We start from the raw sequence: 144,179 nt of genomic DNA, 5'->3' as shown, positions 1-144,179 counted from the left end.
TAGGGACAAACTTACGGTGACCGAGAGAGCTCAATGCACTGCAAATGAAAAAAAATAATAATAATATAGAAAAAAAAAAAAAAACCTGCAAATTAAGAAAATATCTTCATCAGTTTGACAACACATGCATTGCAAATAGGCTACTCATAACGAAATCAAATACAAAAACGTGCTGAAAATTCTCACAATTAAAACAAATAGGCTACAGAAATGTGCTGCAAATACAGAAACGTGCTGCTAAGACTCACAACACAACAAAATACAGAAACGCACTGCAAATTCTCACAACACAGAATACAGAAATGTGCTGCTAAGACTCACAACACAGCAAAATACAGAAACACGCTGCAAATTCTCACAACAGAAACAAACAGGCTACAGAAAGCTACTGCAAATACAGAAACATGCTGCTAAGACTCACAAAACAACAAAATACAGAAACGCACTGCAAATTCTCACAACACAAACAGACTACAGAAACATGCTGCAAATACAGAAATGTGCTGCTAAGACTCACAACACAACAAAATACAGAAACACACTGCAAATTCTCACAACACAAACAAATACAGAAACGTGCTGCTAAGACTCACAACACAACAAAATACAGAAACGCACTGCAAATTCTCACAACACAAACAGACTACAGAAACGTGCTGCTACTACTTGTTTGTGTTGTGATAATTTGCAGCGCTTTTATGTTTGTGTTGTGAGAATTTGCAGCGCGTTTCTGTATTGGTTGTGTTTTGAGTCTTTGCAGCATATTTGTAGTCAAATTGATGAAGATGTTTTCTTAATTTGCAAGGGTGTATTCCAGAAAGCGGGTTTTGTTGGAAACTCAGAGTTTTTAACCCCATAAAAGGGAAACTCAGGGTTTTCGGTTCCAGTAAGAAATATAACAAAACCTCTTGGTAAGTTACCATAACTTACTCTGTGAACCTAACCTGGTCGGTAGCAGGTTTTCCAAGGTAAACCCAGAGTTTCTTTCGGTCTCCTCTTCCTCTTTTTAAAGCTTAAGCAATGTTTAAATACCTCATTGATTCATTCATGCTGCAAAAATTGCTTTTATTGCTGAGATTTTTGCCTTATTTCAAGTACAAATATCTAAAAATTCTTACATCATGATGCATTTTCTATATAAGAAAAATATATATGATATTTAGTCTTGTTTCCTGGGGTAAACAAGTCAAATTAATTGTAAGAAAAATAATCTTAATGAAAATGGAAACAAGATTATTTTTCTCACCGGAATACTTTCATTTTCACCTTGCAGACACGGTAAATGTGACAAAAAATTGGATGTCTTTTTAAAAGGGACCCTGTAGATGAGGAGGCTGCATTAATTTGCGAGGAGTTACATTTACATCAGGAGAGGATTTAATTTAATTTGATTTAATTTATTTATTTTGCCATATCCACATGCATATCTATTCAAATGGTACCATTTTTAAATGGCGTTCACTTGATAACAACTTGTTGCGACCTCTAAGTAACCTAACAATCAGAATTTCCTGTAGGGTTTCCAGTGTGGTTGGATGCATTGATTACACACATATTCTCACCATCGCTCCTTCCGAAAATGAAGCTGATTACTGTATAGAATGGAAGGATGCGAGATGGAAGGGTAGTGCAGGATATGCTGTAACCACAAATTATTCACAATTTATTTGGTCATCTTTATGTTCTACAAATACAAAAGCAACAAATTATTATTTTCCCTGTTGGATTTTAATATTGGTATTTTTGCCAGCTCCTCTTCATCTGTCAGTGGTGCTGATGCAGGTTCTCCTCCCATTTAACGAGTCTGTCTTCTTTCTTGTTGGCTTCTGAATAGAAGTAAAATGTTTTTCATTACCTTAATTAAGAATGCATGTTGGATTAGAGACCATTTAATTATGTGAAAAAGCCTAAGACTATGTGGGAAAAGCTGCTGCACAAACAGATACAGCCTACACTGAATAATATTTATTGAATGTCAAATATTTGTAAATGTAACATTATCCTACACCCATTTCACGTTTGAAGCTTTACCTGGTTGAATTATGTTTTATGATTATTTTTTTCTGCTGCCACATTTTGTCCTTGTTTTTTTTTTTTTTTTTTTTTTTTGCCGTGGGATACCATGAAAATGAATATTATAATATTAGTTTAATAAATTACCTTTCTGCCAGTTTTCACCTCTGATAACACTGATTTAGAATTAAAGTTACATATTTCGGAGCTCCATTGATCATGGCTTTTCATAGTCGTGATGCACGCGCTAAACTCGAGTCAACTTACTCGGAAGGGATTGAATTAACTCTGTTCAGCTGTTTTGAAACCGAAAACTCAGAGTTTCCAATCTCAGGGTAAGTCAACTCAGAGGTCAAGTTTTAAGTCAGAGTCTGTTGAGCCTCCTTTCTGGAATACACCCCAGCTGAACATTAGTTCACAAATAAAAAACGTTGGTAACATTTTATAATAAGGTGTCATTTAATGAGTTAACTAACATGAACAAATAATGAACATTTATTACAGTATTTATTAATCTTTGTTTACATTAGTTAATACAAATACAGTTGTTCATTTTTAGTTCTTGTTAGTTCACAGTGCATAATAATGTTAACTAACACAACTTTTGAATTTAATAATGCATTTAACAATGCATTAACTAAGATTAATAAATGCTGTAGAAGTAGGCTATTGTTTATTCTTAGTTCATGTTAACGAAAGTAGTTAACTAATGTTAACTAATGAAACCTTATTGTAAACTGTTTCCAGAATATTGTTTAATTGTTACTGCCTTTGGTTGTTCTTTTGGAATAAATATAAAAACGCACAAAAACACTATAAAATGTATAATTAGTATTAAAAATATTAAATAAAATACAAAATAATATTAATAAAATACAAAATAGAATTATATTTGTTCTCTTCTTTATGTAATATTTATTAACCAAGGAAAATGTGACAACATTAAGTGTAACAGGGACGGACACACACACACACACACACACGTTTGTTTTTGTGAATTGTGGGGACATTCCATAGTCATAATGGTTTTTATACTTTACAAAATGTATGTGCTATTGCCCTACACCAACCCTACACCTAACCCTACCCCTTAAAGGAAACTTTGTGCATTTTTACTTTCTCAAAAAATCTCATTCTGTATGGTTTATAAGCTTTTTGAAAAATGGGGACATGTGGTTATATCCTCATAAGTCATCCTCTTCTAAGTACCAGCCCGATCTCTCGGCAATTCGTCATATTTTACGAGGTGGCTAATTCGTACGAATTCGTACGACCACACTCGTACATACCAAATCGGACGTCATTTTACGAGTTGCACATTCGTATGAATTTGTCATTACCTACACCAAACCTACCCGTTGTCTGTCCTGAGTATGTCATTCGTACGAAAGCCAAATTGGTCACGTTGGTCACGCAAGTTGTGTCCTGATACACACACACACACACACATACATACACACACACACACACACACACACACACATATATATATATATATAGAGAGAGAGAGAGAGAGAGAGAGAGAGAGAGAGAGAGTTTGTTTCAGTTAACAATGTTAAGGCTTCTAAATGGACTTCAGTGACGTTGCCAGATGCTTCCATGATTCACTTAGTATGCAGCTAGAAAGTCTAGAAGCTTTGCTTTAGAAATATCATCTCATTTTGTTTTTTTCTCCCTTGAGAACAGCAGGAACAGTAAAGTAGCCAGTGCTGTACAGTCACTGTGGTGTAACCAGAGAGCTCAGAGCCAGGCATTTCTTAACCCACATACTTCACATAAAATATAATTAAAAAAGTTTCAGTGTGTGGGAAAAAAAATATAAAAACTCTTAAAAATAACAGTTCCAAAAAAGGGATTTCACAGTGATGCCATGGAATAACCATTTTGGGTTCCTCAAATAACCTTTCAGTGCAATGAAAAGTTTCTATTGATATTAAAGGTTCATCATGGGATTATAGATGCCAGTAAAGAACTTTTATTTTTAAGAGTAAATGTGAGTCAGCTGAGTTTGTTTCAGAGCATGCTATTCTAAATCTAATGTGATCGTGAATCAGAGGTCATGCAATACAATACCAATTCCAATGGAGGAGCGTCATCCATCAACATAAGAATTAATTTCTGTTAGCAACCAAAAGAAATCAATAAATTCAATTTAAATTAAAATTAAAGAAAATGATGAAATAAAATTAAGAAATATTTCATATTCAGCACTATTAATCAACCTTTAAATCATTTTATGCTGAAGATATAATCTGTTATAAAAAGTAATTAATAAATATTTCTCTTTTTATTAAAATGAACTTAGTGGTCTCAGAAGTTTGGAACCCACTGCAAATAAAAATAGCAAAATTATGAACATACTGCAACGAAACACTATATGTCATATATGCAATATTACCTCAAAACATAAAAGCAGAAACAATTACTGCCAGAAAGAAAGCAAGAAACAGATAGAGAGGAAGAGGCAGAGAAAGAGTGAGAGGGACAAATGATTGAGCTAGAAGGTTAAAGAAAAGGATAAGTGAAAGGACAGAAGTAAACACGTGAGCCCCCCGACAATAACTGTGACACTCACTCCCAGCAGTGATTCATCTGTTAGACCCTCACCTCATCACCTTTGTTATACCTGTACAGCACCCTGACGCCTTTAGATTACAGAGTACAGCAGCCTCAATCACAATGGATTTGATAGCAAAAGAGTCTCCTACAGAAACAACACAAATATGCCCATTAAGATGATTGCTCAAATCAAACGCAGGCTGATTGGCTAATGACGAAAGGATGCTCTACTATTGAATCATATACTCAGAAAGCCTCTCAAGTTATTTGTGATTTGTCTGAGGTTGTTTGTCTTCCACCGCAGATGTCATTGAATATTTTTCTTCTTGCATGACATTTTGGTTAAAGGAAAAGTATTGCAGAGGTTATTTTGACATTTATGATGTTCTAGCAGATCACTTCGAAAAGCTGCAAAGACCATTTTTTCCACTCAAAAATGGGAAATCTGCAATCATTTACTCACCCTCATGTTGTTCCAAATCTGTATTATATTATACAGTATTTTCTGTGAAACACTAAATGAGTTAAGCAGAATAGCAAAATATATACATATAGCAAAAGTACACCATACAAAATTATTTTTTTTTTTCTTAAGTTGAATTAAAGGTTATTTGATTATGTTTTTTTTGAAGTTATATTTAAGTTTTTTATTATAGTATTTTTTAATTTATTTATTAATTTGTATTTTTTTGTGTTTATTTGTTTGATTTACTAGCAATTTCTGAGAGAAAATTGTTTCGTGACCACTTTTTTTAATGTAAATGTTGATTATTACCTCCAAACTTCAAAAATGTGCTTTATAAAAGCCTCAAACAGTAGTCCATGAATCTCACACATCATTCATTGCACCAGATTTGACAATTTTTATGTCAGACATCAATGGTTATCACAAATAGTGTGACCGATCGCAATGTGGGAAGTTTGAAACACAACAAAAAAGAGATTTTGAGTACTACAGAGAACATTTTTTTTTAAACTTGACTCAAATAACATCTGCTCTCTAACACAAAGCTACTATTGTTCGACTGCAGAAGACTTGTACTAGCCTAAAGTGCACAAGTCAGTACTTTTTTGTATAAAGTATAAATCACCTTCAGTTTTTTATGCATATGGAAAACAGAAGCTCTTCTCAGAATACAGTAGTAAAAAAAATGCATTGAAGTGATAAAAAAAAACATAAAATTTCAATTGATGGAAAACATTCCATCTTCGCTAACTCTTTTATTTATAACGAGCATTGTCAATAAAATCAATAATCATAGCACAAAATTTTAATGTAAAGTATCTTTATGAGAGCGCTCAGATGTTGCCTGATAGGTAATGCATGTACTTGAGACACAAGAGCTCACATGGTGAATGTTTTGGTACAACGTGTCTTTATACCATCGCCTCTGCTTTCACCTGTCACTTCTTCAGTACAACAGTACAAGTTAAACTAGATAAGAAAAGCAACAGCACATTTCTACTTAAAAAGCAATAAGATGGAGGTACCACCCATATTCGGAGCACAAACAGATTTAGATATTTGAAGGGATTGTTCAGCCAAAAATTTAAATGCTGTCATCGTTTATTCAACCTTGTATTGTACTAAGCCTGTATGACCTTTTTTCTTCTGTGAAACATAAAAGAATGTATTTAAGGAGTGCTTTTTCTATACAGTCAGTGGAGCTCAAAGTTGTTATATAGCCCATCAGGGTGCGCTTTGTAGAAATTGATGCGTTTCAGAAAGGTGAGGCATACAGTATGGGGAAAATAATGTGTTTTTTGGACCTTAAACCACATAAACACATTTCATTACACCAAATACACAAAATAATGTTCTTTTTAGCAACATCATATGACCCATTTAATATAACATGGGGCATTATATCTGCATCCCCCCTAGGGGCCCCCCTCTCACGTTACGCTGGATGTGCTTGCTTTTTCCTTGAGATGCTCGGCAGCTGTTTGCATTTGCTAATTTAAACATGAAGAGGACTTATCCGTCTGGCAGCCAGAAGCGGGAAAAATGCAAGAAGAGGGGGAAAAGAGCAAACATGACAGCGGTAAATGATGGAGTTAAGATTGACTAAGGATATGGCAATCAAATGTTTTTGTTGTTAATTCCAGCTTATTTTCATTTAATTTTTTGCAAGATGAATTACTGGTAAAAGTCCAATATGATTAAATATGGTTACTGAGAAACAGGTTAGCTAGTGTTGCACTTAGCAGCAGCATGTAATGTAGTGTTTAGCAGGTATTAATACCGGCTGCAATAGAATAGGTGGTGCTGGGGAAGACGCGCCGGGGGTCTTTTTACAGTTCCAGACAGCAACCTAATTATGTACCTGCTCAAAGTCACCCACTTTCAAACTCTGCTGTGTGTTTTTGTGTGTGGGCTCTGGTTTCGAATTACAAAACCAAAAGTTTTGTAGCCAATAACAGGCATCTCTTCATTCACAGGTTGAAGAAAAGTTTAAGAGGACCAAATGGTCCACGTATACAGTTTCAGGAATGACAAACGCGATTGTAAAAAATTATGCGAGTGAATCCGCGATTGACGGTGATGTAGCAATAAACTTAACAAACTACACCCCCCCTCCCCCCACAGAAGAAAGTAAGTAATACACTTTGAAATTATTGCCATTGTTTACAGAGGATATTAACCATGGATATATTGAGTGAGGATAATCTTGTGCTTTTACTCATGGGTGTCTTTATTTATGACCCGATCACAATTCTGTCCATGCTTGTTTTTTTTTGTTTTTTTTCACACACACTATTAAAGAATCAAAGTCTGTCTCAGGCAATTAGTGAGCTCTCTCACAACTTCTGTATTCCTGTTTCTACCCATCTTCACATTTTCACATCACTTCCCCCAGCTTCTGTCTCCATCTGTTTCTCCATCCATCTTCTTTCTAATTTCCACCTCTTGGTTTTGCGGTTTTATCAGTTTCTCATTTCACACTGCAAAAAAAAAAAAAAAAAAAAATTCTCAAGATGTCTCTTTTTAAATGTCCTCATCTGGTGACTGGAAAGTTGAACAGGTAACCTATAACCCATGAAAGCATTACAAACTGACAGAAAATGTGCATATATTTGTGCTTCGTGTGACCGGAATGAAAATGTCATAAAGACTCTAAATTTCAAAAGCTGTTATTTGTTGTGAAAGTGCCAATTTGGTTTAATGTCACAACAAAAAAATAAATAATGGCTACATCAATTGAACAGAATGTTGTTATTTTTATTAATTAAAAATTTCTCAAAGTGATGCACTTGGCTGTGGCCTCAAAGGCAAGATAAACAATGAATATTAGTTTTTAATTTGATAAACCTTTAGTCTTTCAGGGTGTATTGTATCTAACAGATATTGGATTCACCTTCATGAGAGAGTGTAAACTGATCCACAATCATCAACATAGGAATTGGTTTTAAGTGGTTTGTTGTATGACTATTATCTAAATGAATTAACAAAAAGCTTAACCTTTTTGATTAATTTGGTAACACTTTATTTTAAGGTGTCCTTGTTACACATCTACTTACTATTATAATAATAAATAAATATGCATAATTACATGCAAGTAACCCTATGCCAAACCCTAACCATATAGTAAGTACATGTAGTTAATTAATATTACTCAGTACGTAAATGTATAATTACATTGTAACAAGGACACCTTAAAATAAAGTGTAACCATTAAATTTAATACAGTGCTGTGAGATGTTTTCTGTTCTTGCCACTCTTTAACTTTAATTAGTAACTGCATTAGACTACATGAAGTTGCTCGCCTTAAACGGATAGTTCTATACTTCTATGAGTTTCTGTCTTCTGTTGAACACAAAATGTATTTTGAAGAATGATAGTAGTCAAACTGTGGCTGATAGCCATTAGTTTCCATAGTATGAATAAAAGACTATGGAAGTCAATGGTTACCGGCAATTCAAAACTATTCATTGCTCAAAACATCATTTTTTGTGTTGAGCAGAAGAAAGAAACTCGGACAGCTTGAGGGTGTGTAAATGAAGACAATATTTTAATTTTTAGATGAACAATCCATTTAAACTCAGAAATGAAAAATCTCAAAGCTTTCTCACATGTGTTTTGAGGCACACTTGCTTCAAAACACATGTTGGAATTGAACGTATTGGTGTACTACAGTCAGGTTAAGCCAAATGATCAATGTGTACCTTTCTTAAATTGGTAACCATGGATACAGAGTGTGCTGTTACATATACAAAGCCCTGAAGGCCCAGCCTCATCATGGATAGAGAACTCGATAAGTGCCCATGATCTAAAGATGAAAAGTGATTAAGTATTTCTTGTATTATGGAGACAAGTCACTCTTGTTTTGACCCTGACAAATCATGATGAATACAGAGAATCAAGAAATGGACAAGTGCATCATTGATGTTTAGATCTTACTCAATGCTCAGTTCCCTGAATTTCATGTGGAGATACGGTTTATACTGCATTCGACCTGTGATGAAAAATTGAACTCTGAATGTGCTGTGCACCAACCCAATCCAAGGCACACTCTATGACTACTATGAGGTGTTCACCTGCTGTTTGTGTCATCTTTCCAGTGAAAATAACCTTTTAAACCCAAGATTTAACATCAGACAAATAATCACATTAAATTTTTCATATTTTTGCACATTTTGCACAAAAATAAAAATCAGCCATTACTAATGTGATCAAATGAATGTACAGTACATACACATATAACTTAAGTTTTTTTTAATTGTCAGAAGTTTACATTTTAACTACAAACTGTTACATGTCTGTGGTTTTCTGTGTTTGTTTTCCTTTGACCTAGTCTTCCTAGCTGTCTTGAGTATGTCATTCTGTTCACCTGTGTATCATCAATTACCTTGTTAATCATCTCATTTGCGCCTTTGTTTTCCTGTGTTTATATGCCCTCAGTTTCTGTCTGGTCTTTGTCCTGGATTGATTTGAGGTAATGTGTTTGTGGTTGTACGTTCTCCTGTCCGTTGTGTTTAAGTTGGAATTAAAGACTGTTTCAGTTCACCCCATCATTGTGTGCCACATACCTTTACACCAGGGGTGCCCAATCCTGTTCCTGGGGATCTACCTACCTGCAAACTTCGGTTCCAGCCCTGCTCCAACACAGGGCTTTTTTTGTTGTTGTTGTTGTTTTTTAATAGATTACCTAACAAAATATTTTTATTGCGTAGTGGATTGTACTCCCAGTGAGAAAGCCAAAGATGACAGTTGTCAATAAAATCTCCATACATTTTAACACTTTCATATACTGCCCTACAAAGCAAAAAGGCAGTAACTGCATTTTTGGTCAAAAATGAGTTATTGTCATTTTCATGACATTCAAGGCATCCTTTGTTATGTGACAAAACATCTTATAAAAATATAAAGTAACATAACAGCAACATGTCCAATAATCTACCTACAACTACTTAGGCTGGATGACAGGATAACTTTTAAGTCATTTTTCTCAGTTCTGCACTCTGCGTAGTTACTGCCTTTTTGCTTTGTAGGGCAGTATAGCCAATCCACAAAGCTAGGAAGTTTCATTCCCCACAGCATATAGTGCAAAATGGGAACTGCCTGTTATATAATAACTTTATTTTCATATAACCTCTATTTCTACATGAACAGTGCACACTATGGTCCTTGCACCTCTGTCAACAAAAGACAGCAATGTGCAAGTCACACCAAGACAGTGTTTTTACCCATTCCTCAAATTACACAAGCAGATGAGCTTTCATCTCGTTCAGAAACGCATTCATTAGAAAATGTTAATAAGCACATTGCAGAAAGAGAGCGAGTAATTATCAAGAAGACAACTCACAGTAAGTGAAAGGAGAGCTAAGATTGTTTACATACCAAACCCAGTTATGTTGAAACAGAAGGTTACCAAAGCACATCTTTCCTAGTAATTAACCTCTCCTAATGATTAATCTACATGGCTGCATTTCTCACTCCTGGAGATGGCTCAATCAGCCTTTGAAAATGAAAGAATGAACCTCTCACTTCCACTTTAACAGATTGCTTCAACGGGTATACATTAATTAAAGTATGCTCATGGCAACCTATCACGCTTAACAAAATCACACAATATTGTATCATAAAGCATATGGAGCTTACAGATCAGGGAGCCCCGTGTCCACCAAAGCATTTTTTCCCAAGGCTAGCATCTTTTTTTTCAGTTGGAGGACCACATTTGTTTAAAACACCAGGAGCGGACCAAGCACTGAGCATCTTTTTCTCTGCGCTGAGAATTGAAAAATCTTCATTCTTCAGTGAGAGAAATATCGACCAATCATTCCTGACTGATATCTGACAAATTTATTGATTTCAAGATTTGTTCTTTGATGGCCTACACCTACATCAGGCCATCAGAAAGAATTCCGTGGTAACTAGGATTTACACAAGCTCCAGTCTGGATCCAGAACACCTGAGCTGCACCTGGAGCAGTGGGCAGCTATATATCCAGCGCCCGGGGAGGAACTGGGGGTTCAGTGCCTTGCTCAAGGGCACTTCAGCCATGGGTATTGAGGGTGGAAGAGAGCACTGTTCATTCACTCCCTCCCACCTACAACTCCTGCCAGCTCCGAGACTCGAACCTGCGACCTTCTGGTTACAAGTCCTAATCTCTAACCATTAGGCCACAGCTGCCTAATTGCTGTTAATAGTGTTAATCTTCTGTTTGTTTATGTTTTTTATTGATTTTTCTGAACATTTCTGTTACAAGTCCTAATCTAGTCACCACTGATATGCTACTCCTAAATATTGTAGAAACTTAATTTTCTGTAAAGTTGCTTTGCAATGATTTGTATCGTAAAAAGCGCTATACAAATAAACTTGAATTTAATTTAATTGAAAGAATGTGTCTTGAATTACAAACATTTCTTGTATGGATCAAAAATCAGGTAAGCAGTTCTGCCATTGCAGTCACATAATGATGCATGTAAACAAAAGTGTATCATACAATGTCATTTCATTAACATTTCAAGAGACAGTTCACCCAAAAATAAAAATGTTGTCATTATTTACTCACCATTATGTCATTTCAATTCCTATGGAGTCCTGCACATGACATGCAGGAAAAAAAAAATAGGGAGCATGATTACTAATTCATTCCTACGGTTAACTAAATCATGCACACAATTTACTAGTTCCCTCGTTTTAAGTAAATTTTAAGTAAATACTTAAAGGGGTCCTATTATGCTTTTTCACTTTTTGAATTTAAGTCAGTGTGTAGTGTATATGTTTGGGCATTAAAAGATCTACAAAGTTATACATCTCAAAGTCCACTCCAAAGGAAATCCCTTTTCAAGAACTACAACGAACTGCTTGTTTGGACTACAGCGTGGTTTTCCGGGTTTTGTAAGAACTACAACGAACAGTTTTGAATATCATTAAAATAATTCCCGCCTATGGAAATTCAAATAGTTGGAGGGTGGGGAGGTGCAAGGTCGTGGTTAGAATGCTTGGTTGAGTGCATCAGACAAGACGACGACAACGAAGAAGTGCTGCTGTAGCGTCACATTTTTGCAGCTTATTACACATGCATCTGAATAATTATGTATGTAAATATGTATGTTACAATTATGAAAACATTTTTATAATAAGTTGCTGAAAATACTGGACAATGATGTAATCTGCAGAATTTACACTTCAATTATGAGACTACAGTGTTTCCCATACATTGAGTGTGGGTGTTTTTCTGCAGAATTTTATTTTTGATTGTAAGAGTATGTTTTTTGAAATTTGTTTGTTGTTTTTGTTTCATCTTGCACGTCTGACATGTGCAATGTCTGATAAAGCAGCATTTGTGAGTGGAGTGCTGCTTTGTGTACAGCCGTTACACTTTAATGTTTCTCCTCTATGCCCCATCTTTCTGAACCGCGTCGATTTTTACAAAGCTCATCGGTATGAAAAGCGAGGTGTGCTCTGATTGGCCAGCTATCTAGTGCATTGTGATTGGCCGATTACCTCAAGCATGTGACGGAAATGTTACGCCCCTTACTATACTGTGTGTCATGGAGCACCGAGACAAAAACATTAAAACCCATTATAAATTAAGCATTTGTTGCATCCAGTGGGGACATAATTATGGATTATAACAACAATACCAGTGGTTCTCAATTCCAGCCCTCGTGCCCCCCAGCTCTACATATTTTGCATGTCTTTCTCTGTTAACACACCTGATTCAGATAATCAGCTAATTAGAAGTGAGCTCCGTGCATGAACTGTGTTCCAATTGACATGGTCCCTACACAGTGTTCATTGCTCCCTACTCTCTGAGCAGTGGAAATCTGTTCAAGTTTACTTCACTTCGGAACATTCATTCATGGATTTCCGCTGCGCAATGTCTTCACACATGAACAAATGTGACATCATATACCTCTGTAAATAAATAAATACTTTCATATACCTGTTTGGAACATATGGAGGTTTACTACTTCGAACTTGGAATCATGGAGGAATATCTGAAGTGTAAGAGCAACTACTTCGCAGGGCACTTTAGTTCGACTTGAACAAACGCTGAACTTATACTGTCTTTTAATGTCTGTTTACGTATCGCGCCGTGTAAACATAAAATCATTTCTGCATTTGTGATAAGAGAAACGACAAATAACAAGCGCTACTCTTTACTGCTCAAAACTAGCATTTGAATCATCAGTGGCAAATCCTTTAAATATGTAAACGTACTTACAGACTGTGAGTCAGAACAGCCGGCATTGTAGTCTACTCTCCCAGGATCAGGAAACAGTCCTCCATTAAGTAGTGCCAGGCTGGGGAGAAAGGTATTGTAATAATGTAAATGATGTGAAAAAGAATGCATTTTTCGAACCACCAAGCATGAGAGCATGTTCTAGTACACCCCCAAAACAAAATCAAGACTATGTAAAAGAGCATAATAGGACCCCTTTAAAATTAGGGCACAACTGAGGGAACAAATTGGCTAATCATGTGCACGATTTACTTCTTCTTGAGGGTTGGATTTTGATGTTCATGTTTTAGTTTTTCTTTTTTTTTTTTATTTAATAATTTGTTCTCCTTCCTGTCCACATTCTTATCAAACGATGTAGATGCCTCTCACTTAAAATGATTCCATACAATGCTGAAGGCTTTTGAGAATGAACTCATTCCCAACTTAAAATAAGAACAAATTAAAGTGTCTCTGTCCATAACATAACATAACATAACATAACATAACATAACATAACATAACATAACATAACATAACATAACATAACATAACATAACATATAAAATATAACATAAAATAACATAACATATAACATAACAGAGGGAACGAATTAGTAAATTGTGTGCACAATTAGAGGTAACGTATAAAATATAACATATAACATATATAAAATAATATAACATTTAACATAACAGAGGGAACGAATTAGTAAATTGTGTTCACAATTCTGTACAATTCTGCTGAAAATTTAATTATTGATTCAGTGATGTCATCGCCCAGCTCACTTCAGGTCTCTTCCATTAGTGTTTATGCAATCAAGTCGACAATATTGCCAAAAATTCAGTGTCCCCAACTAAAAAAGCCATAGGCGACAGTAGCAAGGAACCCAAACTCCATTAGTGACAGAAATGGAGGAAAAAACCTTGGAAGAAACCAGGCTCAGTCGGGGGCACAGTTCTCCTCTGACCAGATGAAATCAACGTGCTGCATCTTAATTCCAGGCTGCATAAAAAATCAGATTGTGGACTGGCATTACTCAGAACATCCATCCACTTGAAGACTGAATACATCACATGGTGAAGGAGTTTAATCTGGCCACAGGGTCTGTGCAAAGGACAAATCTGCTTCTCTTGGTCTTTGTTGTGGATTTGTGCCGATGGCTGTTTTTAGCATGAGGTCTGTCCCCAGGGCTCATCTAGTTTTCATGTTCTCTGCTGACATTCAGGACTGTTGTGGTCATCTCTAGGTGCTGAATCACCATCTGATTTGGATACAGATGGGTGGCTAATATGTACACTTTAGGAACTAATATGAACCTTATGGTACTAATATACACACTCTGGGGTAAATAAGGTACAAAAGTGTATCTTTTGAAAAGGTACCACCCCAGTGACAGCTGTTGTACCTTTTTTTTTCGAGAGAGAGAGTGTATGGACACCTGAGACCTTTTTTCATAATATGTGTTCCACAGAAAGAAAGTCAAGCAGTTTTAGAATGACATGAGGATGAGTAAATGATGACAGAATTTACATTTTTGGGAGAAATATCCCTTTAAATTTATGGGAAGGTACTATATTGTCATCTTTGAATATTTAATCTTACTAACAACTGATTTTTGTGTATTTTCTTATTTGAATATTTAATCTTACTAGCACGTAAACACTACTATAATGAAATTTAGGATGAAAAGAAGCATCTTGGGGATTATTAAATAATTAGTCTCTTTTCAGTTAGGCTTTTTGCTACCAGAATAGCACTGTAATGCCTTAAAGCTTTCAATCACAGCCTGATCAATCATAATCTTTGTTTCGAATATAAAATTATATATTTTTTAATAGCATATCATCTAGCAATAACGATAACAAATAGCATATCATCTGCAAATGAAGCTGTTTTTAGAACTAATTTCTGAGATTTTTTGCAAGTACTTTTAACCATCTATGTTCACAAGGTGATTTTAGGGGATGTACTGTACTTGTACTACTTTTTTTCTCTTTTTTCAGAAATGACAAACTAAATTGTTCAGGGACAATTTTTTTATTCCAAATTAATGCTGTTCTTTTGAACCTTCTATTAATCAAAGAATATATCACGGTTTCAACAAGAATTCTATTAAGCAGTACAACTGTTTTCAACATTTATCAGATAATAAGAAATGTTTAAATTTATAATAAGAAATGTTTCTTGACCAGCAAATCAGCATATTAGAATGATTTCTGAAGGATCATTTGACACTCAAGACTGGACATTTTTTTGAGTATTTTTTTGAGTGTAATAATGCTTTATTGTTAAAATGAAATGTTATTTTTATTTTTTACGTTTTATTATAATTAAACTGCAATAATATTTAACAATATTACGTTGTTTATAGAGTTTTTTTTAAATCAAATAATTGCAGCCTTGAAGTGCATAAGATTTGGTGTGGCTGAGGTCCTTTGAGTTGTTCATTGGTCCTCTGAAACAGAAGGTTAACAAATTTCTTTTATTTTAAAAAGGTGTGGCCCCTAAAATATGAGGATTCTCCAGTGTGATGTTTGAAGCTCCAATAGGATTTCTCACTTTTTCTACAGACAAAGAATATATATGAGGACATAAATCACCAGTCTCCTGGGTTTTGTGATAAAAAATTCTCTTTTTTTATGTTTGAAGATTATGTATGATTTCTTAAATCACCAGTCTCTTGGGTTTTAGGCATCAAAACTCTCTGACCATTTATTTCAGCTCAAATAAGATTTAGGTGATGCTTTTGTGGTGTGGCTGAGGTATTTGAAACCTCCATAACAAAACAGAAAAAAAACATCTGCTTTCTCTGCTATGACAGCTTGATATAACCTAGAGAACAAATTTATGATTACATTTTTAAAACTAGAAAAAGGGATCTCTGTCAGGACATATTGGATTGGCAATGCCTTGCTTGAAAGTTTTAAAACCATTGACGTTTAAACGTAATATAGGCCTAAATGGCAATTCTGGATGCTTCACTATGGCATTCATAATCTCTTATTGTCCTGGTGTATTCTAAAATTTCCTATAGCAATTTTTTTCATGGCAGGTGATCTCTGCCAATTTATTTCAGCTCAAATAAGATTTAATGATGCTTTTGTCAAACAAACTGAGAGCATTGTATTGTATTGCTGAAGTGTTCAATAAATAAACTAATAAATAAATTGAATAAATAAACAGCTGTAGAGGGGTTCCCAGGGAATTGGTGTGCAATGCTAAAATGTTCTAAATGGTTGCAAATCAGTTAATTAAAGGAAATGAAAACTGTTGAAATTTACTCACCCTCAGGCCATCCAAAAAGTAGATTTCTTCATCAGAACAGATTTGGAGAAATTTAGCATTACATCAATTGCTCACCAATGGCTCACCTTGCTGCCGTCAGAATGATAGTCCAAACAGCTGTTAAAACATCATAATTGTCCACAAGTAATGCACATGGCTCCAGTCCATTAATTAACATCTTGTAAATTGAAAAGAAATGTTTAATTTCTAGCTAAAATAAGAGTCCATACACTTGCACCAGTGAAAAAAGTTGGCTCATCTGATTTAGGTCCATACACTTGCACCAGTTTAAAATGTTGGCTCATCCAAATGAGATTATGGACTCTATAATATTTTGGCCAGAAGCAATGGTTTAAAGTTAAAACGCCCCAATGATGTTTTTGTTAAAACAAGAATCTTTTGGGATGCTAAAGCATCTTTAAAGATGTATCATCAAATCAAAATGAACTGTTTATCAGCAAAAAGAGAACACCAGGAATCTTGTTTTCAGACATGGTGCTCATGGACTTAATGTGATTATTGGCCACTAGGATGAGGACAAGCGTGGTGCTTAAGACTTGTTTACCCAGTGCCTCCAGCAATGTGAATCATTAGTTAGATGACACAGGAGTTGTCAGCATGCAGTACATTGGATAATGAATAGAGATTGCAGGGGTGATGACACCCGCCAGATGTCTGATTGTGAGGAAAGGTCTGTTGACCATTCTTAACTGTAATTATGCTCAAGCTACAATAAAGTATAGTTGCTTTTCACTTATCGCTATCATTGTAGAATGCAAATATACGTGCAAATTATGTATACAAATTAATGTTAAAAGATGTTCTTGTGCTTTAGCACAGCATTAAAATAAAATTTAAAAGGGATTTAATAATAGCAGACAGCACTGAGACTGATCAAATGTCCCTCCATGCATTGTTCCATATTTGTCCCTGTGCCTTTAGCTTATTTGATAAATTATCTGTCACCCAAAATAAAACACATGGGCCCATTCAGAAATGACAAACTATGTTTCACAATCATTTTAGAAAACATTTTTTTTCAGGCACCAATAAAGAACCATTATTTTTTATGTATTTAAAGAAATAGTTCATCCAAAAATGAACATTTGTTAAACATTTACTCACCCAGATGTAAAGGAGTTTCTTGGTCTGAGAAATTTTACATTCCATCACTTGTCCACGAATGGATTCTCTGCAGTGAATGGGTGCCGTCATAATGAAAGTTTTAAACAGCTGATAAAAACATCACTATAATCCACAAGTAATCCATATTTTGTTCATTGATTGTGTGCCGTCATAATAAAAGTTTAAACAGCTGACAAAAACATCACTATAATCCGAAAATGCTTTACCTCATTTATGAAACAATCAAGACTCATCTTTTTAAGCACGTTGACCAACTAATACTAGCAAACATTTTCTTTCTTGTCTATTCTTGGGAAAAGAAAAGAAAAAAAAAAAAAAAATATGAGTGTGCTAGACTAACTGAGACTTGTCATAGTACTTGAATGCTGTTTGTTTGTTCTCTTTTTGGAAAAGCTTCATCTTGTCAGAATTTAAGTTGACAATATAACCTGCATCTACTAAATGAAAAATGTAAAAAAAAATGAGCCCAAGACATTAACATCATTGATCCATTTTGACTTTGTTTTTAACTTCAAACTGTGTTCTTCTAGGTAAAACATGAGTTCTCTATCCAAGTATTCTTTGTCCAGTGAAAATTCATATGTCAGATGAAGAAAATATACAAGAATACCTGTCCAAAAAGTTCTAAAAAAAAAAAATTGACGAATCTCAGCAAATTTTACTTTTTTTTTGGCGTAAGCATCGTGTTCATTGGTGAACAAGTGCAAAATTTCTCCAATTCTATTCCGATGAAGAAAACCTCATCTAGATCTTAGGTAAATTCTCAGCAAATTTTCATTTTTGGATGAACTAGTCATTTATTTTGGATGAACTATTCTTTTAAAATCAGGCACTTGAGCAAACTTCTCAAGATATAGGTTTTATGATTTATAGTCGACAGGCAATTATGCTGGTAAAAAAAAAATAAATAAATAAAAAACACAAAAATGTAGACTTACATCAGAGGAGCAACATGAGACTTGAACAAGAAAAAAAAAACCATACAAATCAACTTCTGTTTATTGTGTTGACATAATTATATCATTTTGAACCTTGCATCAAGAATGGAGAACCAAGCATTTCCCAGCTCTAAGTGAGCTCTAAGCATAGTAGGTGACAAGACTGCAATGAACTCAGAGATATTTCTGCTCCTGACAAACTATGCAAAATAGTATGCAGACCCTCTTTTCAAAAGCTGCCATCTGCCATCTTATTTTGTGACAACTAATACAGGAAAAGCAGGAGGACTGCGGTCCCTCCATTTAAGAGATCCTCAACTGATGCTAATTACTGTATGGCACATTCTGGGAAAAGAAACTCTAAAATAAACACTTAGGACTTGTTCAATATGACTGATTGGCCTATTCTGAAGGCGAGAGGCCTGTTCGTATGCCGCTTCACATTTAAACAAAGGCGCAGCTTTGTTTTCATCACAAGCCTTGCTTGTGCATTCTCAGAGGTTTCTTCTCTTCAACCATCTGGTTTAATTAAATTCAGTCAATTTATGCCAGAGCATTTGTTGCTTTGAGATGAAACTCTACTTCTTCTCTTAATCCTACACTCCAGGCCCCAGCTTTCCAGCTTTCAGCCCTAATTCAGTATTCAGTGAAATAATCATCATATGTCAGACCTCCACTGGATCCTGCCCACGGATTGAAAAGGATAGAAACTCACTTGTTTTCCCCTGCGTCCCCTCATTACACCAAAGTTGCAGGTGTCATTATTCTACCTTACCTCCCAGAGTCTCTGTTTTTAATCTCCCAGCAGATAGCAGCCCGGCAGACTTGCACAGGTGTCCTTCCTCTTGTGTGTGACAGAGAGAAACTGCACACCTGGCATCAACAAGAGAGCTTCTCTTGCCAACACCAGGCACTGAATTTCATTGACTTAATAATAATAAATAAAAAAAAACCTTCTAAATATCTTTGAATTGGTTTTTGTAAATTTATTATAGAGTTTGAGTTTCATTGTGATGAGTATACGACAAACACCTCCGGTTACAAGGCTGACAGCTAAGACTGTCACAGTCAGACACTCACACAATGGTGATGAAATAACTGGTGCAAATTTCTAACGGATATGATTCATTAGCATGGACAACATATTGTTTCTAAATTGTGCTTGCTTGATTTAATGTGTTAAGACAAATAACTATATATAAATCACACATAATGCACAGACCGGAACCACTGATCTATCCACCTTGTTCCTACACACCATGACGCTTTGCGCAAATTATGGGTGTAACTTCCGTTAGGCTGTAAAAAAAATCAGTGAAAGGCTCACTCTACGAATGCAATAATAATTTTTTTTAACTGGGTAAAATGAGATGACATTATTCCACTCACCCTTCAACCATCAAACAGTAATATGACATTTAAAAGTGTAAAAGCAAAAACAAGGTACTTTCAACAGACCATGAATAACCCCAAAAGTAAGAATAACCCCAATACTGAGACTTGAACCTGCAACCTTTGAGATACAAGTCTGACTCTCTAACCATTAGGCCACAACTGCCCCTACTACAGTAAAGTTTCACATCTGAGGTGTAAAGGTCATCATTTTCACGTTGTGGCCACATTACCTCTTGTGCATTATTTTTCTAATAAATGGCTGTTGTCAATTTTCCTTGCATAAACAAATATCTTTTTACTCCTTATGGCGTTAAAAACTAATTTAATTATGGTTAAATGTTCCTAAATAGCCAGCCAAAGGTGCCGAGTCCCTCCTATATCTATGGGATTGAAAGTTTGATATATTTGCAAAAATAATAGCTCACATCTATATCAACAAGCCACACGATTCAACTCATTATAACAAACTCTGCAACATAATAGGCCTACTTTGCTGAAATCCATAACCCAAAGAATGAGCAATATTAATTACTGTAGCAAACACCACTAATTAACAAACACATCTGACAATGTTTTAAAGTTATATAAACTTTAATCCTGACAAAAACATTGTATCTGTAGCAACAAGACATTCCGCTCTGAAATGTCAGTATTTATGTACTCATAAATATTCGTTCACAGTCACAAATGCACATCAGAGCACAGTATCACAGTGACTGCAAGAATCAGCAGGGCATTTAAAATGCAAGTAGCTGGAGCACAACAAACATATTTTAATGGATGCATTGCTTCAAAGCAGTCAAGGAAATCCAAGGTTCTGTCTCAGAGGAGTTCATCTTCAATTCAGCATAATATCCACAATGGTTTGGCCAGATTTCTTCTCCATTGTGGCCTTTTTGAGTTTAGGGTCACCTTTTATGAGATCCCTCATCAAATACATGACACAAAGGGATTGAAGTGCACAATGAGCTCATGAATACAGAACTGAACTAGCTACAAACCCTTAAAAAACACTAACTGGACACTGATTTTCAGGAACTACTCTGTCTGGAAAAAGAAGCCTTATCACATCACTCTATTCTCTATTTATAACTATAAAACCTCTGAAAACCTTTACCAGATGGTCAGTACAAGGATAGAGACCAAACTCTCCTTTCAGTCCTTTAGTCAGGATCAACTGTGACAAAATAAATAAAAGACTCAGCATACTGTCATTGTACACATTGAATACAGGGTCGTGTTGAAAGTGTCAAAAGCTTCAGCAGATTGTGCTGTTCAATAGAGAGGAAATGTGTTTTCCTCAAGGATTCACAGTTACTGTACCTTACTCTTGGGTGTCGATAAGATTTCTTTTCTTTCTTTTTTAAAATATTTTTGAAAGAAGTCTCTTATGCTCAAAAAGGCTGCATTTATTTGATCAAAAATACAGTAAAAAACAATATTGTGAAATATTATTACAATTCAAAATAACTGTTTTTTATTTTAGTATATTTAAAATGTAAATTCTTCCTGTGCTGGCAAAGCGTATTGGTGCTCAAGAAATATTTCTTATTATAAATGTTTAAAAAAAAAATAACAGTTGTGCTACTTAATATTTTTGTGGAAGCTGTTGATTATAAGGACAGCATTTATATGAAATAGAAATTCTTTCTACCATTACAAATGTCTTTACTGTCACTGAATAAACTATTAACCCCAATCTTTTTGAACAGTAGAGTATACAGTGGGTACGAAAAGTATTCAGACCCCCTTAAATTTTTTTCCTCATTATTGTACACACAGCACCCCATATTGACAGAAAAACACAGAATTCTTGACATTTTTGCAGAATTATTAAAAAAGAAAAACTGAAATATCACATGGTCCTAAGTATTCAGACCCTTTGCTGCGACACTCATATATTTAACTCAGGTGCTGTCCATTTCTTCTGATCATCCTTGAGATGGTTCTACACCTTCATTTGAGTCCAGCTGTGTTTGATTATACTGATTGGACTTGATTAGGAAAGCAAACACACCTGTCTATATACGAGACCTTACAGCTCACAGTGTATGCCAGAGCAAATGAGAATCATGAGGTCAAAGGAAACTGCCTGAAGACTCAGAGACAGAACTGTGGCAAGGCACAGATCTGGCCATGGTTACAAAAAATTTTCTGCTGCACTTAAGGTTCCTAAGAGCACAGTGGCCTCCATAATCCTTAAATGGAAGACGTTTGGGACGACCAGAACCCTTGGCCGTCCAGCCAAACTGAGCTATCGGGGGAAAAGAGCCTTGGTGAGAGAGGTAAAGAAGAACCCAAAGATCACTGTGGCTGAGCTCCAGAGATGCAGTCGGGAGATGGGGAGAACTTTTTTTTGGAACTTTTTGGCCTGAATTCTAAGCGGTATGTGTGGGAAGGAGAAACACCAGGCAGGTTTAATGTGCTCATTACACCCGTCCAATACAGTCCCAACAGTGAAGCATGGTGGTGGCAGCATCATTCTGTGGGGGTGTTTTTCAGCTGCAGGGACAGGACGAATGGTTGCAATCGAGGGAAAGATAAATGCGGCCAAGTACAGGGATATCCATGACGAAAACCTTCTCCAGAGCGCTCAGGACCTCAGACTGGGCCGAAGGTTCACCTTCCAACAAGACAATGACCCTAAGCACACAGCTAAAATAACAAAGGAGTGGCTACACAACAACTCTGGTGACTGTTTCTTGAATGGCCAGCCAGAGCCCTGACTTAAAAGCCAATTGAGCATCTGTGGAGAGACCTGAAAATGGCTGTCCACCAACGTTTACCACTCCAACCTGACAGAACTGGAGAGGATCTGCAAGGAGGAATGGCAGAGGATCCCCAAATCCAGGTGTGAAAAACTTGTTGCATCTTTCCCAAAAAGACTCATGGCTGTATTAGGTAAAAAGGGTGCTTCTACTAAATTACTGAGCAAAGGGTCTGAATACGTTAGGACCATGTGATATTTCAGTATTTTTCTCTTTTTAATAAATCTGCAAAAAAATGTCAAACAATTCTGTGTTTTTCTGTCAATATGGAGTGCTGTGTGTGTACATTAATGAGGGAAAAAACAATTAAACTATAAATGATTTTAGCAAATGGCTGCAATATTAACAAAGAGTGAAAAAATTTAAGGGTTGTCTGAATATTTCTGTACCCACTGTATCTACTGTATATATATATATATATATATATATATATATATATATATATATGTGTGTGTGTGTGTGAATCTATTACCATCATACATTTAAATTACTGTATCGGTTTACATTTAGTAAATATATCCTAACAGCAAGACAATTACAGTAAAGAGCAGTTAAAAAAAAAATAAACTCACCATGATTTCCCATCATTTACTCAAACTTATGTCATTCCAAACCTGCTGGCTTTTCTCTCCTCTGCATGTGGAACACAAAACAAGATTACACACATTCAAACCTATTTCTCAATTATTTGTAATGCAAGTAATGACATCTAATTGGAGTGGTACAGAACATTACATCTTAGGTCTTTCCTAGTCCAAAATTATTGTAAATGCAATAGTACTACCACTGTTTGCTTATACTCTCTGTGAGTTATATGAAAGCCTATTAAATAGAGAGAGAAAAAATGCCCTCCGTCTAACCTACATTTCTCATTGACTGTGAAACGCCTTGAACAGAGGAACCTTTTATGAAACAAAGTGAAAAATGTTGAATTAAATGAAAGAGTTAAAGTTGAACAAAAAAAAAAATCAAATTGCCCTTTGATTAATAAGGCATACAGAAGTAAGTCCTTAACACATGCAGCGCTAACAGAGGGCCTCATTTGAAATAGTTTGAATATGTTTTGACATTTTAGAAAATAATTAAATAATACTTTAGTTTTACTTAGACCTGAAAGCTCTATTATTTCAGAGGCACAGGTCAAATTTGAGAGAAATCGCAGTAACCACCACAATTACAGTGCTATTAAACTTCAGCAGTTTCTGTTATGTTCCTTCTTGCATCAAATGACTGCTGGATAACTGGTAAAGGGATTCAGGGAATCACCGGTTACGTCAGAAGTCTCATTTATGGCCTGTACTTTAATGCATGCTTGACCTTCTGCTACGCAGCCAATCAAAAAATATAAGTACATTCTGATAGGTTGCAAATAATCCTCTATCCCTTCCTGTTCAACTTGAACCGCACAGAGACTGTAATACAGGGCAGTATTACAACTTTAGATGTAGCTAGATAGGACTTTTTTTTTTTAAAAAAATCACTGGCCATTTCATAAACAGGCACTTGACATTTCTTTAAAAGTCAGTAAGTTCTTTCTTTAAAACTCAATGACAGCCTGTTAAGCCTGTTATTTATTCTGGCACAGTCAAAGCAATTCTTCAAATCTAAAGGTAAACCATCACCTTCTTTTTGCATGGACAGAATTTTGCAACTTTTTTCTTTTCTTCTTCTTTCTAATGTAATAAATTCATTTCCAGCTACTCTTTCTGTAGAAAGAGCCTGATCATGTCACCTAGACCTTCATTTAAAACCCATATCAACCTTTACCAGATGGTCAGTACAAGGATGTCATTTCAGCCCTTTAGTTATGATGTTATAAAATAAATACTCAGCTAGTATCATTGTACATGTTGAATATAATCACGATGAAAGTGTCAAAAGCTTCCACAGATTGCTTGTGCTAATCAATGCAAGTGAAATGTGTTTTTCCAAGGATTTATAGTTACAATGTTGTTCGGGGTTGAAAAGATCATTTTTTTTTATGTTTTTGAACTTATATCTTATGCTCACCAAAGCTATTTGATCAAAAATACAGTAAACACAATAATACTGTGGAAATCTTAACACACTTTAAAATGACTCTCCTACCTTTTTTTTTTTTTTTTTTTTTTTTGCCTGAGATGGCAAAGCTGAATTTTCAGCAGTCTTCAGTGTCACATGATCCTTCAGAAATCATTTTAATATGTTGAAAACAGTTGTGATGTTAATTATTTTTGTGAAAATGTTGATGCTCATTTGAGGATCACTTGAGGATTCTCTGATGAACAGAAATTTAAAAACAATTTATTTTGAAATAAAGCATTACATTTATTTACTGACACATTTGATCGATCTGCCCTTGCTGATTGCAATTATTCATTTCTAAAAAATCTTTTTGACCCCAAAATTCTGAATGGTAGTTGCACACACGCAACAATTTTAACATTAATCAATACAAAACTAAGCATTTCTTCCACCATGGCTTCTTCTGGCCCTGTGACATTCCAGAAATTAAAATCTCAGTTTATTTTTAAGATTATCACAATTATAATATTTTTATGATAGATTTTATTTTAAGATTGAAATGAAATGTATAATTACAAAATAGCTGTCAGTTATAAAAGCTATACAAATCAAGTCCTCAAGAAACACCCCATTATGAAATATTAAAGACAAAAAGGTTTATTACAAAACAACAACACTCCATGAACATTTAAATGGCCTTTGGGTATCCTGCATAGATGTGGGTTGTTTCCAGGGGTCTTGCTTTAAAAAAACAAAAAAAAACGGTACTTGTATTTTGCCATGCATGTTAAAGGTCATCTCTACTATATTTTTGCCAAGGCCATCACCTTCACTTGTTTATGGCAGCCTTCAGCATGCATACACTGAATATGTGAAAATATTCTGCTGCAAAAGGGTGAATTTACTGTAGGTGCAAGTACCTCAAAGAACGATTGAAACCTGCAGCAGGGCAGATCTGATCTGACCTGAAAAATTCATGAGTTATTGTCCATGGAGCCCTACTAGAATAAGCAGACCACTCACAGGCACAGAATGGACAGGAATACTGAACAGGAAACCTGTTAGTCATTCAGAAATTCACACAACTCAATATAAATGACTGACAATCTTTCAACAAAACACAATGCAGAAACTGAAATACAGCATGTAAAATTCCTCAAAAATAAATGAGAAAAGCTTTATGAATATTTCAACGTCTGGGTATAAATGTGTTTTTGTAAGATGCTACAACCAAAGCCTTAAAGATGAAGAGATTTTGTGCAATCACTGAGCCTTAGATAGAAGCATATGGGTGGCTAGTATTATGTAAGGCTAGTTCAACACAGAATGAAATATTTTAACTAATTACTCAATGTAAGTGTTCCTCTTGTTGTTCAAGAGCAACACTTACAGTACATTTGGGTATTCTTCACACAGCTGTGTGGAATAGAGTGTATGAATCGTATGAGCCAATATTATTTGTTTTTTTTGTTTGTTTGTTTGTTTTTACATTTTTCTTCCTTGTTGTATGGAAAAGAGCTTCACAACTCTCTTTTTGTTATACTGACAGTGATTAAACAATGACCCAATTTTAATTTTCAAGCAAACTAACTATGCATTCAATTATGCATTCAATTGATTAAAACTGAAATGCATAACCAACTACAACTACTAACCGACATAAACGTATATATATATATATAAAGTTATATATATATATATATATATATTATATATATATATATATATATATATATATATATATATATATATATATATATATAGTGCACATGTACATTTCTTGATGCCAGAGCCTGCAGTGTTCATGCAGAAAAAAAATAATAATTCTTAGCCGGAGGGATATTTCTGCACTGCCTTTGTGTGCAGACTGAAATTACATACAAAAATAGATGACCTGACATTTTCTAGTAGGCTCCATCAATTTCGAATACTGGTAATGCAGTATATCGGTGATGTCAATCTTTATTGTCTGGAACCGTTCTTGCGTGAATGAAACAGGCATGCTGAAGTCAAAGGGAAATGTGAAAAGCAATCTGCAGACGTTACACTGTAAAATTAAGCCAACCTACAACAAGCAATTTAATCAAGTAGATAAATAAGCAAAATCATATACAAATAAAATGACCAAATTGATCTTATATGATTACTAGACTAAAGGGACAAGTTTGCAGAAGATACCTTACTGAAAGTCTGACAAAATGACACTCACTCAATAATTGCTCAAAGAAAATTGCACCTTACAGCTGTTGGAGAAACCCTGACATTATCCACAACATGATAAACTGCGAAGCCCAACTCTAATCAGCAATGACAACATTCATCAATAATAAAAATCTCACCAGGGCTGCAAGAAAAGACACAATTTGACACATTCATTTTCACATTGGGAGTCTCAGTCTTGACATCTAACTGTGATAATTTCACCTGCAATTTCCAACCTAAAAAGTGCCAGTGCCATTAATTTTGTGCATTTAAACATGGAGAGCAAGATTTGTCTGTGCACAAGATATTCATGTGTTTGTATTGCATTAGTAGATATTATACAGGACTTAATTCTGTAACTTACAGTCCAGCACTTAAAGCCAGTTTTCCTCAAACCATCAAGTTAGCCCTTAAAAAGCTTTCATCTGACAGCTTTCTTCAGACCATCACTGGACCTGTTCAGAAGACTAATTAAATCAGTTCCAACTCAGTCCAATAGCAGCACGACTGTACTTCAGTAACAGGAACAGCAGCACAGACAATAATTAAGATTAAGCAAGTGATCTTCCTCGTTTAAGAATCACCATTCAAGGTCTTTAAATGAAGAGTTCACCAAAAAAAAAAAAAAAAAAAAGGAAATTTGCTGAAAATGTACTCATCCTCCTGTTACGTAGACAAGTTTGTTTCTTCATCTAAAGAGATTTGGAGAAATTTAGCATTACATCACTTGCTCACCAATGGATCCTCTGCAGTGAATGGGAGTCCAAACAGCTCATTAAAACATCACAAGAATCCACATGTAATTCATTCTGACGGCACCCATTCACTGCAGAGGATCCATTGGTGAGCAAGTGATGTAATGCTAAATTTCTGCAAGTCTGTTCTGATGACCAAACAAACTGATCTGCATCTTAGATGGCCATGAGGGTGAGTTTTTTTTTTTTTAAGCAAATTTTCATTTTTGTGTGAACTAGTCCTTTAAAGAAAAGAGAGAAAAAAAAAAGAGTTCACCCCAAAATAAAAATTCTGTTTACACACCTACTTCACAGCTCAACAGGTGAATGAAAACTCTTTGTGCTTTCTTCAGACAGTGCAGTAATTCAAATCAGTAACAAATATATATAATAGTTAGTTTTTCTTCTGTTTGATTTTTTCCCCCATTTTTTATAAACAAGCCCCCACCAGCATATGCCAAGTCCTTACAATGAATGACCTAAAGCATAAAATGGAACAAAAATAAATAAGATACATTCTTTTACAGACAGGAGTGTTAAAAAAAAAAAAGCAATCTCATTGCGTAACTTCTCTCTCATTATCTTTTTCCCTTTATATTATTTAGTTCAGTCACTACTTTCCAGCATCTCTTAATCGGCAAGCCACAGCCGTGATGAGAGCGGCACCTTTTCCGCTGCCATCTTCTGATTGGACGAGAGTAACCTCACAGTTTGGCGCCAGGTCTTTTAAGGTCTCCCGCATAATGGTAGCAAAGCTGATGAGACAAAAGAGGAGAGCCAGCATGGATGAACAACAGACCTTCTGACTGAGGAAATCAGAGTATAATCAAAGTATTTTCCCCAATTTTATTACATTTCAGCTTTATTTCAATTAAAAAAGAGAGAGAGAGAGAGAGAGAAGAAGATTTTTGAAAGCTTTAGTTTCAGGTAATAATAACAACACAGAACGCCATCTAATAGCCTGACAAGCAGTTTTCTTTTTCATGCTGACTTGCTTCCTATAGAAAAAGTTGTTGAGGCAAAATATACCAAATAGCTTGTCCCTTTTTAATAGCCAATAGTCTTTAATTTATTTTTTCCACAGACTAAAAGTGTGAATAAAACTGAAACAGCCAAATCAGGGAATATGCTTGGCTTCCTTTTGCATAGTGAAAATCGAAACTCATCTCAAACTCACTTTATTTCAAAGCCTAAATGAAAATAGAAGTGTTTTTTTTTTTTTTTAATAAGCTCACCCAGAAAGTGAACGCATATGATTTAGTCTATTAAAATGCATTTAAATTGCCCATAGTCCAGATAAGAGGCAAAATGCCCCTTTATGTCTATTTATTTATATAATTTAATATAGTTAATCTATATCACACTAAGAGTGATTTTTTTTTCCAGATATCAGCATGAGAACAAATGGAACATTGATTTTATACAAGTTGAATAAAGTTAGCATTAAGTGACTTACATTTTAGATGCCAGTTTTTGCTGTATTTCACCAATGAAAATAGTTCCAATCAGGGGCGGTTTCTTCATTACGGTGACGCACCACCAAAGTGCGAAAGGGAGGGATTTTTTTTTTATATCACATTCGACCAGAGCTGTCACTTTTCTAGACTGTTTGTTCTATGTGGTGTACTGCCCCTTTTTGGGTGATTTCACTATGGCAGAGAACCGATAAAAAAAATAAAAAAAATTAAAAACTGTAACACTGTGAAAACTTATTACAAATTAAAACAGCTGATTTCTATTTGAATATTTGAAAAAGTTATTTATTTCTGTGATGGTAAAGCTGAATTTTCAGCAGCCATTACTCAGGTCTTCAGTGTTACATGATCCTTCAAAAATCATTCTAGTATGCTGATTTGCTGCACGATAAAAGTAAAAAAAAAATCAATTAAATGACTAAATTATGTTGAAAACTGGATTCTTTTCAGGTTTTTAAAGATGTCAAAAGAACAGCCTTTATTTGAAAAGAAATCTTTTGTAACCTTATGATATGCCCGTAATGTCACTTTTAGTCAATTTAATGTGTCCTTGAAAATAAAAGCATTACATTTCTTTTAAAAAGAATGTACTGACTCCTAACTTCTGACAACTAGTCTGACTTTTTTCTATTAAAATTGGAGTTTGTAAAAAAAAAAAAACTAAACAGAACCTATAATTGTGCACTACTATTTTTCATCTTGGAAGAGAGAGTGCCTGGATGAGAGATCAAGCGTCTATGACAGCTTTGTTAGAAGCAGTACTCTGTGAGAAATATTGCTATATACAAGCAGCTGTTTTCAGCAAATGTAAAAGGATCATTGATTTTTAAGAATTAATCAGTTTTTAGGGTGACTGAGGTGAAAGATGGAAGATCAATACCTCATAAATACTATAAGCTATCTAGGAGCATATCATTTATGGCTCAGCTTTAGCACCTCTGCTACATCAACAAAGCCTCATGGGGTACAGATAATTTTACACTGTCATGTCAGGCTATTGTGGCACAATTTTTCTTCCCTGACATTAGCGCATTTTTTTCCCTCCCCTCACAAAAGCCCACATGCTACATGCAGAATGTCAACCTATAGTTTGAAAGCAGCTAATTTAACCAAATCTCAGTTATTAGTGATAAATATTATCTGCAAAAGAGATTCACGTTCTCGTTTTTGCTCTTATACCAGCATCCTGCTGAGTGGCTACTCACTGTGGGTGGAGTTTGTAGAGCGTGCCATCCACTCCTACAGTGATGCTGAGTTTTTCAAGGCCACGGTTCAGTCGTATCTTGTCCACCACAGCCGACAGACCGGCTCCGCACAACTGGGCTGCCCGTTTGGACACTACGCTGCAAACTTCCTTCACAAGGATACTGTCGTCACACGTACTGCTGGTCAAACCCAGGTGCTGCAGGATGGAACGAACTTGCCTCAGTGCCAAACGATCGCTGCAAGAAAGTGCACAATTGATTATGTTGACTATAAATCAATAGTCAGAGAACAAACTCTATTGCATATTCTCCTCCTACAAGTTTAACTAAATCAAGGTTTAAAAAAAAAAATTCCCAAAGGACATAGATGGAATATAAAGAGTATAGATATGCAAAAACATGCTAAATCAAGGCAAAGTTAATGGGTGGTCCTTGGTTGGAATATTACCTTATGACTGAACAAAAGAAAGTAACACAAATCTAATTATATGTGCCAAGATGCCTTAGGCTTATTGAATAATATTGAACATAATCAGTGTGCTTAGCATTTAAATATCATCTGAAGGAAAGCAGAAGGCGCCTGAGGCTCAGATACCAGTGTTTCTAGATGCCAATGTCTGTTGTTGGACTCTTCTCACACACACACACACACACACCTCTCGATCTGCGACAGGAACTTGGTTTCAAAGATGCCGCGAGTTTTCAGTCTCTCTGAAAGTTTGCCACGGAAAAGCAGACCTTTGGCAGTGAAGTCCAACAGGACATTTCTGACAATCTCACCAAGATACATCCCGCTGATCATCTTCTCATACCTGAACAGTGACAGAAAGAAATAAGGAAATTATTCATCGTCCCTCAGTAATGCATAAGTAAAAAGTACACACTACTGAGACCATACGGGGAGTTTTGGCATACTCTTTTCAACATACTATGCTTTGGGACACACTTATTCTAATCTCACATACTATTTAGGATGGATAGTATTAATACTGGGATGCAGGGCTTGATTAGATGGTTCAGATGTGTTTGATTAGGGTTGAAGCTGAACTCTGCAGGGGCTGGAGACCCCTGTTAAAGACATTTGTTGATGCAGCATTTTACTACAAAACTCAAAATAGCCGATGCCCAAAAAGGCATAGAAAAATTAAGCATTGTTTGATTCAGAATGCCGTTACTAATCTAATGAGACCAAACGTTTTATTTTTGGCCAAACTGGTCAGAAGTTATAGGCAGAAATGTCAATGTTTTATATTTTTTGACCAGTAGGTGGCGAAACAACTCATGTGCCCTCAGGCCATGCTTGTTATAACAAATAACAAGTTTAGACAGAATTAACTAAAGCATTGTGGAAATATAGCCTCATGTCCATTTTTTGCACAAACTTCGTCAAATTCATTAACACAGTTTACGAAAACAGTTTGGTGTATTAAAAAGCTTTTGATAACTTTTTGTCAGAATGCTCTGAAGGTGATCTGAGCCAATTTTGGTGAAAAAAGCTTTTGATAAGTTTTTTGTAGTATTTTTTTTTTTGTGTTATTAGAAATTTTTGGTAATCTCGACCCGTAGAAAATGTAATTTTAGTATGCATTCGACTAGGTATGAGCCAAGGAATCAGAAGGAAAAAAAGAATTTTGCTTCTGTACAGTTCAAATGTTATTAGCAGAAGTGCAAATCTGGCCTATTGGTGGCGCTAGAGAGTTTGAGACAAAGACAAAGCATATTTGCTATGGTTAATATTGAGACTGTCATCTATCTGTGTGGCAAATTTCATATCTTTCCTGTAAGCAGTTTTATGGGCTGCCTTAGACTACCACAGCGAAAGAAGAAGAAAACGGATACAATAGGTGCCTAAGCACCTGCAGTGAAGTCAAATTAAAAACAATATATTTAAGATCCTCGTTTAACCTGAATATGGACAAAATGCCTCTACAATGACTCGGAAAAAAAGTTAATAAGTTCCTTTAAAAAGTTAAAACAAACAATTTAATGGATTAAAATAATTAAGGAAAGGGGAAAGTAAGTACATAGTTGCAGGATAAATACATGAACGTTTGGATTTGATATATTCTTCTGCATGAACTAGTAAAATTTGATCTTCAGTGATCGATAAATAAATAAATAAATAAAAAACATTATATATATATATATATATATATATATATATATATATATATATATATATATATATATATATATATATATATATATATATATATAAATTACATTTAAGTAATCATTTAAGGATCTTGGTGAGCACAAGACACTTCTTTCAGTAAAAATCTTACAGACCATACATTTTTAAACGGTAGTGTCGTGTGTATCAAAAACTATAGTGAAGTATGCTTCAAACAAAAGGGATCTCAGAACACCTAACGAGGACGCTCCTGCTGTCCAAAAATTTGTGATGTTCACCTGGACGTTCCACAGTGCTACTAGCAACAACGCTGTGTGTGTGCAAAAAAAGGAATAGCAAACCAACATCCCTATCATAATATATTGAGGAGAGGCCATCATGGTTTGTGGCTGTTTGCTGCCTCAGGGCCTGCCAGCTTGCTATCGTCAATGGTAAAAATTCAGAGATTCTCAGGACATTTGGCAGGTGAATGTAAGGCCATCTGTCTGCCAAATGAATCTCAACAGAAGCTGAATGATGCAACAGGACAACAAACCAAAGCTCATGAGTAAATCAACAACAGAATGGCTTCAACAAAAGAAAATACATCTTCTGGCATGGTCCAGTCACTCCAGAGTCCTGACCTAAACCTGACTGAGATGCTTTGGCATGATCTCAAGACTACATTCAGACCAAACATCCCAAGATTACTGCTGAACTCAATGAGTTTTGTGAAGAGGAACAGAGCAAAATTCCTTCTGACTGCTGTGTAGATCTGATCTGCTCTTACAGGAAACATTTGGTGGAGGTTAATGTTGCCTGTTATTGAATTATGGATGATGTTTACTTGTGGATGTTGTTTTTGTCATGAATAAGTGTTGAAAGGTTTTTTTGTTTTTTTTCACATTGTACTGTGAATCACTACATGGTCCAATAAATAAAATTTAAGCAGGTTGTGTTGTAATGACTGATGAAAATCAGATCAATTTATGGTCAATCCGTGGTTTTCAATCTATACTTTTTCTGCAACTTTAAATAAAAGGACAATAAGGAAACAAAATAATGCACTCATTGGACATGTCACCTAAATTAATACATGATCATTAAGTGGCATGATTTTCTTTCTTGATTGGAATGCAAACAGAAACATTTGCTGGTAATTTTCCTCTCCACTGTTATTTATAAAGCTCCAAAAAAGGAAAAAAGGTATTGTAAAAATAGTAAAATAATATTTTTAATGGTATTTTTTTTTTAAATACATTTTTATGGTATTTTAAATGTAATTTTAAATTGAAACTTTTATTAAATTAAATTAATTTAAATAATATAAATTTGATTTAAATATTTTTACTACAGAGTTAATTGAAAAAAAAAATTACAGTCTTAAAGTCATATGTAAGAAAACACACTGGATGATACACCAGGAATTAGCTGAAAATATTGCCATTCTCATTCCCATTCTCATATCTGATTCACCTTTGGGTTTAATCCCATTCTCATAGCTCATTCACCTTTGGGTTTATTGTGTTTGATTGTGATTTTGTTGTTTTTTTTGGGTTTTTTCCTTTTTGTTTTGCCCATTTTTATTGCATGGAAAAAAAGCATCTTGAATCTTTTAATAAATTTGTTTTTAAATTATTTGTGTGGTGGAGAATGAAAATGTAAAAATGGGTTTTCAGTTTGGACTTGAATCTGACTGCTTTTGGGACACATCTGAGATCTTCTTGAAGTAGGTTACAGCTGTGGGCAGTTTAGTAGCGAAACGCTGTTTCATCATGTTTGAAAAGTACCATAGGCATTGCACTAAGCTGACCTAAATCGAATGATCTAAGAGGTGCATTAGGTTTAAATTTTGCAAGCATATCCATAATGTATTTTTATTGAGTCATCTATAAATAAGTAATAGCACTTTTAAAACATCTATTTCATGTGTGACTGCAAGCGTGAGCAAAAACCTGACATCTGGGTTGATTCTGGCCAGCATTCACGTTTGACCTGCACCATCCTGGGCCTCAAATCTGAATCCCCATTAGACATGCCAACATTTCTCTAACAGGAATTTGACATGGCATGAAGTACCAAGATTTGAACTCTCACCGCTGTTTCCCAGGATAAGTGGACTGGTCATCCACAGCTCGATCAAACTCTGTGCACAAGTCATCCAGCTCCCCGCGGTCCCCAAACGCTCCCCACTCCATGTTAACACACATACGACCCTCGTCTCCATCCACCAGCTCGACGTTTGACATCTCCTCCATGTAGCATGCGTTAGTGCCTGTGCCTACAGAATGAAGACAGAAACGCACTGAGGCATGCAGTTCACAAATACAAATGCACTCTCTCACACATAAATATCCGGAATGATATGAGATGCTGTACAAAAACACATTTACAATGTCCCCAAAAAGGATCTAAGATATCAACACTAAACTTAAATATATAAAATACCAAGATATAAAATATCAACAAAAGAGGCATTTAATTTGACAAAATAGCAGAAGCACATGTCTGAATGAAAATACTTCACAAAAATATTTGTGTTATGCTTTAAATGATAAAACAATAAAAAAAAATTGAAAATGAAGATGGAATATATATATATATAAAATATATATATATATATATATATATATATATATATATATATATACACTATTATATATATATATAGATAGATAGATAGATAGATAGATAGATAGATAGATAGATAGATAGATAGATAGATAGATAGATAGATAGAATTATGATTCTGAATTAATTATATATATTATATATATATATAATTATTGTTTTAACTAATTGTAAAAATGAAGATATAAATGTATTACTTTTGTATATCAAATAATAAATTTGATCATTCTGTGCCTAATAATTATTTTGTTTTACACTGCAAGTTACATTTTTTATATTTATGTCCTAAATTATACACTTTAAATTGTTAAATCCTCAAGCTTTTATTTTATAGGAATACTGGTGAAATACTGTAAACTTTTATCCACAGAAATGTTGGAAACCTTGCAAAATAATGAAGCCAATACAGTAAATAAAGTGAATGCAACACATATTGCATTCCCAAAATGCATGTGAAACTGCAGTTTAATGGTGTTCATGAAAATCAGCATTTACTGTGAACCAACACCGACTCTGTAACAGTGCCGCTCTAAAACATGCTGCAAAATAAACTAGAATAGAATATTTTTTTAATTTTTAAATTTTATTAAATGTTTGATTTGATTATCACACCAAGCTAAACTGCAATTTCAGTTCTATTTCAATAAATTGTGCAGCCACATTTATTTATTTTCATTTTAAATTTTATTTAATTATTAGCTTTTCATCAATTCACAAAACCCCTGCAGTTCCATCAGGAACCCCCATTTGGGAATCTGTGCTCTAATGCAATGACATGCATATTTAAATTAAGACATAGAAATTCAAATACATATTGAGGCAACTAGACAATCACTAAATCTGATGAACCATGTCATCTACATAAAACTAATCCAAACAAACCAATCAAATGCATGGAGGCCAAGAAATCGCACTCACCGACAATGAGCCCAACTTCACATTGTGGGTCTTCGTACCCACATGTCATCATTGTGCCCACGGTGTCATTCACCACAGCTACCACATCCAAATCAAAGTCCTTTGAGGAAACAAAATCAGACAGACAGAGAGAGGTATTACCAGCAAGGCAAAGCAAATGAACCATGACTGCCTTTCAGGACACAATTCGTCTGACTGAACATCTACTAATTACATCTTGCTATAAAAGACAGAGTAATTATGGCTAATAAGTGCAGAAATTGCTTTTGCAGCACTTTAGTGGGCGGTAGTGCTGACCTCACTGCGATGGATGGCGTCTTTCAGCAGCGTGGCCACATCCTCTCCCTCACACCCTGAGGCCTTGAAGCCCTTCGTCCACTTTATCAAGATACCCTGTGAGGAAGAGAGATGGGAATATAGTGGACAACACAGGACAACACTTTAGATAAATGATTCATTGCTTCTGTGTTTGAGAAAGGCTTTTTTCAGAAATTTCAGAAAACCTCCCCCAGACATTAGCTAAACCTGACATGGCAGTTTTGGGGACATCATCTTAGAGAAAAATGATTTATAAAGAGTGAATGATATCTGTGCCACTTTCTATTAATAGGTACAAATTGATGTCCCATTTAATTTTTTTTTTTCAAGCAAAAAAAGTACGAAACCCCATGATCTTTAGAGAGAAAACTATTAGATGAACTACTATATTACATAAAATTGCTATAGCATGAAAATTGGTTTGTTTGAAACTATCATTAAAATAATGATTTTGGCTTCTCACATCAGAGATCTTGATTACTTTCTGCAATCCAATATTTCTGACTACAATTGCACAAATGTCAAAATTTGACAATCTGTTAATAATCTCCATATTAAATTCAAAGTAAAAAATAAACAATAAATCATCATTTAATCCCGTTATTTTATTGTAAACATACAAATACAGTTCACATAAAAAGTGTATACATACAGTATGTATATATATATATATGTATATATGTATATATATATATATATATATATATATATATATATATATATATATATATATATATATATATTATATATATATTATAATATATATATATATATATATATATATATATATATATAATTAATATATATATATATATATATATACATATATACATACATACACATACATACACACAATAACACACACACACACACACACACACACACACACACACACACACATACATCATCATTATTGTTAATTATAGATAACTACACTGAACAAAATTATAAAACGCAACACTTTTGTTTTTTACCCCATTTTTCATGAGCTGAACTCAAAGATCTAAGACTTTTTCTATGTACACAAAAGGCCTATTTCTCTCGAATATTGTTCACAAATCTGTCTAAATCTGTGTTAGTGAGCACTTCTTTGCCGAGATAATCCATCCACCTCACGGGTGTGGCATATCAAGATGCAGATTAGACAGCATGATTATTGCACAGGTGTGCCTTAGGCTGGCCACAATAAAAGGCCACTCTAAAATGTGCAGTTTTACTGTATTGGGGTGTCTGAAAACCAGTCAGTATCTGGTGTGACCACCATTTGCCTCACGCAGTGCAACACACATTTGATCAGTGCAAACACATCTGAATCACATAGAGTTGATCAGGTTGTTGATAGTAACCTGTGGAATGTTGGTCCACTCCTCTTCAATGGCTGTGCGAAGTTGCTGGATATTGGCAGGAACTGGAACACCCTGTCGTATACGCCAATCCAGAGCATCCCAAACATGCTCAATGGGTGACATGTCCGGTGAGTATGCTGGCCATGCAAGAACTGGGGTGTTTTCAGCTTCCAGGAATTGTGTACAGATCATTGCAACATGGGGCCGTGCATTATCATGCTGCAACATGAGGTGATGGTCATGCATGAATGGCACAACAATGGCCCTCAGGATCTCGTCACGGTATCTCTGTGCATTCATAATGCTATCAATAAAATGCACCTGTGTTCGTTGTCCGTAACATATGCCTGGCCATACCATAACCCCACCACCACCATGGGCCACTCGATCCACAATGTTGACATCAGCAAAGCGCTCACCCACACGACACCATACACTCTGTCTGCCATCTGCCCTGTACAGTAAAAACTGGGATTCATCCTTGAAGAGAACACCTCTCCAAAGTGCCAGACGCCATCGAATGTGAGCATTTGCCCACTCAAGTCGGTTACGACAACGAACTGCAGTCAGGTTGAGATTCCGATGAGGACAACGAGCATGCAAATGAGCTTCCCTGAGACGGTTTCTGACAGTTTGTGTAGAAATTCTTTGGTTATGCAAACTAATTGTTGCTGCAGCTGTCCGGGTGGCTGGTCTCAGAATATCTTGGAGGTGAAGATGCTCTATGTGGAGGTCCTGGACTGGTGTGGTTACACGTGGTCTGTGGTTGTGAGGCCGGTTGGATGTACTGTCAAATTCTCTGTAACGCCTTTGGAGATGGCTTATGGTAGACAAATGAACATTCATTTCACAGGCAACAGCGCTGGTGGATATTCCTGCAGTCAGCATGCCAGTTGCACACTCCCTCAAAACTAGCGACATCTGTGGCATAGTGCTGTGTGATAAAACTGCACGTTTTAGAGTGGCCTTTTATTGTGGCCAGCCTAAGGCACACCTGTGCAAAAATCATGCTGTCTAATCAGCATGTTGATATGCCACACCTATGAGGTGGATTGATTATCTCGGCAAAGGAGAAGTGCTCACTAACACAGATTTAGACAGATTTGTGAACAATATTTGAGAGAAATAGGCCTTTTGTGTACATTGAAAAAGTCTTAGATCTTTGAGTTCAGCTCATGAAAAATGGGGGCAAAAACAAAAGTGCTGCATTTATAATTTTGTTCAGTGTAGACAGATGATACATATGACACATAATATAACATTGAAAATAAAAAAAAGTTGCATTTCAATTAAACAATTATAATAAGGTTATTTGGTCAAAATATTTTATGAATTTAAGTCCCTTTTGTACCCTATTTGTGGAAGCACACTTTACAGTGCTAAAAAATCACCAAAAACTTTTATTTACCTACTTTTGAAAACAAAACAAGTCTACAGTTTGTGCTCATTTAGACAGCTGAATAAGCAGAGATGTCTTTGTGTGTATGTGTGAACTTACCTGGTCCAGTTGGGTCTGATGGCAAGGAAACGAGAAGGTAAAACCCAGAGGCAGCGATGCCCCCTTCATACCCATATATTCCACGAAGTCAGCAATACAGTGCACGATGTGATCAAATAACTGCAGAGGACCATTTACACACAAACACACACACACACAAAAGGGTGAAGATAAAGGTTTTTTTATGCACAAAGTGCATCATCTAGCATATGTGCTTATCAAAATGAGCTCAACAGCATTATCACTGGAAACCAAGTGAGTTCAAGAGAACAGGTTATGCTACAACAAGTGTCTGGATGTGCAATTCCATCCTACAATTCACCACTATGTACTGTATGCAGCTGGAAGCTGGATTGTACAGTTTGATTGCAGTGTGGTGACCACTTTCAAATAAATAACAGGTGAGTGCACTTCATGTTCAAAAACAGGACTGGACCTTTTTCACATTTCTGGGTTTCTCAGCAGCAGAAGTCGTCATAGTTGGGTTAACATGAAGAGCAGTGAATGGGAGAGTATCACAAATATATTTTTTGCATTCCCATTTGCTCAAATTTACCATCCCTCCCATACATGCTGCATTAGAAACACCTCTGCATTAGCGTTAACTGTTTTTTTGTAATTTGATGCAAATATAACACAAAGAATAGTGTTATAAATGTGCATACATTTAAAAAAAAAAAATACAAATATGAAAAACTTTCGAGGATTTACGATGCTAATGACCGTTAAACGCATCATCACAGTCTTGTGAAAAGGGTCCATAGCTTTACTTAGGAGGTCACATAGAGGGCGTACCTCCTCGCCGGTGCCCTGGGTAATGTCTTGGGGGATGGTGTAGATCTTATTATGCATCTCCACGCTCCGTCTTTTCCCACTTCGAACGCGCACCAAGAGCACCCTGAAGTTTGTACCACCCAGATCCAGGGCCAAGAAGTCGCCACGCTCTGTAGGACATTCACAATAGATTCAGAGACCGTAACAACTTTCTCTCATACACACACACTTCCTCGTTCAGACACACACCCACACACCAATCAACTTTCTGGACTGTTTCGGAACAGTCTAGTTACAGAGGTGGTATGGAGTAGATACAGAGGGGTAATTGATTTGTATCTCATACCATTGAGTGTATTACATACACTCCATTTGATCTTTTTTTTTTTTTGCCCTACATTGGTCAATAAAGCTTTGGCCCTACAGTAGATTTAGATCAGTCACAATTCTTCTTTTGTTCCTCCATCTCACTTGCATTTTAGCTGTATCAGCGCACTAACAAGGGGTTTCAAAAGTCTGAAACCACAATAGAAACAGAATTTGTATGTAAACGTGCAAATACAGTTTTAGAATAAAAAAAAAAGAGAAAAGAAACACTTTTAATTTAAAATAAGAATAAACATATTTAAGGTCACTAAGTAAGTACACTAACAGACTCATCAAGAAAGTTTGGGGTTGGCAAGAGGTTTTCGGAAAAAATGTTTTAAAATGTAATTTATTCCTGTGATGACAAATCTTAAATTTCAGCAGCATCTTCAATGTCACTTGATCCTTCAGAAATCTTCATTCAGATCCTACACACACACACACAAACACATACACACACACATATAGATATACACACAGATATACATATATACACATACATACACACATATATATTCTCTGTATCTACTCGCTGTTTTATACAATTTGTCTCTGCCCACAAAAAAAATACAAATAAATTATGCATGGAAAACATTCTCAGAAATTGTCGTCATTCTAAGCAAGCTTGAATCAAAATATGATGTATTATGCACTGCAATTTATATTCAAACACTTTCTCCAGATCTTCCTTGATTTTTTTGGGCAAGATGAAATGACATTTTATTTTGCATGCAATACATCCCCAGTTGTGATCTGATCTTGAAACCCGTTTCTGTTATTTATTCCACAAAGCACACAAGCATAAATTTTCACAGCTGTTTTCATACGACATTTCATAGTGGCACAACTGTCAATGGGTTTCAAAGAGAAAAAAAAAAGAAAAACTGATGCATGCATGTCCGGAATTCAAATATTTATAAAAAGAAAGAAACAAACAAACTGATTTTTTTTTTTTTTTTTTTTGTTATTTAAGAAAAAGAAAAGAAAATGAAGATATTCATTTTCTTTACATAATTAAATAAATAAATAAATGTTATGATGGTGTTTTTGGATCCTGAACGGCTTACAGTACTTTCCGGTCTGTTCTTCATACTTAGCTATATCATATTATATGATTCAGTACCTATATAATATTACATATGACTTCAGGAATGTAGTGCATGAGTCATTTGGAGCACAATTATGGTGCTTTCATGCTCATTATGAACTGTTGTTCTATGTAAAAAGTGCAACATAAGGGAAAAAGTATAACAAAAAACTACTTTCACAAAAAGTACCAAGCCCCTAAAGTGACGTGGTGGTTGGAGGAAAAAACATTTTTCAAATCTTTTGCATTCTCTTGTAAAACATTTGCATTCCCCCCGAGATTCTTTGCGTTCACACGGGGGAATGCAAAAATTTTACGAGAGAACAGAAAAGATTTTTTGTTTTAAAATTTCCTCCAACCCTGTATTTTTCCATCACCATGTCCCTTTAGTGGCTCCGTAGATTTGGAACATGAGGGTGAATAAAACATAATAGAATTTTCATTTTGGGTTACCTAAAATAAGTTAAAACTCTGTGTTTCTCACTCTGACCTGTTCCATCCGGTGTGGAGCGTACAAAGGTGGGCAGCATTTTGACAGTAGCCGTGGCATGTGTTTTTTTAGCCAAGCCTCGGTTCATCTCCTCCTCCATCCTTTTCTTCACCTCCAGGAGTTGATCCCGATTGAGACGCAGGGTGTTCAGGATACGCTGACGCTCTGCATGCTGCTTTGCCAAACGGTATGCCACAGCTGTAACCATGGCAGCCCCCTTACCACTGCCATCCTCAGAACGTAAGAAACGCACGTCACAGTCAGGCACCAATAACCGCACCATCTTATTCAGTCGGCGGGCAAACCTTCCAAAAAAAGCCACAAACAAGTGTGTGGGTGAGAGAGAAAAGGACCCAAAAGCAAAGAAAAAACAGTTAAGGGAAAAGGTGAATGATGCACAAAAGGAGAAGGAAAACATGGGGCACAGGAAAAAGTAACATTAGTTTATAATAAAATAGGAGGTTGAATGTTACATTTAAAGATCTGTGAATTACTGCTCTGGGCAGTGATGCAATGTTTACAATTGTAGTTCGGTGATTCTTCAGTTATACAAATTACATATGGAACACTTAAAAAAAAAAAAGAACATTAAACATTTATCATGTCCTGGAATGAAGTTCTGATCATGGCCTTCAAGTGGTTTTTGAAATAATGTGTGATGGTAATGACATTTTACATTTTTGAAGAAAAAGTAAGCCTTGGTCTTACATTCCATTCCATTGCATAAAATAAAATAATGAATTTTAATCAATTAAATTTACATTTTATGAAATAAAATAAAATGGTTGTGTTAAAAGTCTAATAAATTATAATACATTTTAATAAATACAATTTTAATTTAAAAGATATGTATATAGAGGGTGAAAACTTTAAAGAGTATTTCAGTCTTGTTATTGTTGACTTTCCCATTAAAGAGACTTGTCAAAGCTAACCGAGTTGTCAACTTTGCTCTAAATCTACCTTCAGCTCACGCCTCACATACAGCTTCTGAAATCTTTCATATTTTTGATGTTTCACAACGTAAAAAAAAAACTTAGAGCTTTTAAATCAGAAAAGAATCTTTGCCTCTAGATACAGGTGTCACAGAAATGTCACAGCCTAAAAGAAGCTCACTTGATGTCTGTGCACATGACTGGCATGAGGTGGCACTTGTACACAGCCAATCAACAAAGGCACATCTTGAGAGAAAAGTACACTCATCTCTGAGAGTGCCATCCACACATTTTCAGAATGTGATCCTTTTTCACGAATGCATGAGTTAGCACCCTGGGAGAGGAAAGCTGTGAATCCAAGTCATGCTGGATTAAAATAGACCAACTAATTAAAGTTGATGCTTGCAGACAGCTTTAATTTCATAAAACATAAGCCATGCAAACAAGCAGTGTGTACAGCACTGAGGAAAAGTTATTGTCGAAAGTATTATTAAATATACATCTGCGATAACTGAAATGCTGTCTCACAGCAGGGCTTAAAAAACAAAATACATGCAATATTAAATACAAAATGTTATATGTAGAGTAGAATTCTGCAATGTATCTTTTATAAGTATAATTTTTACTAAACATTTATTAAATATTATTATATAATATTTAAACTTATTATATATTATCCATCCAGTATACATACATAATTATTTTATATGTAAATGATAATTTTACCATTTATAATTTACAAATTTAGTATATATATATATATATATATATATGCATGTGTGACTGTGTATATACACATACATACATATAACTTTAAATTATAGAAATATAAATAAATATACATTTGAAAAAAAAAAAGACAACATACATGACATTAATTTTTTGTCATTTTTAACCCACTGAAAGTACCAAGACTACCTCAGCATTCATTTTTTTCCCAGTCAGCAAGTCTAAAACACTAACAATGCATAATTTGCAAAAAAAAATCACAAAGTTTGCAAGCCAAAAACACACATGTACATGATCGGAAAATCTAAGATGTAGTGCTGAACCAATATAACAAGACAAATAGAACAAAACTCTCTTCTATTGTTATTGTTGCGTATCACTGATTAGACGACCACAAGCTAATTTTTCAGTCATCAATTTCCATAGTGACTGAGGAATCAGAAGGAATCGATGTATGAAGCCGCATCTCAGCAGGTGTTTGCTAAAAGCCCTAGCAATTCAACTCCCTGCTGCGTTTATGGCCTTGCCAAATTCTCTGACAACATCCCGGAAGAATCGTTTATTAGTGAGATGGGCTTTTGCCAGAAAGTTTATGAAAAAACAGACAAGCTGTCACCCTCATTCGCTCTTATCTAAAATTATGCCACAGTTATTATTCTTGGCCAATTTGTAAACAAACATTTTTATAGCATTGTCAAACAGTTAAATTAGTAATAAGATGTAAAAGAGCAGACTGAACAATCTGTTTTTTAGTCTATATCTTGTTTCACAAATTACTTCTGAAGCTGCACAAAAATACTTCACAATCCGCAAAAATACAAATACACATTTACAGGGTGTCACTTCTCGAGCTGCGACCACTCGATCTTCTTGTCAATCCATTACAACAAAACAAAGAGAAACCTTTGGTGACGAACCCTACCAAAGGTGAGTTGTTTTGATCTTTCTCAGTTTCATTTCTCCTCACATGCTTGTCTCTACAGTTCAACTGGATTAAGTTTAACTGGTAAACAAGTGGTAAAATCTAAAGTTTAATAACAGCATTGGTGAGCAAGTTGAATTTTGTGTTTCAAGAGCATTTCTGAAATGCATTTTCAACCATACAGTAATGAGCTTGAATAATCTGAACAACTGAGAAGAAACAAAAAAAATTAAAATTGTGGGTATGTAACATTTACCATACATTGGTACCACATCATGCCATGGTATTCTTCGAAGTACATTATAGTGCTATGTAAATACCATTGTACAGTATGTGAATATGGTTATCATTTAGTGCTACAAAAAGCACACATTGGTACTGGACACTGGACTCACTGTGGGTGGTTTTTGTAGACCGATCCATCCACGCCGACAGTAGTGCGCAATCTCTCTGTGGCTTTGTTATCTCGAATCTGCCGTAGGACAGCCGCCAGCGTGGCAGCACAGAGATGGGCCGCACGTGTAGACACAATCTGACACACTTGCTGAGTGGCCACGCAGTCTTCAGGGGACGGGTCCAGTCCGAGTTCTCTCAACACCTGCTCTGCACTCGCCAGACCCTCGTTATTCCTGCAGAAGAGAAAGTCATTTCTGATGATTTTGGAGGTTTGCCAGAATATCACCTAAAGGGCAGACGCTTGAACAACATCACGTCTTTAGCTGTTGCAAAATAGATCACTTTCATATTTGGAGAGTTTCTTGGACAATTTTCTTTTTTTTTAATTGACATTATCATTCCAAAGTTTGGGTTCAATAAAATCTTTATAAAAAGAATTTAAAACTTTTATTTAATAAGGATGCATTAAAGTTATAAAATTTGACATTAGACTCCTACAATTTTCTATTTCATATAAATGTTCTTTTGAACATTTTTCATCAAAGAATCCTGAAAAAATGTATCACGGATTCCACAATATATTAAGCAACACAACCGTTTTCACCATTAATTTCCTTGTCACCAAATCAGCATTTTAGAATTATTTCTGAATGATTTCTAATGGCTGAAAATTCAGTTTTGTCATTACAGATATTCATATATTAAGTTAGAAAGGATTTATTTTAAATTGCATTAATATTTCACTATATTACTGTTCTTAATTGTATTTGCGATCAAATAAATGCATCATTGGCAAGCATGAAACTTTCAAAAACCAATCCAAAAAAATCTTACCGACCCTAAACTTTTGAACAGATCCAAAAATATGATATTCTCTGATCTAATCATACAAGAATTGATTCAGTCATCAGGTTTTATAGGAAAGTGTGTTTCTGTGTACTATTCATGTTAAATCAAAAGAGCAACTAATAAAATGCTAAGACATTAAAACAATAAAATTTCCAATTAAATTGTTATGCTGATCTTATCTGTAGTAAGTAAAAAATATTTCCACTTGTGGTCTCAGACTTTTGGATCCCAAAGTAGATATACATACAGTAGAAACATATATTATGTTCTTGGTAACAAAAATTTTAAACAGTTTTTTTATGCCAAGAATGTTAACATTATCTACAATAAACAAATATAGTTTTGTTTTCAATTAACACACAAATGTGCTGACTTCCAACTCCAAAAAGTCTGATATCTGAACAGGTTTCATAATGTTAAAGAAAAAAAAAAAATGTTGAACTCTCTTTCATAGCACAAATGTGCTCAGTCTGTGATGTAGTTCAGTATTTTTTTCAGTATTTTTGAGAAGCATGTCATTTCTGTCGAGACCACAGGTGTTCTCCCACGGATGTCTCAACTGCTCGGTTTGCTGGAGAAAGAACTAAATATGGGGGTAGTTAATTGATGATGTGAAACAGGTCTTCACTGACTTCCAGCTATCGGTCATCATGATGTGGGCTCCATTTAATGAGGCAGAAAGGGAAGTGAGCCATTTTAAGGCACTAAAAAGTTACAATACTACCTCAGTATTACTGAGTTCTGGGGCAGTGTCTAAAGAACTGTCACTAAAAAATTTTTTTCAGTTTTTAAAACTTAGTTCAACATTAATGCTAAACCCAAACCTAACGCTTCAAAGATTTTTTTTAATAAAGCATTTAGGTTATTTTTTAGTTTATGCTTTTTAAATGCTACATGGGAAATAATGGAATTTTCATACTTGTGCCATTTTAGCAGCACGGTATACCAGAAAAGTTGACTCAAAGTTGACTCTTAAAGTATGCAATTAATTAAACACATTTACTCAGTATGACTCAGTATGAAGGGCACTGATGCATAAAATCATAATTTGTGTATCAGCTAAGCAAATCGCCAATTATAATAATTACACATTTTTATTTCTTGGAACTGAAAACATTAACACATTATTTTTGGAAGAAATTATTACAATGATCATGATTACATTTTATCATTTAATATTAAATAGGCAGACTAGAATATAATAATGAATGGCATGGCAAAAAAAAAATAAAAAATTATTCTCATTCCATTTGCAAGGAATAGTTCACCCAAAAATTAAAATTTGTTGAAAATGTAGTCACCAACGGGCCATCAAAGAGTTTTTTTTTCTTTATCAGAACAGATTTAGAGAAATTTCAGCAGTACATCACTTGCTCACCAAATGGATTCTTTGCTGTGAATGGGTGCCGTCAGAATGGGAGTCCCAACAGTTGATAAAAACATCACAGTAAACTACAAGTAATATCTTGTGATGTTTTTATCAGCTGTTTGGACTCTCATTCTGACAGCACCCATTCACTGCAGAGGATCCACTGGTGAGCAAGTGATGTAATGATAAATTTCTCCAAATCAAATTAAAAGTGTGACCTTTAAAAACAGGATTTAGCTATTTTATTCATTAACTTTATCGGATTTAGCTTACTTCTGCAGCCCTTTTTGTATGGCAAGAAACACACAAGCACTAAAATGTACTGACTTTCTATTTTCTATGGCAGAGACAAAGGATGTCTGGAAATGGCCAGTGGTGAGCAGATCTGGAGTGGTGTGTCCCTGGAACAGCAGACCGTCTTTGGCCATCTTTACCAGGATAAGTCTGACCAGCTCCCCTATGTACATCCCACTAATCATCTTCTCAAACCTGCACAAAAACAAAACATGCAGCATGTAGAGTCAGACCGATGAACATGATGAACATGTATGTCATGATGCAGTGTGATGTATGGGGCAACAGTCGCCTAGAGGTTACTGATCCCAAACTGGAGAAACCAGTGAACTGGAGAGATCCCCAATCATCATTATTCACTTGAGTAAGATACTTAACCTCTGGTTGCTTCAGGGCACTATCCCTGTAATCAAGAGTGTGGGAAATATTTATGAAAAAAAGAGGAGGTGGAATGTTCACACACATGATGACTATTATCTGGAGACATATCCTTGAAAGTAATTAATATAGAGGAGACTGGGGTTACTCGCAACAAGATTTTATCTTGGCTATGAGGCTGGCAGCAAGAGTGACAAAAATATTAAATAAAAATTGGACCAAAAAAAATCTTAAAAAAAAACTGCTTGATAATGATTCTTAATCAACATACTGTAGTAAAGAAAAGGGATTTAATTCATTTCAAATAATTATATGCTGACCTACAAATGTGACAAAAATGTATCTACTCAATTAACTGTTTTATCATTTTAGACCTAACAAACATCTTTTTTTTAAAAGAGCACTGTCTTTCCTTACAATTAAATGCCACTTGTGTTTTAAGTTTCCAGAGGTTTATTAGGGGTGTTGTTTTACTTAAGACAGCTAAACAGTGGTAAACTATCTATGTAGGAGTCTTAGACCTTTCCAACGATATATAGTTTGTCATGATTAGATTAGGATTTAATTGTAAAATAGTGAAGTAATTCCCCACAGAGGGGATGGGTGACAGTTAAGAGGTTAATGCTTTGAGAGCAAGGATACATTAAATTGATCAAAAGTGACAGAAAAAAACATTTCTAATGTTTCTATATTCAAATTAATTCTGAACTTTCTAAGTTTTCTAAGTTTCTAATCTTGAAATAACTGTATCATGTTTTTCACAAAAATATTAAGCAGCACAAATGTTTTTAACATTGATAAGAAATCAGCATATTAGAATGATTTCTGAAGGACACTGAAGACTGGAGTAATGATACTGAAAATTCAGCTTTGCATCACAGGAATAAATAACATTTTAAAATTATTAAATTAATATTTCAAAATATAAATTATTGTATTTTTTAATAATACAGTAATAAATGCAACCTTGCTGAGCATAAGAGACTTCTTTCTAAAATATTAAAAAAAAAATCTTACCAACCTCAAACTTTTAAATGGTATTATAAAACAATACTTGCACAAGAAACAATAACACTGATTTGCAACTGTAAAGAATCAGCATATTCCCATTGATCTTTTGAAACCAGGATCTCTGGGGGAAAAGCAAGAGGTTTCAAAGCTACTTTATCAGTCCTGAATTATTGGTTTGTGCATGTGCAAATCCAATAATGCAATCAATTGCCATACTCCACCACTGAGGGCATTTAGAAAGCTCAGCAACAAGCACTCAAGGCATCATAGTATTTGATTACGCTTCTGCATTTTCAAAGCTTTCAAAGTGCTGCTTCTTACCCACATAATGAAAGCGCCTGTGGAGTCAATATGAGTAGGGTCAGGAACTGCAGCTTTAAAACTCTCGAGACCCATGAGTTCTGATCAGAAAAGCAGGCTAATGCACAGTTAATAATGGTGCAAGAGTATATTTCATGACTGTTTCTAGCTATCGCAGCAGGAACATATGGGGCCTTATTTTAACGATCTAAGCACATGGTCTAAAGCGCATGGCGCAGGTGCACTCAGGGCATGTCCAAATCCACTTTTGGTAGTTTAACGATGGGAAAACGGTCAGCGGGGTCAGGCGAATGGTCTAAATGGGTTGTCCCTATTCTCTTAATGGGTAATGGGTGTTTATTGGCCGTAACATGCTATAAACCAATCAGAGTCTCATCTCCCATTCTCCTTAAAAGCAAATTGCACTCATGCCATGACGGATTTGCTATTTACACAGCAGAATTTGCAAGTGCAAAGACAGAACGTGTCTCCAAGATGAAATGGAGCTGCTCGTGCATGAGCAAATACGTAGCATAATTCTGATACATGTGATGACTATCCATTATAACATGTAGTCATTTTTATATTTATGTAGCCTACACAATAATACTATTTTGCCTTATAATTCTTTAATTTTTAATATTTGGCATGTTTGTGTGCTGCTGTGCATCCCTGTGTTTAATTAGCAGCATGTATGCGTGTTGTGGACCCGCCTATACTAACACGCTCTTTAAATAACAAAGAAAAAACATTGCGCCAGACAGGTTTGAGTTGGTCTATGGTGCAGTCTATTTTTAGTTCCTCAAAATAGCAACGCACCGACAATGACCCCGAACACACCTCGTTTTCAGACCAGCACGCACAAGCATGAGCTCACAAATGGACGCTAGCAAAAACACTTGCGCTGCGCCTTTCGCCGGGTGTATGATAGGGCCCATGGTCTTCCTGAAAATGTTCACACTTGCCTTCTTGGAATGGACACTTACACAAGAATGCCTGTGTACTTGGTGTCACCATGGTGACAACCTTGTTACCTTCTTCCATAATTGCCTAGTAGTACAACCGGCTGACACAGCTGCCCTCTAGGCAAAAGGGCTTCAATGGCTTTTTGTGTCAACAAAAGAACTGTCGGGAGTGGCACTAACTGTCAGGTGAAGGACTGTCACTCACAGCTGTTTGCCAGGGTTCAGGGACCCAGCGTCAATCTCCCGGTCGAATTCAGTGCGGATGTCATCCAGGGAGCCGTCATCACCAAACGCACCCCACTCCATGTTCACACACATACGACCTTCATCACCGTCCACCAGCTCCAAGTGCCGCATCTCCTCCATGTAGCACGCATTGGTGCCCGTCCCTGTAAAACACACCACAATTTGTTTACCCATAACCCATAACTGCACCCACATTAAAAATGATTTACACATATAAATAAATTTAAAGGTCACAGCATGAAACTAAGAGTCACATCAGCAGATTAGTAAAAGCTATAAAAGCTATTTTATTTAAAAAAAATATATATATAAATAAGTCTCTTCCGCATTAATTTATTATTTTCAAGCCATGTGTTTCCTTTCCAGACTTTTAAACTAGCAGTTTTCAAGTTCTGTGCTTAATGTTATTTTAAGGGAAATGACCCACACTGTTCCCACCCTTTTTGACTAGGGCTGTGTGATATTGAAGAAAAATGCAATATACGATAACTCATTAAATGATGCGATATTCGATATGTGATACGATAATGCTTAAAGTGCCACATGATCCGATGAAACAGTTTTACTCAGCTGTTGCTGAGTCAGTATATATATATATATCTATATCTGTGTATGTGTATGTGTGTGTGTGTGTGTGTGTGTGTGTGGTTGTGTGTGTGTGTGTGTGTGTGTGTGTGTGTGTGTGTGTGTGCGTGTGTGTGTGTGAGAGAGAGTGACAATAACCATATATATATATATGGTTATTTGTATGTGTGCATGTATGTACCAAGAGTTCCTGTAAAACCAGTTTGCACACACTTAAGTAGTGAATAAAGCGACAACAACTTCTGAAAGTGAATGGTAGTGTTTTACTCTAGCATTACATAAAAATGTCATTTTAACATTAGTGTAATCATTTGTTTAGGACCATGAGTTTAGGAACTGAATAATAAAGAGGAAAAAGAAAACACTGTTTAGTATTTACTCTATGAATTCAATATGCACTGAAGTTATTTTGGTAAGAGAGGTGAGTGATTTTCTCTTTGTCTTTTGTTCATGGCCCCAAATACTGCAAGCTGTAGCGATATGCATATTGCGATATGTACATTTGCGATATTTCGATATATTGCACAGCCCTGTTTTTGACCAATGAACTTTCATGACATCTCCATTTTCCAGTAGTTCATGATTAATCTATAAGTATTTTTAAAAGGATATCATAGGGATTGCTGGAGATTATTTCCCATTCTGATGTACAGGAGATTCATGCTTATGTATAAATGTCTCCACAAAGAAAAAAAAAAACTGAGATTTGAATGTGGTTCAATGCAGATTTGAGCTTCCTGAGACTCCATGCAGAGCATAATCAGAAATTTACATAAACTATATACAGTTCCATAACTTTTCAACACAGCATTACATTTCAACTTTCAGGAGGCTTGGAAATTCAAAATGTTAACATTTTCCATGAATGTGGGAATCAATACCTCTTCCTTTCCTGAGATTTGTCCAAATTAATTTTCTGTTTCGACACAGCATTAAGAAATCTGATATATAGGCTTGTCTTACTATATAAAGTATTCATGCAGGGGCTCCGATATCTCTACAGTGCAATGTCAAATCTTTGGTGGTAAAGGAGCTTTTTTGTGACTTATTATGAAGAAAGTTTACTCAGTCTCTGCAGCAGCCAACGCACATGAGCAACAAAAGAAAGGGGAGTATTCAATTTCATTATGTATGAAGCCTGTCAACATGCTAAATCTGTCCTGCAAGGACAAAGGCACGATGCATGTTGAGGCCAGACTAGGATCACGTTAAGGAATGGCAAAGTAGATACTAAAGCCAGCAAGAAACAACATGAGGGAGATTAATTAGTGAAAATTTTCTTTTTGGAGTTAAATTTCCTTTAACTGTATTTTTAAAGAATAACTTATCTATAATCTGTGGTTTGTATATGCTATTTTCACTGAACTATACTTCAAACAAACATCATCAGATAGTATCTTATCCAATGGGAAGAAACCAGAGTAACTGAAATGTCTAACCAAGTAAAGTGGTGCAAATCCATTATCACGATAAGAATGACTGCTATCGGTTGTCTCTGCTTTGCATATTTGAACTACTAAAGCAGATAAACTGGAAAGTTCAAGAAAATGTCAAAAGGTATGATGGATGTTGGGTGGGTCTGTTCTAAACCTGCTGATGCAAATGAATTTTTTTCTATTACTCTTACAATGGCTTGAGCAATGCAGCCAATTCATGATTTGTGATTGTGAAACATTATCTCTTTTTCTGTGTAGGAGTCTAAAACATGAATGATATTTAAGAATATAATATTGGTTGACGTAATGATGTAGACGACTCATGTCTCAAAGCCGTGTAATGTCAGGGAGGTATATTTTTATTGCTTTCTATACCATGCAGTTTGAATGCAATGATTTAATGCAAATGCAAATATTTTGCAATTCAATTCCTATTTAAAACTGCAGCCTGTTTGTTTTCGAAGCAATTTGAAAAGCACATACTCAACAGATTCATGCAAATCCTAAAAATTGTGTTCAAAGGTGCAGGCAGGGGAATTTACTTAATTATATCTTCATGATGTTCAATTATATTTCAATTGTACACTCAACAGTGGTCTGTCTCAGTGGGAATGACAGGGTAAGCTTTGAGTAAGCTTGTTTTATTAATCCGGCTACTACAGCCGACTGTAGTCTCTCGAAACTTTCTTATGATTCAAAATAAACCAGGTGCCAACAGGTCTATAGGATTTTCCCCAATTGCATAATAGTAATCATGATTAAGTACAGACTTCTTGTTATGTTAAGTTCCTATTTTTTATTAAATATCAATTTAATAAACATTTCACTTACACATTATACACTTAGATTTGGCATTATTTAAAACATTTTAAAAGGTGTGTAACAGTACACAAACATGACGGTTCGGTATGTACCTCGGTTTATACATCATGGTTCGTTATGGTTTTGGTACAGCAAAGGCAAAAAAAATGTACATAAAATTGCTTTTTGTAATTAAACACTGGTTTTCTGAACAAATTGCTCTTTCTTCAAATAAATTAAATTATAATTAAAATTTTCTTAGGAATAAAAATTTAACTCTGCTGTGGCTTTAAACTATAGAGAGGCCTTTTACATTACTAAGGTTACAATTAAAGTAACAAGCACACACTTTAATATTATTTATTTTTAAATATAATAATCAACAGTCAACTTAAAAAACAATTCTATTTGTTGTTAAGTTATGACAGCCAATTGATATATTTCGTTTCATAACAGATTTATTTAAACAAACATTAAATAATTAAGTCATCACTAAATTAGTAAAATAGTCTAATATTTCACAAAATGCTCTTCTCTAGACTTCATTTAGAGTGAACTAACGAGCTGTAAAAGACATGCTACGTGACATTTTGTTTACAAGCAATTTTATTAATGTTTTCCAGGGCTGAAACACTGATTGAACAAATACACAAATGTTCATTCATGTTTATCTCGCATTAAAACTAGTAGTAAAGAGTAAGGGATGATCAGACTGCCGTTTGAACTGAGGCGTTTATACAGACATCTGTCATGCCACATCAAAGAGTACCAAATTGACATTTATTGGTTTCTTAGCAAAAATAACAATGTATAAAACTGGAAGTTTCCAACGAAGTTCCGCTAGTGCAGAGCTTAAAACAATGCTGTATTTGTTCGGTATACATGCGTACCGAACCGAAAATATGTTTATCGTTACACCCCTACATTTGAATATTTTTTTCTTATAAAAGAAAATATGCAGTATTTGAAATATTTTTACAGTTTTATATTACTTTTCTATTTTTAATACATTTTTAAATGTAATTTATTCCAGTGATTGCTAAGCTGAATTTCAGATAATTTGGCAAAACAATTCTTCTTCTTACCATTTTAACATTTATTATGTTGAAAACAGTTGCAGCATATTTTATTTATTTATTTATTGTGAAAATCATGAAAACGTTTGACCGTTTTTTTATTTATTGATTATTTGATATTAATGAATTTATTTGAATTTAATTTCAAAAAAAAAAAAAAAGAAGAAGCAGCTTCACTCCAGCTGTTTTTGCTCTAAAAGAACTTTGGCTGTACTTCTACATACAACTATAAATTTAGACTTCTGTATTTGTCATCTAATGTGAGAAAGCGTTAAAATCATGTACAAATTAGAGAGTGTAATAACTGATACTGTGCATGGCAAATCAAGTTGTGTGAAAGGCTCAGGGACATCTGCTCTAGCCTCTATAATTACACATATTTGACACACTATTAGGGGAACATGAATCAAAACAATTAGTTCATTTAGAGGAGTGTGAGAATTAGCATTAGGAAAATGCCGCCAAAATCCTTTTGTTAGGCCATAATAATAGGCCTGAAGAGGCAATAAAATGCCTAAAATGTGTTCTCTAATATGCCCACAATCTAGAACCAAAACAATTGACAGAAACAAAAAGGTCTATGTTTGAATAAAGCACCTTTCATTCACAGCAAGCATGTCTGACACATATCACTGCCACCCTGGCTGATATTTCCCACTGATCTCAGCTAGCATATGAGTGCAAATATAAGACACTGACTCACCAACAATGAGGCCAATCTCACAGTGATGGTCGTCATAACCACAGGTCATCATGGTGCCAACGGTGTCATTGATCACAGCAACGATGTCAATGTCAAAGTCCTGAAGAGATAAAAAAAGAAAATGCTGGTACTTGTTTACTATTTTGAACCAAGCTGAAACACTTATGAAAGGTCAAATAAACTAATGACGCATGTAGGGCTGTGCCCCTAATAGTCGACTAAATTTTACAACAAGAAGTTGTGCTTTTGTAAAAATAAGAAGAAAAAAAAAAGGATGCATTTTCTGTCGTCTCGGTCTCTGTGAATTAAACAAAACTCAACATATAGTCTATGCCTGACAGTAGGGGTGGGAGAAAAAAAATAGATTCTCTGATGGATCGCGATTCTCTTTTCAACGATTCTGAGCATGGTTTTTCCCCACATATGGCACGTGTGTGCGCTAGAGACAATCACGGCGGGCTTCATTGCACAGGATATGCGCTGTGAGACATGTGCGCATTGCTTGACAGTGTGTGCTTCCACCAGCCGTTGTTTCAGTATTATGCTTTCATTTATGTCATTTGGAATGCAGTACGTATAAGATGCATGAAACTCACGTACTGACATACTTTCACGTGTGCTTTTTGTTTGATGTCCTGAAGCTTGATCGCGGCTGCAGTTAAATGCACCTGCATCTCCAAATACTTATATACGAAACTGATGTAAACACAGTAAATTATGTTTTCAGAACAGGACAAAACATCTGATATATCGAAATAGAAATCTGCATTAGTGTGAATCAGTGTGAATGCAGCCTGTTAAAGCTGCCACTGTCTGTGATCTCATCAGTAATAATCAAACAATAATAATGCTGAGGGAAAAAAGAAAAACCCATAACTATGATTGTCTGTAAACTTTCGGATAGCCTACTTAAAGAACACTTATTTTTAAAATGAGTAATTATTAAAAAAAATTGCCTGCTTATATAATTTAATAAAAATAAAAAAAAAATCAGTAAAATTTGCACAAAATAAATTTGATATAAAATTTAAATTAAAATGTATCCATGTGCAGTAATATTGAAAACTGAGAATGTGACGTATCGAAATAGAGTCGTTGACACGATAATCGTAATTGAATTGAATTGAATCGTGAATCCAGTGAAGATTCACATCCCTATTTTTAAGATGACAGTAGGCTACTGACTTACAGAGATTCCAAATATAAACATAGCAAATGTATTTGCACAGCAGAAGAATTAATTAGGAAAAAATGTAGATCAAGAATAGTTTTAGAATCGGATTGTGATCATGAAGTGCCTAAAGATTCCCACCCCTACCTGACAGACAAGAGAAATACATCTAAGAAGAATACTCGAGATGTCTACTTAGAAATGATCAAATTTAAATCAAAAACATATACTCTCTCATTATGAAATCCGTATGTTAGGTTGATTTTTCTCTAAAGGCACATCCACTGTACTGCGGAGATGACGAGTCTGCATCGTCCGCTTCATCTCTGCAGCCAACACTGACACCAGAAAACACTCATTTATAAATACTTGATTAAAATATCTCCTTGCTGTATTTCCCAACACAGTCATTATTTTTGGCAGTGCTTTAGGCAAGCTTTATGTTTGTGCTTGAGTGCGGAATAGGCCTGTGGCTATAGCATAAATTAATCACATGAATTTTGGCTCAAAAAATCTTTATGCAGTCAAAGAGCAGAGTTCAAATCGTTTGCTTCCTGCATCTGCCAAGTAAGTGGCATTGAGATTAATGGAATTGCTAACGGACAACTTTTACCACTGTGACACACAACATCAAGTCCTTGTTCTCAGAAATATCTTAAGAAACGGACAAAACGACAACACCCTCCATGATTCACACGTAAGAATTCCCATGCATTTATTAACTTTATGTGAGGACCAAGTGGTGAATTCACACCAGACTTCACAGATTAATGTACATTTTCTAGCCTTTATTGCAAAAAGGAAATTCACATGCTTCAATTCTGAATAATCTAATCATTCTTTTCCCGCTGTTCTCTTCTGGAAATTTTGTACATGCTCATTGGCCATGTTTACACCTGGTATTAAAACAAACAATTCTTTGTTTCAGAAAAAAACTAAATCTCACTGACACCAAAGTTTTGAACAGTAGTGTAATTGCTAGCACTGAGTATTCACATCTATCTGTGGATTCAAGTTTATTATATACATACATATATAAAGAAGCTTGTGCCTTAAGCCTTCTACACACTGCACAATTTTAGCAATCATATAAGATCATTGCTGGTCACACTGTGCAACATGGATCTAATAAACCTGGGTACCACATGCAAGAAAACTGTACGATGATGACACCTATTGACTTGTAGGCTACGACGCACATTTCATTACACGCATTGTTAGGACTATACAAGAAAGACTAAAACAAATATCTTGTGAATGTAAAAGCATAACACCCTGACTCATTACACTCACCCCTCTCTTCTTGATGGCTTTTCTCAACAGGCCCACAACATCTCTCCCCTCCACTCCACTCGCCTTAAAACCTTTGGTCCAAGACACCAGAAAACTCTGTAGAGAAATAATGGCAACCATGGAAACATGACATTCTGACAGAAGAGCTGCTAAGTTTAGTGTTTGTTTCCCTTTAATCCTTCTCATCTCACCTCATCAAGCTTGGTCTGCAGGCAAGGAAATGAAAAGGTAAAGCCAAGAGGCAGCTTCTTGTCTTTGATGCCCAATTTTTCAAGGAAATTGGCCAAGCATTCAGCTATGTGATCGAAGAGCTGGAAAAGAAAAAAAAAAAATGACAGGATTCATTTTAAGACTGATTTAAATACATTTCTCAACCAAAAATATCATGTGCAAGTTTGCCAAAGGTGTTATTTTCCTCTCACTAGTATAAGTGAAAAGTGTTCATGTGAAAATCCAAAAGGGACTGTCAATCAACATATGGTGCTGTCTCCTCACATTAGGCATTACACGTTGAAATTATAAAGCCATAATGCCATGGGCTGTGAGAACCCAGGTGCAACTCATCATCTTCTGCCAGCTGGGTTCCAGCTGTACCTTCCACCTCCAGGTCATGCACACTTATAAAGGAGTCTTGTGGTCAAATTGCAATGATTGAAGTCCAGACAGTCTTCATTGCAAAGGCTAAAAGACATGTTCCCTGCCAGACTAGCAAAGAGACTAAGGATGAACTATGTGAGAAAACATTGGTTTGGTTTTAAACCAGGCATGTTTCAGTTCCCAGCCACCTAAGACACTTTTATGCACAACAGTCCGTTTATTTAGTTATTACTATGACACTTTATTTGATTATTATGATAAAGAGTTTATTGTAGCGTCTCAGATTGCTTTATAGGTCTGGGTATCGATTCAGATGTCCCGATACGATTCGATTCTTGATTGATTGATTGATTGATTTATTTATATATAGGAATATAGTTTTAATACAAATGCTATTGATATTTCTAAAAAATGAACAGTAAACATCAGTTTACAAATGGTGAATTTTTAAAAAGAAATTAAGAGCCACAGGCCTGTATTTTAAACCTTTTCTTTTTTTGTGTGTGTAGGGTCCTTTTTGAAACAATAATATAAAATGTTCTTCTTAATTGTTCTGGTAATCAGATAAAGGCATAAAACAATTTAATTTATCCTAATCAAATGAAAAACCCTTTTAGTTTTGCACAGCAGAGGTTTCTGTTAAAATCTAAAAGAAAACAAATGTGATTATTCCTTTAAAAATAAAGATTTATTAATATTTATTAGTAGAAGTAGTAGCATTGTTGTTACATTGAGTTTTAAGACTGCTAAATATTAATATATTTTTGACAATTTCTTCACGTTAAACTAAACTTTTATTTTGACGGGTTGCCGTGAGGAACTTGCAGCAGAATGTTGCAGGCTACAAGAAAAAGTTATTTATAATGCATAATAAAAAGACAAAAAAAAAAATGAATACTTCTCGAAATCTTCTATGTTCCATAAAACAAAGTCAGCCATACATGTTTGGAACAACACCAGGGTGAGTCTATGATGACAGAAGTTTCATTTTTGGATGAACCATCCCTTTAAATATATAACACCCAAGCATTCTGCTGGCTTTTAAACGTGTATATAGGTGTATGAGATCTACAGCAAGAAAGGCACAAACACACACACAAACAGGTTTGCATGCACACACACTCACTCACTCCTCACCTCTGTCCCACTACCCCTCATGATGTTCTCTGGAATGGCATAGATCTGGTTTTCCATCTCCACCTTTTGTTTTCCATTACCGGAAACTCTGACAAGCAGAACTCGAAAATTTGTTCCTCCCAAGTCCAGGGCAAGGAAGTCGCCCGTTTCTACAAACAAATCAAGTGTAAATTTATATTAAAAGAACAGATTTTGAAAATAAAGAAAGCATCACAAGAACAAAGTTGTAATGTTCTGACAATAACCTCAATTTAACAACATTAATATTTTCCAACAAACACACTCAAAGCACGCACCAGAGAGGCGAATCTCTGACTGATGGTCCGCGAAAACCGCAAATTCAGTTCTCTTTCGCATCTACTTGAGCTTGAATGGACAAATGCACAAAAATAATGTCAAAATACTGTCTTGGCAGGTATTTTTGTTAACACAGTCGGTTATGTCAGATGTGTATCTGTGCATTAGTTCTTAAAGTGACAGCAGCCTGCACTGTTCCTGCTGCTGTCTGTGTCAATGTCATTAATGTTATTCAAAAATCAAAAGACAGAGAAAATCTCTCACTGCTGATGTTCACTGAATCTTTTTGTAGCTTAAACAAGGATTAATCTATATTAAATATATGCAGTGTAATTTTACATTTGATTTATTTCTGTACCTGAATGCTATTGTTAGAAATACCTGAAAAACTTAAACCACTGTTTCATTTCATTTGTGTCTTTGTTGTATTTCATTTATTTGTGCTGTTGTTTGTTATTTGTTTATTTGTTCTTATTTTATAACTGACTGTTCATTTGTCTTCTCTTCAATAATGTCTGAAGTATATATTAGTTAAGGTGGTAGTTTTTGCTTAAGTATTGAAGTGGGTCAAAAAAAACTTTATTATTGCAGGGCTAGTGAAATCTTTGGCAGTGTATTTTTTTTTTTTTGTCTTTTTTACATTAATTTAATTTTCTATTCAGAGGCACTTCTCATCAAAAATCACTCCACTACCTCTAGAGTTATTCATTCTTTCCAAATAAACTATTCAAGTCATCTGGTGAAAACTCCAGTATTTTTTCATATTGCAATATATATTGCAGAGAAACAAAATATCCCAATGTCAGTTTTTTCCAATATCGTGCAGCCCTAGTCCATTGTCAAAACAAGCACACCATAATCCAAGGGAAAAGACAATGCTCCTACCTTGTGTTATGACTTGTTTCTCAACACTTTATGACTTCATTATCCTAATGTTACAACGTTTAATGTGGAACTTAAATGCAGTTACCTCCCTGTGACTGGACGGGCCACATTTCTGAACAATGTTCATATGGTCTCCATTTACTAAGAATCTGCTTTAAAATTAGTATTTGCAACTTAATTTCAATAAAAAGTATTTTCAGACAAGGGAAGAAGTCTCAGATTTCTGTAACCTCGTAGTAAATTTCCAAAGATCAATGGAAATTTTGCTTTCTCATGATGACCTCTTTAGAACTAGTCCTTGCATGCTTTCCTATGCCTGTAACACCTGACTTTCCACTTTTAAAGGTCTATTAGAAAGTGTTTGTTGAACTAACAAGGGGATTGCAGAGACCTTCTCCCTTATACTGTTATACTGTGAAATGCCAGTACAACATCAGGCTTCATGCGCACAACCCTGAGATCTCACTTTAAAATGACACAATAAAAACCAAAACACTGTAAACAAAATCTTTTGTGAGAAGGAAGTTGAAAAAATATACAGCTACAATAAAATATCTCAGCAAAAGTTAAGCAAACAGGAACATCTCAATGTTCACAACATGAGAATAAAGTCCTTGAGTAAGCGGCGATTGAAAACATCCATTTGAACACGTATCCACCTTGATCTCACAGATCAGCATCGTTCCCTTGGCAACACTTCCTACCACCGTTTTGTGGCTCACACCCACAGGACTTCATTTCTGTGAGCAGGCATTCTTTTCAGGACCCCGAGTACAGTTATTCTTTTCACACTCTGCTTGAGACATTGTCTCATCCCGCGTGCACAGTAAAACACCCTCAGATGCCAGTGAAAGAATCGGGTTGATGTCGGTCACTGTGAGTGACAAACACACACTCAAACGCATCAACAGTGACCCGTGATATAGCACACCTGGATTGGTGGATCTGTATTTTTTTTTTCTTCATATAAAAAGGAACACAACACTTCTAGGACAGAGCAATATGTGTTCCATAAGATGCTGACAACAATATCCCTCCACCCATGACTTGACCTGCATGGAACCAGACTCCCGCAGGATATGAATGCTTTGCCATTCACAATATTACACACATTCTCTGTTTGCTTATTGTTTTTTCTCAGTAATATTAGAAACTTAAAGTAAAAAAAGCCGAGAATGCTGCACTAGTCTCTTCACGTAACCACCAGTGCTCTGGATGATTAGAGGTAAATTATCAAACTGCAAGGATGAAATACTCCAAGGCTCTTGAATTAAAAAGCCTTTAATCAACCGGGTTAAATCATTAAAAATAAAAAATAAAATAAAAGTGTAGATCTAAGCGTTTTGGCTACACGAAACGCATAGATCTACACTTTTAACTTTTTTAATGATTTAGCCCGGTTGAGTAAAGGCTTTTTTCCTTTATACAAGTGCCTTGGAGTATTTCATCCTTTCAGTAAGAACTTAAAGTATTTTGAATACATTTTGTTCGCATACACACATCAAGTAATTGGATATTTAAGCAACTCTTACATTACAATAGAAATCACAATATCGGGCATAACATTTCTAAGCAAAACTTAAGAGACTTCTTTCAAAAACAACAACACTTTGTTCAACCCAAGGTCTGAATGGTAGTGTACACTAGTGCACACTAGACATGTGCCGATATTCGGTAATGCGATATATCGCGGTAATGAATATGCACGATATTGTTATCGTGGGCACTTCTAAATACCGAGAATAACACTTTGTTACAATTATTCAGAATTTGGAATGCATTTTAAGAATACTTTTCCCATCAACTGGTCAAAATGCACAACACCACTGTATGCTGCTTTAAAAACGCGTGTGAGCTATGATGTAAACGAGCACACATGAGAAACACATGGGGGAACCATAGACAGTAAAAGAAATGGACACAGCGACCCCATTGGATTCAACGGAGACAAGTGAAGTCAATTAGAAGCACACACTTCCTGGGGGTCGAGCGTACTGGGCAAACTCAAACTGAGCTTGATGACGTAAAAAATGTGACGTGCGCAACCTGTTTCTGACAATTGTAAGTCTTCTAATAGCTGTGCCAAGAGAAATCTGAATCACCCAACTGAATCGTGCAGAGAGATGGCGAGCGTTTGAACAGGAGGAGCAAATTTTGGTTAAGTATTCTGATTGATTATTTTTTTGTTTTTTTTAATAATAACAATCCGATAGATTGATTGATAGTAAGTGATTGTTTGTGAGCTTCTAGTTTTTTCTTTATGTCCATACGGTAATTTCTCTACTGTGCGAGAGAGGCAGGTTATGACGCAATGGTTAGCCTATTTTTACAAAAAAACTGCATTCGACGGGGCCAGAACATAAGATACAAGGTAATGGAGCATTTTATACTTTTTCATGTTTCTTTAGAAATAATTAATGGACAAATGGAGTCTTTAAAAGTCCTCAGATGTAAAGTTATTCACTGTCAAAGTGAGTCAATGGAATGCTAACAGTAGGTGGGGGTCCGCTAATCAATGGCGGCGCCTGGGGATGCTTCAATAAAATATGAAACCCTGCCCCCCTGGGGAGAACAGGTGAGAGATGAGCTGAATGAAAGCACATTCACTCTCTGACAGCAGATGGCAGAAAATGCAGCCCTTACCCTGGAAACCCGATGCTTCGTAATAAAAGCAGCTGCTACTTTCTAAACATTTAAATAATATAAAATAATATTTATATATTTCCATAAAGTTTTTTCCATTTTAATCTGGATACAACATGCCCTAGATATTGTTTGAAAGTGTTTTGATTCTTTATTTTCATTAACACCTTACCTTAGGGCTTCATTAGTTAACAAACTGCCAATTAAAATCGGAATTTCTGAACATTCATTAAATCTTAGGTATTCCAATATTCAATAAACACAATTGTTAAAATCGAAAGTTGCAACTTTGTTATTTAATGAGCTAACATGAGCTAAGACTTGAATTTTTTAACAAAGATTAGTAACTTCTGTAGCTAATGTAGCTATTGCTTGTGAATGTTAATGCATTAACTAAGGTTAACTAATGAGGTCTTATTGTAAAGTGATACCTATGGGTTTTTTAAAGTTCTTTTGCACTTTAATCGGTGTAAAACTTTTAACTTTAAATATATTTTTTGTATTGCTTTATTGTATTTAAATATTCGGTTATTTTTGTTATGAGAAAAAGTTATTTAACCTGTTTTACTGTATTTTGACCACTTTTTTGAAACTCAATTAATCGCAACAGGAAAATCTGATACCGGCATATCCCTAGTGCACACTTGTGAGAACTTGAGAACAGTTGGTTGGATGTCAAAGGAAAAGTGAAGTTAGTTCAGAGGAAAGCTCTAGCATTGTTTGTTTACAGGAGTGGCTTGAGATTCTTTTCATTTCAAATGCTCTGGAATTCAATGAATTCAGCTCAATAGGGCCACTTTTTGAAAACTGGGCTAAAATTGGCCTATTTTACCTGAATCCATTGTACATTTGTAAGTGTGGCTGAAGTGTCCAGATACCTTTAGGGACTGCAAAAGGAAAGCCCAAATGTCTTATACGGATGATGAAAGCATTATCAAAATAGCATGTGTCAAAATCTCATTCTCATCACCTGTGCCATCAGGTGTGGAACGGACAAAGGTGGGGAGCATCTTGACGGCTGCGGTTGGGTTAGTGTCTCTGCCTAGACCTTTATCCATCTCCCTCCTGAACCGCTTGGAGACATCCATAAGGTTCTCATCTGACAGTCGCATGTGATACAGGAACTTATCCACCTGAAAAAAACAAATGATGGGTGAACATCTGATGCACATTTTCTAGTTTTCATCTATTCTCCAGTTTACTGTTAAATTCAACTTATATTGGTCTTATCTGTTTAAATAAATTGTTTACTACTAAGGAACACAAAATGTATTATCTTGTTTAGTCAATCATAGCCATTTTTAAATGTTACTAAACTTTTTATTGGCATAAACACCACTAAAACATATTATCATACAAATATATATGGAATGGAATATGATTACACTCATATTAATTTCGCAGCGTGAAAGTAACTCTCCATAATTTTTTGCAAGCATTAAATACCCAGGTTTCTCACAAAATAGGGGGGAAAAAATGTCATTTTAAATCATATTAGAGCACACACAAAACATAGTTTCTAACTGATTAAATATTTTAGGTATGAGCATATTCACAGGACTTTTTCCATTAGCTTTTAAGATAATATTTTTCTTTTAAATTCTAGAATTTGTTGCTTTTAATTATTTATATATTTTTTTATATATTTTTTTATGAATTGTATAATGACTTATGATTTTAGATATTATAGCAATATATTGGGAATATAGTAGGGTGCATATATGTTCAGCTGTGGTGTTTGTTAAATAGTTTTTGTTAATTTTTTTTATAGTGTATTTTTTTTTTAGGTTTTTTTGTGTTGTGTGTGTGTGTGTGTGTGTGTGTGTGTGTGTGTGTGTGTGTGTGTGTGTGTGTATTAGTACAGGCATTAAGCAGTTCTATTCTAAACATAGCAGTAGTCACAGAATGTGAAAAAACAAACTCAATATTTGTAGCAGAAGGGCAAAGATAAAGCTAAAATATATCAGCATAAAATAACAACATTGGGACACAAAGTTGCTTTTTGTTCCAAACGTAATCACAATGTCTGGCTCTGCCAATCACAGAGAACTGCTTTCTTTGAAGGCCAGCAATCTGAAACCATCAGATTATTCTTACAGTCATGATACGAGCTGAAGAATCTTTCACAAGAAAGAGAATCTGGAATGTCCCATACTAGCTTTCACTCAAAGGTCAGATGGTGACTTCACTAGCGAAGCTCCCGATTGCTGTTTTATTAGATGAAGAAAGAGCCTCTTAATGGCAAGATCCTTCAAGATTGTAACAAAAATGCAGCTCTCTCTCTCTGAGATCTGCGGCAGTGTGTTTTTAATGATTGACAGCTGAACTAGTTCTGCAATTTTAGCTCAATAATGGTTTGATTCTTAGTTAAATAGCAAATATACTGAGGCACAATTCATACAGCTGCTAGGGACCTACAAATAGTATGCGGACAGCGTTTACAGCCTCAGCAGGACAAATGGTTTGGTAGTCTTGGTAAATACTAAGAACTACAGTGAGATGTGAAACTTGAAAGGCTGTTTCTAGAATATAACATTTGACACCACAGGGGGACAAAAGCACCACACAGCTGCCCAACATAAGAAACAGGGTGCCAAGATCACACGGTAAACAAATCAACCTATGCTAACATATGTATAGGATTTAACAGGGCTAAAAGCTTGATGATTCCAGAGAGTCTAAACATCAAAAATACTGAAGAAACAACACACTTACGACACGATTTATGTGAAAAGTGATATAATTAGCACAATTTATGCACTATTATGATTCAATGAAAAAATAAAAGCCTTAATATAGTAAGATACATTGATTAACACGAAGTACATGGTTACCACTTCAGTGAAAGGAAATGTACTATTAATATATATATATATATATATATATATAATATATATATATATATATATATATATTATATATATATATATATATATATATATAATATACACAGACACACACACACACACACACACACACACACACACACACAAACGCACAGAGAGTCAAACTGGTGTAAGTCTAGGCTGGTCACCTTGAATTCAAGGTCCTTTCAAATGGCCCAGTAAATATCAGACTCAGTGACCGAACAGCAAGGCCTAGACTGTATGTAACAGTATGCAGTGCTATAATAAACAAGTATATAATTACTGCGTTAAGACAGTGATATTTTAATAACAACTGGTTTAACCTTTACGAGCAAAAGCAGCATCACAGATGGTACTTGATTCATTTAATTTGATCTGCTTCGAACAAAATCCATTTAAATCTGATTCAATGATTCATCGCCATCATCACAAAATGTTTACATGTCTTTACTTCTTTGTGCTCATTTAGAGAAATCATGCCCTCATCATATTAAATCAAATAATAATATCAATAAATGAAATTAAATAATAATATAGTACTAATACTATTAATTATCTTTATTTCACTTCCCCCATTCAAATCTACTCGACTACAATGATTATTTGGTTAAAATGAGGGTTCCTCTGGGGGAAAACGCACCCTTTTAAAGCTTTTTAAGAACTTAAGGTCTACAATAATGTTGATAAAGTATTTACTTCGATCATTGTTCTGCCCTGAGGCCAGTTCTATTTAGGGTTGAGCTCCACACCTCTCCAATTGCATGCCAATTTCAAGCCCAGCATCGCGTTTCAACTCCTTTGACCCCAATGCATGCAAGGCCTTACAGCAAGTTTACAAATGCAGTGGCACAATAACAATGCAGAAGAAAAGAGGAAGGAAACTCTTTTGATTTGTACAAGACATTTCTCCACTCTTGACCTCAAGATAAGTGTTTATTACTGTCAGGACATGAAGAAGGTCAGTGTTTGCTATGAATGATCGAAAAGGAATCTGAATCCCAGTGGAATTTTTACTACCTTCACGTACACACAGACAAGATGTTGCAACATAAATCAGCAGAGTTCAAAGCGCGTCATTGTTTGTATAAACCATTAACATACAAAATCGACCAAAATGTTCAAAATTGAAAAAGGTCAGGACTCGCTTACCTTAGTCTCAGAAAACCCTTAAGTGAGTTTCATTTCATTATACATTTTCTCAGAACTAATTTTTTTTAGCTGATATTACATGACTTTTACCAAATAGTCCCATTATCATGTTTTATGAAATTATCAGTATAGGTTTTGGGAGGTAATTATACCAAATCATTTTGATGACGGACTTTGGCTCAGGCATTTCAGGATTATTAAAACAAAGTTTGAGACAGTATGCAATTAAATTGGTGCATGATTAGTCCAATTACCCAATCACATGACCTCTTGAGGCAAAGTCACGTTTTTTGTTGTGCATCAAGGAATTTATTTGGTACGTGTTATCGCAGTGTATGCACATTTTCTTATCGAAAAAAAAAATAAGCATACACCTCAACTGAGCTTATATATTTTTCATTCATATTTTAAGATTTTATGTGCGTTTTGGCATTTCCATCCAGTTTTTTTAAATGCGCTATTTTACAATTATTCATATAAATATGTGTGTGTGGAAATATTTTTTGTGGTTTTATAATTTAATTCAGTGTTTTTTTTGGACATGGTGTAATCTGGGATGCCTAAGCACTGATGTGTGTTTTTCTTGCTCGACCACAAGAAAAATGTAAAGAATGTTAGAATGACATTATTCCAGTCTTCATGGGCGATGATTAATCGTAATTAATCCAAAATAAAAGATTTGCTTACAAAATGTGTGTGTACGGTGTAAACAAAAACATGTATGAAAATTATGCCCTGTTTCGTAAAACAAAAAGTAGTAATACTATTTTTTGAAACATAATAATTTTTTTGTGATGTTTTTTTTTTATGAAAAATTTTTTGGATTATTAAAAATTATTATAATTTTTAAAAATCCAAACATTTGATATCTCTAAAAAGCCCTGAATGTGCTCTGTACAGACTTAAAACTGTGGCATGATCAGGTCTCAGAGAAATTCACTAAAATATAATGTCCTCTACAGAGGACAAAAGTCTATGCCTGGGTCCCAGGAGGATAAAATGGGGCATGTGTAGGAGTGCAGGTGCATAAATATCTTTGTAAGAAACCATCTTGATTTTTGCCAGTTCCAGAGATGTCATCTGCTGGTCTGAAGCATGGTGAGGACATCACAGCAAAAAAGCTAAAGTGTCTAAAGGGTCACAGGAGACACTGGACGGTTTTGTTATAATGGAGTAAGCTGAAGTCGCGTGATGAGGAGTGGAGCACGTGACTAGCAGGGCGCTCGTGGTTCAGGTTACCCGAGCAACACTCGCTCAGTTAAAGGTACGTCGTGGCAGGAAGCGCCACGAAAACTCGCCCAACTAGTTTATCCAACATAATTTATCACTTAATGTATAGATCATAATTTCACACTGACGACTAGACAAGTATGACATATATTATAAACATAAACGGACACGGATGCCATCCAAGGTAATCATTGGTAAGGAGCATCTCTCAACTCCCAAACTATGAAGGCTAACGTTACTCGTAAGTCTCCGTGCTTCAAAAATGCGGAAACTGACGGTTTGCGTCTGACGCACGGAGTGCATGCGGCAAGGGAAAGATGCGATATTGGGGAATTTGGAACAAGAAATCAATACAACTGATTTTTTTTATTATTATTATTAAATATCGGACCCCGGAGCCTGGTATCTGTAGGCTTAGCTGTTATTTGGTGTTAAGTGATGTAACACCGACCTCGCTGTCAAATACACGTGTAACGTTAGTTGTTAAATGATGCGAACGACTTACAGTAACAACAAACAGACAAACATACGAACATCGTAATTGCCCGATAATGATCTCCACTTATCCATCGGCTTGATTAAGTCAATATACCATGTGAGATGTCGATAAGCCGGCTGCTGTACTTACTTTCTGGACGTGGTCATGGTGAAGCTCAGTGAAGTAGTATGCCAGTAAATGAGAGGCGATCATGGTCTTCTGTCAACTTGGGTCTCTTGAACTTCTTAAGTGTGTTTAATGTGTTCTGAACTGATTGTAAGTCACTTTGGGCTCGTGCTCATGTTCTTCAAGTTTCTCAAACTATTTCTTGGAATTACGCTATCCGGTGCGATGATGACGTCACTCTTAATTCCACCCACTTCACACACTAGTAATTTGAGTAGCCTTGCGTCTTTGAGATCCTTTCCGCTGATTGGCCACGAAGAAGGTGTGTGAAACTTTACAGATTTTGGGACCCCAAATTGTGTGTGTATATATATATATATACAGTACAGACCAAAAGTTTGGAAACATTACTATTTTTAATGTTTTTGAAAGAAGTCTCTTCTTACTGTGCTCATCAAGCCTGCATTTATTTGAATACAGAAAAAACAGTAAATATTGGCGACAATCTTATATACAACTTAAAATAATAGTTTTCATCTATTTGAATACTACTTAAACAAAAAAAAAATGTTTTCCTGTGATGGAGAAAGCTGAATTTTCAGCTCATTACTCCAAGCCTTCAGTGTCACATGTAACATCCATCCCTATCACATGATCAGTTATAGATTTGGAAAATCACTTCTAATATTCTGATTTATTATGAGTGTTGGAAACAGTTCTGCTGTCTAAATATATTTGATGAATAAAAGGTTATGAAAGAACTGCTCATTTATTCCAAATAAAAAATTTCTAATAATATATATTCTAAATTAATATATTTCTCTTTACTATCCTTTTTCAATCAATTTAACACCTCCTTGCTGAATAAAAGTATTGATTTTATTAACAAAAAATAAAAAGAAAAAAATTACTGAACCCCAAATTACTGACCATTTAGTGTATATCTGTTGTTACATAAATAATTTATATTTTAAATACATAGCTTCTTTTTTTGTTGTTTTGTTGTGTTTTTTTTACTTTTTTATTCATCAAAGTATCCTAAAAAGTATCACATTTCTGAAAAAATATTTAAGCAGGGCAGAACTGTTTTCAACTTTGATAATGAATCATCATATTAGAATGATTTCTAAAGGATCATGTGATAATGATCCTAAAACTTCAGCTTTGCATCACAGAAAAAAATGAGAATTTTAAAGTATACTTAAATTTTAAAAACAATTATTTAAATTGTAATAATATATCACAATCGTGAATTTTTTCTGTATTTTTGATCAAATAAATGCAGGCTTGATGAGCAGAAGAAACTTCTTTCAAAAACATTAAAAATAGTAATGTTTCCGAACTTTTGGTCTGTACTGTATATATGCATATGCATACTTAGTTTTTAAATACTTTTAAGAATGTTTTTTTTTTTTTTTTGCCACTGGAAGCTCAAGTCGAACACAATGGGATGCAGTTTTTCACATTTTGTCAAATGTGTAGAGTTTTTTTGATGTAGCCTTAGCCTATCTAGGAATAAATAAATACAATTTTGGTCTAGGCTGAAGTAAGATTAAGGATTCATGCTGCTCTTGTTTTCTGAAAAGAAATGATCAAAATTAAGTGAGTTTTAACTTAAGAATAAAAAAAATCAGCTGATCTAGTAATGTGGGAAAGTAATTTTATTTTTATTGCCCCGCTGGCAGTTTCTCTTTTCTTCTTTTTACCCATTGTTTTAAGCATGAATTCACTTAATATTTATTTAAACATAAGAAAACTTACTTTTTGTAGTGTTTTATGTGAATAATTTATGATTAATTCAGTTCTTATAACATGGGGACTTGTCAACTAATCTATATAAATATATATATATAAATAATGTACATAGATGTGCAACTAGGCATGTCTCCTTTAGACCGTATTGCAGAATATAGCATCACCAGCAATAGTTTCATCATGACTTTTTTTTATTCACTGCAGCATTTTTCACTGTGTCTTGATTTCAAATGTTGTATTTGTCCACCCACGCATTTGGGAGGTTAGATGTTTTAGCTCATTCGTGATAGATCCAAACTAGGAATAGTTCATAAGGGCAGAAATCACTAAAAATGTGTATAAAGTTAGAGTTATTAAAAACCGTGTGACCATCTGTTACCGTCTAAAAACAGCCATGGATTTTGTTGCCAGATTTTATATATATTTCTATTATATTTACTTTACATGCATTATGTCACTGTCTTTCATAATCTGAGATTTCACCAAAGCAACAAGGGTGCTGTACAAAGGTAATTTGTGTCTGTAAAACTGACTAGTGTCAGTAAATTTCCACTTATCGAGGCACAATTTTGAAATACCTGCAACATCACTTTTTGCCTGTGAATTAGTATGATTATAAATTCACAGAATGTCTTTGGAGAGAGCTGGTCCCATCAGATTAGCATGGATTGAGTTCCTGACATCCCACTGGCGCATTAATGTATGACAGCAGCTGATCAGATTCCAAGCCTACGAATGTGACTCAATTGTTCGCGAACATCATAGGACACCTACAGCCACTTGCATGAGCAATTGTAATACATGGGCCCACTTTTTGAACTGTTTTCAGTTTTTGTGCCATAATCATATCAGTGTTGGCTTTTTGTTGATCCAGACAGTTATTTATGTATTTTTATTATATTTATCATATGTCAGTCATTTCTTCTCCATTGCAATACAGAATGATTTATCAAACTGCTAAAAAATTATGTGATTGAACAAATAGAACTGTTTGGAAATATATATTTTTTGTACTGTAGCTTAATTTTTTTTTTCTTCAAAGTCATTTTGGTTTACTTGCTGAAAAAAAATTTAATTGATTTCCTAAAAAGTAAATAAGCTGTGGTCACATTGTCATGAAAATCTTCTTTGAAGAGGGTTTTCATATTGCAAACTGGAGAGAAATTAATTAACTTCCGAGAACAAAAAAATGTTTTAACTTTGAAGTAATGGCTCCCGACTGTAAATTTTGGTGGGGTGGATTCTGTGTCATGGCGCTATTATAGGACAAATATTTTATAAGCTCTTATTCTAATCTCTGAACACATGCAGACAAATTTCTTTTTTTCTAAGAGAGCCATAAAGGCTATTCGCCGCTGCTCATTTAAACTAAAGCATTTATACTTTCATTAATTTGATACATGACTGTTCTCTCACATCAAAATTCACCGACATATTGGTTTAGAGCTGTTTTAAATGGTGCTTGACCTATGCATATTTCTCTGTTGATTCAGACAAGACAACTTTTTCAATAGAGAAAGCAATAGAGGACTCGTATTTTAGCTGCAAGCATGAAGTTAAAAAAGTTTTAATGTTTCAAACATTAGATTTTTTTTTAATTAGTGAGTGTTTTTTTGTTTTTTTTTAGTTGTTTTATTTTTTCTTTCTTTGTGATGGAAACTCTGAGGCCTGAGGGTGAGTAAATTATCAGCCAATTTTCATTTTTGGGCGAACTATTCCTTTAAGATTGATAACTGAATTGGACAATACTTTCTTTATTCACTCTCACAACACTCCTTCAGATCAGGTGCTTGATGGACAGTCTGGTGATTCCGTGATGCATCACTGTGTTATCTAAGAGTTGTGTTAGACTTTGGTGTGGTTTTATGACTTTAACCGGAAAGTAATGAAGCTGAACAGGATGTTTGGATTTACATTGGATTTATGTTTACATTTTCCAGGCTTCTGCACTAATATACACAGTTATTTTGAATGAACTTTGCTATAAATGTTTTAAGGAATATTATGTATTTATTTATCTTCACTCTGAAGTAAAGCACATATTTAAGTATAAGTATGAGTACTCAACAGAAAGATGCATTTCCAGTTAACTGACTCATAAGGGATTTTTTTAACATAAAAAAGGCATTTCCTGAAGGATAATGAGCTTATCTGTGTGTCAGTGTAATTATCATCTGTGAATATGTTCATGACCAGTGACACATGCTGCTGAATGAAGAAATGGGGATAGATTTTGAAGTAGTATCTTTTACTACCAGATCAAAGGGAAGAAATACAAAAATAAATAACAAAGTATGAATGAAGATACAAAGTTTATGCAAATGCAATGTTCTGCAAATATATGACCGGGGTGTATTCCAGAAGCACGGTTAACTTACCGTCAGCTAAAATTGCCCACAATCCATTTCGCTTTGGCGAAGGATTCGGTTCAGAACTACAAACACGAATAAAACGCGTTAGAAAAACTACAAACATGGCGGATACTCGTGTTGTACTAAAAAGTGATTTGAGTTACTAATAATCAACATTTAACCTGGTAAAAAATATATATATATATTGTTATCCGTGTTATATTTCATCTACAACAGCAATGCGAACTTTTATAAACATCCATTTGGTCGTTAACTTTTAAATGCATCATTATATAGGCTAAAGCAGAAAATATGAGCAGAGTTCTCCGCATGAAAGACCCGCGACTGACAGATCAATGAGCTAATTCTTTTCTCTCCATTACGGTAGGAAGTAAAACTTAAATGAAATGTGGAGGATGTTAACTGTGACGATGATTGACAGGCCAGGTTACAGTGACAGGGTGCGTGTTACAGGTGCGACAGAGCGGTCCTTTAAAGATGCAATTGTATGACTTGATAGTAGGCTATGTCCCAAAGCTTGCCTACTCTTCTACTACACATTTAAAAGTGTGTACTTTTTCTTCACCAAAAGAGTACATACTTTAAGGGCGTAGTATAAGTAGGTAGAACCTCGAGTAAGCAAGGTTTGGGGTTAATCAACCGAAAGTTCAGGGTTTCGCTGACGGTAAGTTCAGGGGTGTATTCCAGCAAGCACGGTTAACTTAGCATCTGGTTGGTTAGGCCTAATGACATACAGCCCTTGGGACAACTTCTCCATGTGGAAACTTGCCCCGCTGTCCCATTCAGTTAAAAAAAATCATGATATTAACATTGGGGTTCGCAGAATAAGAGCTTCACATTTAATCACACCATCACAAGTCTTTTCCAAAATCATCAAAAGAGAGCTTCAGTACGGTAAATTTATTTTCATTCAGAGATGCAAGCATAGATATGCCATCTAGCGGTGAATACTGATATTGCACCCAATCATCACAGGACAGGTGCTCTACTTAGGAGAGGGTGGGGTTTGGCGCACAGGTGGCACTAGTTTGAAATAAATTTTTTAATCAGTCGGTTGGCCAGGTTCTAGGCCAATAGATATTACAATATGATCAATTAAAATGCTTTATCTCTACATATATCTTGCTTTGACTGTGTTGTAGTAGATTATGTGCTATGCAGAACGATTGTCTCGTTGAGCATTTTGAAAAAAAAATAAATAAATAAATAAGCAAGTTACTCGAATGTCAGCTGACATGACTGGCAGAAAGTTCAGGGCCTTAGTGGGTCTCATGAAGGTCCCGGAGCGCGAGCTTATGGGCGATATTTTATTGCGCGAGAGCGCTGAACCTTCGCTTCCCGTTCACGTGAGTATCGGTAAGTTTTTTGTTTTTTTTGATGGACGGTATGTATATAGGTAGGGAGGAGATGAGAGTTGTTATGTTAAGGGAAGGTTGGATTGGAAAAGGAGAGGATTGATTGGTGAGTGTGTGCAAGGTTCTCCACATTTGTACATTGCTGCCCTCTTTTGGCGAGTAAAGCGCTGCTGGTTTGGATTTTGTTCATTTTCTCTAGATCCCCAGTCAGCTATTGCGCTGTTTTACATTGTGAAGGCGTTTTGTGATGGAAACATCATTGAAACGCTTGTTTTGCAAAAAGTAATGCTAAAAATACACATCCACTGGATAATTTTTTTCCAGTGCAGTTTGAAGATGAGATGAAGAAAATCTTGACCAAAAGTGATATTTAGCTACCCTTTTATCGTTTCTGTTTTGTTTCATATGCTTCACCTGTACTGTCTTCATGGTAAAAGCTTCAACTACATTAAGTTTTGATAAAACTTTAGGGATATAAATGACACCAAAACTAAGGACTTGGAATTTGAAGAAAAATGGTTCTAGAAATGATGCTGATTTGAACAAAAACTATAAAATCACACACAAAATAATCCCTGGCACATAAAAGTGCATATATTTTTGGGGGAAGGTTTTTTTTTTTTTTTGAGTTTTTTCTCTCTTTTGATGTGTTTTGATCCTATTTAGTTTTGTTGTTAGTTGATACAGACTCTGTCTAATCTTTGTTAACCTCAGCATTGTGTGTGTGTGAGTGGTTTTCAGAAGGTTTTAACAGAAAAATTGATTTTGTAAAAAATCTCTTTAACTTGCAGCTGAAGGATTTGCTCTTCAAAGTCTCAGGGCCAGTGACTGTGTTATCTTCCTCCATTAGCCAGAACGGTTGAGCTGCTTACTTTTTTTTTTTTTTATTGCATAAATATAATTAATTACAATGGAAACAAAATACAGAACAAAGAACATATGGGGGAATGCAGAGGAGAGGGGAAAATTATAACAAATTAATTATAATTTACTTGAAATTAAAGAAATTTTTTTTATAAGTACTAAATTTATTATTATTATTATTATTATTATTATTGAGTTTTTTTTTTTTAAAGTGATGACAATAATAAACGTAGATCAGAAGCAAATATTTTGTTGCTGGGTTTAAATTTTAAGGTATCTAGTTGTGTATATGGTATTTACCCATCATACAACTAAAGTTTAAGACGTTATCGAACTCCTTATTGTCAGAAATATCAAAATGGAAAAGAACCTTATACCAATGGAAATACTACAGAGCTGGTGGAACACAGGAAATCGGGAAGCTGATATTTGAAGCCAGAATTTAGAACAATAACAGAAATGGACTAAATGTAAAACTGATTCTTCTTCCTCTTGGCAGAAAGAGCAGAGTGGATAAATAATTGACTGACTTATTACAAGGGTAATGATGATGATGAATGATTTTAAAATTAATTCCTTTTACTTTATAATTAAACATTTATTTGGCACAGTCCGTACCTTAAAGTAATGTTTGGGTAAAATGCTGACCATTTTGCCTTGGCTTTAATAACAAAATTGTTTTTTTTGAAATGTTGGTACCTTAAAGTAATGTTTGGGTAAAATGCTGACCATTTTGCCTTGGCTTTAATACCAAGTGAGGTACCATTTTGCCTTGGCTTTAATAACAAAATTGTTGAGGTGTTTTCAAGCTGAAGTTAGTGTAATTTGTAAGATTTCACCAAAACATGATAATTATTGGGATATTAGTGAGCTTATTGTGGGTGAATGATGTTTTCTAATCAGCGGTAAATTCCATCAGGTGCGTGATTTCACTTAGAGCAGCTGTTACCGCTGATTAGAGAACAGGCCATTAATTATCGGCCAATATTTATCGTGCACCCCTAAACCTTAATGTACCAATTCACTATCTCAACAAATTAGAATATGGTGACATACCAATCAGCTAATCAAATCAAAACACCTGCAAAGGTTTCCTGAGTCTTCAGAATGGTCTCTCAGTTTGGTTCACTAGGCTACACAATCATGGGGAAGACTGCTGATCTGACAGTTGTCCAGAAGACAATCATTGACACCCTTCACATTCATTGCCAAGAAGCTGGCTGTAACAGAGTGCTGTATCAAAGCATGTTAAACAAAGTTGAGTGGAAGGAAAAAAGTGTGGAAGAAAAAGATGCACAACCAAACCGAGAGAACCGCAGCCTTATGATAATTGTCAAGCAAAAATCGATTCAAGAATTTGAGTGAACTTCACAAGGATGGACTGAGGCTGGGGTCAAGGTAGGGCTGGACAATATATCGAACGATATGATCCATGTGCATCTCGTCAGTAATAGCTGGTTCCATGATTAGCGGTAAATCCCCATCACCTGCTTTCAAATGGAGCTGCCAGTTAATACACAGAGCCGTAGTTCACTGAGAAGCTACGCTATATTCAAGTTAAATTATTGAGATGAATCGCCTTCGATAATGAACTCGATATAGCGGCTTTACTGACGAGATGCGCCATGATCATATCGTTCGATTATTGTCCATCCCTAGCAGTTCAAAGGCTAATCAGGAACCACCACAACACAGACGTGTCAAGGACTCTTGGGCTTACGGACGTTTGTCGTATTCCTCTTGTTATGGCCACTCCTGAACTACAGACAGAACTTCAGGCGTATTACCTGGGCTAAGGACGAAGAACTGGACTGTTTGCCCGAGGTGGTCAAAGTTCTCTTTTCAGATGAGAGCCTGTTTTGTATTTCCAGCTGGAACCAAGTGTTAGAGCCCTCCTAGACCACAGTGGATGAAGTCCGAGGCTGTCCAGCTGGGCTAACGTTGAGACCAATGCTGAATTGAATGTTCCATTGTTAGGTCCAAAGTCGTTCTGTGATGATTTGGGGTGCAATGTCATCTGCGAGAAGATGGTTCATATCAGATTTGCGTTTACCAATCAGAACGAGTTGGAGCAAGGGTTCATGCTTCCTAGGGTGACCACTTTTTTGAAGATGATTTCAGTAGTTTTCACAGCTGTGCATTTGGGGTGCACCTGCCCACACTGCCAGCAAAAGCACCAAAAGCTGGTTAAATGACCATGGTGTGGTGTGATTTCACTGGCCAGCAAACTCACCAGACCGACACTGCCAAAACACCAAAGTTGGTTAAACCCCACCAGAGGACCCGACAGAGAATCTATGAGGTATTGTCAAGAGGAAAATGAGAAACAAGAGACCAGATGATGTGGAATTATTTGGAAGTATTTAGCAGTTGTTGAGCATAATTTATAATAATTTCTAGAATTCACAATATTTTAATTACTCATTTTTTTCTTTTGTTATTGGTCTGATGAAGTATTTCTAATTTTGAGATGGTGATGTCGGTGTTTTTTTTTTTTTTTTTTTTTTTTTTTTTGTTAAATGTGAGTCAAAACATCACAATTAAAAGAACCAAAGACTTAAACTACTTCAGTCTGTGTGCATTGAATTTTAACACAAGTTTCACAATTTGAGTTGAATTACTGAAATTAACTTTTCCACAACATTCTAATTTATTGAAGTGTGTGTGTGAAAAATAAACCTCCATTGTTTAGTAAGTCTGAAACTAAAACAATGCTGTTATTAAACCAATCAGGGAAGAGAATTTTACGAGATGTATTGATTATTCCAAATAATGAGGAGAGAAATTGCTTAAACATGAGCTTCCACTCAAGAGCTTGCTAATGAAAGTTGGAGCATTTTGCACATGTAAAATCACATGAAAGCCCCCACCAAAATTCATGCCAACCAAACAATTCTTTTAGACTTTTTATTTTTTTTTATTTTTTTTTTAAATCCCTTTATTTTATACATTTTGGTTCCATGTTAAAAAAAGATTGAGCTAAAATATTTAAACCTGCTTCCTTCAGTAAATGCATATCTCGTTTAATTACTATAGCTTTGATAGAAATTACTCGTTGAACTACACAAAAACATTTAAGTGGTCATTGTACTAGGTATTTTTAAATTCAATCTGTACGTTTCAGAACTCAAAACTTTGTTAGTTTAAAAAGAGCTTATTAAAGTAAATCTGCCAAAACATGTTGTAGAATGTGCTACTTTATGATGTAAAAGTGTGGCTAAACCCCGCCTCTGCAGAAGAACAGGACAGAGAATAGCCTATTACTTCTGAATTTTTTTTTTTTTTTTTTTTTTTTTTTTTTTATGTCAGAAATCTTATCAAATTATGTTTTTAAATGTAAGAATCTTAATATTATAAGTGGACCACAGGGAACAATATTAAGTTGTAGTGGGTTATTGTTTCCTTTGTGTTGTTATGAGGATTCCAAATATACAATTTGTAATTATGGAAATTCTAAGCGTTTAATTTTAAAGAGATTGACTCTCTCAGAGTTTATCTGAATCTGATACTTTGTGGCACATTTAATTTGATTAGTCCATGATGGTCGTTCACTGTGATGCTGTGCTCTAGTGTATGGCATTTCAGTGTTTACAGTTCATTTATATAATTAAGACTTTTTCCAGAGAACTTTTCTGTTTCTGAGAAAGTTTCTGACCGAAATACTGGTCCTGTTCTACTTGCTCTATAATAAAATAGACTAGTTTGTTCCTCCACTCCATTTTCAGGTTATTTAGCTGAGTCAAGTGTTCTGAAATGTTGCCAGTTAATAGTGTCTTGTGCTGCTCCACTTAGGTGAGGAGCCTGAACAGCATGTTTTCATACCTTCGGCGTATTGTGCCAGTGATGCCGCGAGACCGAAAGCCGAGTAAAGTGGACATGCTGAAGGCTGCGACTGAGTACATCCGGCTCCTGTCAGCAGTGCTCAATCACACCTCTGCCACTGTGAGTCAAGGGCATAGCAGTGTCACTCATTCAGTCCTGGATTACCCTTCATTCCCGTTTATTGTATTATGTGTTATAGGAGGAATTTTAATATGTGGAGAGTGTTATTTAACAAGTTAAAAATTTTTTCCTGGAACATATTTGTTGATCCTGGAACAACATTCCATTCAACCAATCATAATTGAGATATAACTTTTCAGGAAATATCTGATTTAGGCTTACAATTAGGGTTAGGTGCTTCAATACCCTTGTTAATCAGCTATCATTTCCCACTGATTTTAGGAATAGATTATGGGTAGGGTTAGGTATAGGGGTAGGGATTTGGTTAAGTCTATATTTTTGGACCATAATGCTGATCTAGGATAATCAAAAGATGTTGATCCAGGAACATGTCTTACTTGGCAAAATCACGGCGACCATTCAGATATACTGTACAACCATTTTTTTTTTTTTTTTTTTTTTTTTTTTTTTTTTTTTTTTTTTTTTTTAAACACACAGAGTAATGGGAATGCAGATGTTTTGCTGGAGACTGGAATCAACTACTCCAGCTTGGAGACTGACTGTTCTGATCTTTGGAACATGGAGGATGTGAGTTCTCTGTAATTGTTCCTTCCAATTATAGAAGTCTGAAAAATGTGTTTTAAGATGGAGTAGTGATTGCGTTTTGCGTTTTGATGCCACAATATACAGTAGGAAGAAGACTATTGTTCTAAAGCTTGGGGCTGCTGAGATTTTTTTATTATTATTATTTATTATTATTATTATTATTATTATTATTATTATTATTTTAATAAGTCTCTAATGCCTACCAAGGCTGCATTTATTTGATCAAAATGCACAGTAAAACCGTAATGTTGTGAGAAATTATTACAATCTGTATTATTATTTTGATTTCCCTATATTATATATATATATATATATACTATATATATATACCTATATTAATATATTTATATATTTATAAAATGTGATTTGTGTGATTTGCAGAGGGGGAAAAACTGCTTAATTTCACTCCGAGGTCCAAACTGAGCAAAAATGTGCAGTTGCTGAATTTTATATTCATCAAGTTTGAGTTCTGGTAGCTTGTAATGTAAATCAGTGATTAATATTTATAATAGTATAACACTATCATAAAATGTGTATAAATCTCTCAATAGCACGTCTTGGTAAAATTATATTTAAATGCTTAGTTTTATGATCAAAGCTCTGTAGTTTTTGTGGAGGGCAAAATATATAATGCAATACAGAGTTTGAGATTCCTCAAAAGCCTGATATCATATTTCATACTCACAATTCAACATTATTTTTTTAGAAAAAAATTGTGTATGGATAAAATCCATATAATACAATTTTAGTTTAGTAGTAAAAATATAAATGTTTTTAGGTTTACTTTATAAAAATCATTAAATATTTAAGCAAAAAGACAGGCATGCTGCTTGTCAAGTCTAAACTGTCAGTCAGACGACAAAAGGCATGTAGTAGATAGTGTACAAACCTGTTTTGATCCTGCTAATAAATTAAAGGCGTCATAAAATGTGTCTATCAGATATTATACCGTAGGTATAATTTTTCAAGACAAATTCTTCCTGACCTCAAACTTTGAATGGTAGTGGTTTTGGAAGTTTTCCTCTGAAATCTCTCTGCATGCTATCATTGTTGCAGTCGTCTCCATCTCATTCTCAGGTCTTGGAGTCGACATCAAATCCCTTTCTGTCTGAGGGCGTGAGCGTGGCTGCCCCACTGGTCACCATGGCAACAGGAGCGGATGATGACATTGATCTCAACAACATGACAGTGCAGTGTGTCGTACCAATGTACATTGTTCAGGTTGGCTCAGAACAAACTGTGGTAGCAAGCACAATCTCGTCTTCGGTGTCTTAGGTTGACACCTTTTGGTGCCTCGAATCACTGACATTTTTCTGTATGCGCCTCTTCACTTTATGCTATTTGTGCCATTTGTCTCCAATATTAGTAATATTACTAATGTCAACCAAGATGAGGATTGATGGTTGATTTTGTTTTCATGAGGGTTTTTTTTGTTGTTGTTTTTGTTTTCTCCGTGCAAACTCCTATAAATATGGGAGAAAATGCATAAGTTTTTGTCTTATTTGCTTTATTTTTCACAAATGTGAATAAATTGTAAATAGTAATTTTCAAGTGTTTTGACCGTTTTTACAGAATATGAATGTTTTTAACGTCAACACAAAAAGTCTATCGACACAAAATAATTACGAAAACAAGTAACACATTGAATTTACATTACATTTTTAATATGGAAAAAAAAAAATTCCTTGTAAAACATGCTCCTATAAATTTTTTTTTTTTTTTTTTTTTTTTTTTTTGAAGGTAAAAGGCAAATAGCATAAGGATGTGTAAGGTGCTGGTCAAAAGTCTTTGTATTTGTTGATCTCAGAGGCTATCTGAAATCATGAATTCATAATATCAATTGGGCAATCTGAAAGACCTTTTAAAAACTTTTCTAAAATGTAAAACGTTAATCATTTTACTTGACAAGCATTTTAGGACTTTACAAAATCTGTTTAATTATGTGCATGATTACAGGCCGTACTTTTTAACCGGAAAATGAATCTTTTTAGAAAAAGCATGGCACCCCCAATTGCTCGTTGTAATATCAGAAAACCACCAGCATGTGGCGCCAGTGGCCGCGTCTTTAATCCGCAGCTGCATCATTCAGTTTAAAAATGCATCCAGAATAAATCTTCTGTGCTCCTACAAATCTCGCTAGTCACTGCTCAGAGGTGGAAAACCCTTCTGACTCTCTCGTTTTGCATACCTGTACCAGTATTTTTCCACTATAGTCGAACATACTCAAGGCTCTCGTGACAATACTCGCAGAATGTGGATGTAGACAGTGGGGAGGTCATGAATCTGGCAGGCGTGGTCGTGGGCTGGTCCAGCCTGCAATAAACGTCAAAAAAACAGAGGGGATGCGTAGGTCTAGGAAAACACAGACCCAAACCAATACCATTCCTACTGGAAAACAAGCCTAACTATCGATTTACAGGTGCACGCGGCTGTTTTGACACATTGCATTGCAGATTCATAGCGTCTGTGTGCGTAAAGGACAAAGAGGAGACAATGTTGTAAGGTAAGCATCTCTTGTCTCGTTTCATTTTCCATCCCTCTTTCAGTCAATAGTTTAGATTTCCAAAGATTTAATCGGTGCATGAACATGAAAGAATTTTGGACTCCACGCATCCATCACATTAATGTTGACAGTACTGTTTGTGATGCCGGATTGCAGTTATATTGAGTGAGTGCACGAATAATACAAGATTCATTACACCATGATCAGAAAGAGTAGAGAGGTTAAAAACTCAAAAATGCAACCGGATTGCGTTAGTAGATTAAATCGAGATTACATGTTCATGCACTAATTTAATGCTGCTATTATTAAAGCGTACGGTATTTTATTAATCGGAGGCCCTGGAGCCTTGTTTTACGAAGGCATGATTCTTCAACTTTCAGACGCCATGATATTGGCTCGCGTGTAGACGGGTGTTTATTTTTTTATTTTATTTTTTTATTTTTTTTTAAATCCCTCATTGGAGTACCTTGTCCACAGTTAAAATGTCCACGATTATATCGTTTGTGGTGTTTTGGGTTTATGCTTTGCATCCCGATATGGCCCCTTCAAAATCCTTGAATTCTTCCAGAGCGGGCTCTTGTACCAATGGCCGGAGGCTGAGGCCCGCGCTGCTGGTGGTGCTGATGCAGCGGGGCTCGTGTTGTTGCTAGGCAGCCGCGTGCAGGCCCTACCCCGCGAGAACCGGCGATTGCACAAAAGAACCGACACGGCATGTTTAATAATACATTATCAATTAATGGACGTATAAATGACTCTATGCTTTTTGTATCATTCTAACAGTTAAAATGCTGCCTTTGTCACCAGCTGTTACATCTTCCCCCCTCTCAGAGCAGTTCAGAGGGTGTTGTTTTTGTTGTTTTGGTGTTGGGGGTGTGGGATTGGTATTTGAGTCTTTGGAGATTGAGAATGAGCCCTAGAGAGAAAGAAAAACTGCACTCATCATTCAAGTGCATCATGACTTAATGGATATTATCATAATGTATTCATTAAATTTGCGTGTGGTTTTTTTTTTTTTTTTTTTTTTTTTTTTTTGAATGTTGTTCTGCTGGGGGTGTTGTGTGATTTTTTAAGTGTTTGGGGAAAATAGTACTGAGGGAGTTGTGGGTATGTATTAGACTTATGCCAAATTTAATTTCCACTTAAAATGTGACCAGACACCTCTGCAGTGGCTCTACACATATAATCTTATGCTGCTCATAGGTGATAAAGCAATTACAACACTATTTGGTCTGAGCAGGCCTAATTTAGTTTCTTTTGTGGCATTACATCTTTACACTGAAATTTGTGCAGTACAGAGCAGCCATAATTTGGCATTGTAAAGATGCCTTTAGATCTTAGACCCTCCATTTTTTCTATACAGATTTTAACATTGTCAAAAAATAATAAAAAGTCAGTGAACCCTTGCAATGATTCTGAAACTGATATTTAATTGTTTTGTGTGTGGATTTAGTATGGAACTGGGTACATAGAGCCAGAAAGAGTGGGATTAACACTAGAAATTGTGTTTTTATTATTTGATGAAAATGCATTGTTTCACTTCAGGATTTATTTTAAAATCACGCATACATTGTTTTTTTTTTTTGTTTGTTTGTTTGTTTTAATGGGTCACTGCATTTTCAGTGCATTATGTAGAAGTTAATGCACCTAGAACCACACATTAACTTAATTATAAGATCCGTCTAAAATCAATCCGACATCACTTTAACCATTATACATCTCCCTCATATACGTCTTGCTCTCTCCCCACTTCCTACAAGCATTAAGGTCTCTCAGTTGGGGAGAAAGCCCTCATCCGGTCAGAAAAGCTCTGTTTCAGACAGATCAATGCATAACAGGCCCATGTACATGTCTTTCATCCCTTCTCAGCATGACATTGAAATCCTGCTGTACCAGAAGCCAGATCTGTACATCTGTTTTTTTTTTTTTTTAGTACTTTTCTGATTAAAATGTAGGTTAAAGACAAGAATGCAGACTAAGGATGGATCACTGTTATAGCAGAGGAACGTGATTAACTTGGATCCACTAGAGTAGAAAGCTGTGATTGAAACTGATCCAGGGACAGCACATCGGTGCCGGTTTGGTGTCTGGATCCAAAGGGGCCCCACTCTGGAGTCTCCCCAGAGAGAGGACCTCTTAGCAGGGGTCCCAGAGCACCTGAGCCCTGTCAGACTACCAAACACAAAGATACAGTGACTTTGGATGTGTCAGTGCTGTATTTCACATGCTAATTAATCTCTTTCCAAAAAAAAAATAAAAGTAATGAAAATGACATTTATAAAGGGTGATTAAAACAGTTTTTCTATTCGAAACTTTCTATTTATAAAAGAGTCTATAAAATGTGTCATGTTTCCATAAAATATTAAGCTGCAGACCTATTTTCACTATTGGCAATAAGAAATGTTTCTTGAGCAGCATATTATAATGATTTCTGAAGGATCATGTGATCATGTACTGTATGTGAATATGAATAGGACTTTAAGAAATTAAAGATATTCAGGCTTATGGTCTTAGATTATTTTCCATCAATCATCTGTTATAAATCCTGGAACAGTAATAGCATCACTCTAGTCAATTTTAGTCACGATCCAAAAGGCTTCTCTATATGTAATTTCTTAAATGGAGCATCCTCAAGCAAACTAATCGATCACATTTACTAATGCACATAAAGCACTACTGTATGCGTATTGCTATTTGGATATATGACAGTTATTGCGGCCTCCACATGACAATGGGTGTGGTGTGAAGAAATACTTATCTTGTATTTGCAGGCCTGCCTGTGTGCATTTGCAAGTGTGTCCATTATTAATATGCAAACATGCCTATACTGTATGTCCTCATGCACATATATGTAAAATAAAACTCTTACTTGATGTGCATAAGGATCTTTCATTAACATAACTCCAGATTATAACTGAATAATTTACATATTGTATTTTTTGTTTGCTCCCTTCCAGCCATCTCGCTTGGTCCTGCTTTGCCTTTCTTTTCCTTTTTATTGGTTTTCTTTCTATCCTCCTTCTCCTCTTTCCCACACTGGGAAAAAGAAGATGAGTAGAACTCCCACCCCTAAAGGGACTCCGGTCCAGCACAGTCCTGTAGATGGGGAGTGTCTGGAGGGAGAAATGATCCAGTCTCCCCAGCAGTCAACACCGTCCAGCGGCCTCAAGAAACGAATTTCCAGTCTCCTGCAAAGCCCTGTGAGTAATAAAGTGTGCGCTAATAAGTGAAGCTCATATATTTGCATTTGAGAATTGACTCAGATTTGTGTTTATATCCTTGTGGGCTAAAAGAGTGCAACGTTACTCATCAACTTTTTCAGTGGCTTTGATTCCGTAAGATTTTTTCCCCATTGATATTTTCTATATGGGTTCAAAAAAAAAAAAAGGACTCAATAAAAAGGATGACATTATTTTGATAAGGTAATTTGCAATTAATAATAAATAATAATAATATAATAATAAACATTTTATATTTGTTAAGAACTAATATATTTTTACTAATATTTCAATGATAATATATGAAAAAAAATAGTATATTAATAAATTATTATTATTATTATTAAAATGACTATTATTATTATTATTATTATCTGAAGAATTTTGCTCTGATTTCCACCAATATGGAATATATTTTATATGCATCATTATAATATTTGATTTAGAGCAAAAAGTATATGAAAACCTAAACAAAAATCAACTGAAAAAAATGGCAGCAGAGAAAATAATAAATATTATATATTTTGAGTTAATATATTTTAATATTAGTATTCAAATGATAATATTTTAATAAAATTATGAGTTTATAACTATAATTAAAATTATGAGTTTATAATTATAAATATTATTTGACGAGAATTGGTGTTTTCCTTAAATATGCGATATGTTTTCATTCAAACATTACAACATTTGAAGCTAAAAATATTTGAAAATCAAAAAAAAAAAAAAAAAGACAAAAATAAACTACTTGAATCACAGTAACTACAATTTAATATAAAACTGTTAACTTACAGTCTTTAATTATGTCATTCCGCTCAATTGGTCCTCACACCGCTATTCTTCGAACGGTTTACATGATGTGAAACAGGGTGTTAATGGTATTAATCATAGTGTGCTAAAATATATAGCCAATGCTCCACAGGAAAAGACAGAACTTACTTCTATAAAATATCTCTTAAATGCAGGTTCCATATCAAACAAGGCTTTTATTCTAAATAACATTTTAACATTGCATATGCTAGATATTTTGTTTATTACTGAGACCTGGTTGAATCTTGGCGATCAAATGTCTCTGGGTGATTTGACACCACCAAGCTGTGACATTTTGAATTCCCCTCGGACCTCAGGACGTGGAGGTGGTGTTGCTACTCTTTTTCGAGACTGTTTTAAATGTAGACTGCTATCCACAGAAATGTATTCAAGCTTTGAGGTACAATTGTTGAAGATTGATTCTTTGGACCCTTTTTTTTGTGCCTTAAGTTTTCTGTCTGGACTGGTGTCTCGCCGTGATAAAATTTTGGTCATTGGGGATTTTAATATGCATTTATGTAGCCCATCAAAGCCACTGGTTAATGAATTTCTTTCTCTCATTGAGTCTTTTAAATGTCAAACATTAGATCTTGTGTTGTCATTTGGTTTTTCTGTATCTAATTTAGAGGTTTCAGATGTGGGCATCTCCGATCATTATTCAGTGGTATTTGATGCAGTTTGTTCTTTTTGTTCCCCTAACCTCTTCTCAGCATTCATATTATGCTAGACTAATAAGTCTTCAACTGCTAATTATTTTTCGCAATTCTATTCATCACATTTTAATGACACTGTCACAGGTGGGGATGATATTGGATTGCTGGTTGAAGCTTGTAATAAGTTGTGTACTCGTGCTTTAGATAATGTTGCCCTGCTTAAAATAAAAAAAATAAAGGAGTCTCTCAACCTTGGTTAAGCAGTGTCACCCATTCTCTCAGACAAGAGTGTAGTAGAGCAGAATGCAAATGGAAGAGAGATAAGCTTCAAATTTAATTTGAGATGTTAAAGAAATGCCTGTTTAAGTAACAGAAGGCAGTAAAGGATGCGAAAATGAAATTCCTCTTAAGGGTAATTTCAGATAATGTAAATCAACCAAAAGTAATGTTTGACACAATTGAGACAACCCTTAAAGGAATGTAATGCTAGATGCTACTCAAGAGACTTGTGAAGAAATTTTTGTGTTTTTTACTTAAAAAAAAAAAAATTGAGAAGGTCAGAAGTGCATTTGCACCTTCACATTCCCTTTCTGCACTGCTTAAAGTTACTAATGATATTCTGTTATCGTAGGATTCAGGATCACATGTTGTTTTAGTTTCGTTAGATCAAATGCTGCTTTTGATATAATTGACCATAAGATTCTTTTTAATCGCTTGGAGTGTTGGGTTGGTGTCCAGGGCACAGCCCTTTCAGTGATTTGCATCAGAGTTACAGGACAGGACAGTTGCAGTGCAGTTAGGAGACTTTTCTTCTACATCTGCTCCTTTAGTATGTGGTGTTCCACAGGGATCGATTTTGGGGCTGCTGTTGTTCTCTTTGTATATGCTTCCTTTGGGCATCATTTTTTGGAAGTACAGTCTTACTTACCATTGTTATGCCAATGATCTTCAGTTTTACTTTCCTGTGTGGCTAGATGAATCATGTTTTTTGGACAAAGTACATGAATGCTATACTGACATTAAGCTCTGGCTCTCTAACTACTTGAAATAAATGAGAGCAGGACTGATTGTAGGTTCCTCTGTTTCTTATTTTTTGTTGTCAGTTGTTTTGATTGTAGTTTATGCTTGATGATCATGTTAAGACTGTAGGGGTAATTTTGGATTCATCACTAATTTGTCATAAATTTATATATGTGCTATATAAATAAATTTGCTTTGCTTATAAGTTTGTTTGAAGTTAAAGATAATATATAAGCAGTTTAAGAGTGTAGGGAGATTTGCAGTTAATATTAATAATTATAATAAATAATAAATATTATATATTTGCTGTTATATTTTAAAATATTTATCTGAGCTCCTGCTATTTATGTTTTGAAGGTTTAATATATTATCACCATCAATACATTTTCTCTACAGAGAAAATGAATGGGTTTTTTACTTCCAGTATCCTGCTTTTGTGCTATAATAGGAATGATATGATTATAAGTAGGGCTATAGAAGTGAACCAGCATTCAAGTGGCTGCTATAAGCTTTCGAAAGCACACTGAAACTCCATATCTCCCATCCGCAGAGGACCCACATTGGTTTTCCCCCCTTTTATTTGCCTGTTCTGTCCACCCTTTAATGTCCTTCCTCCAATCCCTATGTCCTCTCTCCCCTTCCCCCTCATTAGGTTCCCAAAGATATGATTATCTCCACAGCTCAGAAATAATCTGCCCTGAATCACCACGGACAGCTGCAGCTGTAGAGAGAAAGATAGAGAGAGAGCAGGGGAGGAGAAAACATAAAGAGTGCAGGGAGTTTTAGGTGTTGGTGCAAAACAATAAAAAACACTCAGTATGGAGAGAACGTGTTGAATGAAGGACAGAACTGAAGAGGACAATTGTTTTTTTTTCTGTGTTGTGGACTGTAGTGGATTATGTAACTCAAAAATTCTTCCAGCTTTTTGGGTCCGTATGTTCACAAAAGTATTGTTTTATCTGGGTTTTATGTCTGTTATACTCTGTTTGTGTTTGCTGCATTCAGCTTTTAAATATATGGCAGATTGACATTGTTTATTGCTTTATTTAAAACTTATACAACATTTCTGATTCTTGTATAATTATTACAGTTCTTACAAGGTAAAACTGCATTGATATTCCTCAAACATTCTAGTTAGTGTTAATTACAGACTTTCTCTTAAACTCCTGTTCTTCAGTAATAAACATCTGCAATTAATTCAGTCTTAACTGCTTGACGCAAATTATTCATAAATTCCATTCAGACTTTCAGAAGTATATTTCAGTCTATTGACAGTTTTTGGAAACTTTTGACTATTTAAGAATTTTGAGATAAAACGTTAGTGATTGCTTCAGTTATACTTAGCTACATTTACTAAAGACTGTCATGGCATTTGTTGATAATCATAGAAAAGAAAGGGAAAGACTGTATTGCAATGTTTCATTTATATATATAAAAATCCTAAAAGCTAAACTTGTGAAACTTAAATACTGTTTTTTTTGTTTGTTTGTTTGTTTTTAAGGAAATGCTAATCTGGTTACAGTATACATAAAGTTTTTTTAAGAAATTAATAATTTTATTCAGCAAGTGTGTATTCAATTGATTTTTAAAAATGATCAAAAGTGACAGTAAAACTTTTTTTTTTTTTTTTTTTTTTTTTTTTTTTTTTTACAAAATCAAATAAATGCTGTTCTTCAAACTCTGTTCAGAAAAAAACATCTATCCCAGTTTCCACAAAAATATAAAGCAGCACAACTGTTTTCAACTTTTATAATGAGCACCAAATCAGTATATTAGATTGATTTGTGAAGTATCGTGACACTGAAGACTGGAGTAATGATGCTAAAATTCAGCTCTGCATCACAGGAAGAAGTTACATTTTAAAACAAACTGACATTGTTTTGAGATATTTTAAATTGTAGTAATATTTTATTTTAAATTGTAGTAATATTTTACAATTTGATCAAATAAATGCAGCCTTGGTGAGTATAAAGGCTGCTTTCAAAAACATTAAAAAAAAAAAATCTTAACCAAACTTGAAGTGAAAGAGCAAAAAAAAAAAGTTACCAGTTACATTCTGCAATAATATCTATAAATTTACACTTAAAATGCTGCTGTTTTATAATAAATTTATGGGGGTTGTTATTTAAGAACCACCCATGTGCACAATGTGTTTTTCCTTTATTTGTGTGTACTAGCATTGTGTAGCTGAGTACTGAACCTGATTTGTATGTTTTAGTCCTTTAGAGAGGAGCTGGATGTGTTGATTCAGGAGCAGATGAAGAAAGAAGGAAGTTCCTCCAATATGTGGGCTCTCAGACAGATCGCAGACTTCATGGCCACTCACGGATCTCCAGCCTCGCTGCCCATCACTCAATCCAGTACGTAACACATGCAATCATTTGCCTAGGAATGATTTACAAATGATTTATTTCTGAATGATTTGTTCTGCTTGTGTTTCATAAATAAAGCCTGATGTGTTTACACTACATTCGATATAAATACTTCACATCTTTCTCTGCTTAGTGATCTATTTCACTTGTAAAATCATGTGGTTTTTTTGTCAAAATCAATAAAATCATAAAAGTATTTGCAAAATTGTATCTCACAACTTTTTGAGTTTATATCTTGCAGTTATGACTTTACATCTAGAGATTCTGAGTTTACATCTTGAAAATTAGATTTTTTTTTCTGACACAAAAAAAAAGGGAATTACAACTTTTTAACACAATTTTTTTTTTTGGTGATTGTAAGTTTACTCCATCCCAAAATGAATCTTTTGTGAAATGAATTCACTTACCCCCATGTCCTTCCAAACCCGTAAAAGCTTTGTTCATCTTCAGAATACAATTTAAGATATTTTGGATGAAAACAGGAAGGCTTGAGACTGTCCCATAGACTGCCAAATAAATAACAGTGTCAAGGTCCAGGAAAGTATAAAAAGCATCGTCAGAATAGTCCATCTGCCATCCATGATTTAATGGTAACGTTATGAAGCGACGAGAATACTTTTTGTACACGAAGAAAACAAAAATAACGACTTTATTGTGTCTCTCCAAATCAGCGTAGCACCATTTTGACAAATCTGAGCAGTACGCAGATGGCGTACGCTCTTTTGTGTCAGCCGTGCCACAAGGATATGTTTTTTACGTGTATTTACGCTTTGGTTTGAAAGATTGGCGCAGCACGACTGACACAGAAGAGCGTACGCAGAAATGTGAGATTAAAAAGTTGCAATTACTTATTAATTTTTTTTATCCCGTGACAAAAACAAGCTTCCATGGAGTTTTAATTTCATACAACATTCATTCACATATCATATATCATTATTGTTCAATTCAGACACTTACAAGTAAGAGGGGTTTTAGTTTCAAACATAATGAATTTAATTCATAAAGTAAATTCAGTTGTGCTTTTCAAAATTTAGCTGATTTTCTGTCTTTCATGAAAAGGTTTTTGAGGTAGACAAACTATTGTAGTGCTGCTCTTTTTATGCAAAGTCCTTCATCACTAAGACTTTCACTGTCACACACTTGTGCTGTTTGTCTTGTTGCACATGCCTGTACAGCCGTTACCATGGTGACCCCCATTAACGATCTGCACGGATGGGAGCCGGGCTCCATGGTGAAGGGGGAGAGACTGATGCGCTGCAAGCTGGCTAGTGTACACCGTCTGGTGGATCTGTACGGCTGGGCCCAGCTGGCCAGCACGTGCCTCACAGTAAGGAAACACGACCCTTATAACCTTCTGTCAGTGTGCCAAGAATCCTGAAAAGTGCTCACTGTTCACTACGTACTGATCAGACAACTTTTATCTATGAGCTTGACTGATTTAACAGTGTAATGAAGGTTGAAAATACATGTTTTTGAAAGAAGTCTCTTATGCTTACCAAGGCAGTATTGTGAAATGTTATTTTCTATTTTAATATATTTTAAAAATGTAATTTATTCCTGTGATGCAAAGCTGTATATTAAACATAATGCACAATGCACTGCTCAAGAATCATCATTATTCTTATTATTCTTCTTATTATTATTATCATCAGTTAAAAACAGTTGTACTGCTTAATATTTTTAAATAAACCATGATGCTTTTAAAATAGAATTTATAGATGTTTTTAAATATCACTTTTGTTCAATTTAATGTGTCTTTGCTGAATTGATTTCAAATGAAATCTTTCTAAATCCAAACTTTTGCGCGGTAGTGTATGGTCTTCTTAAACTGTTACGTAACTCAAGCTTATGATGATAAAAAAGTTCACATATAGTGCACTTTAAATAACTTCACACAGCTGCCAGTCTATCACTTCTGAGGCACATTAAGCTGATTTAAAAAAAAATAAATAAATAACAGAATATTTTTGCTGCCTTTCCTTTAACATACTTATTCATATCTCCTATGCTAAGTCTATAAGGATGTGAGTGGTTTTAAAAAGCCTATCCTAATAGGAAGTGATTTTGTTATCAGGTCTGCTAAATGAGGTTGCTGGTTTGATTTTCACAAGAAGTATGAAAATCAGAACTCTTAAAGGGATAGTTCACTCAAAAATTAAAGGGATTATTATCTTCTGTGGAACACAAACAAAGAAATTAAGTGTTTTCTTCCTTACAAGTTTATTATTCAAATGTGACTAAAACAACATGACAGCAACATAAAAGTAAGGACTTGTACGCTATAGTCCAAATATAGGTTTGTGTGAAACACTGACAGAAATATAAGTCAATAGGATACGAGGATGAGTAAGAGATGGCAGAATTTAATGGGTGTACTAACCCTTTAACCACAGGTTGCTCTATAGGGAGATAGTTCCTGTAAGTGTACTGTGAGTTGCTTTAGATAAAAGCATCTCTTTCTTTCTGCAGATGCGTGTAAGTAAAGAACAGGAACATTTCCTCGTGCTGCCGGATGGTCTGGCCTACGGGGAGGTGACTGCCTCCAGTCTGGTGAGACTCTGTCTGCAAACACACACTAACCAAACTGGTTCCTCTCATGTCCTGCAACGTGGCTCCCTATGACAGCCTTTCACTAGCCAAAAGCATTCAAATGAAGGTCATTAGAAAAAAAGAGTGATTATGTGTAGTATTTGCTGATAAAACTGAAAGATTCAGCATGTTCTGGACATATTTTGTACATTGTTGCAAAAATAAGGCACTAGAAGTTGTTACTCATGAAAATATTTCTCGTTTTCATGCATGTGTACAATCTGCGTCAAAAATGGTCATTTTGTAATGGATAAAATAAGAAACATTGCAGTTTACAGTTAAAGAGAAAAATTTTTTATTTTAAATTATACTTTTTGTATTTAAATATAAATGTATATTGGAATTATTATGAAATAATTTTTTATAAAATGTAGTTAAAACATGCAGTTGGATCTAATTTTTCAAGTGAAAGCTTCATTAAAGCATGTTCTCTCTGTGGTGTCCAGGTGAAGGTAAACATTCTCGGGGAGGTGGTAGAGAAAGGCAGCACTACTCTGGGAGTGGATCTGTCTGCATTCAGCTTGCACTCTGCGATCTATTCAGCTCGACCGGACGTCCGCTGCCTGCTGCACCTCCACACTCCAGCCATAGCTGCGGTGCGTCACATGTTTGGAAAAAAGATCTAAACAAATGGCATTTAAATTAAATAATTTGAAGTTGAAAATTTAACTTAATATTATTATTAAACTTATTTATCCATCCATCCATTATTTATAACCCAGGTTTGAGAAACACATAAATGACTAGTATCTTATCTTACCTTACCTCACCTTACCTTACCTTACCTTACCTTCTGCCCCAGCATTGCAAAACATGTAAATGTAAATTTATTTTTTATTTTATTTTATTTTATATTGTATTTTATTTTACCCCATGTTTGTGAAACATGTAAATGACTTGCATTTATTTGTTTGTTTATTTTTATTTATTCATTTTATATTTATCCCCCATGTTTGTGAATTATAAATGATAAATAGATACACATAAATGACTAATATTTATTTTATTTTATTTTGTTACTATTATTTTTTTTACGTGTTTGTTTATTCTGAGGTCCAGTCTTCCACTGAAGGCAAACATATTTATAATTCTATTATTTAAAATAAATATATATATATTATTATTATTATTATTATTATTATTATTATTATATTATTTAGAAGCTCAAATTACTTACAAACCTGAGAGCTGTCAATTGTTAAAGTTTTAAAGGGGTCATTGGATGCTAAATTCCCTTTTACAAGTGTGTGTACACAACCACCCAATAATGATAAAAATCCCTCCAGGGTTTTTTTTTATCTACTAAAATTTTTACTCCTTTCTCAAATCGGGCCGATCTCAGATGCCTGTCTTTGTGACGTCACACAGACAGGCCCCTCCCACGACAGTTTGATTGACAGTAGCGTTTCAGCACAGACTGGACTGGTGTCTTACCTTAGACCCGCCCTGAGTGAGTGTCATCAGACTGCCATTGTTTCACCGCCAGAGCAGATGTAGACAAGAATGTCTCCTAAGCGATTGAGGTGTTCTGTTGTTGGATGTAATAATGAACATAGCAGTCGTCATTTACTCCTGACATCTGAGCCGCGAAAGACGGAGTGGATTACATTTGTTTTTGAAGTGAATGCGCCCCCGATCTACATAAATGCATCTATTTTCGCGTGAATCATTCCTGATCCAGCTTCACCAACAGAGAAATTAAGTGTAAGGTTTTTTAATGAATCTATGAAGTTTCATGATGAATGCGGCTAAAGTAAACAGTCCCTCAGAGAGCGGCTCGGAAGAGAGGGGCGGGGTCAACATAGCTCATTAACATTTAAAGGAAAATGCTGCAAAACGGCTTGCTCTGAAAAGAGCCGTTTTTGACAGGGTAAAAACGGTGTTGTTTTACACTACCATTGAAAAAATTTAACCAAACTGTGTTACAGACTTTTCATTAAGACCCTAAAGAATCATATCAACCTGTGGAAAATGGGCATCCGATGACCCCTTTCAGATGCTTTAGGTAGCACTTTTGGCTGCCATTAATACATTCTGCCATTAATCTTAATATGTGGGTTTTATTATTCTAGCACTGATCTGCTCCTGTAACTCACTACTATTAATCTTTCATGTAGGTATCAGCCATGAAATGTGGCCTTCTACCATTATCCCATGAGGCTTTGCTGGTGGGCGAGGTAGCTTATTATGACTATAATGGAGTGATGGAGGCAGAAGAGGACAGAGTGGAACTCCAGAAGAGCCTCGGCCCTACATGCAAGGTTAGATTACAGACACAGATTATAGGTAGTAAATATCCTGCTTCCTCTGAACATGATGATGTGAGACTCTCAAGGTGGAAAATGGGTTGATGAAGCATTCTTGTACAGGTGTTGGTATTGAGGAACCATGGAATCGTGGCACTGGGAGAGTCAGTGGAGGAGGCCTTTTACACAATTTACCACATCCAGACCGCCTGTCAAATACAGGTAAGAAAACAAATGACAGCCCTTCCTGTGAGGGCAAAATATGGAGTGGGACAGTTGGACAGAGTGAGTAAGAGTGAAGAGAGACAATACTCAGAGTCAGTCAACAGAAACACTGAATAGAAACATTGAAAGTCTTATTTGTTGTATAAATATTAATATAAATATAAATATGTATATTATAATATAAATGTTTATAATAAATATACACTACCTTTCAAAGTGTAGAGGTCGTTAAAATTTTTTTTATGTTTTCAATTTCAAAAATACAGTAAAATCAGTGAAATATTATTACAATTTAAAATAACTTTTTCTACATTAATATATCCTTAAAATGCATTTTTTTCCTGTGATGCAAACGTGAATTTTCAGCATCATTACTCCAGTCTTCAGTGTCACATGATCCTTCAGAAATCTTTCTAATAAGATGATTTGCTGCTCAAGAAACATTTTTTATTATTGCCAGTGCTGCTTAATATTTTTGTGGAAACCGTGATTAATTTTTTTTCAGGATTCTTTGTTTAAAAGAACAGTGTTTATTTGAAATAGAATCCTTTGTAACATTATAAAAGTCTTTACTGGCACGTTTTATCAATTTAATGTGCCCTTGCTGAATAAAAGTATTAATTTCTTTTAAAAAAATCTTACTGACCACAAACTTTTGAACAGTAGGAAAATATTTACAGGAAATATACATTTTTCTAGTTTTTGCTTCGCTATATATTTCATATATACTAATTACTACTAATACTGCCTCAGGGCTCAGTTCTTGGACCACTTCTCTTCTCTGTCTACATGGCATCATTAGGTTCTGTCATTCAGAAACATGGCAATACCATTGCTATGCTGATGACACTCAACTCTACCTCTCATTCCATCCTGATGATCCATCGGTAGGCTGCTCGCATCTCAGCTTGTTTAACAGACATTTCTTGCTGGATGAAGGACCATCACCTTCAACTCAAACTTGCCAAGACAGAACTGCTTGTGGTTCCAGCAAACCCATCGTTTCATCTCAATTTCACATCAACCATAACTCCTTCAAAAACAGCCAGAAACCTTGGAGTTATGATTGATGATCAGTTAACTTTCTCAGACTACATTGCTAAAACTGTCCGGTCCTGCAGATTTGCTTTATTCAACAACAAGAAGATCAGGCCCTTTCTTTCGGAACATGCTGCACAACTCCTTGTTCAAGCTCTTGTTCTATTGCAACGCTCTCTTGGCAGGTCCTTCAGCCAGTTCTATCAAACCTTTATAATTAATCCAGAACGCAGCAGCAAGATTAATTTTTAATGAGCCAAAAAGAATACACGTCACACCTCTATTTATCAATTTGCACTGGCTACCAATAGCTGCTCGCATAAAATTCAAGGGCATTGATGTTTGCCTACAAACCACCACTGGCTCTGCACCCCCTTTACCTAAATTCATTACTTCAGACTTATGTGCCCTCTAGAAACTTGCGTTCTGCAAGTGAACATCGCTTGATTGTGCCATGCCAAAGAAGCACAAAGTCACTTTTACAGACTTTTAAATTAAATGTTCCCTCCTGGTGGAATGACCTGCCCAACTCAGTCCGAGCAGCTGAGTCCTTAGCCATCTTCAAGAATCGGCTTAAAACACATCTCTTCCATCTTTATTTGACCCTTTAACTTTTGCACTCACTATTCTAATTCTATTTTTTAAAATAAAAACTAACTACCTTTCTAATCTTTTTGTATTCTATCTATTTTCTTTTCATTTATTATACAACTATAAAAAGACCTCTAACACTAGCTTGCTCTATTCTTTTTCTATTTATCTGTTTTCTTTTATTTATTATATTGTTTAAAAGCCCTTGCTACGTATACTGCATTTAGGCTAACTGAGACTTGTTATAGCACTTATATATCATTGCTCCTTTTGTTGTTTTTGATTGCTTCCATTGTCCTCATTTGTAAGTCGCTTTGGATAAAAGCGTCTGCTAAATGACTAAATGTAAATGTAAATGTAAATGTACTAATAACAATAATGGTTTGAATCCACTAATTCAAGCAAAATAGGGAAATCTGAAATCAGCAATCAGCAATTTGTTTCAAATTTTTTAATCATTCCATGAATGACTGGAGAGGTCATGGAAAAGTCATGAAAATCCATTGGTCAAAAGTAGTGTGAACCATAAGAGAAACACAATAAAGGATTGTGAAAAGTGAAAAAAGTGCAGAGGGTGAATAGTTGTATTGGTGGCAGAATGCAGTTTGTTCACATTGAGTCACGCTGCAGTGTTGTGCTGTCCTGGCAGGTGGCAGCGCTGTGCAGCGCTGGAGGGGAACAAAACCTAATCATGCTGGACCGCAACATTCACAGGCCAGTCCCCACAGGCACTGTGGGTTGGGCTGGATCCACCTTCGGCCCCATGCACAAGAGCAGGCTGGGAGAACATGAGTTTGAAGCATTGATGAGGACGCTGGACAATCTGGTTAGTCTAACAATTTAGCCAATCTAGACCAGAGCTGTTTACCTCATCGTGAGTTTATTACTATTAGACTTGACATTTGAACATTTGGTCATCATTCTTTAGGGTTACCGTACAGGATACGCCTACCGTTTCCCAGTGCTGCTGGAGCGCTCCAGAACCAGGAGAGAGGTGGAGGTTCCTGCCACCGTCACGTCATTTTCCTTTCATGAGGACGGGGTTCAGCCTCATCCCCGACTCCTTCCCCATGCCCAGAGACAACAGCAGAAGACTAGATGGCTGAACACCCCAAATGTCTATCAGAAAGTCAGCCAGGACCAGGCCAGTCCGGGACATCGGACTACGGTGAGAGAGAATTTATGTAAACTTTATATAACGTGAGTATGGCTGATATTGTACTACAATAGGAGTTAGGGGTAAGGTTCCGATAATTTCATAAATAGAGTGTTTTAGATTATAAAATTTTAATAATGAGATCTTATTAGCATTGACCACTAAATTGTACTCATACTTAAGGGTTAAGGATTTCAACCCACTGCTACCTAGCCTGAATATTAAAGGAATAGTTCACCCAAAAATGAAAATTTACTGAAAACATACTCACCCTCAGGCCATCCAAGATGTAGATGAGTTTGTTTCTTCATCAGAGCAGATTTGGAGAAATTTAGCATTACATCACTTGCTCACCAATGGATCCTCTGCAGTGAATGGGTGCCACCAGAATGAGAGTCCAAACAGCTGATAAAAACATCATAATATTCCACATGACTTTAGTCTATCAATGAACATTTTGTGAAGTAATAATGCTTTCTCTGGTGAAAAAGTCATGTCACCTGAATCAGGAGAGAAATATGCGCAGATCAAGCACTGTTTACAAGTGAGAACAGTCCAAAACAGTTTTAAACAAATATGACTGTGGGCGTTATTGTGGATTATGGCCAGAAGGATCGGTTTATGATGGATTTGTTTCTTAAAAACACACAGCTTTTCTTTGTCGTGTGGATATTAATGTGAATTTATCAGCTGTTTGGACTCTCATTCTGATGGCACCCATTCACTGCAAAGGATCCGTTGGTGAGCAAGTCATGCTAAATTTCTCCAAATCTGTTCCAATGAAGAATCACCTTCAGGCTGTCCAAGATGTAAATTAGTTTGATTACATTTTTGGCTAATTTTAATTTTTGGGTGAGCTATTCTTAACAACCACCTGAAAAAAAAAAACAGATAACAATTTCCCAACATTGTTGTGGTGAGTTTTGCAAAAGCATAAGTCACATTTTCTTCGGAAAATGTAAGACAGTAGTTGCCAGTATCATTTCAGTATTGTATTTTTGAATGACTAAGCCCGTGAGTGTGTTGCAGTTCAGAAAATAGACTTACTGTGAATCATAGGATATTATTGGTAGAATAATGGCGTATTCGTTACATCACTGTGAGAGCACTACTGTTTCGCTGTCTCCACCATGTTCCACCCACCTCCCTTGCTCCTTCTCTGCAATGCAGGGGAGATATTTTATTGTCTTAAAGCTCACTGCAGTCCTTGCACTGCCCTCTGCTGGTTATTTTTGGATCTGTTAGATATTTCCCTATCATATTTCCCCTAAATTGTCTGCTTTTTAACAGCAGGGTGTCTTCCTGGAATGATTAACATGCTTTCGTTCAAGCAGCTGAATTCGTTCTTTATTGATTTCTCCTCTTTTAGTGGCAGAAGGCAGAGGAAATCACACAGGGCAGTGGACGGGCCATTAAAATAGAGAATCCAAACCAGTTTGTCCCTCTGTTCACCAACCCACAGGAGGTGCTTGAGACTAGAAATAAGGTACAGTAAGCTTTTCTGTCATTGGGATTTAACATCTGTATTGAAACTGCAGATTTTATTGATGTAAAAAGTGAAATCAGAGCAAATTTAGCATTTTTCTTGCATCCCACAGTGAAACAACACATGAATTTTGAGCAAATATATTACAGATGCTGATTAAAAATACAGTGAAACATGAAATATTATTATGGTTTTAAAACTATTTCTAATTTTAATATATTTTTACATTTTCTTTTATTCCTATGATGGCAAAGCTGAATTTTCAGCATCGTTACTCCAGTGTGATATATGATCCTTAAGAAATAAAAGTCAAGAAACATTTATTACCATTATCAATGTTGAGAACAGTTATGCTGTTTAATATTTTTGTTGAAACCATGATATATTTTTTCAGGAGTCCAAACTTTTCTAGAAAAAAATACATATTTTATTATAATCATTTGCAGTCATTAGTTGTTGCTGCATGTCTGTTCAAACTACCAACAGAACTGAGAGCAGATTTAAATTATTATGGCACAGAATGATAGTCTTACCAACAGTGTTTGTAGTGGCGGAAGTGTTCCAACATATAGTTTCAGTTTCATCATCAGGACCAAGATGGCAGTGAAGGGAGGAGGGAATAGTCACACGGAAAGGAGAAAGATCAGCAGATGTAGAGACAGAGAGAAAACAAACAAACAAACAAAACAGAACAAGAACTGCATCTTTCATAAATAATATTTAAATTACATGCATGAATATGCATAAATACCGTATGCACCCTGAAATCATTGCATTTATTGCACAGGTAGATCTTTACCTGCTAAGGTATTGCTGCCTGACGCACCTCCTCTGGTGCTTACGAATTGGCAGGCTGCAGGGTCATCAGCCGGATATCATCGCTCATTGACGATTCGGCCCTTTAAACCTGGAACGCCTCCTGGTGGTGAGGCAGTGACAGGAACATCTCCCTGTCACCCCCTGCAGCATGCCTTTGTGCTAGGTAGTGCCCCAACACGTGTCCTTCCTCTTTATCAAGAACCAAATGCTACTCTTCTCAGCTTCCTCAGCCAGATCTTTGAGAGCCTTCCGAAAAGGCTTGCTGCAAACACTCCCAAATCTCTCATGAGATGCACAACTGATGTCCCTATGAAGCCACGTCATCAATTAATTATATTAATATTAATTATATGCTTAAAAGAAAGCCGAACATTGAGCCTACCTGCACTAATGCAAAAATTAGCAAATGCTTTAAAAGAGGGTGTTTTCTTTCATTTTCTTTTTTCCTGTGAAATGGTCAAGCTTGTGCGAATACACAAAGTCAAACCGTACAACACAGTTATGAATCACATTAGGTAGGATCCTCTTCTTTGAAAATTGTGTCTGTAGAGTATGAAAAAGTTCAAGCTTGGCAGAATAAAAGACAAAGAGTAAAACACCGTTATGCATGACATTAGGGTAGGGTTCTCTTCTATGAACACTGTGCTATTTGTATTTCAGATAAGAGAGCAGAATCGTCAGGACATGAAAACAGCTGGACCTCGGTCTCAGGTGTTAGCCAGCGTCATCACAGACAACAGTCCACCGGTAAGATCACAGAATGACATTTAGTTCATAAATATGCATGTCTACACTGTGAAAATATTTTTTTTTTTTAATAAAACCTTAAAATAAGATACACTTATTATGTATCAGATGTTTATTGTGTCAGGGTAGTTTTTCTTATCCCATTGGCAAATACTTTTTCTAGTTTAAGCATAAATCTAACAAATTAAGTATTTTTTTTAATTTACTTTATTTTTTGAATGTGTAGATTATTTAACTTTTTTTTTTACTACTAAAGAAAAATACATTTACATTTATGCATTTAGCAGACACTTTTATCCAAAGCTACTTGCAGTACATTTAGGCTTTTGTATATTATATATGTAGATTACTAAATTTACTTTCATTTAATTCAGGCTTTGAAAATATTGTTTTTTTTTTTTTTTATTCAACGCTCTACCACTGAGGCACAGGAACACAAAATATTTTTTACAATATGAACTTAGAAATGACAATGTTCGAGGCAGATCTAATTTATAAAATAAGCTCTTTTAATCATACCCTATACGTATTTGTAGTGAGCACTTTTCATTGATCAGAATCCATTTCTAAATGGTTTTGCTTGTGAGCATGTGCTGATTATGTGAACATGATCATATGGCTTCCAGTCTCCAGAGGCTGTGGAGACTCCAGCCACACTGGAACCAGAGACTCCAAATCCCTTCAATGAGCTGACGGATCAGGAGCTGGACGAGTACCGCAAGGAGGTGCAGCGCAAGCAACATGGCCAGCAGGACGGTACGAGATGTAGTTTAGTTCCTCATTCTCTGTTTGTAACCCATTGATTTCTAGCCTAAGTATTGATGTTTTATTGATTTCCCCACTGGACTAAAGAAGAGAATTCAATAAACACCCACTGTCTTCCAGTACACATCCTTAGACAAATAATGATTTGATCTCACTTTGCTACTGAATACCAGATTTGTATTATCTACTCTTAAAAATGAACATTTGGAAAAATATATATTTTAATTCAGGAAATACAGAATTCATGTATTTAATACTTTTACGTGTGCCTTGAAAATAAATTAATTAAAGTTTAATTGAATTTCAGTATCTTTCCAGAAATCACTAACTTGAGGTCTTGTGTCCTGACATCATTTCTTCATGGTTCAGCACCTGAGCACTGATCTTTCTCCATTGTGATGTGTCTTTTTGAGCCTGACAACCCTCCTACACACACTAAAATCCAAAAACCCCTTTACAGTTGCTACCAATGTTGGGGAAGTTACTCGCCAAGCTACACACTATAATGATTTAAAGTAGTTAAACTATAGTTAAGATGGATAGGCAGGGTACAACAGTAAGTAAAAACTACATTTCTTTTCAAATGTTTGAGGTCAGTAAGATTTTTTAAAATGTTTTTAAAAGAATTCATTTATGTTCTTATGCATTTATTTGATAATAACAAAATATAGTAAAATCAGTAATATTGTGAAATATTATTTCCAATTTAAAATAACTATTTTCTATTTTAATATATTTTAAAATATAATTTATTTCTGTGATGACAAAGATGAATTTTCAGCATCATTACTCCAGTCTTCAGTGTCACATGATCCTTCAGAAATCTTATTCTAGTTAAATCTAATTTTAATATGCTGATTTGCTGCTCAAGAAACATTTCTTATTATTAGCAATGCTGAAAACGGTTGTTCTGCTTAATGTTTTTGTGGAAACCTGGATACATTTTAACATCAGGGTTCACCGATAAAAACAGAAAAACTTTCAACAGAAAATCTTTTGTAACATTATAAATGTCATTACCTTTACTTTTGATAAATTTAATGTGGCCTTGTTGAGTAAAACTCTTAAAGCAAAAAAAAAATCTTGCTGACTCCAAACTTTTGAATGCTATTGTATGTGTTCTTTTCGGGCAGTGTACTTTTGAATGCTATTGTATGTGTTCTTTTTTTGTGTTCTTTTCTGGCAGTGTATTAAACACTGTGATGTAAAATATGTATTATTATTGTATTTAAATGACATGCAGGGACCTCTGTGAACACTAAGTGAAGACTTACATGGAAAAATTTACTGAAATCATGCTGAGCTTGTCACTCTGCTAAAAATGTTATTTAGCAGCACTGCTATTTTTAATAAATTACTCCCCAACAATGGTTATTACTCACTGTACACCTCCACCTTATTTCCCTCTATTTCTGTTTCTACTCTTCTTCTTCCCCCCACCCTGATGTTGTGTAAAAGGTGTGGAGGAGGTGGTGAATGACACGGGGACTTCCCCAACTACCTCCCCCAAAAAGACCCCACCGTCAGGTGAGACCCGGTGGTGCATGTGAACATGACACTGCAGAAACGCCTGCTATGGTCCCACCAGCTGATCTGTGCATTGCATCATCAACTTCTGGTTGACAACCCCTGTTACTAAAGGGAACATAAAAAAGTAGTGATTGATTGTTTGTTTTATCCATAATATGGGCTCAAGTATATCAATGCTAATTGCTTTTATAATCTGGTATCAGTAAATATAAAGGCATTAAAGGAAGAGGTCACCCAAAAATTACTGGTCTGTCATGTCGTTTCAAATGCATATATTAAAATGACATGATTTAGAGAAATTTAGCATTGCCTCACTTGCTCACCAATGGATCCTCTGCAGTGAATGGGTGCCGTCTAAACAGCTGATAAAAACATTACAACAATCCACAAGTAATCCACATGACTCCAGTCCATCAGCTGATGTCTTGTGTAGTGAAAAGCTGCGTGTTTGCAAGAAAAAAATCCATCAAGACATGTTTAACTTTAACTAGGCATTTTAGCCAGAAGTAACTGTTTGATTGTTAAAAATATCTTATTGATGTTGTCACTGGAGTTGTATGGATTACTTGTGGATTGTTGTGATGATTTTACTAGCTGTTTGGACTCTCATTCTGACGGCACCCATTCAATACAGAGGATCCATTGGTGAGCAAATGATGTAATGCTAAATTACACCAAATCTGTTCTGATGAAGAAATAAACTCATTTACATATTTGATGGCCTGTGGGTGTGTAAATTCTCAGCAAATTTAAATTTTTGGGTGAACTATTCCTTTAATTCAAGTCTGTGTCAGTGTTTTCATTTCAGTTTTCATGTTTATGTTTTTATGTGTGACATTTTCAGCTCTGTACTATGGCCTCCATCTGTCTTCACACCTTTGTGCTTCTCTGTCTGTCTCTGTCCCTGTATTATAATTTGTAGGACAGTCGTTTGGTACTGAGATCTTGTCTCACTAGTGAGTATATAGAAACCGAGACATTGCACACAACTTGAATGAGCATGTTGGCCAAAACTGTAATGTCATAGCAGCTGCTTCTGTTCCATCCCTAAGCAGCGTTAAGACAAATAATTAACTTCTTTTCTCTTCTTTTCTATTTCATTATTTGTACAATTTTTTTTCCTTTTTCATTTAAATTGCATTTACATACAGATGGAAAAATCACAGATGCTGTGCAGAACGATAAAGGCGATGAAAAGAAACAGCAGGAGGAGCTAGAAAAACAAATGAAAGCCCTGTCCACCACTGACACTTCGGAAACCACGCCGGTCCCACCCACTGCCCCGCCTAACAAACCTGCAGGCAACACCCCAGAGGGCTCACCTTCCAAATCGCCATCAAAGAAAAAAAAGAAGTTCAAGGCCCCCTGTTTTCTAAAGAAAAGCAAGAAACAAAAAGAGAAAGCAGAATCTTGAACTCTTACAGACACATTCTCCAAGTGTTCTTCACTAATACTTACACATACATCACCTTCACATCCAGTCAGACTCACTGTGTATCCATGTACTGACCTTTACATGATGCCATACGAGTTTTTGATTATGGTTTTGTGACTTGAAACATGTTTTCGGTACACTCTGTCCACGCCGATGCAAATTTCACAATGCTTCACTGATGCACATTAAAATGTGACCCTTCCCCTTGATTTAAAATGAATTGCACTTAGTACACGTATAGGGAAAAAAAGAGAATGTGGCATTGAGTAAGCATTGATTGTTCATGTCTATTGATTCTGATTGTTACTCATTATCGTGTTTATATAATTACATGTGGCATAACTGTTCTAAAATCTTTTTTTAACTACCATAAACATCTACATCTCATTTTGTTATGAATAGCAGGGATAAACTAATTGAAAATGCACCATTCACTGGAAATCATGTTTGCAATGGCTTGCAAATAATACACGTCAAAAGGCCAAAATAAGCAAGATCATAGCTTGTTGCTGCAAAGAAAATCCAACTTGAAATGCATGACTTTGATCCACTTTTTTTTTGTATCTTTATTTGATATGTATGCAGGAGACTTCTTTGCAGTTGTAATTATTTTTATGATCATTCACTGTTATTTAAATGCTTTTGTGTGTATATTAGCTGGTTTGTAAACTTAATTCCATGTCAATATTAGAATGTAAAATGCTAGGATCGGATGTACCATTCATTAAAGATCACATCCATGTAAGGTTGTTGTAGTCTGTTTCTTTGGGGTGGATTTCAAAACAAAAGCCTACTTGTGACTGAAAATAAAAGATGACCTTTTCACCGATTTAGCCAATTAACTTGAAAAACGTTGCTTTATTCGAGTACAAATATGTTGCAAGCAGTTCGTATTTGCTGTTAAAGTATCTCAGATGCATTTAACTGAACACCGATGTGTAATTAATAATATTGATTTTAATTTGACATTCAAGCTATATAAGCGGAGCGAAATGTTTGGTAGGGTAGGAACTATTTGTCGCGGAACACTTGAAGGGTTTGTTGTCCCGGACTGCTTTTTGAGGCGCACAGTTGATGTCGACCATCGGACGTTTGAGTCTAGAAATTTCTAGTTAACTAGGTTTGTGAACGCGCTGTTTGAAAGAAAAAGAAAGAGTGCGATTCATATTGATCCAGTCATGGGAAGAAGCAGGAGCCGAACACCACCACGACGAGGTTTGAATTCAGTTATTGTTTTAAGTGTTTGGTTTGTAACGCGTGACTGGATTCTGTTGTTAGCATCACAGCTAGCGCACATTCATCACACAAATCTGATCAGCTGAGTTGTCTTGCTTTTCAAACTCTTTCTACGATTTGAAATGTTCTACAGTCCAGTGTAATACAGATAAATACAATGTTTTCCAAATTGAAGTATTAAACTAGCATTTCATTAGCTGCCGAACTACATCTTTAATATTGTTTGTTTATTAACCTCGTCATTGCTAATTATAAAACACGACTTTTGTTATTAAATGTTTGTTTCACAAATGGTGCAAGGGTTGCAACATAAGTGACAAATTATCATAAAAGATTAATTGTAAACATTATTGATCACACTAAAATGAGCATTACAATTTTTTTTAAATGGGGGGAAAACTGAAAATCATTATCACATTATCACATTAAAATGAACAGCATAAAATGTCATTAAAATGATGTCAAACACGTTACTGATTACACTTAAGAATGAATGGATCACAACATTAAATAAATTTAAAAAAAAAACTGTAACATTACAGAAAATGAATATAATCTAAAATTTGATCACACTGCAATCAATAGATTATAACATTAAAGTTATTTTTAGTGTAAAATCAAATTATCTCGGTATTAATGATCACGCTAAAACATTATAACATGAAAATAATTTTAATAAAATAAAAATATTTCAAAGTCATTATTAAAGGCACAATAAGTAATTTTTCGCCGCTAGAGAGCGTGTATTCAAAGGCGTAGTGTGATGACGCAGTGACTGAGTGTGGAATCATGGGAGTTGTCGTCTTCATCCCCACAGCGCTGTTTTATCATACTAGACACACTTGAAAATTCTGTTTATAATGTTACTCTGTGCGGTTGTCACCGGTCTATAAAAACGCAAAACATTAATGCGTCTTTGGTGTTTTCTACAAAACAAAACCTGAAATCAAGGGATTATGACGTCATTGGCAGGCACTAGTTAAAATAGCTTATTTCTCTGGATTTAAACATTTTTCGAAACATTTGGGGAAAAGTACACAAGTCAGCAAAATATACAACACTGTTCTAGTGGTTTTTGGATATGTTCTAAAAAAAAAAATTCTAAATATTGTGCCTTAATCACACTTAAAATTATTAGCACAAAATCAGTCGATTGTAACATTCAAATATGAAGAAAAAAGAATCTGGTAAATATGGTGATGAAATTATGTACACTATTATTATTTATTATTATTATTATTATTATTATTATTATTATTATTATTATGAAAAAAATTTGTACCAGGATCTGTTAGTATCTTAAATGGTAAGATATATTAGTATAAGTTTTTAGCTTTTCAAGTTTTTCGTCTGTGTGTTTAATGATTGTTAATGTTGTAATCTGTGTATCACTGTGGCTTTAGATTCCAAGACAAATTTCCTTGTAAAAGCGCATTAAATTACAACTCTAACTCTGAAAAATAATTTATAAATGATCATTAAATTACAACTCTAAACCAAATGAAGGGAACAAGGGACTTTTCTGGCAAATTCAAAAATATTTATTTTTAGGGCTGTAACTATCCTATATTTGCTCTCAAATGACATTTTCCTGTTAGGTCTGTAAAGCTGCTTTGAAACAATCTGTAAAAAAAGAAAGATCATTTATGATAAATCACATCCAAAATAAAAGTGTTGTTTACATATATATGTATGTGTACTAGGGTTATTTATTATGTATATATAAATACACACACATAAATTATATATTTAGAAAATATTTACATGGTAGTTTATATACATTTATATATTTATATTCTTATATTTTTATTATATATAAATATATTTAATATATAAACATAACATATTCTTCTTAAATATATACATCCATGTGTGTGTATTTTGTATATACATAATAAATATACACAGTATACACACATATATTATGTAAACAAAACTTTTATTTTGGATGTGAGTTTTGTTTACATAATCATGATTAATCATTTGACTTATATTTTATATTATATATAAATATATTTGTGTATATATAAACACCATATTGCATGTGTGTGTATTTAATATAAAATAAACAGTAAACACAGATATTATGGATTTTGGATGTGATTAATCATTTGACAGCCCTATTTATTTTGTTTCAGACTTTTTGTAATGACTTTATGATCTGTCATTCCAGAGAGACGGCGCTCGCGCTCGACCTCGCGAGATCGTGAGAGGAGGCGCAGGGAGCGTGAGAGGTCCCGGTCCCGCGACAGAGACAGACGAAGGTCACGCTCACGTTCCCCCCACAGACGCAGATCCAGGTGAGCTTGTGGCTTCAGACACTCGCAGTTCACAATATGTACACACAGCTGATAAGTGAAGAACATAACAAACCTGTGAATCTGGTTAGATAAAACACAGATGTTTAGTTTTTGATAACCCTCCCTCCAGCTGTGTGCCTGTCTTGTTTATTCAGGTCTCCACGGCGACACCGCTCCTCCTCCCAATCTCCATTGCGGCAGAAGGACAGACGGGACGATGACAGGAAGGAAGTAAAGGACAAACCAGCAAAGGTCCATCAGATATCAGGTGGAGATTGTCACTTTATAAACCCTTCTTACCCTACAATAGAGTGCTGTAGCGATGATGTTTTTTATAGGCCAGACAGGAAGTTAGCATCAACAATAGAGTGCTGTAGCGATGGGCATTTTTTCTATTGGCCTTTTTTTCTGATTCTCACATATTTTGTTCATCAAATTTTGCTAAAGCTAAATATGGGTTATAAACAAACTGCACCAAAGCTTGCACGACTTTGTCAACCTTCACTAAGCTTCAAAAACTCTTTCAGTTTTATTCAAAAAAAGAAAAAAGTTTGTGTTAGAATATGATTATTAACACAACATGGGTCAGATTTACTAACAAGTCCTCTTTTGGCATTAAGAAACTATTGTCAGGATTTATAGTGAAAGGTTTGCAATGAAAAGGCGTGAAAAGTTATTTTTTACAAGTGACCTTATTGCATATTCATTTGTAGGAGTTTCCGTTTCAGACACAAAAATGATGAGAGGAGAGTTTTCATAGATCATGCACAGTGATTTACTAAGGTTTTTGTATTCAGTTTACTGGTTATTGCACCATTATTTAATGACCAAAAAAAGCATGTCTTAATCCATTTTGCAGCTGTGTTTAGTAATTTTGTGTTACCTGCACCTGATTAACATCAGCTCTGCTTGTTTATGACCTTACTCTAACTTGTGCTGCTTAGTAGATAGCGTTTGTCAATATGGAAATCTCCCATCTGTGTCTTTAACTTGCACATTGTCTGTAGATCAGCCGCAGAACTTTCCACTCCCATCTGCGCTTTTATGAGATTGCGCTCTCATGCTAATTTGCCCTGTTTAGTAAATCTGGCCCAAAGGCTGTAAAATCAGACTGGTACATAGATGAGTTTTCTTGTTCAGCATGATGATGTTTAATATAAAAGTAAATGCTTTAAAAAAAAAGAAATTAAAAAACACACTCAAACTCAGTTATTAATGTAGAGTAAACTGTGACAAATACTTGAGCTTGTGTTAACCACAGACCTTATTTCAGGCATTTAACCAAAACCTTTTCAAAATACCCCAGTGACTTCAGGACGATGGAACTGGAAGTGCAAAAATGTCAACTCATTTCTGGGTTTTGGTCTACAAAAATGTCATTCTTGCAGCACTCTATAAAGTCTCATTTCAGATGTGCATTAGCCACAGATCTGAATCTAAAGAGTTTCCCACTTAGAGTCAATCAAAACTTTTGTTAGGAAGGTGAGAAAATCATTAATAGTCAATGTTCCTGTGTTTACCAGAATTCACTGTATTTACATATTAATAAAGTCAAAGTATGTTATTAGTCACATACGCAAAAAAAAAATTTTCTCAGGTCAGCTACATGTTCCTAGTCTTATTGTGCATGATTCATCAGTTCGTGTTATTCCAAAGATAAAATAAAGGGTCATAATTGTTTATTAAAATGCATATATATGAATGGTAGACTGCATCAACATGCTCTCAGGGTTGATCTTGACCTTCAGTTTACACATCTCAGTCAAATGTCCTCCTCAAGAGTCAAACTACAGAAGTAAAATGGGATGTGAACGCTTTTCATTCTGATATCACGGTGCTGAGAACAGCCCCTGAATGTACCCGTGTCTCACACTTTTTCATCTGATTGCTCATGCAGCTGAGGACATGCAAGGAAAGACTGAGGAGGAAATCGAGATGATGAAACTGATGGGCTTTGGAGCCTTTGACAGCACAAAGGTGAGAACACTTTCTTTACTGCTAAACCATGATCCGGTTCATTCTACAAGAACAACCAAACGAGAAGTAGATGTACTTTGTAGTTTGATTACAATATGTATAGTATTTTATTTTTTATGCTTGACAAATAATAGCAGTGTATTGTCGAGCTGCTTGCAGTTTTTTCAAGTGGCAAAGCTGATCCTCTAAATAACCACAAGGTGGCACAGCTAGACAGTGTATGCTAAAGATATTCCTGTTAAAAATCAATTAAAGTTAAAGAGAAAATCTTAAATATTGTTCCATAAAATTCTTCCCTATTTATTTTCTTAATGCCCAGTACTGTTAACATAATATGAGCATAATGTATGGTGTACAATTGTTGTCATTTTTATTCATCAGGGCAAGAAGAAGGAGGGATCCGATGCTGCGTTTGCATTTAACGTGTCGCAAAAGAGAAAATACAGGTCTGTGTGTGTGTGTGTGTATGTATGTATATATATATATATATATATGTGTGTGTGTGTGTATATATATAATATATATATATATATATATATATATATATATATATATAATATTTTTTTTTTTTTTTTTTTTTTTTTTTTTTTTTTCTGAAAATGATACTGGTCATCTGCCCAACTCCAAGATCCTGGACTTGATATTAGTTTTGTGATTTGTAAGTCCTGGCTTTATTTTATAATTGAATCCTTTATTATTTTTTATATACATGTACAAATTTGCAAGTGTTATGAAAAAAGTTAATATCCCAGCAACAGTTACGTATTTGGCCAATCACCCCTGCAGGTACTGCACAGCTAAATGACGAACGTTCTCATTGGTGGGCAGTGATGTAATGTTTTGGTGCAGGAAGGAGATCAATGATGTAATCATATTTCTCTTGCAGGCAATACATGAACAGGAAAGGTGGTTTCAACAGACCTTTGGATTTTATTGCCTGATGGAGTCGTCAATAACCATATCTTAACAACTTTGATGTCTTTGTGATTAAACGTATATATTCTCTTTACTTCCCTGAGTTTATGTAAATGTGTTTCAGCAGTTTTTCCATCTGTTTTGTTTTTCGGTTAATGGCTGTAATGTAAGTGTCAGTTTAGTTTGTAGGAGCAAATATTAAAAGGATTTGATTGCACATTGATTGCCTTGTACACCTTATTTAGTGAAAACTTTGCCGTACTAAATAAATGGGAACTCGTATTGAATATTTTTGTCTTTGTCCAGTGTTATTGTGCAATTTTAATAGAATTCATGTTTTTGAAAAATGCCACCTCTATTGCATATTTTTAATGGTGCCTAATTTGTTTAAAAACATCCAGAGAAAGAAATAAAAGTAAAGAGACTTGGAAAATAATTCCACTGTTATCGGTTTAAAACGTACGAATCATGTTAAGTCATTTTAATCATCAGCATGTACAAGGGAGGTGTGTCTGTTGAGTTCCGGAACCTTTTAAAGGAGCCCAATCACAGGCGACAGTGCTGCGGCAGAACAGCCAATCATAGCATAACAACAACACATTATTTGCATAATGATCCATTTTGGCTCAGGAGCAAATGCCAAAATACAACGGCACAGGTTCTACCATTGCTCCAAAATGGCGCTACAGTGCTACTTAGTTGCACCATTATCTTGCGGAAACGCATTACAGCAGTCACATATTCACGCTTTGGAATGCATCTCAGCCATTGGTCCGTTCTAGATGCGCTCTGGTAGATTGACAGCAAACGCATCCAATGAGAAGCCCGCTTCCTGTATCGTCTGTCCAATAGAATTGCAGGTTCTCCCGAGCCTCTGAGAGGCGTTCAGCAACATGACAGCAGCTAGCAAACATCTCATCTGCCTGGCTCAACGACGTTATGGTTTCGCTAGCTGCGTGTTTTTTGTCCTATTTTTGATTAATTTTCCTCAGTTGCACACAGCCACAGCTTAGCATGTGCAGCTCGAGCTGTTTAATAAGTAGCCACATCGTTTGTCACGCTTGAAATATCGAAACCAGCGATTGTTTGGACTTTGGGAGGCCGTGTATTCTGTTTTCAACGCATTTTTTCAACGACCAGTCAAGATTTTTCCCTTTTTTATTACACAACACAATATTGCCTACCACCTCGCTGAACAGGCATATCAAAATTGACGCTTTTTTTCAATTAAACAAGAAGGAATTGGGGTTGAATGCTGTTTTGTTTTGTTTTGGGGTTTTTTTAGCCAGCACAGCAGCACTAAAGCTCGAAATAATTAGCAAAAATAATATCACCACCTGCTTAAATATAAGTTACTCATTTTTTTTTGATATGATTTACTATTATTTTTTCTGTAAATGTTTGAGATGTGGATACATTTAATTTTGCCTGTTTTTCTTCCAGACTCAACGGTGGTCTCTAGTTAACAGCGTTTGCTGTCAGTATCAGAGCCTAAAACTGACCAAGCGCAGAACTAAAGCCGTGATCTCTTATCTGTTTGACAGCTCATCTATAAAAGTCTTTAGACCTTCCTGAGTGTCACCACTTACATGCTTTCAGGAAGACTTGCCAGATTTTGCAAACCTGGAAGGGTTTTTGTTGTTCGTCTCGTGTTGTCCTCCCAGTTTTAACATTTGATTTAATATCTCGTTTAATATGAACAAGACTAGTTAATTTAGTTGTTTTTGGCAGCTGAGGGACGTTTTTATTCAGTTTTTATCATCCAGCTATTTGGAAACCAGCGTGTTTATTTGTTAGATTTTTTATTCACCATTTTTGAGAGCCCCCACTACCATTTTTTTGTACACGTTTCTGATTTTCTGAAATAGCAACAAACCCCTACTAAACATTTCCTTCGCTGTCTTATACAAAATATATATATATATATATAAATATATATTGTAAATTCGCCTGACTGGATTTTTCTTAGTCGAAACGCTGGAGGAGAAAGAAGCGTGATTAAACGAAAGGCTGCTAGGTGTTTTTTTCCTCGTTTATTTCTGACCCGGATTGTCCTTTTTTTTTTATCGGTGTTTAATGCCTAAAATGACGGCTGTTGAGAAACTGCAGATGTTGATCGAAGCAGCTGAATATCTTGATCGAAGAGAAAGAGGTAAAGTGACAGTTTACGAGATTTATATTTTTCTAGTGTCAATATAAAATTGTGTTCTGGCTTGCAAATTAATCCTGACACTGTTGCTAGGGTGCTTGTCTGCTGTAAAGCAAAAAATAGGGGCTTCGACCTATTTATTAGAGGTGAATGCATGATATGCAGATGTGTTTTTTATTCTTTTCTTTTTTCCCCGTTGTTATGACATTTGGTGAAGATCAAGACATGGAGAAGTGGCCACTTTAGATGTCTGAGACTGTGTGCTGGCCAGTCACCATACGCTTGTCTTTTACAGGGGACACTAATTTGTTGTTAACGCTCTCTAGGGATAAAACCAAAGCTTATATAGCATATATATATATTTTTAATGATTCTTGATGACATGTTTGTGTGCAAATGTGCAACTGAAATGCATTTTTCAAGCACTGCTGTTGGTATACAGTGGAGGGTTTCCTGGTGCATCCCCCCTCCCATCTATCTGTTGTGGTTCGGCTGGCTATTGGGTTTACTTCAGTTCAGATGACATCATTGACCCAAAAGCAAGACATCTGGCAAGAAATTGGTTAATTTTAACGTAGAGCATAACCGCTTTTCTCCCAGGTTCTAAAAAAATGGTCAATGTTTGTAATCAATGGCTTTGATTTTCAGGTAGCCAATTGTTCTTTGTGGTCTAATGAGCTTCTAAATGTCTCTGTTTGAATTTGCAAGCGGAGCACGGCTATGCCTCCATGTTACCCTTCACCAGCAATAAAGAGAGGGATGGCTTGAAACGAAAAATCAAAAACAAGAAAAACTGCAGCAGCAGGTACTTTCACCAGGTTTCACCAGAAATGTTTAGCCTAGTCAATCCTGAAACCATTTGAGAGTTTTTATCCAAAGCAAAATTTAAAAATAGGCTCTTTTATAGTATTTTAACTTGTTACTTGCCACAGAAATGCCAAACAATCTATGATGGCTTGAAATGAAAAACCAAAACCAAGAACAATTTCAGCAGCAGGTACTTCCACCTACTTGTACGGAAATGCATTCAAAGAAATTTTTGAAGAAATTGCTCTTTTATAGTTTTTTTACTCATTACTTGCCATGAAAACACCAACCAACCAACGAATCTACAATGTCTTTGAAACAAAAAAATAATAATCAAGAAAAAATTGAGCAATATTTACTTCCACCTACGCTTTAAAAAGAAAAAAAAAATCAATGACATGTACGGTAAAATACCAGCAGCTGTGGTTGCCAGAACTTCACCACCATAAATAGGGAATCAGCATTTTAGGTTGTACAGACTTGAATTAAATTCACAATTAAAAAAACGTATTTCATTAACTGATGTAATGTTAATATACCAACCTAGTTAAAGGGTTAGTTCACCCAAAAATTAAAATGATGTCATTAATGACTCACCCTCATGTCGTTCCAAACCCATAAGACCTCCGTTCATCTTCGGAACACAGTTTAAGATATTTTAGATTTAGTCCGAGTGCTTTCTGTCCCTCCATTGAGAATGGATGTACGGTATACTGTCCACGTCCAGAAAGGTAATAAAAACATCTTCAAAGTAGTCCATGTGACATCAGAGGGTCAGTTAGAATTTGTTGAAGCATCGAAAATACATTTTGGTCCAAAAATAGCAAAAATTACGACTTTATTCAGCATTGTCTTCTCTTCCGGGTCTGTTGTGAGCGCATTCTGCAGTTTATTTAAGTGTTTAAGGGGATTTGGCTACTTTAAGTTATGATGCTTTAATTGTTTAAGGTGATTTCTTTATTTTTTTATTGATGAAGTAATGAGTTGCAGTGATAAACAGTTTCTTTTTTTTTGTGCTTGTAATGATTTTTGCGTCTTTCTCGGACAGTTTTAAATGATTCCACACTGCCGACATGTTTGTTGCATTAGTGCGTGCCTCTATTTGATCGCATCACGTCATTTTTCGGTGCAATTTATTCGGTCTTTTTGCTTATTTGGAATTTCGGTTGCCGAACATTCGGTGCATCCCTAATTGCTCTCTTATAGGACACCAACCAATCTATCTACAATAACAGATTAGTAACTGCAGTAGCATCATGGCAGATCTATTAGTGTGCACTCTGTGTACGGTGTGAATGGTCCATGTGTTTTTCTACCCTCCGATTCCCAATACGCCCTCTAACCAGGAACATCATCCGTGATTCACACATCACTTCAAAGGGACCGTGTGTCCCGTGAGTGATTTCTGAATTAGCAGACCTGCGCATATCTGCACCATGTGTGTGCGTGACACAAACACACCCACTGATTCATCCCCATGCAGAAGCAGTCAGGACACGCCATCCCACATTCAACATGGAGAGAGACGTACACTCACACGCTGCTCGCTTCTTTCCCTGTGACTCTCACCACCCACGTTCCACAGTCACAATTTACTCACTCACTACTCAACACCTCAGCTTTCATAAGCATCATCCAATCAGTACGCCTGGAACTGTCCGTCGCCTGTCAGTGGGTTAAATCAGTTGCCTTAAATTGTTTTCCAAAGTAGAGCTGATCGTTATTATGTTTTACAATTATGTTTATTGTAAAATGTTTGTTTGCCACCTATTATTAGACAATGCTGTTTTTATGTTCTTATTAGTAGTGAAACCATTCAAACCATTCATTATTATGGAGGAGTCATCAAAAGAAGGACCAACAGACATGTTCACAATTAATGTTTTGAAGTCTTTTTTTCTAAATGCTTATTATAGATATTATTTTGAACACCTCATCCATGCATGTTTCACAAGGTTTATAGGTTATTGTTCAAAGTCAATTCCCCTGTACGATGAATAGGATTTTTTTTTACTGCTGATCCATAATAATGTTGCATTTAAGTGAATATTAAACATCAAATATGATCTGATTGCCTAATGACGTGCCTGTTCAGAAAATTATGTTACTCTGAATCTGACTGGTCTGATAAAGGTAAGGAGGGATTTTGAGACGGATAGTTTATTCTTGCACTAAGGGGAGATCTTTTAGCTGTAGCTGACATTGCTGTCATACTCTGCATATGATACTGATTCATAGCCATTTGGCCCCTCTTAAACAGGTCAGCATAGGGTCATAAAAGCTGCTGCTTCTGAATCATGGAGATTAACCATTTTGGGAATATGAACTTGAATAAAGGTCTAGTTATTGTGTGACCCAGCTTGCTGAAAAAGTCCCCAACACTAATCTGTGTCTGGGTGTCTGTGTGGCTTGTAACTGGATATTAAGGCCTAACAAGGGTAGCACTGGGTTTGTAGCTATTTATATACAGCCTTATGGTGTGTTCAGTGTAAGTTGTTGTTTACATGTTGGTTTAGTTGATAAAGAAATTGTGAGAGGTGTCTTTTTAATGTAACAGGTCTCTAGACATGCAATTACAGAGTGATTGTCCAACATGTGTTGCCATCAACTCTACTAGCAGAATCTTTATTAACTATACAAGGTCATAGAATATTGCTTAGACAAAGACAGTAAGGTTAATAGCGTGGTCCAAAATTAACAGTAGCCAGACGTCAAATGCTAGTTTAATTGTTTTTCAGTAAAACGATACAGTAAAGAACTTTCCCAGTGAAAATACAGTAAAAACTGTAATATTGTGAAATAGTATTGCAATTCAAAATTGCTAGGGGTGCAACGGATCTTAAGCCTGTTCCAGAAGAAAGATTGGCATCGTGAAACAATCGTGGCGATTTCTGTGATCGTGGTTCCTAATTGGTGGTCTTATGTCGTACAGTGAGAAAGGTTCAAAGATGGCCGTTGTCACGGTTTTGCGACCAAAGATAGCCTACGATAATTTTCTGACAGTGTAAGAAATTCAGCATGATCATTGCACAGTTCGTTTGCTGCTATGACCCACGTTTACTGACCATCCAATAAAAACGTGACGTGAAATCAACACGACACAGTGCTAAAACATAAGACTGCGTAGCTCAAGCTCTTATCGCTTCCTCTTTCGCCGCTTGCGCTTTTTTCAGTGCGCATAAAAACTACAATTGCCAAATTGTGATTCATCATGTTTTTTTTTGTTTTTCACTAGTTCATGCTGATAACGTTTTATTCTTCTGTAGTCACACGCGTCGTAGCCTACGAGTCAATAGGTGTCGTCATCGTACAGTCTGCATACATGTTGTACCCAAGTTTATCAGATCAGTGGCGCACATGTGATTTGCAATGATCTTATAGGATTGCTAAAATCATGCAGTGTGTAGAAGGCTGTAGATCCACGATCCATACATGTGAAGTTGTATTCATCTATGCTTGTAATTTGTGTAATAGTTCTGGTTTTATTGCTGACTTTAGTTAAGTGGGTAGTTTTTGCTGTTGTATAGAATTAAAGTAAGCTTTCAGTTATTTTTATTTATTTATTTTATTTATTTATTTTTTTGCTGATCCTAAAAATGATCCGATCCATTACTCAAAATCTGTAATTTGATCTGAACCGTGGGTTTTGTGATTCATTGCACCACTAAAAATTCACTAAACGTTTTCTATTTTTACATTTTTTAATTTATTCCTGTGAGGACATACAGGGCCGAATTTACACACAGGCATTCTAGGCACGTGCCTATGCTTGCTCCTCCAGGGGGGCCCAAACACAATGAAGAAATATATCATATTTTTTGTTATGCTATGAGCTATACAACAGTAAAAGACAAAAAAACAGTGAGCATTGAGCATATAAATATAACGAACAATAGAGTAAAAAATGACAAACTATTTTCAAGTTTTCTACCTTTTTTATGTACGGAAATCACGCGAATTTATCAGTAAAACAGTTTCTCAGCTGAAAAGCTATATGACATTTCTCAGTAGCGAGGTTTATAAAGCAGTTCAACGAAAGGATTCGCTATTAGTAGACGCTGCTGCTAAACACTGCTGAGAGATGCACAGACACAGGTATTCACACAGGCTTAATCTCTCTCTCTCTCTCTCTCTCTCTCTCTCTCAAACTGCATTAGCCTGCATATCAATGGTCCAAGCCTCTGTTATTAGCTCTAAAATGACGTTTTGGAATTTGCAACGGATGGTTTATCTTGAAATAATTCATCTGAACAATATCTTGAGGTGTGGTTTTGACACCCGGTCATCAAAATTATTAGAGAAATAATGCACTCCCGAAGTGGTAATGTAGCCACGAAGCTGGAGCCTATTAATGGATCGGTCTTTCTCCATTCTCACACAAATTAAGACATCCGATTTTTATTGACTGAATGCAAGCGCTTATTGCGATAGGAAACACTGTAACGGTTACCACTGATTGCGAAATATTTTTGTTTGCTGGGGTGGTAATATTATATAGGCCTATTAATAAGGAAGGGCGCCCAAAAAATATTTTTGCCTAAGTCACGATAAGAGGTATTTTTATGGAAACCATGATACATTTTTTTTGATGAATAGAAAGTTTAAAAGAAAACAGCATTTATTTGAAATAGAAAACAAACACCTTTACTGCTACTTTTAATCATTTTAATGCATCCTTGCTCAATAAAATTATTCACTAAATAAAATAAATTATATGACCAGTTAGAAATTTTCGTGGCCTGTTTTTTTTTTCTCAGTATAATTTTCATTGGCAGTGCTGGCGGAAAGGATTATTGCATACTCACCAGTGGTAGTTTTCTGAAACTATTAGTATCCAAGCTGTAGTAATGTTCCACTTTTATATTTTTGGCACAGGAGTTTAAACAAAATATGGTACCATGATGTGTTTCCCCTCCATTAACTCATTGTTCTTAGTCTGTATTAATCACCAGCTACTATAGGTAGGACAGGATGCATTATTTCCTGTAAATGTTGCAATATTTTATTTGCATATGCAATGCAAGTTACATTTTTAACACTTATTTTAAGAATAGCAGGTGGTGGGAAGTAAGTGGGTGCAAAATGGCCTCGTATTAAACAAATCTTGCTATCTTGATCATAATCATGAGCATACCTAAAAAAGATCAAACCAGTCCTGCAAGAAGTTTTGGTGCACCAAATACATGAAGAATCACACTTTAGAAAGCATCCGCACAGCCTCAGGATATTCCAGTAACCTACATTCACTACACCACCACTGGTGATAATGCATCATGCATGAAACGTTTTTGCTCAAGAATGCAGCCGGCATTTCTACGCTGAGCTCCTCACATCTCTCCAACTGACTCATTAGATGGCTTGAAGAATGGAAAGTGATTCAGTTGCTTGAGCTTTCAGTCCATTTGATAACAGAGCTTCTGAAAAGCATCTCAGGAATGCCATTTATGTATATGTTGGAGTGTGTGTTTTCTAAGACCCTTTATTATATGTAGGTCAGGTGGATCTCCTATCTAGTAGATCTCCCTCGTAAACCTGCCTTTCCCTCCAGCTTTCCGTTGTTGTGTTTCCTGGTGGATCGTGGGGGAAGGGTCGCAGCATGTCCCTGATTTGTGTACGTGTGAGAGCAGTGGGCTGGTGCCTTCCTCTCCCCCTCCCCCTCTTCTCTTCTTCATCCAGGCAAGCAGCGCAGCTCCAACACCCCCATTACATGTATGACAGCTCCTCCTACCTCTCACTTATATTCAGACCGTATGTGGGCTTATGCACATAGCAGCAGCCGTGGGTTTTCCTCTTGTTCCTGTATGAATGTTTGCACTGGTGCCATATTTTAAGCCCTTCCTGTAATGGTGTTTGGGAAACATGATGTTATGCCTTTGAGCCATCACAGGGTGGACTGGATGTATATGCAGCCAATCGGACCAGATATGTTGTAGGAAACTGCTTCGCCCTTTTATGTGTTGGAACAGGTGGTCTGGCAAGTGCAGTAGCAACGAGGGGAGTCGACTCTGAGTTACACAGTGATACGGGCTGTTATGTCACTGGTATCCATCGGTCCCCCCCGCCGACCCCCAAAATCCACCTCCTGAGCGAGATGCCAGCCAAGCAGATCAGCTGATCTCTGTGCATGGGCTTGCAAGGACGCTTGTTTATAAGTTCATCAACCAGTCTCAAAATATTTATAGCAATAATGGGCCGTAGAGAGGATAAATGCAGTATTATTTTAGTATTATGTATATACTATTGTATATTGTATATTTCACTTTAATGTTGTTCATTTCATTTTTTATTCTTTTTATTGATCAAATATTCCTAAAAATGTTTCACAGTTTCCACAAAAATATTAAGCAGCATTTTGAACATTGATAATAATAATGTTTCTTGAGCAACAAATCAGCATATTAGAATGATTTCTGAAGGATCATGTGACGCTGGAGAGAAGAAATTACATTTTAAATTATAATAATATTTAGCCTTATTGTTTTCTTTTTAAGTTTAGTAAAAAATGTAATTCATTTACAATGTGATTTTTTGTTTTATATACTATTATTAGTAGATTTAATTTTAATTTCAGTTTTAAAACCGTTTTTGTTTTATTTCCAGTTAGTAATTTTAGTGCTTCAACTCAAACTTATTTCAGTTAATTTCCAATGCATTTGTTTTCTCATTTTAGTTTAAGTTTCCTCTAGTATTTATAGTTTATTTTATTTCAGATTTATTTCAGTTAAAATGTTTTTAATAGTTTTGGTTTTAATATTAGTTAACAGCGATAACCCTGGGTAGATGTGATTATTTAATTTGACTCAAATGGCTGTGGGATAGAAGTGTGTTGTACTGTACCATTGTTTCAAATGTTCAGTCAATAAAACATTAAAATATGTCTTTCCAAAGAACATTTTAATCCTTCGATATGAAAATGATGTGACATAATGAAAGTAAAACCTCTTGAATGGACTGTACGTCTATCCTTCACAGCTCTGTCAAATTAAACTAAAGTTTTTTTTGTGTTCCTAAAAGGCAAGTTTAAAGGATTAGTTCACTTTCAGAATAAAAATTTCCTGATAATTTACTCACCCCCATGTCATACACAGGAGTACACAAACAAAGAGCTAACCACACATGACCCTTCCAGAGTGATTAAGTAATGCGTAAATTTGCAGACGCACATGTTGGAGCTACTGCAAGATGTGCATTTGTGGTAAAAAAGTATATAGAAGTTAATAAGACCCCTATTCCTCAGCTGGGTTTGTGTAGATCCCTTTAAAGCGGCACTGAAACTGCTATTTGACCTTCAGCCCGTTGGCCACCATTGAAGTCCATAATTAAGAAAAATCCTGGAATGTTTTCCTCAAATCTTTGCGAATGAAGACAGAAAGACATAAACATCTTTGATATAAATCAGGAAATTTTTATTCTGGAAGTGAACTACTCCTTTAAAGGAGTACAGGGATTTTGAGATGCTGACTTGAGAAGATATCTTCTCCTCAGACATCAGGAGGTATTTTTAGAGTGAGGGTTACTGCAGAAGGGGTCATGAGGTCAGTTTGAAGGATGGATGAATGTGATGAAGATGACACGATCCTTCCAAGCTTCAGAGCTTCCAAGTCCCAGTATTCTTTACAGTGTCTTCCGTTTGCTCTGTTCTACGTTCTGACCCATGCTCTAGTGTTCATCATGTAATCTCTTGGACAGGTTTGGGGAGTGTATGTGTACATTTATGCAAATTCTCCTTATATGCTGTTCCAGTCCACTGATTTGAATGGACAAGAGTGTTGAGTTACTGTCATGTAGAAATACTGCCTTCACGTTTCCTGGATTTTACTTTTCACTATGGAAATCATCATTTATGTGATTTGCAAGTGGTTTTTGTTGGAATAACATTGATTTCACGTATTTCATTTTTACTTTCATATTTCCGCTATTGATCAAAAGTTTAGGGTCAGTTAGTACTTTTATTCAGCAAGGACAGTAAAGACATATATAATGTTATAAAAGATTTCAATTAATGCTGCTGTTTTGAAATTCCTGTTAATCAAATAATCATTCAGTGCCACATCATCCTCCAGAAATCATTCTAATATCCTGATTTGGTGCTTTAAGAAACATTTTTTTATTCAGCTTTGCTATCACAGGAATAAAATACAATTTAAAATATATTCAAATCGAAAATATTGATTTAAAATTTTAATAATATTTCACAGTATTACTGTTTTACAGCATTTTTGATCAAATAAATGCAACCTTAGTGAACATAAGATAATTTTTTCAAAAACTAGTGTATTTTTCTATTTTTCACTTCCCAACAAAGAAAGGAAAGTTTTTTTTGTTGTTGTTGTAAGAATACAGTAAATTAAGAGCAAAAGATGTGCGTTAGTTGTGTAAGTAAAGCTTAATTGGTGTATTTGATCGTTCTCATGGTACCACAGAGAATAAAATGTGGTTTGGTTGCATAAACCTGCCGCCTTATTTTCGGGCTAGTTTGATCCTTTTTCAGCAGTGCATAAAATGTAAGCAATCAAAATTCTCCAGTCAATATTCACATTTTCAACAGAAAACATCCTCCCAATGGTTGTTATTACTTTGTGGTGGTGTTCTTGTGTGCTGAATATGATAATTGTGTCATGACTTAAATGCAGTGAAAGCAAGACATTGGACTCTTTCTATTGAGGTCTTGTTTTCCCTCGTCTTTTCTCTTGCCCTCCTCTGCTTTGCTTCTCTTTCACTCCTCTGTTGATCTAGAAATGGCCTCTCTGAAGTGAGCCTTCATTCACATGGTGTGTGAGGACTGTACCCCCCACCGCCGTCTTGTGTCTCAGGCTTGTGTTTCTAGTTACTGTTGCTAAGCAGGGCCAAGGGCCTCTATATATTTTGCGAACCTAGTGAGAGAGAGAGTCACATAGAGAGGACAGGGTACATTTGCAATCAGCAATTAGCATTTTGGGAACTCCTGCATCCACTAAGCAATCCCTCTACCATTTTGGAGTTTGTTACTGTAAGCCTTTACACCACACACACACACACACGTGCACACACACACACACACACACACACACACTGGGACACCAGTTCACCTTTGTATTGAACATTCAAATCAGCATTGAACACAGGACAGTCTCTGTGTGCCTTTCAATCCTAAGAACAAGGAGGTCATGTTGGAGCCGTAGCCTGTTGATTAGTTCAGGGGGTTTTAAATGTTTAGATGCCAAGAGTGTCCAGATATAATGATCCCCTTGCAAGCATTTTGGTTATTTTAAGTTTTTAGTTTTAAGTTTTAAGTGATTTTAAAAACGTAAAAATTGTATATGTAAAATATTAAGTAATGTATGATTTTTTTTTTCTCCAAAATGTAGAAATTGGCTTCTAAGTTGTCATTTTGTTAAATTATGTTAAGAAATGGTAAATTGCGAAATATTATTTGTAAAATATTAGCTTTTTGGTAGTTGACAATATATGAGTAAACACTTGGTGTATTATATAGCTGTATACTTAAATATTGTATTTTTTATATAAAATTATTACTTTAAAATTATTGTAATATTTTTAAACCAATTAAAAAACAATTGGCATGTTTATTTTAGTTAGTTGGTTAAAAACTAGTGCTGTCAGTAGAATTAATGGTTGCAATTAATCTAGTGATTTCTGGACAGTTTTTTGAAAACCAAATGAAATAACGTAAATGTGAAATTTGTTGCTATTTAGTTGGTAAGGAGTGCATTTTAAGCATGTTGCTAATGTTGTTCCTGAGGTGTTCTGGGTCAAACCCATTCCCTCTTGCTTTCATTTCCTGTTTCCTCTCTCACTTCCTTGTTAAAATAAAGACTGAATGTAAAAAATAGATTTTAATATTTTTCCATAGAAAATGTAAACTATTGATGCTAGGGTGTTGTGGGTGTCTGTCAGGGTATTTCAGCATGGTTGCTAGAGTGTTTCCAGTAGTTGCTATATAGGTAGTCCACATCAAAAGAGCCTCTCGCACCTGTTTTATCATCCACCAGGTGAAAATCACAAGCCTGATCACTTAGAAAAGAGTTAAAAGCACATCTCCTGTCTAAACTGCATGATTTGAGGTATCATTCATGTCTGTAGCACGAGTTACTCGCTGAAGTTTAATATTAGAGTTGGGGTTTGTTCAAATCTCTAAACCTAAATTTAAGCAATAAAGTGATGTGACATACAGCCAAGTATGGTGACCCATGCTCAGAATTCATGCTCTGCATTTAACCCATCCAAAGTGCACACACACAGCAGTGAACACACACACCCGGAGCAGTGGGCAGCCATTTATGTTGCGGCGCCCAGGGAGCAGTTGGGGGTTCAGTGCCTTGCTCAAGGGCACCTCAGTTGTAGCATTGCTGGCCCGAGACTCGAACCCAAAACCTTAGGGTTAGGAGTCAAACTCTCTAACCATTAGGCCACGACTTCCCATAGGGTTAGGATAATACTGATGCAACATCATTAAAGGTATAGTCCACCCAAAGATGAAAATTCTGTCATTCTGTAGGTTTCAGGTCCTACTGACTTCTTTAGTATATACAAAAATACTATGGAAGTCAATGGGGTCCGAAAGTGGTTATCAGCATCTTTCAAAATATCTGTGTTCTGTGTTCAATAGAAGAAAGAAATGCATACATGTTTGGAGTGGCATGAGGGTAAATAAATAATGTCATTAATGACTTTCCCTTTAGTGTGCATTCCTCTAACTCAAACAGTAAAGCATGGAACTAGCAACGCAGAGATCATGGATTTGATTCCCAAGCAATTCCCAATCCAATATATGTTGCTTTGGATAGAAGCATCTGCCAAATGCATAAATGTTAGTGTAGATAAAAAAGAATAAGCACAGTGATTCCTAACATGTCTGTCTTTCTGTCTCTGCAGGTCTACACACAACGAGATGGAGAAGAACAGGTATGTCCATATAACCTTCATGGCATTGTCACAGTCATTAGTTCTTATCTGTAAACTTGCAGGATTATACCTCATTACAACCTTACTGATTAGATTAAGATTAAACTTCTGTAATTGAAAGCTAAACAATCAGGGAATGTGACCAAATGGCTAGGTTTAGTCTTTTTGGAGCCTTTTCTTTTCATGTGTGTCCACTAGCCTCCAGATAATGCTTAGAGATAAGTATTAAGGTCAGTCAATTGGATGATGTATCCATTCAGCTTTGACCTAAAGATAAACCTTCAATAAATGGGTGACCTGAAATTTCGAACGGGAAAGGCTCGCTAATGAACCAGGCTTAATGTCTCTGTCATCAGCGCTCTATGGTTTGGGTAACACGCACACTGAGCTCAGCTTGCCGAAGGCACTGAATAATACATGCTGTCAGGCTTAGCACTGAGGAAAACCAGGGTGTCTGGACTTCGACTTTTAAACTCCCAACAATGCATTCAGCTTAAGTCGCACTCCACTCCCATTCATGCTTGGCAAAGTGTGTCTCATTCTATATACATCAGACCAAACTTGTGCAAAGCTCTGAGGTCACAGTGCTCTGGACAACTGATCTGCTGTTCATTTCTAAAGAGCGGCTTTCATCTACTGTTTAGAAAAAATCCAGCCAAACAAGGAAAGCGAGACTCCCCATGTCTCTGCTTTTGTTTCAAAATGGAGTCCAGGGCTGATATTCATAAAGCTACTTGAGTTGGAGTGCATTTGTGATGCAGATTTGAATAAATGGGCAAACATGTCTGATGTGAGACCTGCACAGCTGTGTAGTAATGATTCATGTGGTCGTGAACCTCTTTGGTTCAAAAAAATATAACAAGTGTAGTACTATGGCCTAGAAGGTAGTGCTTGTGTGGACGATGTGAGTATGAATCTGACTCACTCCTAATCCCATTCCCTTTCTTTCTCTTTTACTTGGTAGAGAGATTTATATTTTATTTTATATTATTTTATATTTATGTAATTTATATGTGAATTAATTACTATGATTTTAGTTGTCACTTGTTATTAGTCATTACATCAAAGCCAGTTTATGATGTTGTAGATAAGCTGTATAACTGTATGTTTTGTTGAAATATGTTCTCTACAAGTAAGGAGTAGCTAGCTTTGAATATTTGTGGACAATCAGTTACATCATTGTTCGACTTTTAAGTTGAATGATTGCTTAGCAGATCTACAGTACCATTCAAAAGTTTGGGATCAGATTTTTATTTTTAAAATAATTTAATTCTCTAATTTAGCAAGGATATTATAATATATTGTAATAATATTTAACAATATTACAGTTTTTACTCTGTTTTTTTTGGGCAAATAATGCAGCCTTGGTTAGCTTAAGTAATTTCTTTCAAAAAAACACTGAAAAAAATCTTACCAATCCCAGACTTTTCAGTAGTAGTGTACCAAAATCATTTCAGTTAAATATTATGAGATATATATGTATGTATATATATATATATATATATATATATATATATATATATATATATATATATATATATATACATATATACATATGTGTATATATGTGTGTGTATATATATATATATATATGTGTGTATATGTGTATATATATGTATACACTGCACTGAGTTCTTTATCAAGTTTTATTGTAAGTTTTATAAGTACCAGTACTAGTAAAATGTGTAGTATTTGTATTTTTTATAGTTTGTTGTAGTGTTTTCTTTTTTTGTATCGGTATATCATGTGACCCTATTGAGGAATTTATTTTTTAACCGTTTTATTGTCTTCCAGGTAGGAATCGTTGAATACTCATAAAAAGTAGGGCAGTTTCGTTTGCAGCTGGCACATAGTTTAGCGCTGTGACACTTAAAAAAAAACAGCTGTTGTGGAAGTTAAAATCTCACCTGAAATGCCCCTCAGAAATCCAGCTTTTGGAGTGAAGCAATGTCATGTAAGCTGTCACACACCTGTATCATCTGAAACTGTCCCAGTGCCCTCAATGTCACACATGCCATGCATTTTCACCCTGCACCAGTTATGGGCCACGTCATACACATTCACCCTATAGGCAGAGCGAAAAGCTGTTTTTTTATAGTTGCCAATGAGAATATGCAAACAGCTGCTGTATTCGTTCTGTCAACAGCAGCCACAATTGCAGACACACAACATCTCAATCAGAATCACAGGTTAGGTTTGCCTGCAAGGCGATGTGTTTGTTCTTAAGTTGGACTTTGCATACCCATGGCCTGTTTGTCTTGAGAGAGGTTTTAGATGTGTAACCAGAGCTCCAGTTCACCACACATACACATAATTCTCCAGTACAGTTCTCCAGTGGGGTTAAGACAATTACTTAAAGGTCAGATGTCAAAGGCTGGTAGAGGATGGTGATTTATGCTAAAAGTCGTATGGCTCAAATAAAGAGAGGTTGACCTGTTTAAAGGATCATGGTAGAACAGTGGGTAGGTACCATTCTAAAGTTTGGGGTCAGTGTCATTTTTTGAATGTTTTGAAAAAATGTCTTTGCTCACCAAGGCTGCATTTATTTGATTAACCAGAATGAGAGTCCAAACAGCTGATCATTCTAAAGTTTGGGGTCAGTGTCATTTTTTTGAATGTGTTTTGTGTTTCTTGCGCTGCATACACTCCGTTTCACTCATCTCCCCGCCATCTCTCCAGAAGCTGACTGATTTGACGGGCTTCTCGCACACTGCTTGGGGAACGGAAAGTGGTTCATTCGCTCGAGCTTTGAGTTTTTTGAGTCTAGCGAGCTTTAGTGAGTTTTATGTGTTGTGAGCCCAGCTGGCCCAACCACAAAACATTATTGTTTTCCATTGTTTATCCTCCGTTGCAAGTGCGTTCATTATCTGACCCTGCAGACAGAAAACAAGCATTCATATTAAGTATATAGCTTAGCCACAGGTGTATGTGTAGCAATATAGGACAACGATTACAATGTTTCAGAGTCACCAATCAATTCCCCCAATTTAAATTTTTCTTGTATGGCAAAAAAAAACCATTTAGGAGAACTTAATTAAGATCATGTTTCAATGAAGATAGGTTTAGTAAATTCCCTAGCACCCTAAATATCTCAAAACATCAATTGATTAGGAATATGCATTGCTAAGGAAACGTCATTTGACCCTTGAACAACAGTAAAGATGATTTTATTCTCAATATTTAGAATTTTTTTTTTTTATTTTTTTATTTTTATTTTTTTTGATATATGCATGCATGAAAATTAGTCTTGACTGCTGACATGGAGTTAAAATAGTGAATAATTATAATTAAATAAATATGCATGCATGCATGTGTATATATACATATTTTTGATTTTGCGATTAATTGACGATTTAAATTTTGCGTTTGACCATACTTAAAACTAATAAAGCAAAGTGTTGCCATTATTCTTCTAATTAATTCATGTTACATGTAACTAGTTACAGAGTGAACTGTATGTGTATGTGACTAATAATGGGTCTAGAGTGTTGTAGGACGCTCTTGCTCTGCTCTTTTATGTGTTGGAGGGCAGGTGTGATCTGCAGGTCTCGACTCAGAGATACGGGATGTTATGTCACGGCATCCCGCTTCACAGGCGAGATTGCTCAGCTGATGCTGTTTGAGTAGCGGGCGCTAATGTGGTAGGAAGCTTGTTTGTAAGTTCATCAGCCCAGACTCAAAATATGCAAAGCAATAATAGACCTTAGGTTATTTCCAGAATTGGCTTTGCATTTTTAATATTTGCATTTGATTTTGAATGCTGTTCTTTTGATTCGGGGTTTTTCTATTGATCAAATAGTCTGTGTGATTGCCTCTGATTATTATCACAGTTTTGCAAAATCAATTAATCGCAAGCCAATCCAACAATAAAAAGTTTTTGTTTGTTGTAATATATGTGTGTGTTGTGTATATTTATGTACATTAAAGGTCGGTTATATTTTAAAAATATTTAAAAAAAGTATCTACATGTATATATTCATATAGTTTATATATGACATATTTTTAATATATAAAAATTAGCATATTTTTTCTTAAATATATGCATTGCATGTGTGTGTTTTATAACTACACACACAAAAATTATACTATTATGTTGGTAAACAAAAACTTTTATTTTGGATGCAATTAACTTAATAGTTTGAGTGCGCTAGTTGTCAATTTTATTTATTTTTTTCCAGTTTTAGTTTTTTGTTTTTATTTCAAGTTGGTAATTTTAGTGCTTATTTCAGTTAGTCACAAAGGTTTTTTTTTTTTCTAATTTTAGTTTATTTTAAGCTTCTTCTGGTATGTATATTTTATTTTTATTTCATTTAACAAAATGTTTTTAGTTGAAGTTTTAATATTAGCTGACAATAATAACCCGGGCTAGATGAGACTCCTAACAGCTGAGGGCATATTTTAAAATATGTCTTTCACAAGAACGTGTAATCCTTAAGATATTCCAGTAAGACAGTCGTGCATTAGCACAATGCGAGTAAAGAGAAGCAACTAGTGTGTTTGATTGTTCTCAATGGAGCTCCAGAGAATTGTGTGGTTTCATTGCACAAACCTGCACGACCTCATTTTTATCAAAGTTTGATTCTTTTCAACAGTACAGTGCATAAAATGCAAAAACAATCATAATTCAAGTCAGTATTCACATTTTTTAACAGAAAACATCCTCCCGTTGGTGATTATTGTGCTTTGTGCGTGGCATTACTGTTACATCCTGAATATGATCTTAAAGCTTGAAAGGGCAGTGAAAGCCAGATTCAGTTTTCTCTCTGGCCTCATCTGCTTTGCTTCTCTTTCACTCTTTCTGAAGCGAGCGTTCGTCTCTCCCCCCGCTGACGGCTTGTGGTGTCTAGTTACTGTTGCTAAAAAAGCGGGAGCCCAGGGCCTCTGTGTTTTTTCGCGAAATAGTATCCGAGAGAGACACACACAGAAGAGGACTGGGGACATTGCAATCAGTAATTAGCATTTGGCAACTCCTGCATCCACTAAATCACGCCCGACGGGCCTTAAACCCCCTCTGCTGTTTTAGTTTGTTCCTGTACACACACACACACACACACACACACACACACAGCAGTGAGCACAGGACAGTCTCTGTGATCCTTTCAGAACTCAGAACAAGAAGGTGATGTTTGAGTTGTAGCCTGTTGCATTAGTTCAAAGGGCTTTTAAAAACATTTCCGTGCCTATAGTTCCCCCCCCCCCCCCCCAAAAAAAACTACCTTTATATCAGTTATAGTATGTGGACCGCATGGACCACAACTAAACCAGTTTCATAAGAGTCCTATTTAAGTTTTGTGTCGCGAGTTTATATCTGAATGATGAAATACATAATCTTTTCATTTGATTTTATGGTTTGTTAGGGAAGGACATATTTGACAATCTGTAATCTGGAGGGAGCAAAAAAAATCTAAATAGGGAGTAAATTCATCTTTAACAGTTAGTTAGAATGCAGTTCTTAGCCATGGCATTTTATAATCAATAATTAAGTTTTGATATATTTACGGTCATAAGTTATTTTAAAACTATCTTCCTTCAAACATGATCTTACTTAATATCCTAATGCGTTGTGTCATAAAAGGGAGAAATGTATAATTGTGACTATACTACAATGTATTGTTGACTATTGTTACAAATCTACCTGTGCTACTGATGACTGCTTCTGTGCTGCAGGGTCTATATGTTTTTTTTTTTTCCCTCCAAAATGTATTAATTGGCTTCTGAATTGTCCTTTTTTTGTTTTTGATAATAAAAAAATGTTGCATTTTACTGGTAAAATTATTATCTTTTTGATATGTGAGAGAAACACTTAACTATTATGTAAATAACGATATACTTAAAATTGATATTATTATTTGAATAGATAAAATTCCTTAAAAATATTATTCTTCAAAGAAGTGCTGTCAACCGATTAATCGCATTCAAAAGTCAGAATAATCAATTGTATAAATAAGCTATAAAAAATAAAAATTTTTTATTAGTTTTAAAAAATTAATCCTGTCAAAGAATAATCCAACACTGCACAATAAAAGTTTTCGTTACATCATAGATGTGTGTGTGTGTAACTGTGATATTTATTATGTAATATTACATACACACCATACAGTATCTATTTGGAATATTCACATACTCATTTTATATGATATAATATATAATGTATAAATTAACATTTCTTCTTAAAAGAAAATTTTAATTTGCTACCGTATGGAATGGTACTATATATAATAATTAATTAATTTTTGATATACAATAAAAGATTACGAGCTTCTGGAGCTCGCCAGACAACAAACACGGTCCTGTATTTTATTTATTTTTTGAGAAGCCTGAGCCATAAGTTTTTATCTGTGCATGTTTTTTTAAGATTTTGCATCTTGCCGTTTCCATTTTGTCTTTAATGCAATATTCCAAAATGTGCCATAACAAATAGACGCGGATGGAAAACCACAGCTCATGATCAGGAATTCCAAGCCATCTTTGGTTATCAAAATTCTTCAAAATATATTTGTCTTTTCTTTGTCTTCTATAAATAAATGCATGCAGTTTTTGAAACGACATGAGCGTGAAATGAGTAGTGCATTGTGATGCAGATTTGAAATAATAAATGCGGCCAAAACATGTCGATGTGAGACCTGCACAGCTGTGTAGTAATGATTCATGTGGTCGTGAACCTCTTTGGTTCCAAAAAAATATAACAAGTGTAGTACTATGGCCTAGAAGGTGAGTGCTTGTTGTGGACGATGTGAGTATGAATCTGACTTCACTCCTAATCCCATTCCCTTTCTTTCTCTTTTACTTGGTAGAGAGAGTTATATTTAATTTATTTTATATTATTTTATATTTATGTAATTTATATGTGAATTAATTACTATGAATTTAGTTGTCCACTTGTTATTAGTCATTACATCAAAGCAGTTTATGATGTTGTAGATAAGCTGTATAACTGTATGTTTTTGTTGAAACTATGTTCTCTACAAGTAAGGAGTAGCTAGCTTTGAATATTTGTGGACAATCAGTTACATCATTGTTCGACTTTTAAGTTGAATGATTGCTTAGCAGATCTACACTACCATTCAAAAGTTTGGGATCAGATTTTTATTTTTTAAATAATTTAATTCTCTTATTTAGCAAGGATATTATATATATATTGTAATAATATTTTACAATATTACAGTTTTTTACTGTTTTTTTGGGCAAATAATGCAGTCTTGGTTAGCTTAAGTGACTTCTTACAAAAAAACACTGAAAAAAAATCTTACCAATCCCAGACTTTTTTTCAGTAGTAGTGTACCAAAATCATTTCAGTTAAATATTTATGAGATATATATGTATGTGTATATATATATATATATATTATATATATATATAGATATATATATATATATATATACATATATGTATGTGTATATGTGTGTGTGTATATATATATATATATATAGGATATATATAGATAGTGTATACACTGCACTGAGTTCTTTATCAAGTTTTATTGTAAGTTTTATAAGTACCAGTACTAGTAAAATGAGGAATCGTACCATTTTTAAAAGCATGGTTTCGTGATATCTTTTTTTGTATCGGTATATCATGTGACCCTATTGAGGAATTTATTTTTTAACCGTTTTATTGTCTTCCAGGTAGGAATCGTTGAATACTCATAAAAAGTAGGGCAGTTTCGTTTGCAGCTGGCACATAGTTTAGCGCTGTGACACTTAAAAAAAAAACAGCTGTTGTGGAAGTTTAAAATCTCACCTGAAATGCCCCTCAGAAATCCAGCTTTTGGGGTGAAGCAATGTCATGTAAGCTGTCACACACCTGTATCATCTGAAACTGTCCCCAGTGCCTCAATGTCACACATGCCATGCATTTTCACCCTGCACCAGTTATGGGCCACGTCATACACATTCACCCTATAGGCAGAGTGAAAAGCTGTTAAAGAAGGGTTTATAGTTGCCAATGAGATATGCAAACAGCTGGCTGTATTCGTTCTGTCAACAGAAAAACAGCAGCCACAATTGCAGACACACAACATCTCAATCAGAATCACAGGCTAGGTTTGCCTGCAAGGCGATGTGTTTGTTCTCAAGTTGGACTTTGCATACCCATGGCCTGTTTGTCTTGAGAGAGGTTTTAGATGTGTAAACCAGAAGTTCCAGTTCACCACACATACACATAATTCTCCAGTACAGTTCTCCAGTGGGGTTAAGACAATTACTTAAAGGTCAGATGTCAAAGGCTGGTAGAGGATGGTGATTTATGCTAAAAGTCGTATGGCTCAAATAAAGAGAGGTTGACCTGTTTAAAGGATCATGGTTAGAACAGTGGGTAGGTACCATTCTAAAGTTTGGGGTCAGTGTCATTTTTTTGAATGTTTTGAAAAAATGTCTTTGCTCACCAAGGCTGCATTTATTTGATTAACCAGAATGAGAGTCCAAACAGCTGATAAAAACATCACAATAATCCACAAGCAATCCACATGACTCCAATCCATCAGTTAACATCTTGTGAAGCAAAAAGCTCTGTGTTTGTAAGAAACAAATCCATCAAGACTTTTTAACTTTAAACCAAAAATATGCGTCTTCTATTCATAATTTTGCTTTCTCCAGTGAAAATTCATCTCGTTGTAATGAGAGAAATATGCACAGCTCAAGCACAGTTTATAAGCAAAAACATCCCAAAATGGTTCTAAACAAATATGTTGGTGGATTTTGATGTGAGAGGACAACAGGGGATGAACTTTTTCACAGGAGGAACCGTTATTATGGATTAAGAACTGATATTGTGGCCAGAAGCAATGGTTTAAAGTAAAAACACTGGTTAATGATAGATTTGTTTCTTACAAACAGCTTTTCGCTTCACATGATCAACTGTTTTTATCGGCTGATTGGACACTTATTCTGTCGGCACCCATTCACTGCAAAGCATCCATTGGTGAGCTAATGATATACAGTTGTGCTGACCTTGATGACATCTACAGTTTTGATGGCCTGAGAATGAGTACATCTTGTGTGTTTATTTGTAATGGAAATCTTTTTTTAAATTTTAAATGTCCCTTTTGATCAATTTAATACATCCTTGCTTAATAAAAGAAATCTTACCGACTCTAAACTTCTGAACAAAAGTGTATGAGGAGAGAAAGCGGATGAGAAAGTGAAACAAATCTGAGCACACTGTGACTGACCCTGTGACACAACACTCTTTCTGTGTAAATGTTGGACGGCACACGCAATCTGTATTTGCTTAACAAACACCAGGCCACTTAGGTTATGTCACCACTTTGGTGGCGGATTCTGAAGTTATGTAATAGTATTCCTGACCTTCGGACTCTATATGAAAGCGACGAGCAGCGGTGCAAACATTACCCTTTGTCTGGGTGTGTTCTCCAGTGTACGTTTATGTGTACGTGTCTCACTGGAGAGGCAGGTGTACACACAGCCTGTCCTTTAGCAGTAAGGTATTGCTCTCTATTACCCTGTGTTTATACATTCATTTTTAATGATTTGCTTTAAACTAGCCTTGAACTGCAGCAGCAACATTCGCGAAAAAAACACAATCGGCCTCAATGTCACTTTAATGCAATTGTGCATTTCCTTATTTGCGTGTGTGTGTGTATACCTGTGTATATAAAACAAAGAAGTATAAATCTGTTTTCAAATTGTTTCTTTTTAAGATAATAATAATTTTTAGTACATTAAAATGTATGATTAGTATATTATTTGAAATATTATTATCATTATTTTTTATTACATTGCCATTATTATATTCTAAAAAAAAAAACATTAGTTTTGTTAATTATAGCTGTTTTGGTGTGTATTTTAGTACAACTGGAGTTATTGTTATTTGTAAGTTATGCTTTCTGTAAGGTTGGAATAGTATTTTAGTTTAGTCTTCACAGCAGTTATGTGTTTATGGTCTCCCAATTTGCATGATCTGCCCAACATTTGCATACAGAAAAAATAACTCCTTTCATTTTACATCCTCTTGTTATATTCTCTATATATAAATTAATACATGATTAACTATAGTGGCTTACAAAGAGCTGCCCACAGCCAACACGTACACACTTATCTGTTGGCAGAACACGCATTGCTAACACACAGACGTTTGTACGCAGCCGCTGAGAAGCAGCAGTAAAATAGTTGGATTGTGACCCACGCCTCTGTATAAATACAGCAGCAAAGCAAAGCAGTCTGCAGTTTCAGGCAGGTTGCATAACAGGTCATGTGGCTGCTGGCACCTATCATCACCACACCCCAGCAGCTGTGAATCCCGCTGGCACGCACAAGAAACAGAGGAAGCTAGAGTAGCATTTGGAGGATCAACTTAACGATCCTTATTTGAATTACGTTTATTTGTTAGATTCATACCATTAGATAAGTATGTCAGGATGATAATGTCTTGATGTATTTTACAGTTTTTTACTACATTCATGGGCTTTGTTTTAACTGGCATGCTTCGCATTTCATATTATTAAAAAATTGTTTATCCAAATCTCATGACATTTTCTTCTGTGTAATTGAAAAAGGATAATATTTGAAGAATTAGCTTGTTTGTGCTTGTTTTCCCCCTTGCAATTATAAAGAGCTTTGAAGCTTCAAAAATGTAACACAAGCACCATAAAAGTATGATAAAACTACTGGATATGACTTATGCACTATACTCCAAGTCTTTTGAATTCTTAATACACCTTTATGTGAGGAACAAACTGAAATGTGTTAAAGGGGTCATATGACACGTTGCTAAAAAATAACATTATTTTGTGTATTTGGTGTAATGCGATGCGTTTATGCAGTTTAAGGTTCAAAAAACATTATTTTCCACATACAGTACATTATTGTTGCTTCTCTATGCCCCGCCTTTCTGAAACACATCGATTTTTACAAAAATCTTTGTTCTGAAAAGCAAGGTGTGCTCTGATTGGCCAGCTATCCAGTGTGTTGTGATTGGCCGAATGCCTCAAGCGTGTGACGGAAATGTTATGCCCCTTACCATACTGTGATGTGGTGTCCCCGCGCGATGAGACAAAAACAATAAAACCCTTTATAAACGAGCCATTTATTGCATCCAGTGGGGACATAATTACTGATTATAATGACTTATACTGCCTTTTTTTTAGCTTTGCGTTGCATCGCACTGCGTAAACATAAAACCATGTCTTCATTTGTGATTGGAGAAATTACAAACAACAACCGCTACTCTACATTGCTCAAAACTCACATTTGAATCGTCAGTGGCAAATCCTTTAAATATGAAAACGTACATACAGGCTGTGAGTCAGAACAGACGGCATTGTAGGCTACTTTCCCAGGATCAGGAAACAGTCCGTCGTAAAATGCATTGCACACACAAATGTTTGGGTTAAACTGTTCTGGAACAGTGTTGAAAATACAACTTAACCACTGATTTCTAGTTGTGTCCTCCTTTGGAAGGCCAAACAAAGTAGTTTTGCTTTCACAATGAAACACAGCGTCTCCATATGTCGCCGGTGGCAACAGCGAGAATCAAAGTTACCCCTTCTTTCTTTGCTTAAACATTTGGGCAGCATTATGCAAATCTTCCTACACAGTGACGTAGACATGTTGGGCCGTTTTTAAACGAGGCATTTTAGGAGGGCGTGGATGAGTCTTAACTTTTAAATAGAATCTCTCTTTGGGTTTGAGACTTTAGTCTTTGCAACTTTAGGGATCTTATCTATTCACAAACAGCTTGTAACACTCCAAAGAGAAAGAAAAACTTGAAATCACATCATATGACCCCTTTAACTTTGCTGATCGTAGTCGGAATTCTCCTTATTTTTATGATTCATGTTGTTTCTACTGCTTATTGAAAGTGTTGTTGTAGATGAATTCCTTTTATGACTCACACTCTATCTTTCTTTTCCTCACGTCACCAACCCAGGAGGGCACATTTACGACTGTGTTTGGAACGCTTGAAATCCCTCGTGCCCTTAGGACCAGACTCCAACAGGCACACAACCCTCAGCCTACTTATGAGGGCTAAGGAACACATCAAGGTATGTGCCAACAGCCCACTGGTGGGTAATATTGTTTGCTGGCATGAAAACATTAGAGGATTTTCAGAAAACCAAAATGCCATGATCTGATATTAAAGCAGTAAGTCACAGGAGGCAGTTACTATGATTTTACCATGGTTAAGTTGTGTTGTTAGGCATGGCACAGAAGTGCTAAAAAAACTCCTGTCAGCCTAAACCCCCAATGCTTAAATAAATAATAATTATAATCACAATAAACAAATGTGTATGGTTCATAAAGGGGAAATATTTTAGAAACCTGATGCGTACAGTACAGTACTATTCAAAAGTTTTGGGTTAAATGTTTTTTAAAATGATATTTCTTATTCTCACCAAGGCATTTATAATCAAAAATACAGTAACAACAGTAATATTGTGAAATATTATTTAAAAGTAAAATAACTTTGTTTTAATATATTTTAAAATGTAATCTTTGTGTTGTTTAATATTTTATGAAAACCATGATTTTTCAAGATTCTTAAACAGAATTAAAATTAACAGCATTAATATGAAATCTATTGTAGCATTATAAATGTGTTTGCCCCTTCTGATCAAAAAATTATTTTGAAATATATATATATATATATATATATATATATATATATATATATATATATATATATATATATATATAATATATATATATATAATATCAATAAAAGATATTTTGAATGGTAGCATAAATCCAGAATTTTATTAATGTGCATTGATGTAAATCTGCTATTTTATAACAACTTTGAATGTGGTGCAGATTGTAGAAGCAGCACTTATGCATTTTCTAATAAACCTTTGAACATGTCTGTGTCTTTGCAGAGGTTGGAGGATAATAAACCTTTGGGCTCTTCAGACAGATCTGACTCCGACCAAGGTATACAAGTCTTGTTTAACGTTTAGTTTAGTTTTAATGATTTATATAGCACATTTAATAACGACAAAAGTGCTGCCCGAAAAATTAACAAATGCATAAAACAATAACAATATAACAGATCACACATTATATGACTGGCAAGGTTTAAACCCCAGTCGCTGAATTTCAAATATGTGGCATGCAAATTCAAACCAGCATCATAAAGCGACATGTAGTGAAACGTATCTAAAAAAACCCGAACGAGTGCCTGTTTGTGTGTTTTTGTCGTGTTTGCTTGTTGAGTTGTTGGGTGTCTGGGGGGGGTGAGGGCTGTGATCAGTTTAGACTGTTAAACGGTCATGCATAGGATGGTAAACACACACAAGCAGGGTATGCAAGCATTTAACACTGAATATAAGCCAAATAATCAGGAGCCTGAGATTATCCACTGCGTGGTCATATTTTGTAAGGTTTTTCCAGCCGGTTCAGTTGTTTGCAGAAATAGAAACTGTTGTCAAAAATAAATTCCATCGCGGGTAGGTATAAGGTGCAAAACAAGTACAGGAATCACAAAATATACCTTTTATTAGAAGAAAATCTTTAATTGTAGCGAATCAAGCTGACAACAATGCTGATTATTCTGTTTATACATGTGGAGAACCGGGTCAAAAATAGCACCGCAAAGCCGAACACAAGTGCCTACAGTTTTAGTTTATAGGATACAGAGACTCTCATCCGGAAGAGCTGGCAACACATTTAGGTGCCGTCCAAAAACTGCACAACACGTACAGTCATAGTTCGTCTTGAGCTTCTAAAGACATTCCACCAAGAATGATAACTATAAAGATAATTATATTATCTTTGGATTTATATTGATTCTGATTGGGTTGAATCAGATGGTTTTTAATCCAGTTCATCAACTCGAAATAAAATCTGAATGTGATATCTCCAATGATATTGTTTCTCTGTGCCTTTTAAATCGTTGTAGTCTGTGGTGTGGATCTGCTGCTATTTCTTTATATATTGAGAACGTATTTTAGAACTATATGGGTATCTTTATAGTTTATCAGTGCTTGGTGGTGACTACGGGCCTATGTTGGATCGTTATCTTGAAAAAAATTCCGCCATCCAAATTGTTAACTTAACTCACACAGTCAATCAGAGACTGAGGAGATATATTCTCATCTGGTTTCATTGGAAATAAAGCTATGTATCATCTGCATAAACATTGGCATGACATGCTTAACGAGAAGATCTTTGCTAAAGGAAGAAGATAGTGGGAATCAAACCGGGGCCTAAAAACAGAACCCTGTGGTACCCACATATGTACATGCAAGCACTGAAATAGATACAATTCTCAAAACGCTACAGAAAAAGAACTCCCTCTTAAAATTAGGATGGAAACCAGCTTATGGCCTGTTCCCCTAATTTCCCAATCGTACACCTCCAGTCCCCCTCAATAAGATAGAGTCAAAAAGTAACAATGTAGCACAAGTTTTATCATGGTGCTGCTTCGTTACTTAAGTGCCGTATGGAATGTAAAACGGGCGATTGTGTGTAAAGCTGATGACAGTTACCTATGTTTGCTCTCCACTGATTTTGTATATAAATTAAACTGACAAAAATACATTTAAATCGTGATAGCAAGAGCTCAGAATTACTATCATAATGAATGGTTTTGGGTAGCTTCAATGGTTAACAGTTTGGACTAGTAAACATATTTAAAATCCCGGAGTAGCTTATGAATCTCTAGTTTTTGGACAAAGATTCATATCCAAGTGTGAAAACAAACCTTTGAAAGACTGTAAGATTTGTCTTTTTTGAGCAAGATTCAACATCAGCGTGAGAGCTCCTAGCCTGAATTATAGTCACTTGAGTTCATGTAAATTAAAACCGTTCTAAAGAATAGAACACATAAGTATCATGTTTAAAGCATCATTACATCCAAACATTAGATACCAGTCACTAATTTTAAACCATTTTGGAATATTTTTCCCGGTCATGATTCCTATCCTTGTGGTAGGTATCCAATGTAACAATATCGCATAAGAAATAAAAGATAACACAATGCTGTACTTCTAATTTGGCCCAAATGTACAATGAAAAAAGTAACAAATAAAAATGTAATTTAAAATGCTTCGGGTCACACACTTATTTTAGAAGATGGTTCTTGTTACCACGTTCCATGTTGTGTCACTTATTTTATATAACAATATATTATGCATAATTTCACCTGGCAAGTAACCCTAAGCCAAACCCTAACCATATATTACGTATAATTACACTAACAAGGGCACCTAAAAATAAAGTGTAATTAAATGCTTTAAGAATTCATAGAATCACATGGAGTGCATTCAGTAAATGCACAGCTGAACATTTGTAAATGCAAGTTAAATATAAAATATTAGTTTTAATAACAAAGAACACAGAAATACTGATGGGAAACGTGGCGGACCAGATACTGACAATTTAAACAAATGTGGACATTGGATGTGATGTGAAGTAGTGCTTTTTTGCTTTATTGTGTATAATTAGCACAAAACATTTCTCAGCGACGTCGTTTTCATGGGCATTTATGGTCACATTGCCATGCGTTTGCATTCATGCTTTAACTCCACAACCACAAGGTCCAATATGTAATGAAATCCTTTTGTGAAGGCTTCTAAGAACTCTATAAAAAATACCCAGAAGCCCTTGCGTCTAAAAGGTTTTTTTAGTGGTAATGCTTCTATCCCAGAAACCAGAAACTGTACCAGATTCAGTGATCGCTTGCGGCCACACAGTGCATGCTTTTTTGCCAGTAAATGAGACGAATGAATTGTCTTGAGGAGTTTGTATGGTATATTCTGTGGCCTGTCCCGACAAACAGGATGGCAATGCAAACAGCCTGCAGCATGATAAAAGCTTTAACACCCAAATTGGAATGTTGCCATGGAGATAATGGGCCAGAATGACTAAACATGAAAATGCTACAACCTTAAAAACGGTCGATCGAAAACAAGTTCTTAAAATTACAGCTTGCACCATGTGGTTTCCATGCAATTATAATTTTCCGTGCATTTTAATAGATTTTTTAATTATTATTAAAGACCAATTGCAGCTGGTGCCTATAGTAATATAACAAAAGCAACAATGATTAGGGGATCGTTTGGGTAGATTACTACGAACAGCAGCTCGCTCCATCTCTTTATAATCAACAAAGTTTTTTAGATTTTATAGGGAATGTGGAGACAGAATTCTGTTTTATAATTGAATCGGTCCAGCCGATCATGATTTCTTATAACAAGCATGTAATGCATGATTACATACGTACTGGATTAATCGAACACATTTTAAGCATGTAAAAAGTCAAACTCATTCATCCCAAAGTGCACTATAATCGTATAATAAACCATTCAATAGTTATTCAAAATACCTACAGAATAAGTGAATTAGCACATGATAGTCCAAGTGTGTGTGGTTACATACATGATATATAGAGTTTTATGCATTGACACGTGAAAGTTGCTCATAATGCCTCAGTATGATTATATTATATAAATGCACCTCCTATAATACATACAAGTTTGTAATTTATAAATGGGTTGATATTGCTCTTTTTGTTGGTTTTGATTGCCTTTCTTTGGTCACTGATTTGGGATAGAAAAGCATCTGGCTGAATGCCTAAAATTGATTTACATTATAACCTAACCATGTTATGTACCGTACAGACCAAAAGTTTGGAAACATTACTATTTTTAAATGTTTTTAGAAAGAAGTGTCTTCGCCATCATCAAGCCCCGCTGCTTTATATTTGTGATCAAAAATAACAGAATAACAGTAATATTTTGACATATGTCTTACAACTTGTTAAAATACTAGTTTTCCTATTTGAATAGACTTAAAAAAAATAATTATATTCCTGTGATGCAAAAGCTGAATTTTCAGCATCAATACGCCAGCCTTCATGTCACATTTAACATCCAGGTCTATCCAATCACATTATCATTTAGACATCATTCTAATATTCTGATTTGATTATGAGTGTTGGAAACCGTTGTTCTTCTTTCTAATATATTTGATTAATAAAAGGTTATAAAAGAAACTTGCATTTTTATTCATAATAAAAACAAATTTCTAATAATATATAATATTATAATAAATTTCTTTACTATCACTGTTTATCAATTTAACACAAAGACATCCTTGCCTGAATAAAAAGTATTGATTTTATTTACACAAAGAACAAAGAGAAAGAAAAAATTGGACTGACCCCCAACTGACCTGACCAGTAGTGTATATTTGTTCTTACAAAAATATTAATCCATGTTAAAACGCTAGCTTTTTTTTTTTTTTTTTTTTTTTACTTGTTTATTTCATCAAAGTATCCTAACAAAAGTATCACATGCCCCATGTTCTGAAAAATATTTAAGCAGTCAGAAACTGTTTTCAACTTTGATAATGTAATCATCATATTAGCATACATGTCTAAAGGATCATGGTTGATAACATGATCCTAAAATTCAGCTTTGGGCTCACAGAAATAAATGATAATTTAAAGTATCATAAATTTAAAAAACAAATTATTTGTAAATTGTAATAATCTATCCCAATATTTACATTTGTTTTTTCTGTATGTTTGCTCAAATACATGCCAGGCTTGATGAGGCAGAAGAACTTCTTTCAAAAACATACAAATAGTAATGTGTTCCAAACTTTTGGTCTGTTACTTTTCTGTAACAAGCTTTAATCCCAATTACTGTGTATGAATTTAATGTTTTTGACTCTGCTGCGCCTGCAGACATTAGAGAGAGAAGTAGCCTCAGAGCGTTTCTTACCTGTGTTTTGCTTCGCTTCACAGAGAGGTGGATGTTGACGTGGAAGGAACAGACTATCTTCTGGCAGACCTGGAGTGGAGCATGAGCAGCGTGAGCGACTCGGACGAGCGAGGAAGTTTGCGCAGCAGCTGCAGTGATGAAGGCTATTCCAGTGCCAGTCTCCGTCGACTCGCTGACCCTCAGGACAAGAGCCCTGCGCTGGCCCTGGTGTTCTGGAAGAGCACAAAGTCTCCTAGATCTACCCCTACCATCACTCCACGGAGACCAGCTCCCTCTAATACTCTTACCTGGAGCGTTGCTCGTAGGAAAGTGTTGGATGTGCCAGTGTCCCTGACCAGACCTCACCGACCTCACCGCCTTCGTCCAATCAGATCGTCCCCGGCCATGTTGCCTTTGCTCGCTCCCATCACGCCGTCCTGGAAGAAAAAACCCTTAAAGACCTCACAGAGGCCATGAAGATGTGCCACCGTTTTTCACACCCATCAGAACCGTCTGAGACGCAGCTCCTGGGTCACATGGACCTGTATACTCTCTTACACTAGCAGTTTTTTGAACTTTAAGATTTTTTGATGTTCTATAAAGAATTCTCTACATGTCTCATCAAGCCTGCAATGTACTTTGATCTAAAGTAACGCAAAAGGCAGCGAACAGATTGTGAGAAGTATTTTTTACTATTTAAATAACTGCTTGTCTATTGTGAATCATCGTTTAAACATATAATTTATTCTTGTGATGCCAAATCTGATTTTTTTTTGTCAGCATCATTCCTCCAGTCCTCATTGCCACATGATCTTCAGCAATCATTCGAATATGATGATTTGCTTCTCAAGAAAAAAAAAAAAGAGAAAAAAAAAATATTATTCAGTGTTGAAAACAGCGGATTAGAATTTTTTTTTTTTTTTTTTTTTCAGGTTTTTTTTTGATGAATAGAAATTTTAGAAGAACAGCTTTATTCGAAAATAGGAATCTTTTGTGACTTAATAGAATAAATTGTCTTTAATCATCACTTTACAAGCATCCTTGCTAATAAAAAGATTAAATTTCCGATAGATTTCTTTCCAACCCCTCACTCCTTAGTTTCTCTTTTTTTTTTAATTTTTGTTTCTATACTAATAATAATAATTCAATTACATTGTACTATAGAGCGTTTTTCTAGTAAGGGGTGAGAAGGCTGTTCTAAGCACTCAAAGCGCTCTATGAATAGTGAGGGAGAGTCCTCCCTCGTCCACCAGGCATAAAATGTAATGGCGTTTATTGTGTTTGTATAAATTTTTTATTACAGTTTTTAGTTTTAAAAAAATACTATAA

General features: G+C 35.2%; 4 protein-coding genes across 7 annotated transcripts; 3 read left to right on the top strand and 1 right to left on the bottom strand.

The window, feature by feature from the left end:
- Positions 1–26,717: 26,717 nt before the first annotated feature.
- On the bottom strand, positions 26,718–69,054 carry hk2 (hexokinase 2). Its single transcript, XM_042753262.1, has 18 exons — positions 68,830–69,054; positions 63,926–64,088; positions 59,131–59,279; positions 57,588–57,707; positions 57,397–57,492; positions 54,933–55,032; positions 50,291–50,474; positions 47,465–47,626; positions 44,919–45,152; positions 41,941–42,245; positions 40,019–40,167; positions 39,224–39,343; positions 36,359–36,454; positions 36,062–36,161; positions 34,610–34,793; positions 31,056–31,211; positions 30,400–30,636; positions 26,718–28,474 (listed from the first exon to the last, which is right to left on the bottom strand). The coding sequence occupies exons 1-18, from the start codon at positions 68,890–68,892 to the stop codon at positions 28,333–28,335; spliced, it is 2,760 nt and encodes a 919-aa protein (XP_042609196.1). The 5' UTR covers positions 68,893–69,054; the 3' UTR covers positions 26,718–28,332.
- Positions 69,055–78,927: 9,873 nt separating this feature from the next.
- LOC109098701 (beta-adducin-like) lies at positions 78,928–105,644 on the top strand. 4 transcript variants are annotated; one of them, XM_042753229.1, is made up of 17 exons: positions 78,928–79,093; positions 79,592–79,681; positions 80,777–80,920; positions 85,157–85,399; positions 90,119–90,260; positions 91,448–91,599; positions 92,742–92,822; positions 93,308–93,457; positions 94,979–95,122; positions 95,231–95,329; positions 97,611–97,787; positions 97,890–98,129; positions 99,487–99,603; positions 101,083–101,169; positions 101,796–101,925; positions 103,393–103,461; positions 104,616–105,644. In XM_042753229.1, exons 1-17 carry the CDS (start codon positions 78,962–78,964, stop codon positions 104,876–104,878), a joined length of 2,460 nt encoding a protein of 819 aa, XP_042609163.1. In that variant the 5' UTR covers positions 78,928–78,961; the 3' UTR covers positions 104,879–105,644. The 4 variants fall into 4 exon arrangements, with proteins under 4 accessions (XP_042609163.1, XP_042609168.1, XP_042609174.1 ...); XM_042753234.1 differs by lacking the exon at positions 103,393–103,461; XM_042753240.1 differs by lacking the exons at positions 78,928–79,093; positions 79,592–79,681; positions 80,777–80,920 and adding an exon at positions 81,779–82,202.
- Positions 105,645–105,903: 259 nt separating this feature from the next.
- Positions 105,904–111,614, top strand: snrnp27 (small nuclear ribonucleoprotein 27 (U4/U6.U5)). Its single transcript, XM_042753256.1, has 6 exons — positions 105,904–106,114; positions 108,309–108,435; positions 108,591–108,703; positions 110,333–110,412; positions 110,794–110,858; positions 111,299–111,614. Exons 1-6 carry the CDS (start codon positions 106,078–106,080, stop codon positions 111,351–111,353), a joined length of 477 nt encoding a protein of 158 aa, XP_042609190.1. The 5' UTR covers positions 105,904–106,077; the 3' UTR covers positions 111,354–111,614.
- Positions 111,615–112,752: 1,138 nt separating this feature from the next.
- On the top strand, positions 112,753–143,327 carry LOC109102430 (max dimerization protein 1-like). Its single transcript, XM_042757263.1, has 6 exons — positions 112,753–113,479; positions 114,182–114,281; positions 125,159–125,188; positions 137,075–137,189; positions 138,021–138,075; positions 142,897–143,327. The coding sequence occupies exons 1-6, from the start codon at positions 113,413–113,415 to the stop codon at positions 143,325–143,327; spliced, it is 798 nt and encodes a 265-aa protein (XP_042613197.1). The 5' UTR covers positions 112,753–113,412.
- The last annotated feature ends 852 nt before the right edge of the window (positions 143,328–144,179 follow it).

This window comes from Cyprinus carpio, chromosome A5, assembly GCF_018340385.1.
Source record: "Cyprinus carpio isolate SPL01 chromosome A5, ASM1834038v1, whole genome shotgun sequence".
Taxonomy (NCBI): Eukaryota; Metazoa; Chordata; class Actinopteri; order Cypriniformes; family Cyprinidae; genus Cyprinus; species Cyprinus carpio.
The sequence above is the reverse complement of the archived record's forward strand: the minus strand, read 5'-3'. Positions and strand labels throughout refer to the sequence as shown.

Excerpts from the sequence above, each read along its gene's own strand:
- hk2 (XM_042753262.1), bottom strand. The coding sequence starts at position 68,892 with ATGATCGCCTCTCATTTACTGGCATACTACTTCACTGAGCTTCACCAT. Across the intron at positions 64,089-68,829 it reads ACCATGACCACGTCCAGAAA|GTGGATAAGTTCCTGTATCA; the intron begins GTAAGTACAGCA and ends TGTTTTTTTCAG. Across the intron at positions 34,794-36,061 it reads TGAAGTTGGGCTCATTGTCG|GCACAGGCACTAACGCATGC; the intron begins GTGAGTGCGATT and ends TTCATTCTGTAG.
- LOC109098701 (XM_042753229.1), top strand. The coding sequence starts at position 78,962 with ATGTTTTCATACCTTCGGCGTATTGTGCCAGTGATGCCGCGAGACCGA. Across the intron at positions 95,330-97,610 it reads AGACCGCCTGTCAAATACAG|GTGGCAGCGCTGTGCAGCGC; the intron begins GTAAGAAAACAA and ends CTGTCCTGGCAG. Across the intron at positions 99,604-101,082 it reads TGCTTGAGACTAGAAATAAG|ATAAGAGAGCAGAATCGTCA; the intron begins GTACAGTAAGCT and ends TTTGTATTTCAG.
- snrnp27 (XM_042753256.1), top strand. The coding sequence starts at position 106,078 with ATGGGAAGAAGCAGGAGCCGAACACCACCACGACGAG. Across the intron at positions 106,115-108,308 it reads CCGAACACCACCACGACGAG|AGAGACGGCGCTCGCGCTCG; the intron begins GTTTGAATTCAG and ends CTGTCATTCCAG. Across the intron at positions 110,859-111,298 it reads TCGCAAAAGAGAAAATACAG|GCAATACATGAACAGGAAAG; the intron begins GTCTGTGTGTGT and ends TTTCTCTTGCAG.
- LOC109102430 (XM_042757263.1), top strand. The coding sequence starts at position 113,413 with ATGACGGCTGTTGAGAAACTGCAGATGTTGATCGAAGCAGCTGAATAT. Across the intron at positions 113,480-114,181 it reads TCTTGATCGAAGAGAAAGAG|AAGCGGAGCACGGCTATGCC; the intron begins GTAAAGTGACAG and ends GTTTGAATTTGC. Across the intron at positions 137,190-138,020 it reads GGGCTAAGGAACACATCAAG|AGGTTGGAGGATAATAAACC; the intron begins GTATGTGCCAAC and ends GTGTCTTTGCAG.